Consider the following 143728-nt stretch of genomic DNA (forward strand, 5'->3'; position numbering starts at 1 on the left):
GAACACTCACTGATTTATCCTCTGATCTCTCGTTGTTTTGTCTCCTGAACTCTCATTGTTTTACCTCATGACCTCCCACTATTTTATCTCTTAAACTCTCATTGTTTTATCTCCCTAATTCTGGCTGTTTTATCTCCCTAACTCTGGTGGTTTTATCTCCCTAACTCTGGCGGTTTTATCTCCCTAACTCTGGCTGTTTTATCTCCCTAACTCTGGCGGTTTTATCTCCCTAACTCTGGCGGTTTTATCTCCCTAACTCTGGCTGTTTTTCTCCTGAACTCTGGCTGTTTTTCTCCTGAACTCTGGCCGTTTTTCTCTTGTACTCTGGCTGTTGTTCTCCCAAACTCTGGCTGTTGTTCTCGCGAAATCTTGCTGTTGTTCTCGCGAACTCTGGTTGTTGTTCTCCCGATCTCTGGTTGTTTTTCTGCCGTACTCTTGCTGTTTTACCACTCCATCGCTTGCTGATTGATCTCCTGAACTCCCACTGTTTTATCCCCTGTACTCTCCCTTTTTTTTATCCTCTGAACACCCACTGCTTAATCCACTGAACTCCCACTATTTTACCTCCAGAACTCTCACTATATTTTGCCCGAACTGTCTCTCTTTTATATCTCCAGCTTTCGCTCTTTTATACGCTGAACTCTCACAATTTTATATCCAAAACTCTGAAGGTTTTATGTCCCAAACTCTGTTGTTCTCCACAACTCCCGTTGCTTTATCACCCAAACTCTGGCTGTTCTAACTCCTTAACTCTTAATTGTATTATCTCCCAAACTCTGGCCAGTTTAACTCCCGCACCCTGGTTGTTTCTATCCTGCACTCTGGCGTTTTTTCTCCTGAATTCTGTCGTTTTTTCTCCTGAATTCTGGCAGTTTTTCTGCTGAATTCTGTCGTTTTTTCTCCTGAACTCTGGCAGCTTTTGTCCTGAACTCTGGCAGTTTTTGTCCTGAACTCTGGCAGTTTTTGTCCTGAACTCTGGCAGTTTTTCTCCTGAACTCTGGCAGTTTTTTTCCTGAACGCTGGCAATTTTTCTCCTGAACGCTCCTAGTTTTTCTCCTGAACTCTGGCAGTTTTTTTCCTGAACGCTGGCAATTTTTCTCCTGAACGCTCCTAGTTTTTCTCCTGAACTCTGGCAGTTTTTCTCCTGAACTCTGGCGATTTTATCTCCCAAACTCTGGTTGTTTATCCCCCGAAGTTTGTCTGTTGTCCTCCCAAACTCTTGTTGTTTTATCTCCTGAACTCTTGCTGATTTATCTCCTGAAATCCCAGTGCTTTATCTGCTCTATACTCCCTGTTTTATTCTCTGAACATCCATGCTTTATCCCCTGAAATCCTACTGTTTTTACCTCCTGAATAATCATTCTTTTGTTCCCAATCTCTAATTGTTTTAGCCCCTGAACACTCACTGTTTTATCCTCTGATCTCTCGTTGTTTAGTCTCCTGAACTCTCATTGTTTTACCTCCTGACCTCCCACTGATTTATCTCTTTAACTCTCATTGTTTTATCTCCCTAACTCTGCCTGTTTTATTTCCGTAACTCTGGCTGTTTTATCTCCCTAACTCTGGCTGTTTTATCTCCCTAACTCTGGCTGTTTTATCTCCTGAACTCTGGCTGTTTTATCTCCCTAACTCTGGCTGTTTTTCTCCTCAACTCTGGCTTTTTTTCTCCTGAACTCTGGCTGTTGTTCTCCCGAACTTTGGCTGTTGTTCATCCGAACTCTGGCTGTTGTTCTCCCAAACTCTGGCTGTTGTTCTCCCAAACTCTGGCTGTTGTTCTCGAGAACTCTTGCTGTTGTTCTTACGAACTCTGGCTGTTGTTCTCACGAACTCTGGTTGTTGTTCTCCCGAACTCTGGTTGTTTTTCTGCCGTACTCTTGCTGTTTTACCACTCCAACGCTTGCTGATTGATCTCCTGAACTCCCACTGTTTTATCCCCTGTACTCTCCCTTTTTTTATCCTCTGAACTCCCACTGCTTAATCCACTGAACTCCCACTATTTTACCTCCAGAACTCTCACTATATTTTGCCCGAACTGTCGCTGTTTTATCTCTCCAGCTTTCGCTCGTTTATACGCTGAACAATCACAATTTTATATCCAAAACTCTGAAGGATTTATCTCCCAAACTCTGTTGTTCTCCCGAACTCCCGTTGTTTTATCACCCAAACTCTGGCTGTTCTACCTCCTTAACTCTTAATTGTTTTATCTCCCAAACTCTGGCCAGTTTACCTCCCGCACCCTGGTTGTTTCTATCCTGCACTCTCGCGTTTTTTCTCCTGAATTCTGTCGTTTTTTTCTCCTGAAATCTGGCAGTTTTTGTCCTGAACTCTGGCAGTTTTTGTTCTGAACTCTGGCAGTTTTTCTCCTGAACTCTGGCAGTTTTCTCCTGAACTCTGGCAGTTTTTGTCCTGAACTCTGGCAGTTTTGGTCCTGAACTCTGGCAGTTTTTCTCCTGAGATCTGGCAGTTTTTCTCCTGAACTCTGTAAGTTTTTCTCCTGAACTCTGGCATTTTTTCTCCTGAACTCTGGCAGTTTTTATCCTGAACTCTGGCAGTTTATCTCCTGAACTCTGGCAGTTTATCTCCTGAACTCTGTCAGTTTTTCTTCTGAAATCTGGCAGTTTTTCTCCTGAACTCTGCAGTTCTTCTCCTGAACTCTGGTGATTTTATCTCCCACACTCTGCTTGTTTATCCCCCGAAGTTTGTCTGTTGTCCTCCCAAACTCTTGTTGTTTTATATCTCCTGAACTCTTGCTGATTTATCTCCTGAAATCCCAGTGCTTTATCTTCTCTATACTCCCTGTTTTATTCTCTGAATATCCACTGCTTTATCTCCTGAAATCCCACTGTTTTTACCTCCTGAAAAATCATTCTTTTGTTCCCAATCTCTAATTGATATAGCCCCTGAACACTCACTGATTTATCCTCTGATCTCTCGTTGTTTTGTCTCCTGAACTCTCATTGTTTTACCTCATGACCTCCCACTATTTTATCTCTTTAACTCTCATTGTTTTATCTCCCTAACTCTGGCGGTTTTATCTCCCTAACTCTGGCTGTTTTTCTCCTGAACTCTGGCTGTTTTCTCCTGAACTCTGGCTGTTATTCTCTTGTACTCTGGCTGTTGTTCTCCCGAACTCTGGCTGTTGTTCATACGAACTCTGGTTGTTGTTCTCCCGAACTCTGGCTGTTGTTCTCCCGAACTCTGGCTGTTGTTCTCCCGAACTCTTGCTGTTGTTCTCACGAAATCTTGCTGTTGTTCTCACGAACTCTGGCTGTTGTTCTCGCGAACTCTGGTTGTTGTTCTCACGAACTCTGGTTGTCTTTCTGCCGTACTCTTGCTGCTTTACCGCTCGAGCGCTTGTTGATTGATCTCCTGAACTCCCACTGTTTTGTCCCCTGTACTCTCCCTTTTTTTTATCCTCTGAACTCCCACTGCTTAATCCACTGAACTCCCCCTATTTTACCTCCAGAACTCTCACTATATTTTGCCCGAACTGTCGCTGTTTTATCTCTCCAGCTTTCGCTCTTTTATAGGCTGAACTCTCACAATTTTATATCCAAAACTCTGAAGGTTTTATGTCCCAAACTCTGTTGTTCTCCCAAACTCCCGTTGTTTTATCACCCAAACTCTGGCTGTTCTACCTGCTTAACTCGTAATTGTTTTATCTCCCAAACTCTGGCCAGTTTACCTCCCCACCTTGGTTGTTTCTATCCTGCACTCTGGCGATTTTTCTCCTGAATTCTGTCGTTTTTTCTCCTGAATTCTGGCAGTTTTCTCCTGAACTCTGGCAGTTTTTGTCCTGAACTCTGGCAGTTTTTCTCCTGAACTCTGGCAGTTTTTCTCCTGAGATCTGGCAGTTTATCTCCTGAACTCTGGCATTTTTTCTCCTGAACTCTAGCAGTTTATCTCCTGAACTCTGGCAGCTTTTGTCCTGAACTCTGGCAGCTTTTATCCTGAACTCTGGCAGTTTTTCTCCTGAACTCTGGCAGTTTTTCTCCTGAACTCTGGCAGTTTTTCTCCTGAACTCTGGAAGTTTTTCTCCTGAACGCTGGCAGTTTTTCTCATGAACGCTGGCAATTTTTCTCCTGAACGCTCCAAGTTTTTCAACTGAACTCTGGCAGTTTTTCTCCTGAACTCTGGCAGTTTTTCTCCTGAACTCTGGCAGTTTTTCTCCTGAACTCTGGCAGTTTTTCTCCTGAACGCACACAGTTTTTCTCCTGAACTCTGGCAGTATTTCTCCTGAAATCTGGCAGTTTTTCTCGCGAACTCTGGCAGTTCTTCTTTTGAACTCTGGCGTTATTATCTCCCAAACTCTGGTTCTTTATCCCCTGAAGTTTGTCTGTTGTCCTCCCAAACTCTTGTTGTTTTATATCCTGAACTCTTGCTGATTTATCTCCTGAAATCCCAGTGCTTTATCTGCTATATACTCCCTGTTTTATTCTCTGAACATCCACTACTTTATCCCCTGAAATCCCGCTGTTTTTACCTCCTGAATAATCATTCTTTTGTTCCCAATCTCTAATTGTTTTAGCCCCTGAACACTCACTGTTTTATCCTCCGATCTCTCGTTGTTTTACCTCCTGAACTCTCATTGTTTTATCTCTTTAACTCTCATTGTTTTATCTCCGTAACTCTGGCTGTTTTATATCCCTAACTCTGGCTGTTTTTCTCCTGAACTCTGGCTGTTTTTCTCCTGAACTCTGGCTGTTTTTCTCCTGAACTCTGGCTGTTGTTCTCCCGAACTCTGGCTGTTGTTCTCCCGAACTCTGGCTGTTGTTCTCCCGAACTCTGGCTGTTGTTCTCCCGAACTCTGGCTGTTGTTCTCCCGAACTCTGGCTGTTGTTCTCCCGAACTCTGGCTGTTGTTCTCACGAACTCTGGCTGTTGTTCTCGCGAACTCTGGTTGTTGTTCTCCCGAACTCTGGTTGTTTTTCTGCCGTACTCTTGCTGTTTTACCACTCAAACGCTTGCTGATTGATCTCCTGAACTCCCCCTGTTTTATCCCCTGTACTCTCCCTTTTTTTTTATCCTCTGAACTCCCACTGCTTAATCCACTGAACTCCCACTATTTTACCTCCAGAACTCTCACTATATTTTGCCCGAACTGTCGCTGTTTTATCTCTCCAGCTTTCGCTCTTTCATAGGCTGAACTCTCACAATTTTATATCCAAAACTCTGAAGGTTTTATGTCCCAAACTCTGTTGTTCTCCCGAACTCCCGTTGTTTTATCACCCAAACTCTGGCTGTTCTACCTCCTTAACTCTTAATTGTTTTATCTCCCAAACTCTGGCCAGTTTACCTCCCGCACCCTGGTTGTTTCTATCCTGCACTCTGGTGTTTTTTCTCCTAAATTCTGCTGTTTTTTCTCCTGAATTCTGGCAGATTTTCTGCTGAAATCTGGCAGTTTTTCTCCTGAACTAAGGCTGTTTTTATCCTGAACTCTGGCAGTTTTTCTCCTGAATTCTGGCAATTGTTCTCCTGAACTCTGGCAGTTTTTCTCCTGAACTCTGGCAGTTTTACTCCTGAACTCTGGCAGTTTTTCTCCTGAACTCTGGCAGTTTTTCTCCTGAACTCTGGCAGTTTTACTCCTGAACTCTGGCGATTTTATCTCCCAAACTCTGGTTGTTTATCCCCCGAAGTTTGTCTGTTGTCCTCCCAAACTCTTGTTGTTTTATCTCCTGAACTCTTGCTGATTTATCTCCTGAAATCCCAGTGCTTTATCTGCTCTATACTCCCTGTTTTATTCTCTGAACATCCATGCTTTATCCCCTGAAATCCTACTGTTTTTACCTCCTGAATAATCATTCTTTTGTTCCCAATCTCTAATTGTTTTAGCCCCTGAACACTCACTGTTTTATCCTCTGATCTCTCGTTGTTTAGTCTCCTGAACTCTCATTGTTTTACCTCCTGACCTCCCACTGATATATCTCTTTAACTCTCATTGTTTTATCTCCCTAACTCTGCCTGTTTTATTTCCGTAACTCTGGCTGTTTTATCTCCCTAACTCTGGCTGTTTTATCTCCCTAACTCTGGCTGTTTTATCTCCTGAACTCTGGCTGTTTTATCTCCCTAACTCTGGCTGTTTTTCTCCTCAACTCTGGCTTTTTTTCTCCTGAACTCTGGCTGTTGTTCTCCCGAACTTTGGCTGTTGTTCATCCGAACTCTGGCTGTTGTTCTCCCAAACTCTGGCTGTTGTTCTCCCAAACTCTGGCTGTTGTTCTCGCGAACTCTTGCTGTTGTTCTTACGAACTCTGGCTGTTGTTCTCACGAACTCTGGTTGTTGTTCTCCCGAACTCTGGTTGTTTTTCTGCCGTACTCTTGCTGTTTTACCACTCCAACGCTTGCTGATTGATCTCCTGAACTCCCACTGTTTTATCCCCTGTACCCTCCCTTTTTTTATCCTCTGAACTCCCACTGCTTAATCCACTGAACTCCCACTATTTTACCTCCAGAACTCTCACTATATTTTGCCCGAACTGTCGCTGTTTTATCTCTCCAGCTTTCGCTCGTTTATACGCTGAACACTCACAATTTTATATCCAAAACTCTGAAGGATTTATCTCCCAAACTCTGTTGTTCTCCCGAACTCCCGTTGCTTTATCACCCAAACTCTGGCTGTTCTACCTCCTTAACTCTTAATTGTATTATCTCCCAAACTCTGGCCAGTTTAACTCCCGCACCCTGGTTGTTTCTATCCTGCACTCTGGCGTTTTTTCTCCTGAATTCTGTCGTTTTTTCTCCTGAATTCTGGCAGTTTTTCTGCTGAACTCTGGCAGTTTTTCTGCTGAACTCTGGCAGTTTTTCTCCTGAACTCTGGCAGTTTTTGTCCTGAACTCTGGCAGTTTTTGTCCTGAACTCTGGCAGTTTTTCTTCTGAAATCTGGCAGTTTTTCTCCTGAAATCTGGGAGTTTTTCCCCTGAACTCTGCAGTTCTTCTCCTGAACTCTGGCGATTTTATCTCCCACACTCTGCTTGTTTATCCCCCGAAGTTTGTCTGTTGTCCTCCCAAACTCTTGTTGGTTTATCTCCTGAACTCTTGCTGATTTATCTCCTGAACTCCCACTGCTTTATCTGCTCTATACTCCCTGTTTTATTCTCTGAACATCCACTGCTTTATATCCTGAAATCCCACTGTTTTTACCTCCTGAAAAATCATTCTTTTGTTCCCAATCTCTAATTGTTATAGCCCCTGAACACTCACTGATTTATCCTCTGATCTCTCGTTGTTTTGTCTCCTGAACTCTCATTGTTTTACCTCATGACCTCCCACTATTTTATCTCTTAAACTCTCATTGTTTTATCTCCCTAATTCTGGCTGTTTTATCTCCCTAACTCTGGCGGTTTTATCTCCCTAACTCTGGCGGTTTTATCTCCCTAACTCTGGCTGTTTTATCTCCCTAACTCTGGCGGTTTTATCTCCCTAACTCTGGCGGTTTTATCTCCCTAACTCTGGCTGTTTGTCTCCTGAACTCTGGCTGTTTTTCTCCTGAACTCTGGCCATTTTTCTCTTGTACTCTGGCTGTTGTTCTCCCAAACTCTGGCTGTTGTTCTCGCGAAATCTTGCTGTTGTTCTCGCGAACTCTGGTTGTTGTTCTCCCGATCTCTGGTTGTTTTTCTGCCGTACTCTTGCTGTTTTACCACTCCATCGCTTGCTGATTGATCTCCTGAACTCCCACTGTTTTATCCCCTGTACTCTCCCTTTTTTTTATCCTCTGAACACCCACTGCTTAATCCACTGAACTCCCACTATTTTACCTCCAGAACTCTCACTATATTTTGCCCGAACTGTCTCTCTTTTATATCTCCAGCTTTCGCTCTTTTATACGCTGAACTCTCACAATTTTATATTCAAAACTCTGAAGGTTTTATGTCCCAAACTCTGTTGTTCTCCACAACTCCCGTTGCTTTATCACCCAAACTCTGGCTGTTCTAACTCCTTAACTCGTAATTGTTTTATCTCCCAAACTCTGGCCAGTTTACCTCCTGCACCCTGGTTGTTTCTATCCTGCACTCTGGCGTTTTTTCTCCTGAATTCTGTCATTTTTTCTCCTGAATTCTGGCAGTTTTTCTGCTGAACTCTGGCAGTTTTTCTGCTGAACTCTGGCAGTTTTTGTCCTGAACTCTGGCAGTTTTTATCCTGAACTCTGGCAGTTTATCTCCTGAACTCTAGCAGTTTTTCTCCTGAACTCTGGCAGCTTTTGTCCTGAACTCTGGCAGTTTTTGTCCTGAACTCTGGCAGTTTTTGTCCTGAACTCTGGCAGTTTTTCTCCTGAACTCTGGCAGTTTTTTTCCTGAACGCTGGCAATTTTTCTCCTGAACGCTCCTAGTTTTTCTCCTGAACTCTGGCAGTTTTTTTCCTGAACGCTGGCAATTTTTCTCCTGAACGCTCCTAGTTTTTCTCCTGAACTCTGGCAGTTTTTCTCCTGAACTCTGGCGATTTTATCTCCCAAACTCTGGTTGTTTATCCCCCGAAGTTTGTCTGTTGTCCTCCCAAACTCTTGTTGTTTTATCTTCTGAACTCTTGCTGATTTATCTCCTGAAATCCCAGTGCTTTATCTGCTCTATACTCCCTGTTTTATTCTCTGAACATCCATGATTTATCCCCTGAAATCCTACTGTTTTTACCTCCTGAATAATCATTCTTTTGTTCCCAATCTCTAATTGTTTTAGCCCCTGAACACTCACTGTTTTATCCTCTGATCTCTCGTTGTTTAGTCTCCTGAACTCTCATTGTTTTACCTCCTGACCTCCCACTGATTTATCTCTTTAACTCTCATTGTTTTATCTCCCTAACTCTGCCTGTTTTATTTCCGTAACTCTGGCTGTTTTATCTCCCTAACTCTGGCTGTTTTATCTCCCTAACTCTGGCTGTTTTATCTCCTGAACTCTGGCTGTTTTATCTCCCTAACTCTGGCTGTTTTTCTCCTCAACTCTGGCTTTTTTTCTCCTGAACTCTGGCTGTTGTTCTCCCGAACTTTGGCTGTTGTTCATCCGAACTCTGGCTGTTGTTCTCCCAAACTCTGGCTGTTGTTCTCCCAAACTCTGGCTGTTGTTCTCGAGAACTCTTGCTGTTGTTCTTACGAACTCTGGCTGTTGTTCTCACGAACTCTGGTTGTTGTTCTCCCGAACTCTGGTTGTTTTTCTGCCGTACTCTTGCTGTTTTACCACTCCAACGCTTGCTGATTGATCTCCTGAACTCCCACTGTTTTATCCCCTGTACTCTCCCTTTTTTTATCCTCTGAACTCCCACTGCTTAATCCACTGAACTCCCACTATTTTACCTCCAGAACTCTCACTATATTTTGCCCGAACTGTCGCTGTTTTATCTCTCCAGCTTTCGCTCATTTATACGCTGAACAATCACAATTTTATATCCAAAACTCTGAAGGATTTATCTCCCAAACTCTGTTGTTCTCCCGAACTCCCGTTGTTTTATCACCCAAACTCTGGCTGTTCTACCTCCTTAACTCTTAATTGTTTTATCTCCCAAACTCTGGCCAGTTTACCTCCCGCACCCTGGTTGTTTCTATCCTGCACTCTCGCGTTTTTTCTCCTGAATTCTGTCGTTTTTTTCTCCTGAAATCTGGCAGTTTTTGTCCTGAACTCTGGCAGTTTTTGTTCTGAACTCTGGCAGTTTTTGTTCTGAACTCTGGCAGTTTTCTCCTGAACTCTGGCAGTTTTTGTCCTGAACTCTGGCAGTTTTGGTCCTGAACTCTGGCAGTTTTTCTCCTGAGATCTGGCAGTTTTTCTCCTGAACTCTGTAAGTTTTTCTCCTGAACTCTGGCATTTTTTCTCCTGAACTCTGGCAGTTTTTGTCCTGAACTCTGGCACTTTATCTCCTGAACTCTGGCAGTTTATCTCCTGAACTCTGTCAGTTTTTCTTCTGAAATCTGGCAGTTTTTCTCCTGAACTCTGCAGTTCTTCTCCTGAACTCTGGTGATTTTATCTCCCACACTCTGCTTGTTTATCCCCCGAAGTTTGTCTGTTGTCCTCCCAAACTCTTGTTGTTTTATCTCCTGAACTCTTGCTGATTTATCTCCTGAAATCCCAGTGCTTTATCTTCTCTATACTCCCTGTTTTATTCTCTGAACATCCACTGCTTTATCTCCTGAAATCCCACTGTTTTTACCTCCTGAAAAATCATTCTTTTGTTCCCAATCTCTAATTGATATAGCCCCTGAACACTCACTGATTTATCCTCTGATCTCTCGTTGTTTTGTCTCCTGAACTCTCATTGTTTTACCTCATGACCTCCCACTATTTTATCTCTTTAACTCTCATTGTTTTATCTCCCTAACTCTGGCGGTTTTATCTCCCTAACTCTGGCTGTTTTTCTCCTGAACTCTGGCTGTTTTTCTCCTGAACTCTGGCTGTTATTCTCTTGTACTCTGGCTGTTGTTCTCCCGAACTCTGGCTGTTGTTCATACGAACTCTGGTTGTTGTTCTCCCGAACTCTGGCTGTTGTTCTCCCGAACTCTGGCTGTTGTTCTCCCGAACTCTTGCTGTTGTTCTCACGAAATCTTGCTGTTGTTCTCACGAACTCTGGCTGTTGTTCTCGCGAACTCTGGTTGTTGTTCTCACGAACTCTGGTTGTCTTTCTGCCGTACTCTTGCTGCTTTACCGCTCGAGCGCTTGTTGATTGATCTCCTGAACTCCCACTGTTTTGTCCCCTGTACTCTCCCTTTTTTTTATCCTCTGAACTCCCACTGCTTAATCCACTGAACTCCCACTATTTTACCTCCAGAACTCTCACTATATTTTGCCCGAACTGTCGCTGTTTTATCTCTCCAGCTTTCGCTCTTTTATAGGCTGAACTCTCACAATTTTATATCCAAAACTCTGAAGGTTTTATGTCCCAAACTCTGTTGTTCTCCCAAACTCCCGTTGTTTTATCACCCAAACTCTGGCTGTTCTACCTGCTTAACTCGTAATTGTTTTATCTCCCAAACTCTGGCCAGTTTACCTCCCCACCTTGGTTGTTTCTATCCTGCACTCTGGCGATTTTTCTCCTGAATTCTGTCGTTTTTTCTCCTGAATTCTGGCAGTTTTTCTCCTGAACTCTGGCAGTTTTCTCCTGAACTCTGGCAGTTTTTGTCCTGAACTCTGGCAGTTTTTCTCCTGAACTCTGGCAGTTTTTCTCCTGAGATCTGGCAGTTTATCTCTTGAACTCTGGCATTTTTTCTCCTGAACTCTAGCAGTTTATCTCCTGAACTCTGGCAGCTTTTGTCCTGAACTCTGGCAGCTTTTATCCTGAACTCTGGCAGTTTTTCTCCTGAACTCTGGCAGTTTTTCTCCTGAACTCTGGCAGTTTTTCTCCTGAACTCTGGAAGTTTTTCTCCTGAACGCTGGCAGTTTTTCTCATGAACGCTGGCAATTTTTCTCCTGAACGCTCCTAGTTTTTCTCCTGAACTCTGGCAGTTTTTCTCCTGAACTCTGGCAGTTTTTCTCCTGAACTCTGGCAGTTTTTCTCCTGAACTCTGGCAGTTTTTCTCCTGAACTCTGGCAGTTTTTCTCCTGAACGCACACAGTTTTTCTCCTGAACTCTGGCAGTATTTCTCCTGAAATCTGGCAGTTTTTCTCGCGAACTCTGGCAGTTCTTCTTTTGAACTCTGGCGTTATTATCTCCCAAACTCTGGTTCTTTATCCCCTGAAGTTTGTCTGTTGTCCTCCCAAACTCTTGTTGTTTTATATCCTGAACTCTTGCTGATTTATCTCCTGAAATCCCAGTGCTTTATCTGCTATATACTCCCTGTTTTATTCTCTGAACATCCACTACTTTATCCCCTGAAATCCCGCTGTTTTTACCTCCTGAATAATCATTCTTTTGTTCCCAATCTCTAATTGTTTTAGCCCCTGAACACTCACTGTTTTATCCTCCGATCTCTCGTTGTTTTACCTCCTGAACTCTCATTGTTTTATCTCTTTAACTCTCATTGTTTTATCTCCGTAACTCTGGCTGTTTTATATCCCTAACTCTGGCTGTTTTTCTCCTGAACTCTGGCTGTTTTTCTCCTGAACTCTGGCTGTTTTTCTCCTGAACTCTGGCTGTTGTTCTCCCAAACTCTGGCTGTTGTTCTCCCGAACTCTGGCTGTTGTTCTCCCGAACTCTGGCTGTTGTTCTCCCGAACTCTGGCTGTTGTTCTCCCGAACTCTGGCTGTTGTTCTCACGAACTCTGGCTGTTGTTCTCGCGAACTCTGGTTGTTGTTCTCCCGAACTCTGGTTGTTTTTCTGCCGTACTCTTGCTGTTTTACCACTCAAGCGCATGTTGATTGATCTCCTGATCTCCCATTGTTTTATCCCCTGTACTCTCCCTTTTTTTTATCCTCTGAACTCCCACTGCTTAATCCACTGAACTCCCACTATTTTACCTCCAGAACTCTCACTATATTTTGCCTGAACTGTCGCTGTTTTATCTCTCCAGCTTTCACTCTTTTATAGGCTGAACACTCACAATTTTATATCCAAAACTCTGAAGGTTGTATGTCCCAAACTCTGTTGTTCTCCCAAACTCCCGTTGTTTTATCACCCAAACTCTGGCTGTTCTACCTCCTTAACTCGTAATTGTTTTATCTCCCAAACTCTGGCCAGTTTACCTCCCCATACTGGTTGTTTCTATCCTGCACTCTGGCGTTTTTTCTCCTGAATTCTGTCATTTTTTCTCCTGAATTCTGGCAGTTTTTCTGCTGAACTCTGGCAGTTTTTCTCCTGAACTCTGGCAGTTTATCTCCTGAAATCTAGCAGTTTATCTCCTGAACTCTGGCAGCTTTTGTCCTGAACTCTGGCAGCTTTTGTCCTGAACTCTGGCAGTTTTTGTGCTGAACTCTGGCAGTTTTTGTCCTGAACTCTGGCAGTTTTTCTTCTGAAATCTGGCAGTTTTTCTCCTGAAATCTGGGAGTTTTTCTCCTGAACTCTGCAGTTCTTCTCCTGAACTCTGGCGATTTTATCTCCCACACTCTGCTTGTTTATCCCCCGAAGTTTGTCTGTTGTCCTCCCAAACTCTTGTTGGTTTATCTCCTGAACTCTTGCTGATTTATCTCCTGAAATCCCAGTGCTTTATCTGCTCTATACTCCCTGTTTTATTCTCTGAACATCCACTGCTTTATATCCTGAAATCCCACTGTTTTTACCTCCTGAAAAATCATTCTTTTGTTCCCAATCTCTAATTGTTATAGCCCCTGAACACTCACTGATTTATCCTCTGATCTCTCGTTGTTTTGTCTCCTGAACTCTCATTGTTTTACCTCATGACCTCCCACTATTTTATCTCTTAAACTCTCATTGTTTTATCTCCCTAATTCTGGCTGTTTTATCTCCCTAACTCTGGCGGTTTTATCTCCCTAACTCTGGCGGTTTTATCTCCCTAACTCTGGCTGTTTTATCTCCCTAACTCTGGCGGTTTTATCTCCCTAACTCTGGCGGTTTTATCTCCCTAACTCTGGCTGTTTTTCTCCTGAACTCTGGCAGTTTTTGTCCTGAACTCTGGCAGTTTTTCTCCTGAACTCTGGCAGTTTTTCTCCTGAGATCTGGCAGTTTATCTCTTGAACTCTGGCATTTTTTCTCCTGAACTCTAGCAGTTTATCTCCTGAACTCTGGCAGCTTTTGTCCTGAACTCTGGCAGCTTTTATCCTGAACTCTGGCAGTTTTTCTCCTGAACTCTGGCAGTTTTTCTCCTGAACTCTGGCAGTTTTTCTCCTGAACTCTGGAAGTTTTTCTCCTGAACGCTGGCAGTTTTTCTCATGAACGCTGGCAATTTTTCTCCTGAACTCTCCTAGTTTTTCTCCTGAACTCTGGCAGTTTTTCTCCTGAACTCTGGCAGTTTTTCTCCTGAACTCTGGCAGTTTTTCTCCTGAACTCTGGCAGTTTTTCTCCTGAACTCTGGCAGTTTTTCTCCTGAACGCACACAGTTTTTCTCCTGAACTCTGGCAGTATTTCTCCTGAAATCTGGCAGTTTTTCTCGCGAACTCTGGCAGTTCTTCTTTTGAACTCTGGCGTTATTATCTCCCAAACTCTGGTTCTTTATCCCCTGAAGTTTGTCTGTTGTCCTCCCAAACTCTTGTTGTTTTATATCCTGAACTCTTGCTGATTTATCTCCTGAAATCCCAGTGCTTTATCTGCTATATACTCCCTGTTTTATTCTCTGAACATCCACTACTTTATCCCCTGAAATCCCGCTGTTTTTACCTCCTGAATAATCATTCTTTTGTTCCCAATCTCTAATTGTTTTAGCCCCTGAACACTCACTGTTTTATCCTCCGATCTCTCGTTGTTTTACCTCCTGAACTCTCATTGTTTTATCTCTTTAACTCTCATTGTTTTATCTCCGTAACTCTGGCTGTTTTATATCCCTAACTCTGGCTGTTTTTCTCCTGAACTCTGGCTGTTTTTCTCCTGAACTCTGGCTGTTTTTCTCCTGAACTCTGGCTGTTGTTCTCCCAAACTCTGGCTGTTGTTCTCCCGAACTCTGGCTGTTGTTCTCCCGAACTCTGGCTGTTGTTCTCCCGAACTCTGGCTGTTGTTCTCCCGAACTCTGGCTGTTGTTCTCACGAACTCTGGCTGTTGTTCTCGCGAACTCTGGTTGTTGTTCTCCCGAACTCTGGTTGTTTTTCTGCCGTACTCTTGCTGTTTTACCACTCAAACGCTTGCTGATTGATCTCCTGAACTCCCCCTGTTTTATCCCCTGTACTCTCCCTTTTTTTTTTATCCTCTGAACTCCCACTGCTTAATCCACTGAACTCCCACTATTTTACCTCCAGAACTCTCACTATATTTTGCCCGAACTGTCGCTGTTTTATCTCTCCAGCTTTCGCTCTTTCATAGGCTGAACTCTCACAATTTTATATCCAAAACTCTGAAGGTTTTATGTCCCAAACTCTGTTGTTCTCCCGAACTCCCGTTGTTTTATCACCCAAACTCTGGCTGTTCTACCTCCTTAACTCTTAATTGTTTTATCTCCCAAACTCTGGCCAGTTTACCTCCCGCACCCTGGTTGTTTCTATCCTGCACTCTGGTGTTTTTTCTCCTAAATTCTGCTGTTTTTTCTCCTGAATTCTGGCAGATTTTCTGCTGAAATCTGGCAGTTTTTCTCCTGAACTAAGGCTGTTTTTATCCTGAACTCTGGCAGTTTTTCTCCTGAATTCTGGCAATTTTTCTCCTGAACTCTGGCAGTTTTTGTCCTGAACTCTGGCAGTTTTTCTCCTGAAGGCTGGCAGTTTTTCTCCTGAACTCTGGCAGTTTTTCTCCTGAACTCTGGCAGTTTTACTCCTGAACTCTGGCGATTTTATCTCCCAAACTCTGGTTGTTTATCCCCCGAAGTTTGTCTGTTGTCCTCCCAAACTCTTGTTGTTTTATCTCCTGAACTCTTGCTGATTTATCTCCTGAAATCCCAGTGCTTTATCTGCTCTATACTCCCTGTTTTATTCTCTGAACATCCATGCTTTATCCCCTGAAATCCTACTGTTTTTACCTCCTGAATAATCATTCTTTTGTTCCCAATCTCTAATTGTTTTAGCCCCTGAACACTCACTGTTTTATCCTCTGATCTCTCGTTGTTTAGTCTCCTGAACTCTCATTGTTTTACCTCCTGACCTCCCACTGATATATCTCTTTAACTCTCATTGTTTTATCTCCCTAACTCTGCCTGTTTTATTTCCGTAACTCTGGCTGTTTTATCTCCCTAACTCTGGCTGTTTTATCTCCCTAACTCTGGCTGTTTTATCTCCTGAACTCTGGCTGTTTTATCTCCCTAACTCTGGCTGTTTTTCTCCTCAACTCTGGCTTTTTTTCTCCTGAACTCTGGCTGTTGTTCTCCCGAACTTTGGCTGTTGTTCATCCGAACTCTGGCTGTTGTTCTCCCAAACTCTGGCTGTTGTTCTCCCAAACTCTGGCTGTTGTTCTCGCGAACTCTTGCTGTTGTTCTTACGAACTCTGGCTGTTGTTCTCACGAACTCTGGTTGTTGTTCTCCCGAACTCTGGTTGTTTTTCTGCCGTACTCTTGCTGTTTTACCACTCCAACGCTTGCTGATTGATCTCCTGAACTCCCACTGTTTTATCCCCTGTACCCTCCCTTTTTTTATCCTCTGAACTCCCACTGCTTAATCCACTGAACTCCCACTATTTTACCTCCAGAACTCTCACTATATTTTGCCCGAACTGTCGCTGTTTTATCTCTCCAGCTTTCGCTCGTTTATACGCTGAACACTCACAATTTTATATCCAAAACTCTGAAGGATTTATCTCCCAAACTCTGTTGTTCTCCCGAACTCCCGTTGTTTTATCACCCAAACTCTGGCTGTTCTACCTCCTTAACTCTTAATTGTATTATCTCCCAAACTCTGGCCAGTTTAACTCCCGCACCCTGGTTGTTTCTATCCTGCACTCTGGCGTTTTTTCTCCTGAATTCTGTCGTTTTTTCTCCTGAATTCTGGCAGTTTTTCTGCTGAACTCTGGCAGTTTTTCTCCTGAACTCTGGCAGTTTTTGTCCTGAACTCTGGCAGTTTTCTCCTGAACTCTGGCAGTTTTTGTCCTGAACTCTGGCAGTTTTTCTCCTGAACTCTGGCAGTTTTACTCCTGAACTCTGGCGATTTTATCTCCCAAACTCTGGTTGTTTATCCCCCGAAGTTTGTCTGTTGTCCTCCCAAACTCTTGTTGTTTTATCTCCTGAACTCTTGCTGATTTATCTCCTGAAATCCCAGTGCTTTATCTGCTCTATACTCCCTGTTTTATTCTCTGAACATCCATGATTTATCCCCTGAAATCCTACTGTTTTTACCTCCTGAATAATCATTCTTTTGTTCCCAATCTCTAATTGTTTTAGCCCCTGAACACTCACTGTTTTTATCCTCTGATCTCTCGTTGTTTAGTCTCCTGAACTCTCATTGTTTTACCTCCTGACCTCCCACTGATATATCTCTTTAACTCTCATTGTTTTATCTCCCTAACTCTGCCTGTTTTATTTCCGTAACTCTGGCTGTTTTATCTCCCTAACTCTGGCTGTTTTATCTCCCTAACTCTGGCTGTTTTATCTCCTGAACTCTGGCTGTTTTATCTCCCTAACTCTGGCTGTTTTTCTCCTCAACTCTGGCTTTTTTTCTCCTGAACTCTGGCTGTTGTTCTCCCGAACTTTGGCTGTTGTTCATCCGAACTCTGGCTGTTGTTCTCCCAAACTCTGGCTGTTGTTCTCCCAAACTCTGGCTGTTGTTCTCGCGAACTCTTGCTGTTGTTCTTACGAACTCTGGCTGTTGTTCTCACGAACTCTGGTTGTTGTTCTCCCGAACTCTGGTTGTTTTTCTGCCGTACTCTTGCTGTTTTACCACTCAACGCTTGCTGATTGATCTCCTGAACTCCCACTGTTTTATCCCCTGTACCCTCCCTTTTTTTATCCTCTGAACTCCCACTGCTTAATCCACTGAACTCCCACTATTTTACCTCCAGAACTCTCACTATATTTTGCCCGAACTGTCGCTGTTTTATCTCTCCAGCTTTCGCTCGTTTATACGCTGAACTCTCACAATTTTATATCCAAAACTCTGAAGGATTTATCTCCCAAACTCTGTTGTTCTCCCGAACTCCCGTTGTTTTATCACCCAAACTCTGGCTGTTCTACCTCCTTAACTCTTAATTGTTTTATCTCCCAAACTCTGGCCAGTTTAACTCCCGCACCCTGGTTGTTTCTATCCTGCACTCTGGCGTTTTTTTCTCCTGAATTCTGTCGTTTTTTCTCCTGAATTCTGGCAGTTTTTCTGCTGAACTCTGGCAGTTTTTCTCCTGAACTCTGGCAGTTTTTGTCCTGAACTCTGGCAGTTTTCTCCTGAACTCTGGCAGTTTTTGTCCTGAACTCTGGCAGTTTTTCTCCTGAACTCTGGCAGTTTTTCTCCTGAGATCTGGCAGTTTATCTCCTGAACTCTGGCATTTTTTCTCCTGAACTCTAGCAGTTTATCTCCTGAACTCTGGCAGCTTTTGTCCTGAACTCTGGCAGCTTTTATCCTGAACTCTGGCAGTTTTTCTCCTGAACTCTGGCAGTTTTTCTCCTGAACTCTGGCAGTTTTTCTCCTGAACTCTGGAAGTTTTTCTCCTGAACGCTGGCAGTTTTTCTCATGAACGCTGGCAATTTTTCTCCTGAACGCTCCTAGTTTTTCTCCTGAACTCTGGCAGTTTTTCTCCTGAACTCTGGCAGTTTTTCTCCTGAACTCTGGCAGTTTTTCTCCTGAACTCTGGCAGTTTTTCTCCTGAACGCACACAGTTTTTCTCCTGAACTCTGGCAGTATTTCTCCTGAAATCTGGCAGTTTTTCTCGCGAACTCTGGCAGTTCTTCTTTTGAACTCTGGCGTTATTATCTCCCAAACTCTGGTTCTTTATCCCCTGAAGTTTGTCTGTTGTCCTCCCAAACTCTTGTTGTTTTATATCCTGAACTCTTGCTGATTTATCTCCTGAAATCCCAGTGCTTTATCTGCTATATACTCCCTGTTTTATTCTCTGAACATCCACTACTTTATCCCCTGAAATCCCGCTGTTTTTACCTCCTGAATAATCATTCTTTTGTTCCCAATCTCTAATTGTTTTAGCCCCTGAACACTCACTGTTTTATCCTCCGATCTCTCGTTGTTTTACCTCCTGAACTCTCATTGTTTTATCTCTTTAACTCTCATTGTTTTATCTCCGTAACTCTGGCTGTTTTATATCCCTAACTCTGGCTGTTTTTCTCCTGAACTCTGGCTGTTTTTCTCCTGAACTCTGGCTGTTTTTCTCCTGAACTCTGGCTGTTGTTCTCCCAAACTCTGGCTGTTGTTCTCCCGAACTCTGGCTGTTGTTCTCCCGAACTCTGGCTGTTGTTCTCCCGAACTCTGGCTGTTGTTCTCCCCGAACTCTGGCTGTTGTTCTCACGAACTCTGGCTGTTGTTCTCGCGAACTCTGGTTGTTGTTCTCCCGAACTCTGGTTGTTTTTCTGCCGTACTCTTGCTGTTTTACCACTCAAACGCTTGCTGATTGATCTCCTGAACTCCCCCTGTTTTATCCCCTGTACTCTCCCTTTTTTTTATCCTCTGAACTCCCACTGCTTAATCCACTGAACTCCCACTATTTTACCTCCAGAACTCTCACTATATTTTGCCCGAACTGTCGCTGTTTTATCTCTCCAGCTTTCGCTCTTTCATAGGCTGAACTCTCACAATTTTATATCCAAAACTCTGAAGGTTTTATGTCCCAAACTCTGTTGTTCTCCCGAACTCCCGTTGTTTTATCACCCAAACTCTGGCTGTTCTACCTCCTTAACTCTTAATTGTTTTATCTCCCAAACTCTGGCCAGTTTACCTCCCGCACCCTGGTTGTTTCTATCCTGCACTCTGGTGTTTTTTTCTCCTAAATTCTGCTGTTTTTTCTCCTGAATTCTGGCAGATTTTCTGCTGAAATCTGGCAGTTTTTCTCCTGAACTAAGGCTGTTTTTATCCTGAACTCTGGCAGTTTTTCTCCTGAATTCTGGCAATTTTTCTCCTGAACTCTGGCAGTTTTTCTCCTGAACTCTGGCAGTTTTTCTCCTGAAGGCTGGCAGTTTTTCTCCTGAACTCTGGCAGTTTTTCTCCTGAACTCTGGCAGTTTTACTCCTGAACTCTGGCGATTTTATCTCCCAAACTCTGGTTGTTTATCCCCCGAAGTTTGTCTGTTGTCCTCCCAAACTCTTGTTGTTTATCTCCTGAACTCTTGCTGATTTATCTCCTGAAATCCCAGTGCTTTATCTGCTCTATACTCCCTGTTTTATTCTCTGAACATCCATGATTTATCCCCTGAAATCCTACTGTTTTTACCTCCTGAATAATCATTCTTTTGTTCCCAATCTCTAATTGTTTTAGCCCCTGAACACTCACTGTTTTATCCTCTGATCTCTCGTTGTTTAGTCTCCTGAACTCTCATTGTTTTACCTCCTGACCTCCCACTGATTTATCTCTTTAACTCTCATTGTTTTATCTCCCTAACTCTGCCTGTTTTATTTCCGTAACTCTGGCTGTTTTATCTCCCTAACTCTGGCTGTTTTATCTCCCTAACTCTGGCTGTTTTATCTCCTGAACTCTGGCTGTTTTATCTCCCTAACTCTGGCTGTTTTTCTCCTCAACTCTGGCTTTTTTCTCCTGAACTCTGGCTGTTGTTCTCCCGAACTTTGGCTGTTGTTCATCCGAACTCTGGCTGTTGTTCTCCCAAACTCTGGCTGTTGTTCTCCCAAACTCTGGCTGTTGTTCTCGCGAACTCTTGCTGTTGTTCTTACGAACTCTGGCTGTTGTTCTCACGAACTCTGGTTGTTGTTCTCCCGAACTCTGGTTGTTTTTCTGCCGTACTCTTGCTGTTTTACCACTCCAACGCTTGCTGATTGATCTCCTGAACTCCCACTGTTTTATCCCCTGTACCCTCCCTTTTTTTATCCTCTGAACTCCCACTGCTTAATCCACTGAACTCCCACTATTTTACCTCCAGAACTCTCACTATATTTTGCCCGAACTGTCGCTGTTTTATCTCTCCAGCTTTCGCTCGTTTATACGCTGAACACTCACAATTTTATATCCAAAACTCTGAAGGATTTATCTCCCAAACTCTGTTGTTCTCCCGAAATCCCGTTGTTTTATCACCCAAACTCTGGCTGTTCTACCTCCTTAACTCTTAATTGTATTATCTCCCAAACTCTGGCCAGTTTAACTCCCGCACCCTGGTTGTTTCTATCCTGCACTCTGGCGTTTTTTCTCCTGAATTCTGTCGTTTTTTCTCCTGAATTCTGGCAGTTTTTCTGCTGAACTCTGGCAGTTTTTCTCCTGAACTCTGGCAGTTTTTGTCCTGAACTCTGGCAGTTTTCTCCTGAACTCTGGCAGTTTTTGACCTGAACTCTGGCAGTTTTTCTCCTGAACTCTGGCAGTTTTTTCTCCTGAGATCTGGCAGCTTATCTCCTGAACTCTGGCATTTTTTTCTCCTGAACTCTAGCAGTTTATCTCCTGAACTCTGGCAGTTTTTCTCCTGAACGCACACAGTTTATCTCCTGAACTCTGGCAGTATTTCTCCTGAAATCTGGCAGTTTTTTCTCGCGAACTCTGGCAGTTCTTCTTTTGAACTCTGGCGTTATTATCTCCCAAACTCTGGTTCTTTATCCCCTGAAGTTTGTCTGTTGTCCTCCCAAACTCTTGTTGTTTTATATCCTGAACTCTTGCTGATTTATCTCCTGAAATCCCAGTGCTTTATCTGCTATATACTCCCTGTTTTATTCTCTGAACATCCACTACTTTATCCCCTGAAATCCCGCTGTTTTTACCCCCTGAAAAATCATTCTTTTGTTCCCAATCTCTAATTGATATAGCCCCTGAACACTCACTGATTTATCCTCTGATCTCTCGTTGTTTTGTCTCCTGAACTCTCATTATTTTACCTCATGACCTCCCACTATTTTATCTCTTTAACTCTCATTGTTTTATCTCCCTAACTCTGGCGGTTTTATCTCCCTAACTCTGGCTGTTTTTCTCCTGAACTCTGGCTGTTTTTCTCCTGAACTCTGGCTGTTATTCTCTTGTACTCTGGCTGTTGTTCTCCCGAACTCTGGCTGTTGTTCATACGAACTCTGGTTGTTGTTCTCCCGAACTCTGGCTGTTGTTCTCCCGAACTCTGGCTGTTGTTCTCCCGAACTCTTGCTGTTGTTCTCACGAAATCTTGCTGTTGTTCTCACGAACTCTGGCTGTTGTTCTCGCGAACTCTGGTTGTTGTTCTCACGAACTCTGGTTGTCTTTCTGCCGTACTCTTGCTGCTTTACCGCTCGAGCGCTTGTTGATTGATCTCCTGAACTCCCCCTGTTTTATCCCCTGTACTCTCCCTTTTTTTTATCCTCTGAACTCCCACTGCTTAATCCACTGAACTCCCACTATTTTACCTCCAGAACTCTCACTATATTTTGCCCGAACTGTCGCTGTTTTATCTCTCCAGCTTTCGCTCTTTCATAGGCTGAACTCTCACAATTTTATATCCAAAACTCTGAAGGTTTTATGTCCCAAACTCTGTTGTTCTCCCGAACTCCCGTTGTTTTATCACCCAAACTCTGGCTGTTCTACCTCCTTAACTCTTAATTGTTTTATCTCCCAAACTCTGGCCAGTTTACCTCCCGCACCCTGGTTGTTTCTATCCTGCACTCTGGTGTTTTTTCTCCTAAATTCTGCTGTTTTTTCTCCTGAATTCTGGCAGATTTTCTGCTGAAATCTGGCAGTTTTTCTCCTGAACTAAGGCTGTTTTTATCCTGAACTCTGGCAGTTTTTCTCCTGAATTCTGGCAATTTTTCTCCTGAACTCTGGCAGTTTTTCTCCTGAACTCTGGCAGTTTTTCTCCTGAAGGCTGGCAGTTTTTCTCCTGAACTCTGGCAGTTTTTCTCCTGAACTCTGGCAGTTTTACTCCTGAACTCTGGCGATTTTATCTCCCAAACTCTGGTTGTTTATCCCCCGAAGTTTGTCTGTTGTCCTCCCAAACTCTTGTTGTTTTATCTCCTGAACTCTTGCTGATTTATCTCCTGAAATCCCAGTGCTTTATCTGCTCTATACTCCCTGTTTTATTCTCTGAACATCCATGATTTATCCCCTGAAATCCTACTGTTTTTACCTCCTGAATAATCATTCTTTTGTTCCCAATCTCTAATTGTTTTAGCCCCTGAACACTCACTGTTTTATCCTCTGATCTCTCGTTGTTTAGTCTCCTGAACTCTCATTGTTTTACCTCCTGACCTCCCATTGATTTATCTCTTTAACTCTCATTGTTTTATCTCCCTAACTCTGCCTGTTTTATTTCCGTAACTCTGGCTGTTTTATCTCCCTAACTCTGGCTGTTTTATCTCCCTAACTCTGGCTGTTTTATCTCCTGAACTCTGGCTGTTTTATCTCCCTAACTCTGGCTGTTTTTCTCCTCAACTCTGGCTTTTTTTCTCCTGAACTCTGGCTGTTGTTCTCCCGAACTTTGGCTGTTGTTCATCCGAACTCTGGCTGTTGTTCTCCCAAACTCTGGCTGTTGTTCTCCCAAACTCTGGCTGTTGTTCTCGCGAACTCTTGCTGTTGTTCTTACGAACTCTGGCTGTTGTTCTCACGAACTCTGGTTGTTGTTCTCCCGAACTCTGGTTGTTTTTCTGCCGTACTCTTGCTGTTTTACCACTCCAACGCTTGCTGATTGATCTCCTGAACTCCCACTGTTTTATCCCCTGTACCCTCCCTTTTTTTATCCTCTGAACTCCCACTGCTTAATCCACTGAACTCCCACTATTTTACCTCCAGAACTCTCACTATATTTTGCCCGAACTGTCGCTGTTTTATCTCTCCAGCTTTCGCTCGTTTATACGCTGAACACTCACAATTTTATATCCAAAACTCTGAAGGATTTATCTCCCAAACTCTGTTGTTCTCCCGAAATCCCGTTGTTTTATCACCCAAACTCTGGCTGTTCTACCTCCTTAACTCTTAATTGTATTATCTCCCAAACTCTGGCCAGTTTAACTCCCGCACCCTGGTTGTTTCTATCCTGCACTCTGGCGTTTTTTCTCCTGAATTCTGTCGTTTTTTCTCCTGAATTCTGGCAGTTTTTCTGCTGAACTCTGGCAGTTTTTCTCCTGAACTCTGGCAGTTTTTGTCCTGAACTCTGGCAGTTTTCTCCTGAACTCTGGCAGTTTTTGACCTGAACTCTGGCAGTTTTTCTCCTGAACTCTGGCAGTTTTTCTCCTGAGATCTGGCAGCTTATCTCCTGAACTCTGGCATTTTTTCTCCTGAACTCTAGCAGTTTATCTCCTGAACTCTGGCAGTTTTTCTCCTGAACGCACACAGTTTATCTCCTGAACTCTGGCAGTATTTCTCCTGAAATCTGGCAGTTTTTCTCGCGAACTCTGGCAGTTCTTCTTTTGAACTCTGGCGTTATTATCTCCCAAACTCTGGTTCTTTATCCCCTGAAGTTTGTCTGTTGTCCTCCCAAACTCTTGTTGTTTTATATCCTGAACTCTTGCTGATTTATCTCCTGAAATCCCAGTGCTTTATCTGCTATATACTCCCTGTTTTATTCTCTGAACATCCACTACTTTATCCCCTGAAATCCCGCTGTTTTTACCCCCTGAAAAATCATTCTTTTGTTCCCAATCTCTAATTGATATAGCCCCTGAACACTCACTGATTTATCCTCTGATCTCTCGTTGTTTTGTCTCCTGAACTCTCATTGTTTTACCTCATGACCTCCCACTATTTTATCTCTTTAACTCTCATTGTTTTATCTCCCTAACTCTGGCGGTTTTATCTCCCTAACTCTGGCTGTTTTTCTCCTGAACTCTGGCTGTTTTTCTCCTGAACTCTGGCTGTTATTCTCTTGTACTCTGGCTGTTGTTCTCCCGAACTCTGGCTGTTGTTCATACGAACTCTGGTTGTTGTTCTCCCGAACTCTGGCTGTTGTTCTCCCGAACTCTGGCTGTTGTTCTCCCGAACTCTTGCTGTTGTTCTCACGAAATCTTGCTGTTGTTCTCACGAACTCTGGCTGTTGTTCTCGCGAACTCTGGTTGTTGTTCTCACGAACTCTGGTTGTCTTTCTGCCGTACTCTTGCTGCTTTACCGCTCGAGCGCTTGTTGATTGATCTCCTGAACTCCCACTGTTTTGTCCCCTGTACTCTCCCTTTTTTTTATCCTCTGAACTCCCACTGCTTAATCCACTGAACTCCCACTATTTTACCTCCAGAACTCTCACTATATTTTGCCCGAACTGTCGCTGTTTTATCTCTCCAGCTTTCGCTCTTTTATAGGCTGAACTCTCACAATTTTATATCCAAAACTCTGAAGGTTTTATGTCCCAAACTCTGTTGTTCTCCCGAACTCCCGTTGTTTTATCACCCAAACTCTGGCTGTTCTACCTGCTTAACTCGTAATTGTTTTATCTCCCAAACTCTGGCCAGTTTACCTCCCGCACCCTGGTTGTTTCTATCCTGCACTCTGGTGTTTTTTCTCCTAAATTCTGCTGTTTTTTCTCCTGAATTCTGGCAGATTTTCTGCTGAAATCTGGCAGTTTTTCTCCTGAACTAAGGCTGTTTTTATCCTGAACTCTGGCAGTTTTTCTCCTGAATTCTGGCAATTTTTCTCCTGAACTCTGGCAGTTTTTCTCCTGAACTCTGGCAGTTTTTCTCCTGAAGGCTGGCAGTTTTTCTCCTGAACTCTGGCAGTTTTTCTCCTGAACTCTGGCAGTTTTACTCCTGAACTCTGGCGATTTTATCTCCCAAACTCTGGTTGTTTATCCCCCGAAGTTTGTCTGTTGTCCTCCCAAACTCTTGTTGTTTTATCTCCTGAACTCTTGCTGATTTATCTCCTGAAATCCCAGTGCTTTATCTGCTCTATACTCCCTGTTTTATTCTCTGAACATCCATGATTTATCCCCTGAAATCCTACTGTTTTTACCTCCTGAATAATCATTCTTTTGTTCCCAATCTCTAATTGTTTTAGCCCCTGAACACTCACTGTTTTATCCTCTGATCTCTCGTTGTTTAGTCTCCTGAACTCTCATTGTTTTACCTCCTGACCTCCCACTGATTTATCTCTTTAACTCTCATTGTTTTATCTCCCTAACTCTGCCTGTTTTATTTCCGTAACTCTGGCTGTTTTATCTCCCTAACTCTGGCTGTTTATCTCCCTAACTCTGGCTGTTTTATCTCCTGAACTCTGGCTGTTTTATCTCCCTAACTCTGGCTGTTTTTCTCCTCAACTCTGGCTTTTTTTCTCCTGAACTCTGGCTGTTGTTCTCCCGAACTTTGGCTGTTGTTCATCCGAACTCTGGCTGTTGTTCTCCCAAACTCTGGCTGTTGTTCTCCCAAACTCTGGCTGTTGTTCTCGCGAACTCTTGCTGTTGTTCTTACGAACTCTGGCTGTTGTTCTCACGAACTCTGGTTGTTGTTCTCCCGAACTCTGGTTGTTTTTCTGCCGTACTCTTGCTGTTTTACCACTCCAACGCTTGCTGATTGATCTCCTGAACTCCCACTGTTTTATCCCCTGTACCCTCCCTTTTTTTATCCTCTGAACTCGCACTGCTGAACTCCCACTATTTTACCTCCAGAACTCTCACTATATTTTGCCCGAACTGTCGCTGTTTTATCTCTCCAGCTTTCGCTCGTTTATACGCTGAACACTCACAATTTTATATCCAAAACTCTGAAGGATTTATCTCCCAAACTCTGTTGTTCTCCCGAAATCCCGTTGTTTTATCACCCAAACTCTGGCTGTTCTACCTCCTTAACTCTTAATTGTATTATCTCCCAAACTCTGGCCAGTTTAACTCCCGCACCCTGGTTGTTTCTATCCTGCACTCTGGCGTTTTTTCTCCTGAATTCTGTCGTTTTTTCTCCTGAATTCTGGCAGTTTTTCTGCTGAACTCTGGCAGTTTTTCTCCTGAACTCTGGCAGTTTTTGTCCTGAACTCTGGTAGTTTTCTCCTGAACTCTGGCAGTTTTTGACCTGAACTCTGGCAGTTTTTCTCCTGAACTCTGGCAGTTTTTCTCCTGAGATCTGGCAGTTTATCTCCTGAACTCTGGCATTTTTTCTCCTGAACTCTAGCAGTTTATCTCCTGAACTCTGGCAGTTTTTCTCCTGAACGCACACAGTTTATCTCCTGAACTCTGGCAGTATTTCTCCTGAAATCTGGCAGTTTTTCTCGCGAACTCTGGCAGTTCTTCTTTTGAACTCTGGCGTTATTATCTCCCAAACTCTGGTTGTTTATCCCCTGAAGTTTGTCTGTTGTCCTCCCAAACTCTTGTTGTTTTATATCCTGAACTCTTGCTGATTTATCTCCTGAAATCCCAGTGCTTTATCTGCTATATACTCCCAGTTTTATTCTCTGAACATCCACTACTTTATCCCCTGAAATCCCGCTGTTTTTACCTCCTGAAAAATCATTCTTTTGTTCCCAATCTCTAATTGATATAGCCCCTGAACACTCACTGATTTATCCTCTGATCTCTCGTTGTTTTGTCTCCTGAACTCTCATTGTTTTACCTCATGACCTCCCACTATTTTATCTCTTTAACTCTCATTGTTTTATCTCCCTAACTCTGGCGGTTTTATCTCCCTAACTCTGGCTGTTTTTCTCCTGAACTCTGGCTGTTTTTCTCCTGAACTCTGGCTGTTATTCTCTTGTACTCTGGCTGTTGTTCTCCCGAACTCTGGCTGTTGTTCATACGAACTCTGGTTGTTGTTCTCCCGAACTCTGGCTGTTGTTCTCCCGAACTCTGGCTGTTGTTCTCCCGAACTCTTGCTGTTGTTCTCACGAAATCTTGCTGTTGTTCTCACGAACTCTGGCTGTTGTTCTCGCGAACTCTGGTTGTTGTTCTCACGAACTCTGGTTGTCTTTCTGCCGTACTCTTGCTGCTTTACCGCTCGAGCGCTTGTTGATTGATCTCCTGAACTCCCACTGTTTTGTCCCCTGTACTCTCCCTTTTTTTTATCCTCTGAACTCCCACTGCTTAATCCACTGAACTCCCACTATTTTACCTCCAGAACTCTCACTATATTTTGCCCGAACTGTCGCTGTTTTATCTCTCCAGCTTTCGCTCTTTTATAGGCTGAACTCTCACAATTTTATATCCAAAACTCTGAAGGTTTTATGTCCCAAACTCTGTTGTTCTCCCGAACTCCCGTTGTTTTATCACCCAAACTCTGGCTGTTCTACCTGCTTAACTCGTAATTGTTTTATCTCCCAAACTCTGGCCAGTTTACCTCCCCACCTTGGTTGTTTCTATCCTGCACTCTGGCGATTTTTCTCCTGAATTCTGTCGTTTTTTCTCCTGAATTCTGGCAGTTTTTCTCCTGAACTCTGGCAGTTTTCTCCTGAACTCTGGCAGTTTTTGTCCTGAACTCTGGCAGTTTTTCTCCTGAACTCTGGCAGTTTTTCTCCTGAGATCTGGCAGTTTATCTCCTGAACTCTGGCATTTTTTCTCCTGAACTCTAGCAGTTTATCTCCTGAACTCTGGCAGCTTTTGTCCTGAACTCTGGCAGCTTTTATCCTGAACTCTGGCAGTTTTTCTCCTGAACTCTGGCAGTTTTTCTCCTGAACTCTGGCAGTTTTCTCCTGAACTCTGGAAGTTTTTCTCCTGAACGCTGGCAGTTTTTCTCATGAACGCTGGCAATTTTTCTCCTGAACGCTCCTAGTTTTTCTCCTGAACTCTGGCAGTTTTTCTCCTGAACTCTGGCAGTTTTTCTCCTGAACTCTGGCAGTTTTTCTCCTGAACTCTGGCAGTTTTTCTCCTGAACGCACACAGTTTTTCTCCTGAACTCTGGCAGTATTTCTCCTGAAATCTGGCAGTTTTTCCTCGCGAACTCTGGCAGTTCTTCTTTTGAACTCTGGCGTTATTATCTCCCAAACTCTGGTTCTTTATCCCCTGAAGTTTGTCTGTTGTCCTCCCAAACTCTTGTTGTTTTATATCCTGAACTCTTGCTGATTTATCTCCTGAAATCCCAGTGCTTTATCTGCTATATACTCCCTGTTTTATTCTCTGAACATCCACTACTTTATCCCCTGAAATCCCGCTGTTTTTACCTCCTGAATAATCATTCTTTTGTTCCCAATCTCTAATTGTTTTAGCCCCTGAACACTCACTGTTTTATCCTCCGATCTCTCGTTGTTTTACCTCCTGAACTCTCATTGTTTTATCTCTTTAACTCTCATTGTTTTATCTCCGTAACTCTGGCTGTTTTATATCCCTAACTCTGGCTGTTTTTCTCCTGAACTCTGGCTGTTTTTCTCCTGAACTCTGGCTGTTTTTCTCCTGAACTCTGGCTGTTGTTCTCCCGAACTCTGGCTGTTGTTCTCCCGAACTCTGGCTGTTGTTCTCCCGAACTCTGGCTGTTGTTCTCCCGAACTCTGGCTGTTGTTCTCACGAACTCTGGCTGTTGTTCTCGCGAACTCTGGTTGTTGTTCTCCCGAACTCTGGTTGTTTTTCTGCCGTACTCTTGCTGTTTTACCACTCAAACGCTTGCTGATTGATCTCCTGAACTCCCCCTGTTTTATCCCCTGTACTCTCCCTTTTTTTTTATCCTCTGAACTCCCACTGCTTAATCCACTGAACTCCCACTATTTTACCTCCAGAACTCTCACTATATTTTGCCCGAACTGTCGCTGTTTTATCTCTCCAGCTTTCGCTCTTTCATAGGCTGAACTCTCACAATTTTATATCCAAAACTCTGAAGGTTTTATGTCCCAAACTCTGTTGTTCTCCCGAACTCCCGTTGTTTTATCACCCAAACTCTGGCTGTTCTACCTCCTTAACTCTTAATTGTTTTATCTCCCAAACTCTGGCCAGTTTACCTCCCGCACCCTGGTTGTTTCTATCCTGCACTCTGGTGTTTTTTTCTCCTAAATTCTGCTGTTTTTTCTCCTGAATTCTGGCAGATTTTCTGCTGAAATCTGGCAGTTTTTCTCCTGAACTAAGGCTGTTTTTATCCTGAACTCTGGCAGTTTTTCTCCTGAATTCTGGCAATTTTTCTCCTGAACTCTGGCAGTTTTTCTCCTGAACTCTGGCAGTTTTTCTCCTGAAGGCTGGCAGTTTTTCTCCTGAACTCTGGCAGTTTTTCTCCTGAACTCTGGCAGTTTTACTCCTGAACTCTGGCGATTTTATCTCCCAAACTCTGGTTGTTTATCCCCCGAAGTTTGTCTGTTGTCCTCCCAAACTCTTGTTGTTTTATCTCCTGAACTCTTGCTGATTTATCTCCTGAAATCCCAGTGCTTTATCTGCTCTATACTCCCTGTTTTATTCTCTGAACATCCATGATTTATCCCCTGAAATCCTACTGTTTTTACCTCCTGAATAATCATTCTTTTGTTCCCAATCTCTAATTGTTTTAGCCCCTGAACACTCACTGTTTTATCCTCTGATCTCTCGTTGTTTAGTCTCCTGAACTCTCATTGTTTTACCTCCTGACCTCCCACTGATTTATCTCTTTAACTCTCATTGTTTTATCTCCCTAACTCTGCCTGTTTTTATTTCCGTAACTCTGGCTGTTTTATCTCCCTAACTCTGGCTGTTTTATCTCCCTAACTCTGGCTGTTTTATCTCCTGAACTCTGGCTGTTTTATCTCCCTAACCCTGGCTGTTTTTCTCCTCAACTCTGGCTTTTTTTCTCCTGAACTCTGGCTGTTGTTCTCCCGAACTTTGGCTGTTGTTCATCCGAACTCTGGCTGTTGTTCTCCCAAACTCTGGCTGTTGTTCTCCCAAACTCTGGCTGTTGTTCTCGCGAACTCTTGCTGTTGTTCTTACGAACTCTGGCTGTTGTTCTCACGAACTCTGGTTGTTGTTCTCCCGAACTCTGGTTGTTTTTCTGCCGTACTCTTGCTGTTTTACCACTCCAACGCTTGCTGATTGATCTCCTGAACTCCCACTGTTTTATCCCCTGTACCCTCCCTTTTTTTATCCTCTGAACTCCCACTGCTTAATCCACTGAACTCCCACTATTTTACCTCCAGAACTCTCACTATATTTTGCCCGAACTGTCGCTGTTTTATCTCTCCAGCTTTCGCTCGTTTATACGCTGAACACTCACAATTTTATATCCAAAACTCTGAAGGATTTATCTCCCAAACTCTGTTGTTCTCCTGAACTCCCGTTGTTTTATCACCCAAACTCTGGCTGTTCTACCTCCTTAACTCTTAATTGTATTATCTCCCAAACTCTGGCCAGTTTAACTCCCGCACCCTGGTTGTTTCTATCCTGCACTCTGGCGTTTTTTCTCCTGAATTCTGTCGTTTTTTCTCCTGAATTCTGGCAGTTTTTCTGCTGAACTCTGGCAGTTTTTCTCCTGAACTCTGGCAGTTTTTGTCCTGAACTCTGGCAGTTTTCTCCTGAACTCTGGCAGTTTTTGTCCTGAACTCTGGCAGTTTTTCTCCTGAACTCTGGCAGTTTTTCTCCTGAGATCTGGCAGTTTATCTCCTGAACTCTGGCATTTTTTCTCCTGAACTCTTGCAGTTTATCTCCTGAACTCTGGCATCTTTTGTCCTGAACTCTGGCAGCTTTTATCCTGAACTCTGGCAGTTTTTCTCCTGAACTCTGGCAGTTTTTCTCCTGAACTCTGGCAGTTTTTCTCCTGAACTCTGGAAGTTTTTCTCCTGAACGCTGGCAGTTTTTCTCATGAACGCTGGCAATTTTTCTCCTGAACGCTCCTAGTTTTTCTCCTGAACTCTGGCAGTTTTTCTCCTGAACTCTGGCAGTTTTTCTCCTGAACTCTGGCAGTTTTTCTCCTGAACTCTGGCAGTTTTTCTCCTGAACGCACACAGTTTTTCTCCTGAACTCTGGCAGTATTTCTCCTGAAATCTGGCAGTTTTTCTCGCGAACTCTGGCAGTTCTCTTTTGAACTCTGGCGTTATTATCTCCCAAACTCTGGTTCTTTATCCCCTGAAGTTTGTCTGTTGTCCCTCCCAAACTCTTGTTGTTTTATATCCTGAACTCTTGCTGGTTTATCTCCTGAAATCCCAGTGCTTTATCTGCTATATACTCCCTGTTTTATTCTCTGAACATCCACTAATTTATCCCCTGAAATCCCGCTGTTTTTACCTCCTGAATAATCATTCTTTTGTTCCCAATCTCTAATTGTTTTAGCCCCTGAACACTCACTGTTTTATCCTCCGATCTCTCGTTGTTTTACCTCCTGAACTCTCATTGTTTTATCTCTTTAACTCTCATTGTTTTATCTCCGTAACTCTGGCTGTTTTATATCCCTAACTCTGGCTGTTTTTCTCCTGAACTCTGGCTGTTTTTCTCCTGAACTCTGGCTGTTTTTCTCCTGAACTCTGGCTGTTGTTCTCCCAAACTCTGGCTGTTGTTCTCCCGAACTCTGGCTGTTGTTCTCCCGAACTCTGGCTGTTGTTCTCCCGAACTCTGGCTGTTGTTCTCCCGAACTCTGGCTGTTGTTCTCACGAACTCTGGCTGTTGTTCTCGCGAACTCTGGTGTTGTTCTCCCGAACTCTGGTTGTTTTTCTGCCGTACTCTTGCTGTTTTACCACTCAAACGCTTGCTGATTGATCTCCTGAACTCCCCCTGTTTTATCCCCTGTACTCTCCCTTTTTTTTTATCCTCTGAACTCCCACTGCTTAATCCACTGAACTCCCACTATTTTACCTCCAGAACTCTCACTATATTTTGCCCGAACTGTCGCTGTTTTATCTCTCCAGCTTTCGCTCTTTCATAGGCTGAACTCTCACAATTTTATATCCAAAACTCTGAAGGTTTTATGTCCCAAACTCTGTTGTTCTCCCGAACTCCCGTTGTTTTATCACCCAAACTCTGGCTGTTCTACCTCCTTAACTCTTAATTGTTTTATCTCCCAAACTCTGGCCAGTTTTACCTCCCGCACCCTGGTTGTTTCTATCCTGCACTCTGGTGTTTTTTTCTCCTAAATTCTGCTGTTTTTTCTCCTGAATTCTGGCAGATTTTCTGCTGAAATCTGGCAGTTTTTCTCCTGAACTAAGGCTGTTTTTATCCTGAACTCTGGCAGTTTTTCTCCTGAATTCTGGCAATTTTTCTCCTGAACTCTGGCAGTTTTTCTCCTGAACTCTGGCAGTTTTTCTCCTGAACTCTGGCAGTTTTTCTCCTGAACTCTGGCAGTTTTTCTCCTGAACTCTGGCAGTTTTACTCCTGAACTCTGGCGATTTTATCTCCCAAACTCTGGTTGTTTATCCCCCGAAGTTTGTCTGTTGTCCTCCCAAACTCTTGTTGTTTTATCTCCTGAACTCTTGCTGATTTATCTCCTGAAATCCCAGTGCTTTATCTGCTCTATACTCCCTGTTTTATTCTCTGAACATCCATGCTTTATCCCCTGAAATCCTACTGTTTTTACCTCCTGAATAATCATTCTTTTGTTCCCAATCTCTAATTGTTTTAGCCCCTGAACACTCACTGTTTTATCCTCTGATCTCTCGTTGTTTAGTCTCCTGAACTCTCATTGTTTTACCTCCTGACCTCCCACTGATTTATCTCTTTAACTCTCATTGTTTTATCTCCCTAACTCTGCCTGTTTTATTTCCGTAACTCTGGCTGTTTTATCTCCCTAACTCTGGCTGTTTTATCTCCCTAACTCTGGCTGTTTTATCTCCTGAACTCTGGCTGTTTTATCTCCCTAACTCTGGCTGTTTTTCTCCTCAACTCTGGCTTTTTTTCTCCTGCACTCTGGCTGTTGTTCTCCCGAACTTTGGCTGTTGTTCATCCGAACTCTGGCTGTTGTTCTCCCAAACTCTGGCTGTTGTTCTCCCAAACTCTGGCTGTTGTTCTCGCGAACTCTTGCTGTTGTTCTTACGAACTCTGGCTGTTGTTCTCACGAACTCTGGTTGTTGTTCTCCCGAACTCTGGTTGTTTTTCTGCCGTACTCTTGCTGTTTTACCACTCCAACGCTTGCTGATTGATCTCCTGAACTCCCATTGTTTTATCCCCTGTACCCTCCCTTTTTTTATCCTCTGAACTCCCACTGCTTAATCCACTGAACTCCCACTATTTTACCTCCAGAACTCTCACTATATTTTGCCCGAACTGTCGCTGTTTTATCTCTCCAGCTTTCGCTCGTTTATACGCTGAACACTCACAATTTTATATCCAAAACTCTGAAGGATTTATCTCCCAAACTCTGTTGTTCTCCCGAACTCCCGTTGTTTTATCACCCAAACTCTGGCTGTTCTACCTCCTTAACTCTTAATTGTATTATCTCCCAAACTCTGGCCAGTTTAACTCCCGCACCCTGGTTGTTTCTATCCTGCACTCTGGCGTTTTTTCTCCTGAATTCTGTCGTTTTTTCTCCTGAATTCTGGCAGTTTTTCTGCTGAACTCTGGCAGTTTTTCTCCTGAACTCTGGCAGTTTTTGTCCTGAACTCTGGCAGTTTTCTCCTGAACTCTGGCAGTTTTTGTCCTGAACTCTGGCAGTTTTTCTCCTGAACTCTGGCAGTTTTTCTCCTGAGATCTGGCAGTTTATCTCCTGAACTCTGGCATTTTTTCTCCTGAACTCTAGCAGTTTATCTCCTGAACTCTGGCAGCTTTTGTCCTGAACTCTGGCAGCTTTTATCCTGAACTCTGGCAGTTTTTCTCCTGAACTCTGGCAGTTTTTCTCCTGAACTCTGGCAGTTTTTCCTCCTGAACTCTGGAAGTTTTTCTCCTGAACGCTGCAGTTTTTCTCATGAACGCTGGCAATTTTTCTCCTGAACGCTCCTAGTTTTTCTCCTGAACTCTGGCAGTTTTTCTCCTGAACTCTGGCAGTTTTTCTCCTGAACTCTGGCAGTTTTTCTCCTGAACTCTGGCAGTTTTTCTCCTGAACGCACACAGTTTTTCTCCTGAACTCTGGCAGTATTTCTCCTGAAATCTGGCAGTTTTTCTCGCGAACTCTGGCAGTTCTTCTTTTGAACTCTGGCGTTATTATCTCCCAAACTCTGGTTCTTTATCCCCTGAAGTTTGTCTGTTGTCCTCCCAAACTCTTGTTGTTTTATATCCTGAACTCTTGCTGGTTTATCTCCTGAAATCCCAGTGCTTTATCTGCTATATACTCCCTGTTTTATTCTCTGAACATCCACTAATTTATCCCCTGAAATCCCGCTGTTTTTACCTCCTGAATAATCATTCTTTTGTTCCCAATCTCTAATTGTTTTAGCCCCTGAACACTCACTGTTTTATCCTCCGATCTCTCGTTGTTTTACCTCCTGAACTCTCATTGTTTTATCTCTTTAACTCTCATTGTTTTATCTCCGTAACTCTGGCTGTTTTATATCCCTAACTCTGGCTGTTTTTCTCCTGAACTCTGGCTGTTTTTCTCCTGAACTCTGGCTGTTTTTCTCCTGAACTCTGGCTGTTGTTCTCCCAAACTCTGGCTGTTGTTCTCCCGAACTCTGGCTGTTGTTCTCCCGAACTCTGGCTGTTGTTCTCCCGAACTCTGGCTGTTGTTCTCCCGAACTCTGGCTGTTGTTCTCACGAACTCTGGCTGTTGTTCTCGCGAACTCTGGTTGTTGTTCTCCCGAACTCTGGTTGTTTTTCTGCCGTACTCTTGCTGTTTTACCACTCAAACGCTTGCTGATTGATCTCCTGAACTCCCCCTGTTTTATCCCCTGTACTCTCCCTTTTTTTTTATCCTCTGAACTCCCACTGCTTAATCCACTGAACTCCACTATTTTACCTCCAGAACTCTCACTATATTTTGCCCGAACTGTCGCTGTTTTATCTCTCCAGCTTTCGCTCTTTCATAGGCTGAACTCTCACAATTTTATATCCAAAACTCTGAAGGTTTTATGTCCCAAACTCTGTTGTTCTCCCGAACTCCCGTTGTTTTATCACCCAAACTCTGGCTGTTCTACCTCCTTAACTCTTAATTGTTTTATCTCCCAAACTCTGGCCAGTTTACCCTCCCGCACCCTGGTTGTTTCTATCCTGCACTCTGGTGTTTTTTCTCCTAAATTCTGCTGTTTTTTCTCCTGAATTCTGGCAGATTTTCTGCTGAAATCTGGCAGTTTTTCTCCTGAACTAAGGCTGTTTTTATCCTGAACTCTGGCAGTTTTTCTCCTGAATTCTGGCAATTTTTCTCCTGAACTCTGGCAGTTTTTCTCCTGAACTCTGGCAGTTTTTCTCCTGAACTCTGGCAGTTTTTCTCCTGAACTCTGGCAGTTTTTCTCCTGAACTCTGGCAGTTTTACTCCTGAACTCTGGCGATTTTATCTCCCAAACTCTGGTTGTTTATCCCCCGAAGTTTGTCTGTTGTCCTCCCAAACTCTTGTTGTTTTATCTCCTGAACTCTTGCTGATTTATCTCCTGAAATCCCAGTGCTTTATCTGCTCTATACTCCCTGTTTTATTCTCTGAACATCCATGCTTTATCCCCTGAAATCCTACTGTTTTTACCTCCTGAATAATCATTCTTTTGTTCCCAATCTCTAATTGTTTTAGCCCCTGAACACTCACTGTTTTATCCTCTGATCTCTCGTTGTTTAGTCTCCTGAACTCTCATTGTTTTACCTCCTGACCTCCCACTGATTTATCTCTTTAACTCTCATTGTTTTATCTCCCTAACTCTGCCTGTTTTATTTCCGTAACTCTGGCTGTTTTATCTCCCTAACTCTGGCTGTTTTATCTCCCTAACTCTGGCTGTTTTATCTCCTGAACTCTGGCTGTTTTATCTCCCTAACTCTGGCTGTTTTTCTCCTCAACTCTGGCTTTTTTTCTCCTGCACTCTGGCTGTTGTTCTCCCGAACTTTGGCTGTTGTTCATCCGAACTCTGGCTGTTGTTCTCCCAAACTCTGGCTGTTGTTCTCCCAAACTCTGGCTGTTGTTCTCGCGAACTCTTGCTGTTGTTCTTACGAACTCTGGCTGTTGTTCTCACGAACTCTGGTTGTTGTTCTCCCGAACTCTGGTTGTTTTTCTGCCGTACTCTTGCTGTTTTACCACTCCAACGCTTGCTGATTGATCTCCTGAACTCCCATTGTTTTATCCCCTGTACCCTCCCTTTTTTTATCCTCTGAACTCCCACTGCTTAATCCACTGAACTCCCACTATTTTACCTCCAGAACTCTCACTATATTTTGCCCGAACTGTCGCTGTTTTATCTCTCCAGCTTTCGCTCGTTTATACGCTGAACACTCACAATTTTATATCCAAAACTCTGAAGGATTTATCTCCCAAACTCTGTTGTTCTCCCGAACTCCCGTTGTTTTATCACCCAAACTCTGGCTGTTCTACCTCCTTAACTCTTAATTGTATTATCTCCCAAACTCTGGCCAGTTTAACTCCCGCACCCTGGTTGTTTCTATCCTGCACTCTGGCGTTTTTTCTCCTGAATTCTGTCGTTTTTTCTTCTGAATTCTGGCAGTTTTTCTGCTGAACTCTGGCAGTTTTTCTCCTGAACTCTGGCAGTTTTTGTCCTGAACTCTGGCAGTTTTTCTCCTGAACTCTGGCAGTTTTTCTCCTGAGATCTGGCAGTTTATCTCCTGAACTCTGGCATTTTTTCTCCTGAACTCTAGCAGTTTATCTCCTGAACTCTGGCAGCTTTTGTCCTGAACTCTGGCAGCTTTTATCCTGAACTCTGGCAGTTTTTCTCCTGAACTCTGGCAGTTTTTCTCCTGAACTCTGGCAGTTTTTCTCCTGAACTCTGGAAGTTTTTCTCCTGAACGCTGGCAGTTTTTCTCATGAACCCTGCAATTTTTCTCCTGAACGGTCCTAGTTTTTCTCCTGAACTCTGGCAGTTTTTCTCCTGAACTCTGGCAGTTTTTCTCCTGAACTCTGGCAGTTTTTCTCCTGAACTCTGGCAGTTTTTCTCCTGAACGCACACAGTTTTTCTCCTGAACTCTGGCAGTATTTCTCCTGAAATCTGGCAGTTTTTCTCGCGAACTCTGGCAGTTCTTCTTTTGAACTCTGGCGTTATTATCTCCCAAACTCTGGTTCTTTATCCCCTGAAGTTTGTCTGTTGTCCTCCCAAACTCTTGTTGTTTTATATCCTGAACTCTTGCTGATTTATCTCCTGAAATCCCAGTGCTTTATCTGCTATATACTCCCTGTTTTATTCTCTGAACATCCACTACTTTATCCCCTGAAATCCCGCTGTTTTTACCTCCTGAATAATCATTCTTTTGTTCCCAATCTCTAATTGTTTTAGCCCCTGAACACTCACTGTTTTATCCTCCAATCTCTCGTTGTTTTACCTCCTGAACTCTCATTGTTTTATCTCTTTAACTCTCATTGTTTTATCTCCGTAACTCTGGCTGTTTTATATCCCTAACTCTGGCTGTTTTTCTCCTGAACTCTGGCTGTTTTTCTCCTGAACTCTGGCTGTTTTTCTCCTGAACTCTGGCTGTTGTTCTCCCAAACTCTGGCTGTTGTTCTCCCGAACTCTGGCTGTTGTTCTCCCGAACTCTGGCTGTTGTTCTCCCGAACTCTGGCTGTTGTTCTCCCGAACTCTGGCTGTTGTTCTCACGAACTCTGGCTGTTGTTCTCGCGAACTCTGGTTGTTGTTCTCCCGAACTCTGGTTGTTTTTCTGCCGTACTCTTGCTGTTTTACCACTCAAACGCTTGCTGATTGATCTCCTGAACTCCCCCTGTTTTATCCCCTGTACTCTCCCTTTTTTTTATCCTCTGAACTCCCACTGCTTAATCCACTGAACTCCCACTATTTTACCTCCAGAACTCTCACTATATTTTGCCCGAACTGTCGCTGTTTTATCTCTCCAGCTTTCGCTCTTTCATAGGCTGAACTCTCACAATTTTATATCCAAAACTCTGAAGGTTTTATGTCCCAAACTCTGTTGTTCTCCCGAACTCCCGTTGTTTTATCACCCAAACTCTGGCTGTTCTACCTCCTTAACTCTTAATTGTTTTATCTCCCAAACTCTGGCCAGTTTACCTCCCGCACCCTGGTTGTTTCTATCCTGCACTCTGGTGTTTTTTCTCCTAAATTCTGCTGTTTTTTCTCCTGAATTCTGGCAGATTTTCTGCTGAAATCTGGCAGTTTTTCTCCTGAACTAAGGCTGTTTTTATCCTGAACTCTGGCAGTTTTTCTCCTGAATTCTGGCAATTTTTCTCCTGAACCCTGCCAGTTTTTCTCCTGAACTCTGGCAGTTTTTCTCCTGAAGGCTGGCAGTTTTTCTCCTGAACTCTGGCAGTTTTTCTCCTGAACTCTGGCAGTTTTACTCCTGAACTCTGGCGATTTTATCTCCCAAACTCTGGTTGTTTATCCCCCGAAGTTTGTCTGTTGTCCTCCCAAACTCTTGTTGTTTTATCTCCTGAACTCTTGCTGATTTATCTCCTGAAATCCCAGTGCTTTATCTGCTCTATACTCCCTGTTTTATTCTCTGAACATCCATGATTTATCCCCTGAAATCCTACTGTTTTTACCTCCTGAATAATCATTCTTTTGTTCCCAATCTCTAATTGTTTTAGCCCCTGAACACTCACTGTTTTATCCTCTGATCTCTCGTTGTTTAGTCTCCTGAACTCTCATTGTTTTACCTCCTGACCTCCCACTGATTTATCTCTTTAACTCTCATTGTTTTATCTCCCTAACTCTGCCTGTTTTATTTCCGTAACTCTGGCTGTTTTATCTCCCTAACTCTGGCTGTTTTATCTCCCTAACTCTGGCTGTTTTATCTCCTGAACTCTGGCTGTTTTTATCTCCCTAACTCTGGCTGTTTTTCCTCCTCAACTCTGGCTTTTTTTCTCCTGAACTCTGGCTGTTGTTCTCCCGAACTTTGGCTGTTGTTCATCCGAACTCTGGCTGTTGTTCTCCCAAACTCTGGCTGTTGTTCTCCCAAACTCTGGCTGTTGTTCTCGCGAACTCTTGCTGTTGTTCTTTCGAACTCTGGCTGTTGTTCTCACGAACTCTGGTTGTTGTTCTCCCGAACTCTGGTTGTTTTTCTGCCGTACTCTTGCTGTTTTACCACTCCAACGCTTGCTGATTGATCTCCTGAACTCCCACTGTTTTATCCCCTGTACCCTCCCTTTTTTATCCTCTGAACTCCCACTGCTTAATCCACTGAACTCCCACTATTTTACCTCCAGAACTCTCACTATATTTTGCCCTAACTGTCGCTGTTTTATCTCTCCAGCTTTCGCTCGTTTATACGCTGAACACTCACAATTTTATATCCAAAACTCTGAAGGATTTATCTCCCAAACTCTGTTGTTCTCCCGAACTCAGTTGTTTTATCACCCAAACTCTGGCTGTTCTACCTCCTTAACTCTTAATTGTATTATCTCCCAAACTCTGGCCAGTTTAACTCCCGCACCCTGGTTGTTTCTATCATGCACTCTGGCGTTTTTTCTCCTGAATTCTGTCGTTTTTTCTTCTGAATTCTGGCAGTTTTTCTGCTGAACTCTGGCAGTTTTTCTCCTGAACTCTGGCAGTTTTTGTCCTGAACTCTGGCAGTTTTCTCCTGAACTCTGGCAGTTTTTGTCCTGAACTCTGGCAGTTTTTCTCCTGAACTCTGGCAGTTTTTCTCCTGAGATCTGGCAGTTTATCTCCTGAACTCTGGCATTTTTTCTCCTGAACTCTAGCAGTTTATCTCCTGAACTCTGGCAGCTTTTGTCCTGAACTCTGGCAGCTTTTATCCTGAACTCTGGCAGTTTTTCTCCTGAACTCTGGCAGTTTTTCTCCTGAACTCTGGCAGTTTTTCTCCTGAACTCTGGAACTTTTTCTCCTGAACGCTGGCAGTTTTTCTCATGAACGCTGGCAATTTTTCTCCTGAACGCTCCTAGTTTTTCTCCTGAACTCTGGCAGTTTTTCTCCTGAACTCTGGCAGTTTTTCTCCTGAACTCTGGCAGTTTTTCTCCTGAACTCTGGCAGTTTTTCTCCTGAAACGCACACAGTTTTTCTCCTGAACTTTGGCAGTATTTCTCCTGAAATCTGGCAGTTTTTTCTCGCGAACTCTGGCAGTTCTTCTTTTGAACTCTGGCGTTATTATCTCCCAAACTCTGGTTCTTTATCCCCTGAAGTTTGTCTGTTGTCCTCCCAAACTCTTGTTGTTTTATATCCTGAACTCTTGCTGATTTATCTCCTGAAATCCCAGTGCTTTATCTGCTATATACTCCCTGTTTTATTCTCTGAACATCCATTACTTTATCCCCTGAAATCCCGCTGTTTTTACCTCCTGAATAATCATTCTTTTGTTCCCAATCTCTAATTGTTTTAGCCCCTGAACACTCACTGTTTTATCCTCCGATCTCTCGTTGTTTTACCTCCTGAACTCTCATTGTTTTATCTCTTTAACTCTCATTGTTTTATCTCCGTAACTCTGGCTGTTTTATATCCCTAACTCTGGCTGTTTTTCTCCTGAACTCTGGCTGTTTTTCTCCTGAACTCTGGCTGTTTTTCTCCTGAACTCTGGCTGTTATTCTCCCAAACTCTGGCTGTTGTTCTCCCGAACTCTGGCTGTTGTTCTCCCGAACTCTGGCTGTTGTTCTCCCGAACTCTGGCTGTTGTTCTCCCGAACTCTGGCTGTTGTTCTCACGAACTCTTGCTGTTGTTCTCGCGAACTCTGGTTGTTGTTCTCCCGAACTCTGGTTGTTTTTCTGCCGTACTCTTGCTGTTTTACCACTCCAACGCTTGCTGATTGATCTCCTGAACTCCCACTGTTTTATCCCCTGTACCCTCCCTTTTTTTATCCTCTGAACTCCCACTGCTTAATCCACTGAACTCCCACTATTTTACCTCCAGAACTCTCACTATATTTTGCCCGAACTGTCGCTGTTTTATCTCTCCAGCTTTCGCTCGTTTATACGCTGAACACTCACAATTTTATATCCAAAACTCTGAAGGATTTATCTCCCAAACTCTGTTGTTCTCCCGAACTCCCGTTGTTTTATCACCCAAACTCTGGCTGTTCTACCTCCTTAACTCTTAATTGTTTTATCTCCCAAACTCTGGCCAGTTTACCTCCCGCACCCTGGTTGTTTCTATCCTGCACTCTGGTGTTTTTTCTCCTAAATTCTGCTGTTTTTTCTCCTGAATTCTGGCAGATTTTCTGCTGAAATCTGGCAGTTTTTCTCCTGAACTAAGGCTGTTTTTATCCTGAACTCTGGCAGTTTTTCTCCTGAATTCTGGCAATTTTTCTCCTGAACTCTGGCAGTTTTTCTTCTGAACTCTGGCAGTTTTTCTCCTGAACTCTGGCAGTTTTTCTCCTGAACTCTGGCAGTTTTTCTCCTGAACTCTGGCAGTTTTACTCCTGAACTCTGGCGATTTTATCTCCCAAACTCTGGTTGTTTATCCCCCGAAGTTTGTCTGTTGTCCTCCCAAACTCTTGTTGTTTTATCTCCTGAACTCTTGCTGATTTATCTCCTGAAATCCCAGTGCTTTATCTGCTCTATACTCCCTGTTTTATTCTCTGAACATCCATGCTTTATCCCCTGAAATCCTACTGTTTTTACCTCCTGAATAATCATTCTTTTGTTCCCAATCTCTAATTGTTTTAGCCCCTGAACACTCACTGTTTTATCCTCTGATCTCTCGTTGTTTAGTCTCCTGAACTCTCATTGTTTTACCTCCTGACCTCCCACTGATTTATCTCTTTAACTCTCATTGTTTTATCTCCCTAACTCTGCCTGTTTTATTTCCGTAACTCTGGCTGTTTTATCTCCCTAACTCTGGCTGTTTTATCTCCCTAACTCTGGCTGTTTTATCTCCTGAACTCTGGCTGTTTTATCTCCCTAACTCTGGCTGTTTTTCTCCTCAACTCTGGCTTTTTTTCTCCTGAACTCTGGCTGTTGTTCTCCCGAACTTTGGCTGTTGTTCATCCGAACTCTGGCTGTTGTTCTCCCAAACTCTGGCTGTTGTTCTCCCAAACTCTGGCTGTTGTTCTCGCGAACTCTTGCTGTTGTTCTTACGAACTCTGGCTGTTGTTCTCACGAACTCTGGTTGTTGTTCTCCCGAACTCTGGTTGTTTTTCTGCCGTACTCTTGCTGTTTTACCACTCCAACGCTTGCTGATTGATCTCCTGAACTCCACTGTTTTATCCCCTGTACCCTCCCTTTTTTTATCCTCTGAACTCCCACTGCTTAATCCACTGAACTCCCACTATTTTACCTCCAGAACTCTCACTATATTTTGCCCGAACTGTCGCTGTTTTATCTCTCCAGCTTTCGCTCGTTTATACGCTGAACACTCACAATTTTATATCCAAAACTCTGAAGGATTTATCTCCCAAACTCTGTTGTTCTCCCGAACTCCCGTTGTTTTATCACCCAAACTCTGGCTGTTCTACCTCCTTAACTCTTAATTGTATTATCTCCCAAACTCTGGCCAGTTTAACTCCCGCACCCTGGTTGTTTCTATCCTGCACTCTGGCGTTTTTTCTCCTGAATTCTGTCGTTTTTTCTCCTGAATTCTGGCAGTTTTTCTGCTGAACTCTGGCAGTTTTTCTCCTGAACTCTGGCAGTTTTTGTCCTGAACTCTGGCAGTTTTCTCCTGAACTCTGGCAGTTTTTGTCCTGAACTCTGGCAGTTTTTCTCCTGAACTCTGGCAGTTTTTCTCCTGAGATCTGTCAGTTTATCTCCTGAACTCTGGCAGTTTTTCTCCTGAACTCTGGCAGTTTTTCTCCTGAACTCTGGCAGTTTTTCTCCTGAACTCTGGCAGTTTATCTCCTGAACTCTGGCAGGTTTTCTTCTGAAATCTGGCAGTTTTTCTCCTGAACTCTGCAGTTCTTCTCCTGAACTCTGGCGATTTTATCTCCCACACTCTGCTTGTTTATCCCCCGAAGTTTGTCTGTTGTCCTCCCAAACTCTTGCTGTTTTATCTCCTGAACTCTTGCTGATTTATCTCCTGAACTCCCACTGCTTTATCTGCTATATACTCCCTGTTTTATTCTCTGAACATCCACTGCTTTATCTCCTGAAATCCCACTGTTTTTACCTCCTGAAAAATCATTCTTTTGTTCCCAATCTCTAATTGATATAGCCCCTGAACACTCACTGATTTATCCCCTGATCTCTCGTTGTTTTGTCTCCTGAACTCTCATTGTTTTACATCATGACCTCCCACTATTTTATCTCTTTAACTCTCATTGTTTTATCTCCCTAATTCTGGCTGTTTTATCTCCCTAACTCTGGCTGTTTTATCTGCCGAACTCTGGCGGTTTTATCTCCCTAACTCTGGCTGTTGTTCTCCCGAACTCTGGCTGTTGTTCATACGAACTCTGGTTGTTGTTCTCCCGAACTCTGGCTGTTGTTCTCCCGATCTCTGGCTGTTGTTCTCGCGAACTCTTGCTGTTGTTCTCACGAAATCTTGCTGTTGTTCTCACGAACTCTTGCTGTTGTTCTCACGAACTCTGGCTGTTGTTCTCGCGAACTCTGGTTGTTGTTCTCACGAACTCTGGTGGTCTTTCTGCCGTACTCTTGCTGCTTTACCACTCGAGCGCTTTTTGATTGATCTCCTGATCTCCCATTGTTTTATCCCCTGTACTCTCCCTTTTTTTTATCCTCTGAACACCCACTGCTTAATCCACTGAACTCCCACTATTTTACCTCCAGAACTCTCACTATATTTTGCCCGAACTGTCTCTCTTTTATATCTCCAGCTTTCGCTCTTTTATACGCTGAACTCTCACAATTTTATATCCAAAACTCTGAAGGTTTTATGTCCCAAACTCTGTTGTTCTCCAGAACTCCCGTTGCTTTATCACCCAAACTCTGGCTGTTCTAACTCCTTAACTCGTAATTGTTTTATCTCCCAAACTCTGGCCATTTTACCTCCTGCACCCTGGTTGTTTCTATCCTGCACTCTGGCGTTTTTTCTCCTGAATTCTGTCATTTTTTCTCCTGAATTCTGGCAGTTTTTCTGCTGAACTCTGGCAGTTTTTCTGCTGAACTCTGGCAGTTTTTCTGCTGAACTCTGGCAGTTTTTATCCTGAACTCTGGCAGTTTATCTCCTGAACTCTAGCAGTTTTTCTCCTGAACTCTGGCAGCTTTTGTCCTGAACTCTGGCAGTTTTTGTCCTGAACTCTGGCAGTTTTTGTCCTGAACTCTGGCAGTTTTTCTCCTGAACTCTGGACGTTTTTCTCCTGAACGCTGGCAGTTTTTTTTCCTGAACGCTGGCAATTTTTCTCCTGAACGCTCCTAGTTTTTCTCCTGAACTCTGGCAGTTTTTCTCCTGAACTCTGGCGATTTTATCTCCCAAACTCTGGTTGTTTATCCCCCGAAGTTTGTCTGTTGTCCTCCCAAACTCTTGTTGTTTTATCTCCTGAACTCTTGCTGATTTATCTCCTGAAATCCCAGTGCTTTATCTGCTCTATACTCCCGGTTTTATTCTCTGAACATCCATGCTTTATCCCCTGAAATCCTACTGTTTTTACCTCCTGAATAATCATTCTTTTGTTCCCAATCTCTAATTGTTTTAGCCCCTGAACACTCACTGTTTTATCCTCTGATCTCTCGTTGTTTAGTCTCCTGAACTCTCATTGTTTTACCTCCTGACCTCCCACTGATTTATCTCTTTAACTCTCATTGTTTTATCTCCCTAACTCTGCCTGTTTTATTTCCGTAACTCTGGCTGTTTTATCTCCCTAACTCTGGCTGTTTTATCTGCCGAACTCTGGCGGTTTTATCTCCCTAACTCTGGCTGTTGTTCTCCCGAACTCTGGCTGTTGTTCATACGAACTCTGGTTGTTGTTCTCCCGAACTCTGGCTGTTGTTCTCCCGATCTCTGGCTGTTGTTCTCGCGAACTCTTGCTGTTGTTCTCACGAAATCTTGCTGTTGTTCTCACGAACTCTTGCTGTTGTTCTCACGAACTCTGGCTGTTGTTCTCGCGAACTCTGGTTGTTGTTCTCACGAACTCTGGTGGTCTTTCTGCCGTACTCTTGCTGCTTTACCACTCGAGCGCTTGTTGATTGATCTCCTGATCTCCCATTGTTTTATCCCCTGTACTCTCCCTTTTTTTATCCTCTGAACTCCCACTGCTTAATCCACTGAACTCCCACTATTTTACCTCCAGAACTCTCACTATATTTTGCCTGAACTGTCGCTGTTTTATCTCTCCAGCTTTCGCTCTTTTATAGGCTGAACTCTCACAATTTTATATCCAAAACTCTGAAGGTTTTATGTCCCAAACTCTGTTGTTCTCCCAAACTCCCGTTGTTTTATCACCCAAACTCTGGCTGTTCTACCTCCTTAACTCGTAATTGTTTTATCTCCTAAACTCTGGCCAGTTTCCTCCCCATACTGGTTGTTTCTATCCTGCACTCTGGCGTTTTTTCTCCTGAATTCTGTCGTTTTTTCTCCTGAATTCTGACAGTTTTTCTGCTGAACTCTGGCAGTTTTAGTCCTGAACTCTGGCAGTTTTTCTCCTGAACTCTGGCAGTTTATCTCCTGAACTCTAGCAGTTTATCTCCTGAACTCTGGCAGCTTTTGTCCTGAACTCTGGCAGCTTTTGTCCTGAACTCTGGCAGTTTTTGTCCTGAACTCTGGCAGTTTTTGTCCTGAACTCTGGCCGTTTTTGTCCTGAACTCTGGCAGTTTTTGTCCTGAACTCTGGCAGTTTTTGTCCTGAACTCTGGCAGTTTTTCTTCTGAAATCTGGCAGTTTTTCTCCTGAAATCTGGGAGTTTTTCTCCTGAACTCTGCAGTTCTTCTCCTGAACTCTGGCGATTTTATCTCCCACACTCTGGTTGTTTATCCCCCGAAGTTTGTCTGTTGTCCTCCCAAACTCTTGTTGGTTTATCTCCTGAACTCTTGCTGATTTATCTCCTGAAATCCCAGTGCTTTATCTGCTCTATACTCCCTGTTTTATTCTCTGAACATCCACTGCTTTATCTCCTGAAATCCCACTGTTTTTACCTCCTGAAAAATCATTCTTTTGTTCCCAATCTCTAATTGTTATAGCCCCTGAACACTCACTGATTTATCCTCTGATCTCTCATTGTTTTGTCTCCTGAACTCTCATTGTTTTACCTCATGACCTCCCACTATTTTATCTCTTAAACTCTCATTGTTTTATCTCCCTAATTCTGGCTGTTTTATCTCCCTAACTCTGGCGGTTTTATCTCCCTAACTCTGGCGGTTTTATCTCCCTAACTCTGGCTGTTTTATCTCCCTAACTCTGGCGGTTTTATCTCCCTAACTCTGGCGGTTTTATCTCCCTAACTCTGGCTGTTTTTCTCCTGAACTCTGGCTGTTTTTCTCCTGAACTCTGGCCGTTTTTCTCTTGTACTCTGGCTGTTGTTCTCCCGAACTCTGGCTGTTGTTCATACGAACTCTGGCTGTTGTTCTCCCGAACTCTGGCTGTTGTTCTCCCAAACTCTGGCTGTTGTTCTCGCGAACTCTTGCTGTTGTTCTCACGAAATCTTGCTGTTGTTCTCGCGAACTCTGGCTGTTGTTCTCCCGATCTCTGGTTGTTTTTCTGCCGTACTCTTGCTGTTTTACCACTCCATCGCTTGCTGATTGATCTCCTGAACTCCCACTGTTTTATCCCCTGTACTCTCCCTTTTTTTTATCCTCTGAACAGCCACTGCTTAATCCACTGAACTCCCACTCTTTTACCTCCAGAACTCTCACTATATTTTGCCCGAACTGTCTCTCTTTTATATCTCCAGCTTTCGCTCTTTTATACGCTGAACTCTCACAATTTTATATCCAAAACTCTGAAGGTTTTATGTCCCAAACTCTGTTGTTCTCCAGAACTCCTGTTGCTTTATCACCCAAACTCTGGCTGTTCTAACTCCTTAACTCGTAATTGTTTTATCTCCCAAACTCTGGCCAGTTTACCTCCTGCACCCTGGTTGTTTCTATCCTGCACTCTGGCGTTTTTTCTCCTGAATTCTGTCATTTTTTCTCCTGAATTCTGGCAGTTTTTCTGCTGAACTCTGGCAGTTTTTCTGCTGAACTCTGGCAGTTTTTGTCCTGAACTCTGGCAGTTTTTATCCTGAACTCTGGCAGTTTATCTCCTGAACTCTAGCAGTTTTTCTCCTGAACTCTGGCAGCTTTTGTCCTGAACTCTGGCAGTTTTTGTCCTGAACTCTGGCAGTTTTTGTCCTGAACTCTGGCAGTTTTTCTCCTGAACTCTGGACGTTTTTCTCCTGAACGCTGGCAGTTTTTTTCCTGAAGGCTGGCAATTTTTCTCCTGAACGCTCTTAGTTTTTCTCCTGAACTCTGGCAGTTTTTCTCCTGAACTCTGGCGATTTTATCTCCCAAACTCTGGTTGTTTATCCCCCGAAGTTTGTCTGTTGTCCTCCCAAACTCTTGTTGTTTTATCTCCTGAACTCTTGCTGATTTATCTCCTGAAATCCCAGTGCTTTATCTGCTCTATACTCCCTGTTTTATTCTCTGAACATCCATGCTTTATCCCCTGAAATCCTACTGTTTTTACCTCCTGAATAATCATTCTTTTGTTCCCAATCTCTAATTGTTTTAGCCCCTGAACACTCACTGTTTTATCCTCTGATCTCTCGTTGTTTAGTCTCCTGAACTCTCATTGTTTTACCTCCTGACCTCCCACTGATTTATCTCTTTAACTCTCATTGTTTTATCTCCCTAACTCTGCCTGTTTTATTTCCGTAACTCTGGCTGTTTTATCTCCCTAACTCTGGCTGTTTTATCTCCCTATCTCTGGCTGTTTTATCTCCTGAACTCTGGCTGTTTTATCTCCCTAACTCTGGCTGTTTTTCTACTCAACTCTGGCTTTTTTTCTCCTGAACTCTGGCTGTTGTTCTCCCGAACTTTGGCTGTTGTTCATCCGAACTCTGGCTGTTGTTCTCCCAAACTCTGGCTGTTGTTCTCCCAAACTCTGGCTGTTGTTCTCGTGAACTCTTGCTGTTGTTCTCACGAACTCTGGCTGTTGTTCTCACGAACTCTGGTTGTTGTTCTCCCGAACTCTGTTTGGTTTCTGCCGTACTCTTGCTGTTTTACCACTCAAACGCTTGCTGATTGATCTCCTGAACTGCCACTGTTTTATCCCCTGTACTCTCCCTTTTTTTATCCTCTGAACTCCCACTGCTTAATCCACTGAACTCCCACTATTTTACCTCCAGAACTCTCACTATATTTTACCCGAACTGTCGCTGTTTTATCTCTCCAGCGTTCGCTCGTTTATACGCTGAACACTCACAATTTTATATCCAAAACTCTGAAGGATTTATCTCCCAAACTCTGTTGTTCTCCCGAACTCCCGTTGTTTTATCACCCAAACTCTGGCTGTTCTACCTCCTTAACTCTTAATTGTTTTATCTCCCAAACTCTGGCCAGTTTACCTCCCGCACCCTGGTTGTTTCTATCCTGCACTCTCGCGTTTTTTCTCCTGAATTCTGTTGTTTTTTTCTCCTGAAATCTGGCAGTTTTTCTGCTGAATTCTGGCAGTTTTTCTGCTGAACTCTGGCAGTTTTTCTCCTGAACTCTGGCAGTTTTTGTCCTGAACTCTGGCAGTTTTCTCCTGAACTCTGGCAGTTTTTGTCCTGAACTCTGGCAGTTATTCTCCTGAACTCTGGCAGTTTTTCTCCTGAGATCTGGCAGTTTCTCTCCTGAACTCTGGCATTTTTTCTCCTGAACTCTGGCAGTTTTTCTCCTGAACTCTGGCAGTTTTTCTCCTGAACTCTGGCAGTTTATCTCCTGAACTCTGGCAGTTTTTCTTCTGAAATCTGGCATTTTTTCTCCTGAACTCTGCAGTTCTTCTCCTGAACTCTGGCGATTTTATCTCCCACACTCTGCTTGTTTATCCCCCGAAGTTTGTCTGTTGTCCTCCCAAACTCTTGCTGTTTTATCTCCTGAACTCTTGCTGATTTATCTCCTGAACTCCCACTGCTTTATATGCTATATACTCACTGTTTTATTCTCTGAACATCCACTGCTTTATCTCCTGAAATCCCACTGTTTTTACCTCCTGAAAAATCATTCTTTTGTTCCCAATCTCTAATTGATATAGCCCCTGAACACTCACTGATTTATCCTCTGATCTCTCATTGTTTTGTCTCCTGAACTCTCATTGTTTTACCTCATGACCTCCCACTATTTTATCTCTTTAACTCTCATTGTTTTATCTCCCTAACTCTGGCTGTTTTATCTCCCTAACTCTGGCTGTTTTATCTGCCGAACTCTGGCGGTTTTATCTCCCTAACTCTGGCTGTTGTTCTCCCGAACTCTGGCTGTTGTTCATACGAACTCTGGTTGTTGTTCTCCCGAACTCTGGCTGTTGTTCTCCCGATCTCTGGCTGTTGTTCTCGCGAACTCTTGCTGTTGTTCTCACGAAATCTTGCTGTTGTTCTCACGAACTCTTGCTGTTGTTCTCACGAGCTCTGGCTGTTGTTCTCGCGAACTCTGGTTGTTGTTCTCACGAACTCTGGTGGTCTTTCTGCCGTACTCTTGCTGCTTTACCACTCGAGCGCTTGTTGATTGATCTCCTGATCTCCCATTGTTTTATCCCCTGTACTCTCCCTTTTTTTTATCCTCTGAACTCCCACTGCTTAATCCACTGAACTCCCACTATTTTACCTCCAGAACTCTCACTATATTTTGCCTGAACTGTCGCTGTTTTATCTCTCCAGCTTTCGCTCTTTTATAGGCTGAACTCTCACAATTTTATATCCAAAACTCTGAAGGTTTTATGTCCCAAACTCTGTTGTTCTCCCAAACTCCCGTTGTTTTATCACCCAAACTCTGGCTGTTCTACCTCCTTAACTCGTAATTGTTTTATCTCCTAAACTCTGGCCAGTTTACCTCCCCATACTGGTTGTTTCTATCCTGCACTCTGGCGTTTTTTCTCCTGAATTCTGTCGTTTTTTCTCCTGAATTCTGGCAGTTTTTCTGCTGAACTCTGGCAGTTTTTCTCCTGAACTCTGGCAGTTTTTGTCCTGAACTCTAGCAGTTTATCTCCTGAACTCTGGCAGCTTTTGTCCTGAACTCTGGCAGCTTTTGTCCTGAACTCTGGCAGTTTTTGTCCTGAACTCTGGCAGTTTTTGTCCTGAACTCTGGCAGTTTTTGTCCTGAACTCTGGCAGTTTTACTTCTGAAATCTGGCAGTTTTTCTCCTGAAATCTGGGAGTTTTTCTCCTGAACTCTGCAGTTCTTCTCCTGAACTCTGGCGATTTTATCTCCCACACACTGGTTGTTTATCCCCCGAAGTTTGTCTGTTGTCCTCCCAAACTCTTGTTGTTTTATCTCCTGAACTCTTGCTGATTTATCTCCTAAAATCCCACTGCTTTATCTGCTCTATACTCCCTGTTTTATTCTCTGAACATCCACTGCTTTATCTCCTGAAATCCCACTGTTTTTACCTCCTGAAAAATCATTCTTTTGTTCCCAATCTCTAATTGTTATAGCCCCTGAACACTCACTGATTTATCCTCTGATCTCTCGTTGTTTTGTCTCCTGAACTCTCATTGTTTTACCTCATGACCTCCCACTATTTTATCTCTTAAACTCTCATTGTTTTATCTCCCTAATTCTGGCTGTTTTATCTCCCTAACTCTGGCGGTTTTATCTCCCTAACTCTGGCGGTTTTATCTCCCTAACTCTGGCTGTTTTATCTCCCTAACTCTGGCGGTTTTATCTCCCTAACTCTGGCGGTTTTATCTCCCTAACTCTGGCAGTTTTATCTCCCTAACTCTGGCTGTTTTTCTCCTGAACTCTGGCTGTTTTTCTCCTGAACTCTGGCCGTTTTTCTCTTGTACTCTGGCTGTTGTTCGCCCGAACTCTGGCTGTTGTTCATACGAACTCTGGCTGTTGTTCTCCCGAACTCTGGCTGTTGTTCTCCCAAACTCTGGCTGTTGTTCTCGCGAACTCTTGCTGTTGTTCTCACGAAATCTTGCTGTTGTTCTCGCGAACTCTGGTTGTTGTTCTCCCGAACTCTGGTTGTTTTTCTGCCGTACTCTTGCTGTTTTACCCTCCATCGCTTGCTGATTGATCTCCTGAACTCCCACTGTTTTATCCCCTGTACTCTCCCTTTTTTTTATCCTCTGAACACCCACTGCTTAATCCACTGAATTCCCACTATTTTACCTCCAGAACTCTCACTATATTTTGCCCGAACTGTCTCTCTTTTATATCTCCAGCTTTCGCTCTTTTATACGCTGAACTCTCACAATTTTATATCCAAAACTCTGAAGGTTTTATGTCCCAAACTCTGTTGTTCTCCAGAACTCCCGTTGCTTTATCACCCAAACTCTGGCTGTTCTAACTCCTTAACTCGTAATTGTTTTATCTCCCAAACTCTGGCCAGTTTACCTCCTGCACCCTGGTTGTTTCTATCCTGCACTCTGGCGTTTTTTCTCCTGAATTCTGTCATTTTTTCTCCTGAATTCTGGCAGTTTTTCTGCTGAACTCTGGCAGTTTTTCTCCTGAACTCTGGCAGTTTTTGTCCTGAACTCTGGCAGTTTTTATCCTGAACTCTGGCAGTTTATCTCCTGAACTCTAGCAGTTTTTCTCCTGAACTCTGGCAGCTTTTGTCCTGAACTCTGGCAGTTTTTGTCCTGAACTCTGGCAGTTTTTGTCCTGAACTCTGGCAGTTTTTCTCCTGAACTCTGGACGTTTTTCTCCTGAACGCTGGCAGTTTTTTTCCTGAACGCTGGCAATTTTTCTCCTGAACGCTCCTAGTTTTTCTCCTGAACTCTGGCAGTTTTTCTCCTGAACTCTGGCGATTTTATCTCCCAAACTCTGGTTGTTTATCCCCCGAAGTTTGTCTGTTTTCCTCCCAAACTCTTGTTGTTTTATCTCCTGAACTCTTGCTGATTTATCTCCTGAAATCCCAGTGCTTTATCTGCTCTATACTCCCTGTTTTATTCTCTGAACATCCATGCTTTATCCCCTGAAATCCTACTGTTTTTACCTCCTGAATAATCATTCTTTTGTTCCCAATCTCTAATTGTTTTAGCCCCTGAACACTCACTGTTTTATCCTCTGATCTCTCGTTGTTTAGTCTCCTGAACTCTCATTGTTTTACCTCCTGACCTCCCACTGATTTATCTCTTTAACTCTCATTGTTTTATCTCCCTAACTCTGCCTGTTTTATTTCCGTAACTCTGGCTGTTTTATCTCCCTAACTCTGGCTGTTTTATCTCCCTAACTCTGGCTGTTTTATCTCCTGAACTCTGGCTGTTTTATCTCCCTAACTCTGGCTGTTTTTCTCCTCAACTCTGGCTTTTTTTCTCCTGAACTCTGGCTGTTGTTCTCCCGAACTTTGGCTGTTGTTCATCCGAACTCTGGCTGTTGTTCTCCCAAACTCTGGCTGTTGTTCTCCCAAACTCTGGCTGTTGTTCTCGCGAACTCTTGCTGTTGTTCTTACGAACTCTGGCTGTTGTTCTCACGAACTCTGGTTGTTGTTCTCCCGAACTCTGGTTGTTTTTCTGCCGTACTCTTGCTGTTTTACCACTCCAACGCTTGCTGATTGATCTCCTGGACTCCCACTGTTTTATCCCCTGTACTCTCCCTTTTTTTATCCTCTGAACTCCCACTGCTTAATCCACTGAACTCCCACTATTTTACCTCCAGAACTCTCACTATATTTTGCCCGAACTGTCGCTGTTTTATCTCTCCAGCTTTCGCTCGTTTATACGCTGAACACTCACAATTTTATATCCAAAACTCTGAAGGATTTATCTCCCAAACTCTGTTGTTCTCCCGAACTCCCGTTGTTTTATCACCCAAACTCTGGCTGTTCTACCTCCTTAACTCTTAATTGTATTATCTCCCAAACTCTGGCCAGTTTAACTCCCGCACCCTGGTTGTTTCTATCCTGCACTCTGGCGTTTTTTCTCCTGAATTCTGTCGTTTTTTCTCCTGAATTCTGGCAGTTTTTCTGCTGAACTCTGGCAGTTTTTCTCCTGAACTCTGGCAGTTTTTGTCCTGAACTCTGGCAGTTTTCTCCTGAACTCTGGCAGTTTTTGTCCTGAACTCTGGCAGTTTTTCTCCTGAACTCTGGCAGTTTTTCTCCTGAGATCTGGCAGTTTATCTCCTGAACTCTGGCAGTTTTTCTCCTGAACTCTGGCAGTTTATCTCCTGAACTCTGGCAGTTTTTCTTCTGAAATCTGGCAGTTTTTCTCCTGAACTCTGCAGTTCTTCTCCTGAACTCTGGCGATTTTATCTCCCACACTCTGCTTGTTTATCCCCCGAAGTTTGTCTGTTGTCCTCCCAAACTCTTGCTGTTTTATCTCCTGAACTCTTGCTGATTTATCTCCTGAACTCCCACTGCTTTATCTGCTATATACTCCCTGTTTTATTCTCTGAACATCCACTGCTTTATCTCCTGAAATCCCACTGTTTTTACCTCCTGAAAAATCATTCTTTTGTTCCCAATCTCTAATTGATATAGCCCCTGAACACTCACTGATTTATCCTCTGATCTCTCGTTGTTTTGTCTCCTGAACTCTCATTGTTTTACCTCATGACCTCCCACTATTTTATCTCTTTAACTCTCATTGTTTTATCTCCCTAACTCTGGCTGTTTTATCTCCCTAACTCTGGCTGTTTTATCTGCCGAACTCTGGCGGTTTTATCTCCCTAACTCTGACTGTTGTTCTCCCGAACTCTGGCTGTTGTTCATACGAACTCTGGATGTTGTTCTCCCGAACTCTGGCTGTTGTTCTCCCGATCTCTGGCTGTTGTTCTCGCGAACTCTTGCTGTTGTTCTCACGAAATCTTGCTGTTGTTCTCACGAACTCTTGCTGTTGTTCTCGCGAACTCTGGTTGTTGTTCTCACGAACTCTGGTGGTCTTTCTTCCGTACTCTTGCTGCTTTACCACTCGAGCGCTTGTTGATTGATCTCCTGATCTCCCATTGTTTTATCCCCTGTATTCTCCCTTTTTTTTATCCTCTGAACACCCACTGCTTAATCCACTGAACTCCCACTATTTTACCTCCAGAACTCTCACTATATTTTGCCCGAACTGTCTCTCTTTTATATCTCCAGTTTTCGCTCTTTTATACGCTGAACTCTCACAATTTTATATCCAAACCTCTGAAGGTTTTATGTCCCAAACTCTGTTGTTCTCCAGAACTCCCGTTGCTTTATCACCCAAACTCTGGCTGTTCTAACTCCTTAACTCGTAATTGTTTTATCTCCCAAACTCTGGCCAGTTTACCTCCTGCACCCTGGTTGTTTCTATCCTGCACTCTGGCGTTTTTTCTCCTGAATTCTGTCATTTTTTCTCCTGAATTCTGGCAGTTTTTCTGCTGAACTCTGGCAGTTTTTCTCCTGAACTCTGGCAGTTTTTGTCCTGAACTCTGGCAGTTTTTATCCTGAACTCTGGCAGTTTATCTCCTGAACTCTAGCAGTTTTTCTCCTGAACTCTGGCAGCTTTTGTCCTGAACTCTGGCAGTTTATCTCCTGAACTCTAGCAGTTTTTCTCCTGAACTCTGGCAGCTTTTGTCCTGAACTCTGGCAGCTTTTGTCCTGAACTCTGGCAGTTTTTGTCCTGAACTCTGGCAGTTTTTCTTCTGAAATCTGGCAGTTTTTCTCCTGAAATCTGGGAGTTTTTCTCCTGAACTCTGCAGTTCTTCTCCTGAACTCTGGCGATTTTATCTCCCACACTCTGGTTGTTTATCCCCCGAAGTTTGTCTGTTGTCCTCCCAAACTCTTGTTGTTTTATCTCCTGAACTCTTGCTGATTTATCTCCTGAAATCCCAGTGCTTTATCTGCTCTATACTCCCTGTTTTATTCTCTGAACGTCCACTGCTTTATCTCCTGAAATCCCACTGTTTTTACCTCCTGAAAAATCATTCTTTTGTTCCCAATCTCTAATTGTTATAGCCCCTGAACACTCACTGATTTATCCTCTGATCTCTCGTTGTTTTGTCTCCTGAACTCTCATTGTTTTACCTCATGACCTCCCACTATTTTATCTCTTAAACTCTCATTGTTTTATCTCCCTATTCTGGCTGTTTTATCTCCCTAACTCTGGCGGTTTTATCTCCCTAACTCTGGCGGTTTTATCTCCCTAACTCTGGCTGTTTTATCTCCCTAACTCTGGCGGTTTTATCTCCCTAACTCTGGCGGTTTTATCTCCCTAACTCTGGCTGTTTTTCTCCTGAACTCTGGCTGTTTTTCCTCCTGAACTCTGGCCGTTTTTCTCTTGTACTCTGGCTGTTGTTCTCCCGAACTCTGGCTGTTGTTCATACGAACTCTGGCTGTTGTTCTCCCGAACTCTGGCTGTTGTTCTCCCAAACTCTGGCTGTTGTTCTCGCGAACTCTTGCTGTTGTTCTCACGAAATCTTGCTGTTGTTCTCGCGAACTCTGGTTGTTGTTCTCCCGAACTCTGGTTGTTTTTCTGCCGTACTCTTGCTGTTTTACCACTCCATCGCTTGCTGATTGATCTCCTGAACTCCCACTGCTTTATCCCCTGTACTCTCCCTTTTTTTTATCCTCTGAACACCCACTGCTTAATCCACTGAATTCCCACTATTTTACCTCCAGAACTCTCACTATATTTTGCCCGAACTGTCTCTCTTTTATATCTCCAGCTTTCGCTCTTTTATACGCTGAACTCTCACAATTTTATATCCAAAACTCTGAAGGTTTTATGTCCCAAACTCTGTTGTTCTCCAGAACTCCCGTTGCTTTATCACCCAAACTCTGGCTGTTCTAACTCCTTAACTCGTAATTGTTTTATCTCCCAAACTCTGGCCAGTTTACCTCCTGCACCCTGGTTGTTTCTATCCTGCACTCTGGTGTTTTTTCTCCTGAATTCTGTCATTTTTTCTCCTGAATTCTGGCAGTTTTTCTGCTGAACTCTGGCAGTTTTTGTCCTGAACTCTGGCAGTTTTTGTCCTGAACTCTGGCAGTTTTTATCCTGAACTCTGGCAGTTTATCTCCTGAACTCTAGAAGTTTTTCTCCTGAACTCTGGCAGCTTTTGTCCTGAACTCTGGCAGTTTATCTCCTGAACTCTAGCAGTTTTTCTCCTGAACTCTGGCAGCTTTTGTCCTGAACTCAGGCAGTTTTTGTCCTGAACTCTGGCAGTTTTTCTCCTGAACTCTGGCAGTTTTTTTCCTGAACTCTGGCAGTTTTTGTCCTGAACTCTGGCAGTTTATCTCCTGAACTCTAGCAGTTTTTCTCCTGAACTCTGGCAGCTTTTGTCCTGAACTCTGGCAGTTTATCTCCTGAACTCTAGCAGTTTTTCTCCTGAACTCTGGCAGCTTTTGTCCTGAACTCTGGCAGTTTTTGTCCTGAACTCTGGCAGTTTTTGTCCTGAACTCTGGCAGTTTTTCTCCTGAACTCTGGACGTTTTTCTCCTGAACGCTGGCAATTTTTTTCCTGAACGCTGGCAATTTTTCTCCTGAACGCTTCAGTTTTTCTCCTGAACTCTGGCAGTTTTTCTTCTGAAATCTGGCAGTTTTTCTCCTGAAATCTGGGAGTTTTTCTCCTGAACTCTGCAGTTCTTCTCCTGAACTCTGGCGATTTTATCTCCCACACTCTGGTTGTTTATCCCCCGAAGTTTGTCTGTTGTCCTCCCAAACTCTTGTTGTTTTATCTCCTGAACTCTTGCTGATTTATCTCCTGAAATCCCAGTGCTTTATCTGCTCTATACTCCCTGTTTTATTCTCTGAACGTCCACTGCTTTATCTCCTGAAATCCCACTGTTTTTACCTCCTGAAAAATCATTCTTTTGTTCCCAATCTCTAATTGTTATAGCCCCTGAACACTCACTGATTTATCCTCTGATCTCTCGTTGTTTTGTCTCCTGAACTCTCATTGTTTTACCTCATGACCTCCCACTATTTTATCTCTTAAACTCTCATTGTTTTATCTCCCTAATTCTGGCTGTTTTATCTCCCTAACTCTGGCGGTTTTATCTCCCTAACTCTGGCGGTTTTATCTCCCTAACTCTGGCTGTTTTATCTCCCTAACTCTGGCGGTTTTATCTCCCTAACTCTGGCGGTTTTATCTCCCTAACTCTGGCTGTTTTTCTCCTGAACTCTGGCTGTTTTTCTCCTGAACTCTGGCCGTTTTTCTCTTGTACTCTGGCTGTTGTTCTCCCGAACTCTGGCTGTTGTTCATACGAACTCTGGCTGTTGTTCTCCCGAACTCTGGCTGTTGTTCTCCCAAACTCTGGCTGTTGTTCTCGCGAACTCTTGCTGTTGTTCTCACGAAATCTTGCTGTTGTTCTCGCGAACTCTGGTTGTTGTTCTCCCGAACTCTGGTTGTTTTTCTGCCGTACTCTTGCTGTTTTACCACTCCATCGCTTGCTGATTGATCTCCTGAACTCCCACTGCTTTATCCCCTGTACTCTCCCTTTTTTTTATCCTCTGAACACCCACTGCTTAATCCACTGAATTCCCACTATTTTACCTCCAGAACTCTCACTATATTTTGCCCGAACTGTCTCTCTTTTATATCTCCAGCTTTCGCTCTTTTATACGCTGAACTCTCACAATTTTATATCCAAAACTCTGAAGGTTTTATGTCCCAAACTCTGTTGTTCTCCAGAACTCCCGTTGCTTTATCACCCAAACTCTGGCTGTTCTAACTCCTTAACTCGTAATTGTTTTATCTCCCAAACTCTGGCCAGTTTACCTCCTGCACCCTGGTTGTTTCTATCCTGCACTCTGGTGTTTTTTCTCCTGAATTCTGTCATTTTTTCTCCTGAATTCTGGCAGTTTTTCTGCTGAACTCTGGCAGTTTTTGTCCTGAACTCTGGCAGTTTTTGTCCTGAACTCTGGCAGTTTTTATCCTGAACTCTGGCAGTTTATCTCCTGAACTCTAGCAGTTTTTCTCCTGAACTCTGGCAGCTTTTGTCCTGAACTCTGGCAGTTTATCTCCTGAACTCTAGCAGTTTTTCTCCTGAACTCTGGCAGCTTTTGTCCTGAACTCAGGCAGTTTTTGTCCTGAACTCTGGCAGTTTTTCTCCTGAACTCTGGCAGTTTTTTTCCTGAACTCTGGCAGTTTTTGTCCTGAACTCTGGCAGTTTATCTCCTGAACTCTAGCAGTTTTTCTCCTGAACTCTGGCAGCTTTTGTCCTGAACTCTGGCAGTTTATCTCCTGAACTCTAGCAGTTTTTCTCCTGAACTCTGGCAGCTTTTGTCCTGAACTCTGGCAGTTTTTGTCCTGAACTCTGGCAGTTTTTGTCCTGAACTCTGGCAGTTTTTCTCCTGAACTCTGGACGTTTTTCTCCTGAACGCTGGCAATTTTTTTCCTGAACGCTGGCAATTTTTCTCCTGAACGCTTCTAGTTTTTCTCCTGAACTCTGGCAGTTTTTCTTCTGAAATCTGGCAGTTTTTCTCCTGAAATCTGGGAGTTTTTCTCCTGAACTCTGCAGTTCTTCTCCTGAACTCTGGCGATTTTATCTCCCACACTCTGGTTGTTTATCCCCCGAAGTTTGTCTGTTGTCCTCCCAAACTCTTGTTGTTTTATCTCCTGAACTCTTGCTGATTTATCTCCTGAAATCCCAGTGCTTTATCTGCTCTATACTCCCTGTTTTATTCTCTGAACGTCCACTGCTTTATCTCCTGAAATCCCACTGTTTTTACCTCCTGAAAAATCATTCTTTTGTTCCCAATCTCTAATTGTTATAGCCCCTGAACACTCACTGATTTATCCTCTGATCTCTCGTTGTTTTGTCTCCTGAACTCTCATTGTTTTACCTCATGACCTCCCACTATTTTATCTCTTAAACTCTCATTGTTTTATCTCCCTAATTCTGGCTGTTTTATCTCCCTAACTCTGGCGGTTTTATCTCCCTAACTCTGGCGGTTTTATCTCCCTAACTCTGGCTGTTTTATCTCCCTAACTCTGGCGGTTTTATCTCCCTAACTCTGGCGGTTTTATCTCCCTAACTCTGGCTGTTTTTCTCCTGAACTCTGGCTGTTTTTCTCCTGAACTCTGGCCGTTTTTCTCTTGTACTCTGGCTGTTGTTCTCCCGAACTCTGGCTGTTGTTCATACGAACTCTGGCTGTTGTTCTTCCGAACTCTGGCTGTTGTTCTCCCAAACTCTGGCTGTTGTTCTCGCGAACTCTTGCTGTTGTTCTCACGAAATCTTGCTGTTGTTCTCGCGAACTCTGGTTGTTGTTCTCCCGAACTCTGGTTGTTTTTCTGCCGTACTCTTGCTGTTTTACCACTCCATCGCTTGCTGATTGATCTCCTGAACTCCCACTGTTTTATCCCCTGTACTCTCCCTTTTTTTTATCCTCTGAACACCCACTGCTTAATCCACTGAACTCCCACTATTTTACCTCCAGAACTCTCACTATATTTTGCCCGAACTGTCTCTCTTTTATATCTCCAGCTTTCGCTCTTTTATACGCTGAACTCTCACAATTTTATATCCAAAACTCTGAAGGTTTTATGTCCCAAACTCTGTTGTTCTCCAGAACTCCCGTTGCTTTATCACCCAAACTCTGGCTGTTCTAACTCCTTAACTCGTAATTGTTTTATCTCCCAAACTCTGGCCAGTTTACCTCCTGCACCCTGGTTGTTTCTATCCTGCACTCTGGCGTTTTTTCTCCTGAATTCTGTCATTTTTTCTCCTGAATTCTGGCAGTTTTTCTGCTGAACTCTGGCAGTTTTTCTCCTGAACTCTGGCAGTTTTTGTCCTGAACTCTGGCAGTTTTTATCCTGAACTCTGGCAGTTTATCTCCTGAACTCTAGCAGTTTTTCTCCTGAACTCTGGCAGCTTTTGTCCTGAACTCTGGCAGTTTATCTCCTGAACTCTAGCAGTTTTTCTCCTGAACTCTGGCAGCTTTTGTCCTGAACTCTGGCAGTTTTTGTCCTGAACTCTGGCAGTTTTTCTCCTGAACTCTGGCAGTTTTTCTCCTGAACTCTGGACGTTTTTCTCCTGAACTCTGGCAGTTTATCTCCTGAACTCTAGCAGTTTATCTCCTGAACTCTGGCAGCTTTTGTCCTGAACTCTGGCAGCTTTTGTCCTGAACTCTGGCAGTTTTTGTCCTGAACTCTGGCAGTTTTTCTTCTGAAATCTGGCAGTTTTTCTCCTGAAATCTGGGAGTTTTTCTCCTGAACTCTGCAGTTCTTCTCCTGAACTCTGGCGATTTTATCTCCCACACTCTGGTTGTTTATCCCCCGAAGTTTGTCTGTTGTCCTCCCAAACTCTTGTTGTTTTATCTCCTGAACTCTTGCTGATTTATCTCCTGAAATCCCAGTGCTTTATCTGCTCTATACTCCCTGTTTTATTCTCTGAACGTCCACTGCTTTATCTCCTGAAATCCCACTGTTTTTACCTCCTGAATAATCATTCTTTTGTTCCCAATCTCTAATTGTTTTAGCCCCTGAACACTCACTGTTTTATCCTCTGATCTCTCGTTGTTTAGTCTCCTGAACTCTCATTGTTTTACCTCCTGACCTCCCACTGATTTATCTCTTTAACTCTCATTGTTTTATCTCCCTAACTCTGCCTGTTTTATTTCCGTAACTCTGGCTGTTTTATCTCCCTAACTCTGGCTGTTTTATCTGCCGAACTCTGGTGGTTTTATCTCCCTAACTCTGGCTGTTGTTCTCCCGAACTCTGGCTGTTGTTCATACGAACTCTGGTTGTTGTTCTCCCGAACTCTGGCTGTTGTTCTCCCGATCTCTGGCTGTTGTTCTCGCGACCTCTTGCTGTTGTTCTCACGAAATCTTGCTGTTGTTCTCACGAACACTTGCTGTTGTTCTCACGAACTCTGGCTGTTGTTCTCGCGAACTCTGGTTGTTGTTCTCACGAACTCTGGTGGTCTTTCTGCCGTACTCTTGCTGCTTTACCACTCGAGCGCTTGTTGATTGATCTCCTGATCTCCCATTGTTTTATCCCCTGTACTCTCCCTTTTTTTTATCCTCTGAACTCCCACTGCTTAATCCACTGAACTCCCACTATTTTACCTCCAGAACTCTCACTATATTTTGCCCGAACTGTCGCTGTTTTATCTCTCCAGCTTTCGCTCTTTTATAGGCTGAACTCTCACAATTTTATATCCAAAACTCTGAAGGTTTTATGTCCCAAACTCTGTTGTTCTCCCAAACTCCCGTTGTTTTATCACCCAAACTCTGGCTGTTCTACCTCCTTAACTCGTAATTGTTTTATCTCCTAAACTCTGACCAGTTTACCTCCCCATACTGGTTGTTTCTATCCTGCACTCTGGCATTTTTTCTCCTGAATTCCGTCGTTTTTTCTCCTGAATTCTGGCAGTTTTTCTGCTGAACTCTGGCAGTTTTTCTCCTGAACTCTGGCAGTTTTTGTCCTGAAGTCTGGCAGTTTTTCTTCTGAAATCTGGCAGTTTTTCTCCTGAAATCTGGGAGTTTTTCTCCTGAACTCTGCAGTTCTTCTCCTGAACTCTGGCGATTTTATCTCCCACACTCTGGTTGTTTATCCCCCGAAGTTTGTCTGTTGTCCTCCCAAACTCTTGTTGTTTTATCTCCTGAACTCTTGCTGATTTATCTCCTGAAATCCCAGTGCTTTATCTGCTCTATACTGCCTGTTTTATTCTCTGAACGTCCACTGCTTTATCTCCTGAAATCCCACTGTTTTTACCTCCTGAAAAATCATTCTTTTGTTCCCAATCTCTAATTGTTATAGCCCCTGAACACTCACTGATTTATCCTCTGATCTCTCGTTGTTTTGTCTCCTGAACTCTCATTGTTTTACCTCATGACCTCCCACTATTTTATCTCTTAAACTCTCATTGTTTTATCTCCCTAATTCTGGCTGTTTTATCTCCCTAACTCTGGCGGTTTTATCTCCCTAACTCTGGCGGTTTTATCTCCCTAACTCTGGCTGTTTTATCTCCCTAACTCTGGCGGTTTTATCTCCCTAACTCTGGCGGTTTTATCTCCCTAACTCTGGCTGTTTTTCTCCTGAACTCTGGCTGTTTTTCTCCTGAACTCTGGCCGTTTTTCTCTTGTACTCTGGCTGTTGTTCTCCCGAACTCTGGCTGTTGTTCATACGAACTCTGGCTGTTGTTCTCCCAAACTCTGGCTGTTGTTCTCGCGAACTCTTGCTGTTGTTCTCACGAAATCTTGCTGTTGTTCTCGCGAACTCTGGTTGTTGTTCTCCCGAACTCTGGTTGTTTTTCTGCCGTACTCTTGCTGTTTTACCACTCCATCGCTTGCTGATTGATCTCCTGAACTCCCACTGCTTTATCCCCTGTACTCTCCCTTTTTTTTATCCTCTGAACACCCACTGCTTAATCCACTGAATTCCCACTATTTTACCTCCAGAACTCTCACTATATTTTGCCCGAACTGTCTCTCTTTTATATCTCCAGCTTTCGCTCTTTTATACGCTGAACTCTCACAATTTTATATCCAAAACTCTGAAGGTTTTATGTCCCAAACTCTGTTGTTCTCCAGAACTCCCGTTGCTTTATCACCCAAACTCTGGCTGTTCTAACTCCTTAACTCGTAATTGTTTTATCTCCCAAACTCTGGCCAGTTTACCTCCTGCACCCTGGTTGTTTCTATCCTGCACTCTGGTGTTTTTTCTCCTGAATTCTGTCATTTTTTCTCCTGAATTCTGGCAGTTTTTCTGCTGAACTCTGGCAGTTTTTCTCCTGAACTCTGGCAGTTTTTGTCCTGAACTCTGGCAGTTTTTATCCTGAACTCTGGCAGTTTATCTCCTGAACTCTAGCAGTTTTTCTCCTGAACTCTGGCAGCTTTTGTCCTGAACTCTGGCAGTTTATCTCCTGAACTCTAGCAGTTTTTCTCCTGAACTCTGGCAGCTTTTGTCCTGAACTCAGGCAGTTTTTGTCCTGAACTCTGGCAGTTTTTCTCCTGAACTCTGGCAGTTTTTGTCCTGAACTCTGGCAGTTTTTGTCCTGAACTCTGGCAGTTTATCTCCTGAACTCTAGCAGTTTATCTCCTGAACTCTGGCAGTTTTTCTTCTGAAATCTGGCAGTTTTTCTCCTGAAATCTGGGAGTTTTTCTCCTGAACTCTGCAGTTCTTCTCCTGAACTCTGGCGATTTTATCTCCCACACTCTGGTTGTTTATCCCCCGAAGTTTGTCTGTTGTCCTCCCAAACTCTTGTTGTTTTATCTCCTGAACTCTTGCTGATTTATCTCCTGAAATCCCAGTGCTTTATCTGCTCTATACTCCCTGTTTTATTCTCTGAACATCCACTGCTTTATCTCCTGAAATCCCACTGTTTTTACCTCCTGAATAATCATTCTTTTGTTCCCAATCTCTAATTGTTATAGCCCCTGAACACTCACTGATTTATCCTCTGATCTCTCGTTGTTTTGTCTCCTGAACTCTCATTGTTTTACCTCATGACCTCCCACTATTTTATCTCTTAAACTCTCATTGTTTTATCTCCCTAATTCTGGCTGTTTTATCTCCCTAACTCTGGCGGTTTTATCTCCCTAACTCTGGCGGTTTTATCTCCCTAACTCTGGCTGTTTTATCTCCCTAACTCTGGCGGTTTTATCTCCCTAACTCTGGCGGTTTTATCTCCCTAACTCTGGCTGTTTTTCTCCTGAACTCTGGCTGTTTTTCTCCTGAACTCTGGCCGTTTTTCTCTTGTACTCTGGCTGTTGTTCTCCCGAACTCTGGCTGTTGTTCATACGAACTCTGGCTGTTGTTCTCCCGAACTCTGGCTGTTGTTCTCCCAAACTCTGGCTGTTGTTCTCGCGAACTCTTGCTGTTGTTCTCACGAAATCTTGCTGTTGTTCTCGCGAACTCTGGTTGTTGTTCTCCCGAACTCTGGTTGTTTTTCTGCCGTACTCTTGCTGTTTTACCATTCCATCGCTTGCTGATTGATCTCCTGAACTCCCATTGTTTTATCGCCTGTACTCTCCTTTTTTTTTATCCTCTGAACACCCACTGCTTAATCCACTGAACTCCCACTATTTTACCTCCAGAACTCTCACTATATTTTGCCCGAACTGTCTCTCTTTTATATCTCCAGCTTTCGCTCTTTTATACGCTGAACTCTCACAATTTTATATCCAAAACTCTGAAGGTTTTATGTCCCAAACTCTGTTGTTCTCCAGAACTCCCGTTGCTTTATCACCCAAACTCTGGCTGTTCTAACTCCTTAACTCGTAATTGTTTTATCTCCCAAACTCTGGCCAGTTTACCTCCTGCACCCTGGTTGTTTCTATCCTGCACTCTGGCGTTTTTTTCTCCTGAATTCTGTCATTTTTTCTCCTGAATTCTGGCAGTTTTTCTGCTGAACTCTGGCAGTTTTTCTCCTGAACTCTGGCAGTTTTTGTCCTGAACTCTGGCAGTTTTTATCCTGAACTCTGGCAGTTTATCTCCTGAACTCTAGCAGTTTTTCTCCTGAACTCTGGCAGCTTTTGTCCTGAACTCTGGCAGTTTATCTCCTGAACTCTAGCAGTTTTTCTCCTGAACTCTGGCAGCTTTTGTCCTGAACTCTGGCAGCTTTTGTCCTGAACTCTGGCAGTTTTTGTCCTGAACTCTGGCAGTTTTTCTTCTGAAATCTGGCAGTTTTTTCTCCTGAAATCTGGGAGTTTTTCTCCTGAACTCTGCAGTTCTTCTCCTGAACTCTGGCGATTTTATCTCCCACACTCTGGTTGTTTATCCCCCGAAGTTTGTCTGTTGTCCTCCCAAACTCTTGTTGTTTTATCTCCTGAACTCTTGCTGATTTATCTCCTGAAATCCCAGTGCTTTATCTGCTCTATACTCCCTGTTTTATTCTCTGAACGTCCACTGCTTTATCTCCTGAAATCCCACTGTTTTTACCTCCTGAAAAATCATTCTTTTGTTCCCAATCTCTAATTGTTATAGCCCCTGAACACTCACTGATTTATCCTCTGATCTCTCGTTGTTTTGTCTCCTGAACTCTCATTGTTTTACCTCATGACCTCCCACTATTTTATCTCTTAAACTCTCATTGTTTTATCTCCCTAATTCTGGCTGTTTTATCTCCCTAACTCTGGCGGTTTTATCTCCCTAACTCTGGCGGTTTTATCTCCCTAACTCTGGCTGTTTTATCTCCCTAACTCTGGCGGTTTTATCTCCCTAACTCTGGCGGTTTTATCTCCCTAACTCTGGCTGTTTTTCTCCTGAACTCTGGCTGTTTTTCTCCTGAACTCTGGCCGTTTTTCTCTTGTACTCTGGCTGTTGTTCTCCCGAACTCTGGCTGTTGTTCATACGAACTCTGGCTGTTGTTCTCCCGAACTCTGGCTGTTGTTCTCCCAAACTCTGGCTGTTGTTCTCGCGAACTCTTGCTGTTGTTCTCACGAAATCTTGCTGTTGTTCTCGCGAACTCTGGTTGTCGTTCTCCCGAACTCTGGTTGTTTTTCTGCCGTACTCTTGCTGTTTTACCACTCCATCGCTTGCTGATTGATCTCCTGAACTCCCACTGCTTTATCCCCTGTACTCTCCCTTTTTTTTATCCTCTGAACACCCACTGCTTAATCCACTGAATTCCCACTATTTTACCTCCAGAACTCTCACTATATTTTGCCCGAACTGTCTCTCTTTTATATCTCCAGCTTTCGCTCTTTTATACGCTGAACTCTCACAATTTTATATCCAAAACTCTGAAGGTTTTATGTCCCAAACTCTGTTGTTCTCCAGAACTCCCGTTGCTTTATCACCCAAACTCTGGCTGTTCTAACTCCTTAACTCGTAATTGTTTTATCTCCCAAACTCTGGCCAGTTTACCTCCTGCACCCTGGTTGTTTCTATCCTGCACTCTGGTGTTTTTTCTCCTGAATTCTGTCATTTTTTCTCCTGAACTCTGGCAGTTTTTCTGCTGAACTCTGGCAGTTTTTCTCCTGAACTCTGGCAGTTTTTGTCCTGAACTCTGGCAGTTTTTATCCTGAACTCTGGCAGTTTATCTCCTGAACTCTAGCAGTTTTTCTCCTGAACTCTGGCAGCTTTTGTCCTGAACTCTGGCAGTTTATCTCCTGAACTCTAGCAGTTTTTCTCCTGAACTCTGGCAGCTTTTGTCCTGAACTCAGGCAGTTTTTGTCCTGAATTCTGGCAGTTTTTCTCCTGAACTCTGGCAGTTTTTGTCCTGAACTCTGGCAGTTTTTGTCCTGAACTCTGGCAGTTTATCTCCTGAACTCTAGCAGTTTATCTCCTGAACTCTGGCAGCTTTTGTCCTGAACTCTGGCAGCTTTTGTCCTGAACTCTGGCAGTTTTTGTCCTGAACTCTGGCAGTTTTTCTTCTGAAATCTGGCAGTTTTTCTCCTGAAATCTGGGAGTTTTTCTCCTGAACTCTGCAGTTCTTCTCCTGAACTCTGGCGATTTTATCTCCCACACTCTGCTTGTTTATCCCCCGAAGTTTGTCTGTTGTCCTCCCAAACTCTTGTTGTTTTATCTCCTGAACTCTTGCTGATTTATCTCCTGAAATCCCAGTGCTTTATCTGCTCTATACTCCCTGTTTTATTCTCTGAACATCCACTGCTTTATCTCCTGAAATCCCACTGTTTTTACCTCCTGAATAATCATTCTTTTGTTCCCAATCTCTAATTGTTATAGCCCCTGAACACTCACTGATTTATCCTCTGATCTCTCGTTGTTTTGTCTCCTGAACTCTCATTGTTTTACCTCATGACCTCCCACTATTTTATCTCTTAAACTCTCATTGTTTTATCTCCCTAATTCTGGCTGTTTTATCTCCCTAACTCTGGCGGTTTTATCTCCCTAACTCTGGCGGTTTTATCTCCCTAACTCTGGCTGTTTTATCTCCCTAACTCTGGCGGTTTTATCTCCCTAACTCTGGCGGTTTTATCTCCCTAACTCTGGCTGTTTTTCTCCTGAACTCTGGCTGTTTTTCTCTTGAACTCTGGCCGTTTTTCTCTTGTACTCTGGCTGTTGTTCTCCCGAACTCTGGCTGTTGTTCATACGAACTCTGGCTGTTGTTCTCCCGAACTCTGGCTGTTGTTCTCCCAAACTCTGGCTGTTGTTCTCGCGAACTCTTGCTGTTGTTCTCACGAAATCTTGCTGTTGTTCTCGCGAACTCTGGTTGTTGTTCTCCCGAACTCTGGTTGTTTTTCTGCCGTACTCTTGCTGTTTTACCATTCCATCGCTTGCTGATTGATCTCCTGAACTCCCACTGTTTTATCCCCTGTACTCTCCCTTTTTTTTATCCTCTGAACACCCACTGCTTAATCCACTGAACTCCCACTATTTTACCTCCAGAACTCTCACTATATTTTGCCCGAACTGTCTCTCTTTTATATCTCCAGCTTTCGCTCTTTTATACGCTGAACTCTCACAATTTTATATCCAAACCTCTGAAGGTTTTATGTCCCAAACTCTGTTGTTCTCCAGAACTCCCGTTGCTTTATCACCCAAACTCTGGCTGTTCTAACTCCTTAACTCGTAATTGTTTTATCTCCCAAACTCTGGCCAGTTTACCTCCTGCACCCTGGTTGTTTCTATCCTGCACTCTGGCGTTTTTTCTCCTGAATTCTGTCATTTTTTCTCCTGAATTCTGGCAGTTTTTCTGCTGAACTCTGGCAGTTTTTCTCCTGAACTCTGGCAGTTTTTGTCCTGAACTCTGGCAGTTTTTATCCTGAACTCTGGCAGTTTATCTCCTGAACTCTAGCAGTTTTTCTCCTGAACTCTGGCAGCTTTTGTCCTGAACTCTGGCAGTTTATCTCCTGAACTCTAGCAGTTTTTCTCCTGAACTCTGGCAGCTTTTGTCCTGAACTCTGGCAGCTTTTGTCCTGAACTCTGGCAGTTTTTGTCCTGAACTCTGGCAGTTTTTCTTCTGAAATCTGGCAGTTTTTCTCCTGAAATCTGGGAGTTTTTCTCCTGAACTCTGGCAGTTTTTCTTCTGAAATCTGGCAGTTCTTCTCCTGAACTCTGGCGATTTTATCTCCCACTCTCTGGTTGTTTATCCCCCGAAGTTTGTCTGTTGTCCTCCCAAACTCTTGTTGTTTTATCTCCTGAACTCTTGCTGATTTATCTCCTGAAATCCCAGTGCTTTATCTGCTCTATACTCCCTGTTTTATTCTCTGAACGTCCACTGCTTTATCTCCTGAAATCCCACTGTTTTTACCTCCTGAAAAATCATTCTTTTGTTCCCAATCTCTAATTGTTATAGCCCCTGAACACTCACTGATTTATCCTCTGATCTCTCGTTGTTTTGTCTCCTGAACTCTCATTGTTTTACCTCATGACCTCCCACTATTTTATCTCTTAAACTCTCATTGTTTTATCTCCCTAATTCTGGCTGTTTTATCTCCCTAACTCTGGCGGTTTTATCTCCCTAACTCTGGCGGTTTTATCTCCCTAACTCTGGCTGTTTTATCTCCCTAACTCTGGCGGTTTTATCTCCCTAACTCTGGCGGTTTTATCTCCCTAACTCTGGCTGTTTTTCTCCTGAACTCTGGCCGTTTTTCTCTTGTACTCTGGCTGTTGTTCTCCCGAACTCTGGCTGTTGTTCATACGAACTCTGGCTGTTGTTCTCCCGAACTCTGGCTGTTGTTCTCCCAAACTCTGGCTGTTGTTCTCGCGAACTCTTGCTGTTGTTCTCACGAAATCTTGCTGTTGTTCTCGCGAACTCTGGTTGTCGTTCTCCCGAACTCTGGTTGTTTTTCTGCCGTACTCTTGCTGTTTTACCACTCCATCGCTTGCTGATTGATCTCCTGAACTCCCACTGCTTTATCCCCTGTACTCTCCCTTTTTTTTATCCTCTGAACACCCACTGCTTAATCCACTGAATTCCCACTATTTTACCTCCAGAACTCTCACTATATTTTGCCCGAACTGTCTCTCTTTTATATCTCCAGCTTTCGCTCTTTTATACGCTGAACTCTCACAATTTTATATCCAAACCTCTGAAGGTTTTATGTCCCAAACTCTGTTGTTCTCCAGAACTCCCGTTGCTTTATCACCCAAACTCTGGCTGTTCTAACTCCTTAACTCGTAATTGTTTTATCTCCCAAACTCTGGCCAGTTTACCTCCTGCACCCTGGTTGTTTCTATCCTGCACTCTGGTGTTTTTTCTCCTGAATTCTGTCATTTTTTCTCCTGAACTCTGGCAGTTTTTCTGCTGAACTCTGGCAGTTTTTCTCCTGAACTCTGGCAGTTTTTGTCCTGAACTCTGGCAGTTTTTATCCTGAACTCTGGCAGTTTATCTCCTGAACTCTAGCAGTTTTTTCTCCTGAACTCTGGCAGCTTTTGTCCTGAACTCTGGCAGTTTATCTCCTGAACTCTAGCAGTTTTTCTCCTGAACTCTGGCAGCTTTTGTCCTGAACTCAGGCAGTTTTTGTCCTGAACTCTGGCAGTTTTTCTCCTGAACTCTGGCAGTTTTTGTCCTGAACTCTGGCAGTTTTTGTCCTGAACTCTGGCAGTTTATCTCCTGAACTCTAGCAGTTTATCTCCTGAACTCTGGCAGCTTTTGTCCTGAACTCTGGCAGCTTTTGTCCTGAACTCTGGCAGTTTTTGTCCTGAACTCTGCAGTTTTCTTCTGAAATCTGGCAGTTTTTCTCCTGAAATCTGGGAGTTTTTCTCTGAACTCTGCAGTTCTTCTCCTGAACTCTGGCGATTTTATCTCCCACACTCTGGCTTGTTTATCCCCCGAAGTTTGTCTGTTGTCCTCCCAAACTCTTGTTGTTTTATCTCCTGAACTCTTGCTGATTTATCTCCTGAAATCCCAGTGCTTTATCTGCTCTATACTCCCTGTTTTATTCTCTGAACATCCACTGCTTTATCTCCTGAAATCCCACTGTTTTTACCTCCTGAAAAATCATTCTTTGTTCCCAATCTCTAATTGTTATAGCCCCTGAACACTCACTGATTTATCCTCTGATCTCTCGTTGTTTTGTCTCCTGAACTCTCATTGTTTTACCTCATGACCTCCACTATTTTATCTCTTAAACTCTCATTGTTTTATCTCCCTAATTCTGGCTGTTTTATCTCCCTAACTCTGGCGGTTTTATCTCCCTAACTCTGGCGGTTTTATCTCCCTAACTCTGGCTGTTTTATCTCCCTAACTCTGGCGGTTTTATCTCCTAACTCTGGCGGTTTTATCTCCCTAACTCTGGCTGTTTTCTCCTGAACTCTGCTGTTGTTCTCCTGAACTCTGGCCGTTTTTCTCTTGTACTCTGGCTGTTGTTCTCCCGAACTCTGGCTGTTGTTCATACGAACTCTGGCTGTTGTTCTCCCGAACTCTGGCTGTTGTTCTCCCAAACTCTGGCTGTTGTTCTCGCGAACTCTTGCTGTTGTTCTCACGAAATCTTGCTGTTGTTCTCGCGAACTCTGGTTGTTGTTCTCCCGAACTCTGGTTGTTTTTCTGCCGTACTCTTGCTGTTTTACCATTCCATCGCTTGCTGATTGATCTCCTGAACTCCCACTGTTTATCCCCTGTACTCTCCTTTTTTTTATCCTCTGAACACCCACTGCTTAATCCACTGAACTCCCACTATTTTACCTCCAGAACTCTCACTATATTTTGCCCGAACTGTCTCTCTTTTATATCTCCAGCTTTCGCTCTTTTATACGCTGAACTCTCACAATTTTATATCCAAACCTCTGAAGGTTTTATGTCCCAAACTCTGTTGTTCTCCAGAACTCCCGTTGCTTTATCACCCAAACTCTGGCTGTTCTAACTCCTTAACTCGTAATGTTTTATCTCCCAAACTCTGGCCAGTTACCTCCTGCACCCTGGTTGTTTCTATCCTGCACTCTGGCGTTTTTTCTCCTGAATTCTGTCATTTTTTCTCCTGAATTCTGGCAGTTTTTTCTGCTGAACTCTGGCAGTTTTCTCCTGAACTCTGGCAGTTTTTGTTCCTGAACTCTGGCAGTTTTTATCCTGAACTCTGGCAGTTTATCTCCTGAACTCTAGCAGTTTTTCTCCTGAACTCTGGCAGCTTTTGTCCTGAACTCTGGCAGTTTATCTCCTAAACTCTAGCAGTTTTTCTCCTGAACTCTGGCAGCTTTTGTCCTGAACTCTGGCAGTTTTTGTCCTGAACTCTGGCAGTTTTTGTCCTGAACTCTGGCAGTTTTTGTCCTGAACTCTGGCAGTTTTTCTCCTGAACTCTGGACGTTTTTCTCCTGAACGCTGGCAGTTTTTTTCCTGAACGCTGGCAATTTTTCTCCTGAACGCTCCTAGTTTTTCTCCTGAACTCTGGCAGTTTTTCTCCTGAACTCTGGCGATTTTATCTCCCAAACTCTGGTTGTTTATCCCCCGAAGTTTGTCTGTTGTCCTCCCAAACTCTTGTTGTTTTATCTCCTGAACTCTTGCTGATTTATCTCCTGAAATCCAGTGCTTTATCTGCTCTATACTCCCTGTTTTATTCTCTGAACATCCATGCTTTATCCCCTGAAATCCTACTGTTTTTACCTCCTGAATAATCATTCTTTTGTTCCCAATCTCTAATTGTTTTAGCCCCTGAACACTCACTGTTTTATCCTCTGATCTCTCGTTGTTTAGTCTCCTGAACTCTCATTGTTTTACCTCCTGACCTCCCACTGATTTATCTCTTTAACTCTCATTGTTTTATCTCCCTAACTCTGCCTGTTTTATTTCCGTAACTCTGGCTGTTTTATCTCCCTAACTCTGGCTGTTTTATCTCCCTAACTCTGGCTGTTTTATCTCCTGAACTCTGGCTGTTTTATCTCCCTAACTCTGGCTGTTTTTCTCCTCAACTCTGGCTTTTTTTCTCCTGAACTCTGGCTGTTGTTCTCCCGAACTTTGGCTGTTGTTCATCCGACCTCTGGCTGTTGTTCTCCCAAACTCTGGCTGTTGTTCTCCCAAACTCTGGCTGTTGTTCTCGCGAACTCTTGCTGTTGTTCTCACGAACTCTGGCTGTTGTTCTCACGAACTCTGGCTGTTGTTCTCACGAACTCTGGTTGTTGTTCTCCCGAACTCTGGCGTTATTATCTCCCAAACTCTGGTTGTTTATCCCCCGAAGTTTGTCTGTTGTCTTCCCAAACTCTTGTTGTTTTATATCCTGAACTCTTGCTGATTTATCTCCTGAAATCCCAGTGCTTTATCTGCTATATACTCCCTGTTTTATTCTCTGAACATCCACTACTTTATCCCCTGAAATCCCGCTGTTTTTACCTCCTGAATAATCATTCTTTTGTTCCCAATCTCTAATTGTTTTAGCCCCTGAACACTCACTGTTTTATCCTCTGATCTCTCGTTGGTTTGTCTCCTGAACTCTCATTGTTTTACCTCATGACCTCCCACTGTTTTATCTCATTAACTCTCATTGTTTTATCTCCGTAACTCTGGCTGTTTTATCTCCCTAACTCTGGCTGTATTTCTCCTGAACTCTGGCTGTTTTTCTCCTGAACTCTGGCTGTTTTTCTCCTGAACTCTGGCTGTTTTTCTCCTGAACTCTGGCTGTTTTTCTCCTGCACTCTGTCTCTTGTTCTCCCGAACTCTGGCTATTGTTCTCCCGAACTCTGGCTGTTGTTCTCCTGAACTCTGGGTGTTTTTCTGCCGATCTCTGGCTGTTGTTCTCGCGAACTCTTGCTGTTGTTCTCCCGAACTCTGGCTGTTGTTCTCCCGAACTCTGGCTGTTGTTCTCCCGAACTCTGGCTGTTGTTCTCCCGAACTCTGGCTGTTGTTCTCACGAACTCTGGCTTGTTGTTCTCGCGAACTCTGGTTGTTGTTCTCGCGAACTCTGGTTGTTTTTCTGCCGTACTCTTGTTGTCTTACCACTCGAACGCTTGCTGATTTATCTCCTGAACTACGACTGTTTTATCCCCTGTACTCTCCCTTTTTTTTATCCTCTGAAGTCCCACTGCTTAATCCCCTGAATTCCCATTATTTTACCTCCTAAACTCTCACTATATTTTGCCCGAACTGTCGCTGTTTTACCTCTACAGCTCTCGCTGTTTTATACGCTCAACTCTCACAATTTTATATCCAAAACTCTGAAAGTTCTATCTCCCGAACTCTGTCTGTTGCTGTCCAGAACTCCCTTGTTTTATCACCCAAACTCTGGCTTTTCTACCTCCTTAACTCTTAATTGTTTTATCTCCCAAACTCTGGCCAGTTTACCTCCTGCACCCTGGTTGTTTCTATCCTGCACTCTGGCGTTTTTCCTCATGAATTCTGTCGTTTTTTCTCCTGAACTCTGGCATTTTTTGTCCTGAACTATGGCAGTTTTTGTCCTGAACTTTGGCAATTTTTGTCCTGAACTCTGGCAGTTTTTATCCTGAACTCTGGCAGTTTTTGTCCTGAACTCTGGCAGTTTTTCTCCTGAACTCTGGCAGTTTTTCTCCTGAACTCTGGCAGTTTTTCTCATGAAATCTGGCAGTTTTTCTCCCGAACTCTGTTTGTTTTTCCACTGAAGTTTGTCTGTTGTCCTCCCAAACTCTTGTTGTTTTATCTCCTGAACTCTTGCTGATTTATCTCCTGAAATCCCAGTGCTTTCTCTGCTATATACTCCCTGTTTTATTCTCTGAACATCCTCTGCTTTATCCCCAGAAATCCCGCTGTTTTTACCTCGTGAATAATCATTCTTTTGTTCCCAATCTCTAATTGTTTTAGCCCCTGAACATTCACTGTTTTATCCTCTGATCTCTCGTTGTTTTGTCTCCTGACCTCTCACTGTTTTACCGCCTGACCTCCCACTGTTTTATCTTGTTAATTCAGGCTGTTTTATCTCCCTAGCTCTGGCTGTTTTATCTCCCTAGCTCTGGCTGTTTTATCTCCTGAACTCTGGCTGTTGTTCTCCCGAACTCTGGCTGTTGTTCTCCTGAACTCTGGCTGTTGGTCTCCGAACTCTGGCTGTTGTTCTCCCGAACTCTGGCTGTTGTTCTCCCGAACTCTGGCTGTTGTTCTCCCGAACTCTGGCTGTTGTTCTCCCGAACTCTGGCTGTTGTTCTCCCGAACTCTGGCTGTTGTTCTCCCGAACTCTGGCTGTTGTTCTCCCGAACTCTGGCTGTTGTTCTCCCGAACTCTGGCTTCTTGTTCTCGCGAACTCTGGTTGTTGTTCTCCCGAACTCTGGTTGTTTTTCTGCCGTACTCTTGCTGTTTTACCACTCGAACGCTTGCTGATTGATCTCCTGAACTCCCCCTGTTTTATCCCCTGTACTCTCCCTTTTTTTTATCCTCTGAACTCCCACTGCTTAATCCACTGAACTCCCACTATTTTACCTCCAGAACTCTCACTATATTTTGCCCAAACTGTCGCTATTTTATCTCTCCAGCTTTCGCTCTTTTATAGGCTGAACTCTCACAATTTTATATCCAAAACTCTGAAGGTTTTATCTCCCAAACTCTGTTGTTCTCCCGAACTCCCGTTGTTTTATCACCCAAACTCTGGCTGTTTTACCTCCTTAACTCTGAATTGTTTTATCTCCCAAACTCTGGCCAGTTTACCTCCCGAACCCTGGTTGTTTCTATCCTGCACTCTGGTGTTTTTTCTCCTGAATTCTGTTGTTTTTTCTCCTGAATTCTGGCAGTTTTTCTCCTGAACTCTGGCAGTTTTTCTCCTGAACTCTGGCAGTTTTTCCCATGAAATCTGGCAGTTTTTCTCCCGAACTCTGTTTGTTTTTCCACTGAAGTTTGTCTGTTGTCCTCCCAAACTCTTGTTGTTTTATCTCCTGAACTCTTGCTGATTTATCTCCTGAAATCCCAGTGCTTTCTCTGCTATATACTCCCTGTTTTATTCTCTGAACATCCTCTGCTTTATCCCCAGAAATCCCGCTGTTTTTACCTGGTGAATAATCATTCTTTTGTTCCCAATCTCTAATTGTTTTAGCCCCTGAACACTCACTGTTTTATCCTCTGATCTCTCGTTGTTTTGTCTCCTGACCTCTCACTGTTTTACCGCCTGACCTCCCACTGTTTTATCTATTTAACTCAGGCTGTTTTATCTCCCTAGCTCTGGCTGTTTTATCTCCCTAGCTCTGGCTGTTTTATCTCCTGAACTCTGGCTGTTGTTCTCCTGAACTCTGGCTGTTGTTCTCCCGAACTCTGGCTGTTTTTCTCCCGAACTCTGGCTGTTTTTCTCCCGAACTCTGGCTGTTGTTCTCCCGAAGTCTGGCTGTTGTTCTCCCGACGTCTGGCTGTTGTTCTCCCAAAGTCTGGCTGTTGTTCTCCCGAAGTCTGGCTGTTGTTCTCCCGATGTCTGGCTTTTTTTCTCCCGAAGTCTGGCTGTTGTTCTAACGAACTCTGGCTTCTTGTTCTCGCGAACTCTGGTTGTTGTTCTCCCGAACTCTGGTTGTTTTTCTGCCGTACTCTTGCTGTTTTACCACTCGAACGCTTGCTGATTGATCTCCTGAACTCCCCCTGTTTTATCCCCTGTACTCTCCCTTTTTTTTATCCTCTGAACTCCCACTGCTTAATCCACTGAACTCCCACTATTTTACCTCCAGAACTCTCACTATATTTTGCCCAAACTGTCGCTGTTTTATCTCTCCAGCTTTCGCTCTTTTATAGGCTGAACTCTCACAATTTTATATCCAAAACTCTGAAGGTTTTATCTCCCAAACTCTGTTGTTCTCCCGAACTCCCGTTGTTTTATCACCCAAACTCTGGCTGTTTTACCTCCTTAACTCGTAATTGTTTTATCTCCCAAACTCTGGCCAGTTTACCTCCCGAACCCTGGTTGTTTCTATCCTGCACTCTGGCGTTTTTTCTCCTGAATTCTGTTGTTTTTTCTCCTGAATTCTGGCAATTTTTCTCCTGAACTCTGGCAGTTTTTCCCATGAAATCTGACAGTTTTTCACCTGAACTTTGTTTGTTTTTCCACTGAAGTTTGTCTGTTGTCCTCCCAAACTCTTGTTGTTTTATCTCCTGAACTCTTGCTGATTTATCTCCTGAAATCCCAGTGCTTTATCTGCTCTATACTCCCTGTTTTATTCTCTGAACATCCACTGCTTTATCTCCTGAAATCCCACTGTTTTTACCTCCTGAATAATCATTCTTTTGTTCCCAATCTCTAATTGTTATAGCCCCTGAACACTCACTGATTTATCCTCTGATCTCTCGTTGTTTTGTCTCCTGAACTCTCATTGTTTTACCTCATGACCTCCCACTATTTTATCTCTTAAACTCTCATTGTTTTATCTCCCTAATTCTGGCTGTTTTATCTCCCTAACTCTGGCGGTTTTATCTCCCTAACTCTGGCGGTTTTATCTCCCTAACTCTGGCTGTTTTATCTCCCTAACTCTGGCGGTTTTATCTCCCTAACTCTGGCGGTTTTATCTCCCTAACTCTGGCTGTTTTTCTCCTGAACTCTGGCTGTTTTTCTCTTGAACTCTGGCCGTTTTTCTCTTGTACTCTGGCTGTTGTTCTCCCGAACTCTGGCTGTTGTTCATACGAACTCTGGCTGTTGTTCTCCCGAACTCTGGCTGTTGTTCTCCCAAACTCTGGCTGTTGTTCTCGCGAACTCTTGCTGTTGTTCTCACGAAATCTTGCTGTTGTTCTCGCGAACTCTGGTTGTTGTTCTCCCGAACTCTGGTTGTTTTTCTGCCGTACTCTTGCTGTTTTACCATTCCATCGCTTGCTGATTGATCTCCTGAACTCCCACTGTTTTATCCCCTGTACTCTCCCTTTTTTTTATCCTCTGAACACCCACTGCTTAATCCACTGAACTCCCACTATTTTACCTCCAGAACTCTCACTATATTTTGCCCGAACTGTCTCTCTTTTATATCTCCAGCTTTCGCTCTTTTATACGCTGAACTCTCACAATTTTATATCCAAACCTCTGAAGGTTTTATGTCCCAAACTCTGTTGTTCTCCAGAACTCCCGTTGCTTTATCACCCAAACTCTGGCTGTTCTAACTCCTTAACTCGTAATTGTTTTATCTCCCAAACTCTGGCCAGTTTACCTCCTGCACCCTGGTTGTTTCTATCCTGCACTCTGGCGTTTTTTCTCCTGAATTCTGTCATTTTTTCTCCTGAATTCTGGCAGTTTTTCTGCTGAACTCTGGCAGTTTTTCTCCTGAACTCTGGCAGTTTTTGTCCTGAACTCTGGCAGTTTTTATCCTGAACTCTGGCAGTTTATCTCCTGAACTCTAGCAGTTTTTCTCCTGAACTCTGGCAGCTTTTGTCCTGAACTCTGGCAGTTTATCTCCTGAACTCTAGCAGTTTTTCTCCTGAACTCTGGACAGCTTTTGTCCTGAACTCTGGCAGCTTTTGTCCTGAACTCTGGCAGTTTTTGTCCTGAACTCTGGCAGTTTTTCTTCTGAAATCTGGCAGTTTTTCTCCTGAAATCTGGGAGTTTTTCTCCTGAACTCTGCAGTTCTTCTCCTGAACTCTGGCGATTTTATCTCCCACTCTCTGGTTGTTTATCCCCCGAAGTTTGTCTGTTGTCCTCCCAAACTCTTGTTGTTTTATCTCCTGAACTCTTGCTGATTTATCTCCTGAAATCCCAGTGCTTTATCTGCTCTATACTCCCTGTTTTATTCTCTGAACGTCCACTGCTTTATCTCCTGAAATCCCACTGTTTTTACCTCCTGAAAAATCATTCTTTTGTTCCCAATCTCTAATTGTTATAGCCCCTGAACACTCACTGATTTATCCTCTGATCTCTCGTTGTTTTGTCTCCTGAACTCTCATTGTTTTACCTCATGACCTCCCACTATTTTATCTCTTAAACTCTCATTGTTTTATCTCCCTAATTCTGGCTGTTTTATCTCCCTAACTCTGGCGGTTTTATCTCCCTAACTCTGGCGGTTTTATCTCCCTAACTCTGGCTGTTTTATCTCCCTAACTCTGGCGGTTTTATCTCCCTAACTCTGGCGGTTTTATCTCCCTAACTCTGGCTGTTTTTCTCCTGAACTCTGGCTGTTTTTCTCCTGAACTCTGGCCGTTTTTCTCTTGTACTCTGGCTGTTGTTCTCCCGAACTCTGGCTGTTGTTCATACGAACTCTGGCTGTTGTTCTCCCCGAACTCTGGCTGTTGTTCTCCCAAACTCTGGCTGTTGTTCTCCGCGAACTCTTGCTGTTGTTCTCACGAAATCTTGCTGTTGTTCTCGCGAACTCTGGTTGTCGTTCTCCCGAACTCTGGTTGTTTTTCTGCCGTACTCTTGCTGTTTTACCACTCCATCGCTTGCTGATTGATCTCCTGAACTCCCACTGCTTTATCCCCTGTACTCTCCCTTTTTTTTATCCTCTGAACACCCACTGCTTAATCCACTGAATTCCCACTATTTTACCTCCAGAACTCTCACTATATTTTGCCCGAACTGTCTCTCTTTTATATCTCCAGCTTTCGCTCTTTTATACGCTGAACTCTCACAATTTTATATCCAAAACTCTGAAGGTTTTATGTCCCAAACTCTGTTGTTCTCCAGAACTCCCGTTGCTTTATCACCCAAACTCTGGCTGTTCTAACTCCTTAACTCGTAATTGTTTTATCTCCCAAACTCTGGCCAGTTTACCTCCTGCACCCTGGTTGTTTCTATCCTGCACTCTGGTGTTTTTTCTCCTGAATTCTGTCATTTTTTCTCCTGAACTCTGGCAGTTTTTCTGCTGAACTCTGGCAGTTTTTCTCCTGAACTCTGGCAGTTTTTGTCCTGAACTCTGGCAGTTTTTATCCTGAACTCTGGCAGTTTATCTCCTGAACTCTAGCAGTTTTTCTCCTGAACTCTGGCAGCTTTTGTCCTGAACTCTGGCAGTTTATCTCCTGAACTCTAGCAGTTTTTCTCCTGAACTCTGGCAGCTTTTGTCCTGAACTCAGGCAGTTTTTGTCCTGAACTCTGGCAGTTTTTCTCCTGAACTCTGGCAGTTTTTGTCCTGAACTCTGGCAGTTTTTGTCCTGAACTCTGGCAGTTTATCTCCTGAACTCTAGCAGTTTATCTCCTGAACTCTGGCAGCTTTTGTCCTGAACTCTGGCAGCTTTTGTCCTGAACTCTGGCAGTTTTTGTCCTGAACTCTGGCAGTTTTTCTTCTGAAATCTGGCAGTTTTTCTCCTGAAATCTGGGAGTTTTTCTCCTGAACTCTGCAGTTCTTCTCCTGAACTCTGGCGATTTTATCTCCCACACTCTGGTTGTTTATCCCCCGAAGTTTGTCTGTTGTCCTCCCAAACTCTTGTTGTTTTATCTCCTGAACTCTTGCTGATTTATCTCCTGAAATCCCAGTGCTTTATCTGCTCTATACTCCCTGTTTTATTCTCTGAACGTCCACTGCTTTATCTCCTGAAATCCCACTGTTTTTACCTCCTGAAAAATCATTCTTTTGTTCCCAATCTCTAATTGTTATAGCCCCTGAACACTCACTGATTTATCCTCTGATCTCTCGTTGTTTTGTCTCCTGAACTCTCATTGTTTTACCTCATGACCTCCCACTATTTTATCTCTTAAACTCTCATTGTTTTATCTCCCTAATTCTGGCTGTTTTATCTCCCTAACTCTGGCGGTTTTATCTCCCTAACTCTGGCGGTTTTATCTCCCTAACACTGGCTGTTTTATCTCCCTAACTCTGGCGGTTTTATCTCCCTAACTCTGGCGGTTTTATCTCCCTAACTCTGGCTGTTTTTCTCCTGAACTCTGGCTGTTTTTCTCCTGAACTCTGGCCGTTTTTCTCTTGTACTCTGGCTGTTGTTCTCCCGAACTCTGGCTGTTGTTCATACGAACTCTGGCTGTTGTTCTCCCGAACTCTGGCTGTTGTTCTCCCAAACTCTGGCTGTTGTTCTCGCGAACTCTTGCTGTTGTTCTCACGAAATCTTGCTGTTGTTCTCGCGAACTCTGGTTGTTGTTCTCCCGAACTCTGGTTGTTTTTCTGCCGTACTCTTGCTGTTTTACCATTCCATCGCTTGCTGATTGATCTCCTGAACTCCCACTGTTTTATCCCCTGTACTCTCCCTTTTTTTTATCCTCTGAACACCCACTGCTTAATCCACTGAACTCCCACTATTTTACCTCCAGAACTCTCACTATATTTTGCCCGAACTGTCTCTCTTTTATATCTCCAGCTTTCGCTCTTTTATACGCTGACTCTCACAATTTTATATCCAAACCTCTGAAGGTTTTATGTCCCAAACTCTGTTGTTCTCCAGAACTCCCGTTGCTTTATCACCCAAACTCTGGCTGTTCTAACTCCTTAACTCGTAATTGTTTTATCTCCCAAACTCTGGCCAGTTTACCTCCTGCACCCTGGTTGTTTCTATCCTGCACTCTGGCGTTTTTTCTCCTGAATTCTGTCATTTTTTCTCCTGAATTCTGGCAGTTTTTCTGCTGAACTCTGGCAGTTTTTCTCCTGAACTCTGGCAGTTTTTGTCCTGAACTCTGGCAGTTTTTATCCTGAACTCTGGCAGTTTATCTCCTGAACTCTAGCAGTTTTTCTCCTGAACTCTGGCAGCTTTTGTCCTGAACTCTGGCAGTTTATCTCCTAAACTCTAGCAGTTTTTCTCCTGAACTCTGGCAGCTTTTGTCCTGAACTCTGGCAGTTTTTGTCCTGAACTCTGGCAGTTTTTGTCCTGAACTCTGGCAGTTTTTCTCCTGAACTCTGGACGTTTTTCTCCTGAACGCTGGCAGTTTTTTTCCTGAACGCTGGCAATTTTTCTCCTGAACGCTCCTAGTTTTTCTCCTGAACTCTGGCAGTTTTTCTCCTGAACCCTGGCGATTTTATCTCCCAAACTCTGGTTGTTTATCCCCCGAAGTTTGTCTGTTGTCCTCCCAAACTCTTGTTGTTTTATCTCCTGAACTCTTGCTGATTTATCTCCTGAAATCCCAGTGCTTTATCTGCTCTATACTCCCTGTTTTATTCTCTGAACATCCATGCTTTATCCCCTGAAATCCTACTGTTTTTACCTCCTGAATAATCATTCTTTTGTTCCCAATCTCTAATTGTTTTAGCCCCTGAACACTCACTGTTTTATCCTCTGATCTCTCGTTGTTTAGTCTCCTGAACTCTCATTGTTTTACCTCCTGACCTCCCACTGATTTATCTCTTTAACTCTCATTGTTTTATCTCCCTAACTCTGCCTGTTTTATTTCCGTAACTCTGGCTGTTTTATCTCCCTAACTCTGGCTGTTTTATCTCCTGAACTCTGGCTGTTTTATCTCCCTAACTCTGGCTGTTTTTCTCCTCAACTCTGGCTTTTTTTCTCCTGAACTCTGGCTCTTGTTCTCCCGAACTTTGGCTGTTGTTCATCCGACCTCTGGCTGTTGTTCTCCCAAACTCTGGCTGTTGTTCTCCCAAACTCTGGCTGTTGTTCTCGCGAACTCTTGCTGTTGTTCTCACGAACTCTGGCTGTTGTTCTCACGAACTCTGGCTGTTGTTCTCACGAACTCTGGTTGTTGTTCTCCCGAACTCTGGCGTTATTATCTCCCAAACTCTGGTTGTTTATCCCCCGAAGTTTGTCTGTTGTCTTCCCAAACTCTTGTTGTTTTATATCCTGAACTCTTGCTGATTTATCTCCTGAAATCCCAGTGCTTTATCTGCTATATACTCCCTGTTTTATTCTCTGAACATCCACTACTTTATCCCCTGAAATCCCGCTGTTTTTACCTCCTGAATAATCATTCTTTTGTTCCCAATCTCTAATTGTTTTAGCCCCTGAACACGCACTGTTTTATCCTCTGATCTCTCGTTGGTTTGTCTCCTGAACTCTCATTGTTTTACCTCATGACCTCCCACTGTTTTATCTCATTAACTCTCATTGTTTTATCTCCGTAACTCTGGCTGTTTTATCTCCCTAACTCTGGCTGTATTTCTCCTGAACTCTGGCTGTTTTTCTCCTGAACTCTGGCTGTTTTTCTCCTGAACTCTGGCTGTTTTTCTCCTGAACTCTGGTTGTTTTTCTCCTGCACTCTGTCTCTTGTTCTCCCGAACTCTGGCTATTGTTCTCCCGAACTCTGGCTGTTGTTCTCCTGAACTCTGGGTGTTTTTCTGCCGATCTCTGGCTGTTTTTCTCGCGAACTCTTGCTGTTGTTCTCCCGAACTCTGGCTGTTGTTCTCCCGAACTCTGGCTGTTGTTCTCCCGAACTCTGGCTGTTGTTCTCCCGAACTCTGGCTGTTGTTCTCACGAACTCTGGCTTGTTGTTCTCGCGAACTCTGGTTGTTGTTCTCGCGAACTCTGGTTGTTTTTCTGCCGTACTCTTGTTGTCTTACCACTCGAACGCTTGCTGATTTATCTCCTGAACTACGACTGTTTTATCCCCTGTACTCTCCCTTTTTTTTATCCTCTGAAGTCCCACTGCTTAATCCCCTGAATTCCCATTATTTTACCTCCTAAACTCTCACTATATTTTGCCCGAACTGTCGCTGTTTTACCTCTACAGCTCTCGCTGTTTTATACGCTCAACTCTCACAATTTTATATCCAAAACTCTGAAAGTTCTATCTCCCGAACTCTGTCTGTTGCTGTCCAGAACTCCCCTTGTTTTATCACCCAAACTCTGGCTTTTCTACCTCCTTAACTCTTAATTGTTTTATCTCCCAAACTCTGGCCAGTTTACCTCCCGCACCCTGGTTGTTTCTATCCTGCACTCTGGCGTTTTTCCTCATGAATTCTGTCGTTTTTTCTCCTGAACTCTGGCATTTTTTGTCCTGAACTATGGCAGTTTTTGTCCTGAACTTTGGCAATTTTTGTCCTGAACTCTGGCAGTTTTTATCCTGAACTCTGGCAGTTTTTGTCCTGAACTCTGGCAGTTTTTCTCCTGAACTCTGGCAGTTTTTCTCCTGAACTCTGGCAGTTTTTCTCATGAAATCTGGCAGTTTTTCTCCCGAACTCTGTTTGTTTTTCCACTGAAGTTTGTCTGTTGTCCTCCCAAACTCTTGTTGTTTTATCTCCTGAACTCTTGCTGATTTATCTCCTGAAATCCCAGTGCTTTCTCTGCTATATACTCCCTGTTTTATTCTCTGAACATCCTCTGCTTTATCCCAGAAATCCCGCTGTTTTTACCTCGTGAATAATCATTCTTTTGTTCCCAATCTCTAATTGTTTTAGCCCCTGAACATTCACTGTTTTATCCTCTGATCTCTCGTTGTTTTGTCTCCTGACCTCTCACTGTTTTACCGCCTGACCTCCCACTGTTTTATCTTGTTAACTCAGGCTGTTTTATCTCCCTAGCTCTGGCTGTTTTATCTCCCTAGCTCTGGCTGTTTTATCTCCTGAACTCTGGCTGTTGTTCTCCCGAACTCTGGCTGTTGTTCTCCTGAACTCTGGCTGTTGGTCTCCGAACTCTGGCTGTTGTTCTCCCGAACTCTGGCTGTTGTTCTCCCGAACTCTGGCTGTTGTTCTCCCGAACTCTGGCTGTTGTTCTCCCGAACTCTGGCTGTTGTTCTCCCGAACTCTGGCTGTTGTTCTCCCGAACTCTGGCTGTTGTTCTCCCGAACTCTGGCTGTTGTTCTAACGAACTCTGGCTTCTTGTTCTCGCGAACTCTGGTTGTTGTTCTCCCGAACTCTGGTTGTTTTTCTGCCGTACTCTTGCTGTTTTACCACTCGAACGCTTGCTGATTGATCTCCTGAACTCCCCCTGTTTTATCCCCTGTACTCTCCCTTTTTTTTATCCTCTGAACTCCCACTGCTTAATCCACTGAACTCCCACTATTTTACCTCCAGAACTCTCACTATATTTTGCCCAAACTGTCGCTGTTTTATCTCTCCAGCTTTCGCTCTTTTATAGGCTGAACTCTCACAATTTTATATCCAAAACTCTGAAGGTTTTATCTCCCAAACTCTGTTGTTCTCCCGAACTCCCGTTGTTTTATCACCCAAACTCTGGCTGTTTTACCTCCTTAACTCTGAATTGTTTTATCTCCCAAACTCTGGCCAGTTTACCTCCCGAACCCTGGTTGTTTCTATCCTGCACTCTGGTGTTTTTTCTCCTGAATTCTGTTGTTTTTTCTCCTGAATTCTGGCAGTTTTTCTCCTGAACTCTGGCAGTTTTTCTCCTGAACTCTGGCAGTTTTTCTCCTGAACTCTGGCAGTTTTTCCCATGAAATCTGGCAGTTTTTCTCCCGAACTCTGTTTGTTTTTCCACTGAAGTTTGTCTGTTGTCCTCCCAAACTCTTGTTGTTTTATCTCCTGAACTCTTGCTGATTTATCTCCTGAAATCCCAGTGCTTTCTCTGCTATATACTCCCTGTTTTATTCTCTGAACATCCTCTGCTTTATCCCCAGAAATCCCGCTGTTTTTACCTGGTGAATAATCATTCTTTTGTTCCCAATCTCTAATTGTTTTAGCCCCTGAACACTCACTGTTTTATCCTCTGATCTCTCGTTGTTTTGTCTCCTGACCTCTCACTGTTTTACCGCCTGACCTCCCACTGTTTTATCTATTTAACTCAGGCTGTTTTATCTCCCTAGCTCTGGCTGTTTTATCTCCCTAGCTCTGGCTGTTTTATCTCCTGAACTCTGGCTGTTGTTCTCCTGAACTCTGGCTGTTGTTCTCCCGAACTCTGGCTGTTGTTCTCCCGAACTCTGGCTGTTGTTCACCCGAACTCTGGCTGTTGTTCTCCCGAACTCTGGCTGTTGTTCTCCCGAACTCTGGCTGTTGTTCTCCCGAACTCTGGCTGTTGTTCTCCCGAACTCTGGCTGTTGTTCTCCCGAACTCTGGCTGTTGTTCTCCCGAACTCTGGCTGTTGTTCTAACGAACTCTGGCTTCTTGTTCTCGCGAACTCTGGTTGTTGTTCTCCCGAACTCTGGTTGTTTTTCTGCCGTACTCTTGCTGTTTTACCACTCGAACGCTTGCTGATTGATCTCCTGAACTCCCCCTGTTTTATCCCCTGTACTCTCCCTTTTTTTTATCCTCTGAACTCCCACTGCTTAATCCACTGAACTCCCACTATTTTACCTCCAGAACTCTCACTATATTTTGCCCAAACTGTCGCTGTTTTATCTCTCCAGCTTTCGCTCTTTTATAGGCTGAACTCTCACAATTTTATATCCAAAACTCTGAAGGTTTTATCTCCCAAACTCTGTTGTTCTCCCGAACTCCCGTTGTTTTATCACCCAAACTCTGGCTGTTTTACCTCCTTAACTCGTAATTGTTTTATCTCCCAAACTCTGGCCAGTTTACCTCCCGAACCCTGGTTGTTTCTATCCTGCACTCTGGCGTTTTTTCTCCTGAATTCTGTTGTTTTTTCTCCTGAATTCTGGCAATTTTTCTCCTGAACTCTGGCAGTTTTTCCCATGAAATCTGACAGTTTTTCACCTGAACTCTGTTTGTTTTTCCACTGAAGTTTGTCTGTTGTCCTCCCAAACTCTTGTTGTTTTATCTCCTGAACTCTTGCTGATTTATCTCCTGAAATCCCAGTGCTTTCTCTGCTATATACTCCCTGTTTTATTCTCTGAACATCCTCTGCTTTAACCCCAGAAATCCCGCTGTTTTTACCTCCTGAATAATCATTCTTTTGTTCCCAATCTCTAATTGTTTTAGACCCTGAACACTCACTGTTTTATCCTCTGATCTCTCATTGTTTTGTCTCCTGACCTCTCACTGTTTTACCGCCTGACCTCCCACTGTTTTATCTCTTTAACTCAGGCTATTTTATCTCCCTAACTCTGGCTGTTTTATCTCCGGAACTCTGGCTGTTGTTCTCCCGAACTCTGGCTGTTGTTCTCCCGAACTCTGGCTGTTGTTCTCCCGAACTCTGGCTGTTGTTCTCCCGAACTCTGGCTGTTGTTCTCCCGAACTCTGGCTGTTGTTCTCCCGAACTCTGGCTTCTTGTTGTCGCGAACCCTGGTTGTTGTTCTCCCGAGCTCTGGTTGGTTTTCTGCCGTACTCTTGCTGTTTTACCACTCGAACGCTTGCTGATTGATCTCCTGAACTCCCCCTGTTTTATCCCCTGTACTCTCCCTTTTTTTTATCCTCTGAACTCCCACTGCTTAATCCACTGAACTCCCACTATTTTACCTCCAGAACTCTCACTATATTTTGCCCGAACTGTCGCTGTTTTATATCTCCAGCTTTCGCTCTTTTATAGGCTGAACTCTCACAATTTTATATCCAAAACTCTGAAGGTTTTATCTCCCAAACTCTGTTGTTCTCCCGAACTCCCGTTGTTTTATCACCCAAACTCTGGCTGTTCTACCTCCTTAACTCTTAATTGTTTTATCTCCCAAACTCTGGCCAGTTTACGTCCCGCACCCTGGTTGTTTCTATCCTGCACTCTGGCGTTTTTCTCCTGAATTCTGCTGTTTTTTCTCCTGAATTCAGGCAGATTTTCTCCTGAACTCTGGCAGTTTTTCTCCTGAACTCTGGCAGTTTTTCTCCTGAACTCTGGAAATTTTTCTCCTGAACTCTGGCAGTTTTTCTCCTGAACTCTGGCAGTTTTTCTCCTGAACTCTGGCAGTTTTTCTCCTGAACTCTGGCAGTTTTTCTCCTGAACTCTGGCAGTTTTTCTCCTGAACTCTGGCAGTTTTTCTCCTGAACGCACACAGTTTTTCTCCTGAACTCTGGCAGTATTTCTCCTGAAATCTGGCAGTTTTTCTCGCGAACTCTGGCAGTTCTTCTTTTGAACTCTGGCGTTATTATCTCCCAAACTCTGGTTCTTTATCCCCTGAAGTTTGTCTGTTGTCCTCCCAAACTCTTGTTGTTTTATATCCTGAACTCTTGCTGATTTATCTCCTGAAATCCCAGTGCTTTATCTGCTATATACTCCCTGTTTTATTCTCTGAACATCCACTACTTTATCCCCTGAAATCCCGTTGTTTTTACCTCCTGAATAATCATTCTTTTGTTCCCAATCTCTAATTGTTTTAGCCCCTGAACACTCACTGTTTTATCCTCCGATCTCTCGTTGTTTTACCTCCTGAACTCTCATTGTTTTATCTCTTTAACTCTCATTGTTTTATCTCCGTATTTCTGGCTGTTTTATATCCCTAACTCTGGCTGTTTTTCTCCTGAACTCTGGCTGTTTTTCTCCTGAACTCTGGCTGTTTTTCTCCTGAACTCTGGCTGTTGTTCTCCCAAACTCTGGCTGTTGTTCTCCCGAACTCTGGCTGTTGTTCTCCTGGACTCTGGCTGTTGTTCTGCCGATCTCTGGCTGTTGTTCTCGCGAACTCTTGCTGTTGTTCTCTCGAACTCTGGCTGTTGTTCTCGCGAACTCTGGTTGTTGTTCTCGCGAACTCTGGTTGTTTTTCTGCCGTACTCTTGTTGTTTTACCACTCGAACGCTTGCTGATTTATCTCCTGAACTACGACTGTTTTATCCCCTGTATTCTCCCTTTTTTTTATCCTCTGAACTCCCACTGCTTAATCCCCTGAATTCCCAGTATTTTACCTCCAAAACTCTCACTATATTTTGCCCGAACTGTCGCTGTTTTACCTCTACAGCTCTCGCTGTTTTATACGCTCAACTCTCACAATTTTATATCCAAAACTCTGAAAGTTCTATCTCCCGAACTCTGTCTGTTGCTCTCCAGAACTCCCGTTGTTTTATCACCCAAACTCTGGCTGTTCTACCTCCTTAACTCTTAATTGTTTTATCTCCCAAACTCTGGCCAGTTTACCTCCCGCACCCTGGTTGTTTCTATCCTGCACTCTGGCGTTTTTCCTCCTGAATTCTGTCGTTTTTTCTCCTGAACTCTGGCAGTTTTTGTCCTGAACTCTGGCAGTTTTTGCCCTGAATTTTAGCAGTTTTTGTCCTGAACTCTGGCAGTTTTTGTCCTGAACTCTGGCAGTTTTTGTCCTGAACTCTGTAAGTTTTTGTCCTGAACTCTGGCAGTTTTTGTCCTGAACGCTGGCAGTTTTTCTCTTGAACGCTGGCAGTCTTTCTCCTAAACTCTGGCAGCTTTTGTCCTGAACTCTGGCAGTTTTTCTCCTGAACTCTGGCAGTTTTTCTCTTGAACTCTGGCAGTTTTTCTCCTGAACTCTGGCAGTTTTTCTCCTGAACTCTGGCAGTTTTTCTCCTGAACTCTTGCAGTTTTTCTCCTGAACTCTGGCAGTTTTTCTCCTGAAATCTGGCAGTTTTTCTCCCGAACTCTGCAGTTCTTCTCCTGAACTCTCGCGGTTTTATCTCCCAAACTCAGTTTGTTTTTCCACTGAAGTTTGTCTGTTGTCCTCCCAAACTCTTGTTATTTTATCTCCTGAACTCTTGCTGATTTATCTCCTGAAATCCCAGTGCTTTCTCTGCTATGTACTCCCAGTTTTATTCTCTGAACATCCAATGCTTTATCCCCTGAATTCCCACTGTTTTTACCTCCAGAATAATGATTCTTTTGTTCCCAATCTCTTATTGTTTTGGCGCCTCAACACTCACTGTTTTATCCTCTGATCTCTCTCTGTTTTGTCTCCTGATCTCTCACTGTTTTACCTCCTGACCTCCCACTGTTTTATCTCTTTAACTCTCATTGCTTTTTCTCCAAAACTCTGGATGTTTCATCTCCCAATCACTGGATGTTTTATCTCCCTTTCTCTGGCTGTTTTATCTCCCTAACTCTGGCTGTTTTATCTCCTGAAATCTGGCTGTTTTATCTCCTGACCTCTGGCTGTTTTATCTCTCTAACTCTGGCTGTTTTATCTCCCTAACTCTTACTGTTTTATCTTCCGAACTCTGGCTGTTGTTCTCCCGAACTCTGGCTGTTGTTCTCCCGAACTCTGGCTGTTGTTCTCCCGAACTCTGGCTGTTGTTCTCCCGAACTCTGGCTGGTGTTCTCCTGAACTCTGGCTGTTGTTCTCCTGACCTCTGGCTGTTGTTCTGCCAAACTCTGGCTGTTGTTCTGCCGAACTCTGGCTGTTGTTCTGCCGAACTCTGGCTGTTGTTCTGCCAAACTCTGGCTGTTGTTCAGCCGAACTCTGGCTGTTGTTCAGCCGAACTCTGGCTGTTGTTCTCCCGAACTCTGGCTGTTGTTCTCCCGAACTCTGGCTATTGTTCTCCCGAACTCTGGCTGTTGTTCTCCCGAACTCTGGTTGTTGTTCTCCCGAACTCTGATTGTTTTTCTGCCGTACTCTTGCTGTTTTACCACTCGAACGCTTGCTGACTGATCTCCTGAACTCCCACTGTTTTATCCCCTGTACTCTCCCTTTTTTTTATCCTCTGAACTCCCACTGCTTAATCCACTGAACTCCCACTATTTTACCTCCAGAACTCTCACTATATTTTGCCCGAACTGTCTCTGTTTTATCTCTCCAGCTTTCGCTCTTTTATACGCTGAACTCTCACAATTTTATATCCAAAACTCTGAAGGTTTTATCTCCCGAACTCTGTCTGTTGTTCTCCCGAACTCCTGTTGTTTTATCACCCAAAATCTGGCTGTTTTACCTCCTTAACTCTGAATTGTTTTATCTCCCAAACTCTGGCCAGTTTACCTCCCGAACCCTGGTTGTTTCTATCCTGCACTCTGGCGTTTTTTCTCCTGAATTCTGTTGTTTTTTCTCCTGAATTCTGGCAGTTTTTCTCCTGAGCTCTGGCAGATTTTCTCCTGAATTCTGGCAGTTTTTCTCCTGAACTCTGGCAGTTTGTCTCCTGAACTCTGGCCGTTTTTCTCCTGAACTCTGGCCATGTTATCTCCCAATCTCTGGTTGTTTATCCTCCGAAGTTTGTCTGTTGTCCTCCCAAACTCTTGGTGTTTTATATCCTGAACTCTTGCTCATTTTTCTCCTGAACTCCCACTGCTTTATGTGCTATATACTCCCTGTTTTATTCTCTGAACATCCACTGCTTTATCCCCTGAATTCCTGCTGTTTTTACCTCCTGAATTATCATTCTTTGTTCCCAATCTCTAATTGTGTTAGCGCCTGAACACTCACTGTTTTATCCTCTGATCTCTCGTTGTTTTGTCTCCTGAACTCTCACTGTTTTACCTCCTGACCTCCCACTGTTTTATCTCTTTAACTCTCATTGTTTTATCTCCCTAAATCTGGCTGTTTTATCTCCCTAACTCTGGCTGTTTTATCTCCCGAACTCTGGCTGTTTTATCTCCCGAACTCTGGCTGTTTTATCTCCCGAACTCTGGCTGTTTTATCTCCCAAACTCTGGCTGCTGTTCTCCCGATCTCTGGCTGTTGTTCTCCCGATCTCTGGCTGTTTTCTCCCGAACACTGGCTGTTGTTCTCCTGAACTCTGGCTGTTGTTCTCCCGAACTCTGTCTTTTGTTTTTCCGAACTCTGGCTGTTGTTCTCGCGATCTCTGGCTGTTGTTCTCGCGAACTCTTGCTGTTGTTCTCGCAAACTCTGGCTAATGTTCTCGCGAACTCTGGCTCTTGTTCTCGCGAACTCTGGCTCTTGTTCTCGCAAACTCTGGCTGTTTTTGTCACAAACTCTGGCTGTTGTTCTCCTGAACTGTGGTTGTTTTTCGCCCGAACTCTTGCTGTTTTACCATTTGAATGCTTGCTGATTTATCTCCTGAACTCCCACTGTTTTATCCCCTGTACTCTCCCTTTTGTTTATCCTCTGAACTCCCACTGCTTAATCCCCTGAATTCCCATTATTTTACCTCCAAAACTCTCACTATATTTTGCCCGAAATGTCGCTCTTTTACCTCTCCACCTCTCGCTGTTTCATACGCTCAACTCTCACAATTTTATATTCAAAATTCTGAAAGTTTTATCTCCCGAACTCTGTGTGTTGTTCTCCCGAACTCCTGTTGTTTTATCACCCAAAATCTGGCTGTCTACCGCCTTAACTCTTAATTGTTTAATCTCCCAAACTCTGGGCGGTTTACCTCCCGAACCCTGGTTGTTTCTATCCTGCACTCTGGCGTTTTTTCTCCAGAATTCTGTCGTTTTTTTCTCCTGAATCTGTCGTTTTTTTCTCCTGAATTCTGTTGTTTTTTCTCCTGAACTCTGGCAGTTTTTCTCCTGAACTCTGGCAGTTATTCTCCTGAACTCTGACAGCTTTTCTCCTGAACTCTGGCAGTTTTTCTCCTGAACTCTGGCAGTTTTTGTCCTGAACTCTTGCAGTTTTTCTCCTGAAATCTTGCAGTTTTTCTCCTGAACTCTGGCAGTTTTTGTCCTGAACTCTCGCAGTTTTTGTCCTGAACTCTCGCAGTTTTTCTCCTGAATGCGGACAGTTTTTCTCCTGAACTCTGGCAGTTTTTCTGCCGAACTCTGGCCGTTTTTCTGCTGAACTCTGGCAACTTTATCTCCCAAACTCTGGTTGTTTATCCCCCAAAGTTTGTCTGTAGTCCTCCCAAGCTCCTGTTGTTTTATCTCCTGAACTCTTGCTGATTTAACTCCTGAACTCCCACTGCTTTATCTGCTGTACGCTCCCTGTTTTATTCTTTGATCGTCCACTGCTTTATCCCCTGAATTCCCGCTGTTTTTACCTCCAGAATAATGATTCTTTTGTTCCCAATCTCTTATTGTTTTGGCGCCTCAACACTCACTGTTTTATCCTCTGATCTCTCGCTGTTTTGTCTCCTGAACTCTCACTGTTTTACCTCCTGACCTCCCACTGTTTTATCTCTTTAAATCTCATTGTTTTATCTCCCAAACTCTGGATGTTTTATCTCCCAAACACTGGATGTTTTATCTTCCTTTCTCTGGCTGTTTTATCTCCCTAACTCTGGCTGTTTTATCTCCTGAAATCTGGCTGTTTTATCTCCTGACCTCTGGCTGTTTTATCTCCCGAACTCTGGCTGTTGTTCTCGCGAACTCTGGCTGTTGTTCTCCCGAACTCTGGCTGTTGTTCTCCCGAACTCTGGCAGTTCTTCTCCCGAACTCTGGCTGTTGTTCTCCTGAACTCTGTCTGTTGTTCTCCCGAACTCTGGCTGTTGTTCTCCTGACCTTTGGCTGTTGTTCTCCCGAACTCTGGCTGTTGTTCTCCCGAACTCTGGCTGTTGTTCTCGCGAACTCTGGTTGTTGTTCTCCCGAACTCTGGTTGTTTTTCTGCCGTACTCTTGCTGTTTTACCACTCGAACGCTTGCTGACTGATCTCCTGAACTCCCACTGTTTTATCCCCTGTACTCACCCTTTTTTTTATCCTCTGAACTCCCACTGCTTAATCCACTGAACTCCCACTATTTTACCTCCAGAACTCTCACTATATTTTGCCCGAACTGTCTCTGTTTTATCTCTCCAGCTTTCGCTCTTTTATACGCTGAACTCTCACAATTTTATATCCAAAACTCTGAAGGTTTTATCTCCCGAACTCTGTCTGTTGTTCTCCCGAACTCCCGTTGTTTTATCACCCAAACTCTGGCTGTTTTACCTCCTTAACTCTGAATTGTTTTTTCTCCCAAACTCTGGCCAGTTTACCTCCCGAACCCTGGTTGTTTCTATCCTGCACTCTGGCGTTTTTTCTCCTGAATTCTGGCAGTTTTTCTCCTGAGCTCTGGCAGATTTTCTCCTGAACTCTGGCAGTTTTTGTCCTGAACTCTGGCAGTTTTTCTCCTGATCTCTGGCAGTTTTTGTCCTGAACTCTGCCAGTTTTTCTCCTGAATGCTGGCAGTTTTTCTCCTGAACTCTGGCAGTTTGTCTCCTGAACTCTGGCCATTTTTCTCCTGAACTCTGGCCATTTTATCTCCCAATCTCTGGGTGTTTATCCCCCGAAGTTTGTCTGTTGTCCTCCCAAACTCTTGTTGTTTTATATCCTGAACTCTTGCTCATTTTTTTCCTGAACTCCCACTGCTTTATCTGCTATATACTCCCTGTTTTATTCTCTGAACATCCACTGCTTTATCCCCTGAATTCCTGCTGTTTTTACCTCCTGAATAATCATTCTTTTGTTCCCAATCTCTAATTGTTTAGGCGCCTGAACACTCTCTGTTTTATCCTCTGATCTCTCGTTGTTTTGTCTCCTGAACTCTCACTGTTTTACCTCCTGACCTCCCACTGTTTTATCTCTTTAACTCTCATTGTTTTATCTCCCGAACTCTGGCTGTTTTATCTCCCTAACTCTGGCTGTTTTATCTCCCGAACTCTGGCTGTTTTATCTCCCGAACTCTGGCTGTTTTATCTCCTGATCTCTGGCTGTTGTTCTCCCGATCTCTGGCTGTTTTCTCCCGAAAACTGGCTGTTGTTCTCCCGAACTCTGGCTGTTGTTCTCGCGAACTCTGGCTGTTGTTCTCGCGATCTCTGGCTGTTGTTCTCGCGAACGCTGGCTGTTGTTCTCGCAAACTCTGGCTGTTGTTCTCGCGAACTCTGGCTCTTGTTCTCACGAACTCTGGCTCTTGTTCTCGCAAACTCTGGCTGTTGTTGTCACAAAGTCTGGCTGTTGTTCTCCCGAACTGTGGTTGTTGTTCGTCGGACTCTTGCGCTTTTACCATTCGAATGCTTGCTGATTTATCTCCTGAACTCCCACTGTTTTATCCCCTGTACTCTCCCTTTTGTTTATCCTCTGAACTCCCACTGCTTAATTCCCTGAATTCCCACTATTTTACCTCCAAAACTCTCACTATATTTTGCCCGAAATGTCGCTCTTTTACCTCTCCACCTCTCGCTGTTTTATACGCTCAACTCTCACAATTTTATATCCAAAATTCTGAAGGTTTTATCTCCCGAACTCTGTCTGTTGTTCTCCCGAACTCCTGTTGTTTTATCACCCAAAATCTGGCTGTTCTACCTCCTTAACTCTTAATTGTTTTATCTCCCAAACTTTGGCCGGTTTACCTCCCGAACTCTGGTTGTTTCTATCCTGCACTCTGGCGTTTTTTCTCCTGAATTCTGTCATTTTTTCTCCTGAATCTGTCATTTTTTTCTCCTGAATTCTGTCGTTTTTTTCTCCTGAACTCTGGCAGTTTTTTCTCCTGAACTCTGGAAGTTTTTCTCCTGAACTCTGGCAGTTTTTCTACTGAACTCTGGCAGTTTTTCTCTTGAAATCTGGCAGTTAATCTCTTGAACTCTTGTAGTTTTTCTCCTGAACTCTGGCAGTTTTTCTCCTGAACTCTTGCAGTTTTTCTCCTGAACTCTTGCAGTTTTTCTCCTGAACGCTCGCAGTTTTTCTCATGAACTCTGGCAGTTTTTCTCCTGAACTCTGGCAGTTTTTCTCCTGAACTCTGGCAGTTTTTCTCCTGAACTCTTACAGTTTTTCTCCTGAACTCTGACAGTTTTTCTCCTGAACTCTTGCAGTTTTTGTCCTGAACTCTGGCAGTTTTTCTCCTGAACTCTGGCAGTTTTTCTCCTGAACTCTGGCAGTTTTTCTGGCGAACTCTGGCCGTTTTTCTGCTGAACTCTGGCAACTTTATCTCCCAAACTCTGGTTGTTTATCCCCCGAAGTTTGTCTGTAGTCCTCCCAAGCTCCTGTTGTTTTATCTCCTGAACTCTTGCTGATTTAACTCCTGAACTCCCACTGCTTTATCTGCTGTTCACTCCCTGTTTTATTCTCTGATCGTCCACTGCTTTATCCCCTGAATTCCCGCTGTTTTTACCTCCAGAATAATGATTCTTTTGTTCCCAATCTCTTATTGTTTTGGCGCCTCAACACTCACTGTTTTATCCTCTGATCTCTCGCTGTTTTGTCTCCTGAACTCTCACTGTTTTACCTCCTGACCTCCCACTGTTTTATCTCTTTAACTCTCATTGTTTTATCTCCCAAACTCTGGATGCTTTATCTCCCAAACACTGGATGTTTTATCTCCCTTTCTCTGGCTGTTTTATCTCCCTAACTCTGGCTGTTTTATCTCCTGAAATCTAGCTGTTTTATCTCCTGACCTCTGGCTGTTTTATCTCTCTAACTCTGGCTGTTTTATCTCCCGAACTCTTACTGTTTTATCTCCCGAACTCTGTCTGTTGTTCTCGCGAACTCTGGCTGTTGTTCTCCCGAACTCTGGCTGTTGTTCTCCCGAACTCTGGCAGTTGTTCTCCCGAACTCTGGCTGTTGTTCTCCTGACCTTTGGCTGTTGTTCTCCCGAACTCTGGCTGTTGTTCTCCTGACCTTTGGCTGTTGTTCTCCCGAACTCTGGCTGTTGTTCTCCCGAACTCTGGCTGTTGTTCTCCTGACCAGTGGCTGTTGTTCTCCCGAACTCTGGCTGTTGTTCTGCCGAACTCTGGCTGTTGTTCTGCCGAACTCTGGCTGTTGTTCTGCCGAACTCTGGCTGTTGTTCTGCCGAACTCTGGCTGTTGTTCTGCTGAACTCTGACTGTTGTTCTCCCGAACTCTGGCTGTTGTTCTCCCGAACTCTGGCTGTTGTTCTCCCGAACTCTGGCTGTTGTTCTCCCGAACTCTGGTTGTTGTTCTCCCGAACTCTGGTTGTTTTTCTGCCGTACTCTTGCTGTTTTACCACTCGAACGCTTGCTGATTGATCTCCTGAACTCCCATTGTTTTATCCCCTGTACTCTCCCTTTTTTTTATCCTCTGAACTCCCACTGCTTAATCCACTGAACTCCCACTATTTTACCTCCGGAACTCTCACTATATTTTGCCCGAACTGTCTCTGTTTTATCTCTCCAGCTTTCGCTCTTTTATACGCTGAACTCTCACAATTTTATATCCAAAACTCTGACGGTTTTATCTCCCGAACTCTGTCTGTTGTTCTCCCGAACTCCCGTTGTTTTATCACCCAAACTCTGGCTGTTTTACCTCCTTAACTCTGAATTGTTTTATCTCCCAAACTCTGGCCAGTTTACCTCCCGAACCCTGGTTGTTTCTATCCTGCACTCTGGCGTTTTTTCTCCTGAATTCTGTCGTTTTTTCTCCTGAGCTCTGGCAGTTTTTCTCCTGAACTCTGGCAGATTTTCTCCTGATCTCTGGCAGTTTTTGTCCTGAACTCTGGCAGTTTTTGTCCTGAACTCTGGCAGTTTTTCTCCTGAATGCTGGCAGTTTTTCTCCTGAACTCTGGCAGTTTGTCTCCTGAACTCTGGCCATTTTTCTCCTGAACTCTGGCCATTTTATCTCCCAATCTCTGGGTGTTTATCCCCCGAAGTTTGTCTGTTGTCCTCCCAAATTCTTGTTGTTTTATATCCTGAACTCTTGCTCATTTTTCTCCTGAACTCCCACTGCTTTATCTGCTATATACTCCCTGTTTTATTCTCTGAACATCCATTGCTTTATCCCTTGAATTCCTGCTGTTTTTACCTCCTGAATAATCATTCTTTTGTTCCCAATCTCTAATTGTTTTAGCGCCTGAACACTCACTGTTTTATCCTCTGATCTCTCGTTGTTTTGTCTCCTGAACTCTCACTGTTTTACCTCCTGACCTCCCACTGTTTTATCTCTTTAACTCTCATTGTTTTATCTCCCTAAGTCTGGCTGTTTTATCTCCCTAACTCTGGCTGTTTTATCTCCCGAACTCTGGCTGTTTTATCTCCCGAACTCTGGCCATTTTTCTCGCGAACTCTGGCCGTTTTTCTCGCGAACTCTGACCGTTTTTCTCGCGAACTCTGGCCGTTTTTCTCGCGAACTCTCGCCGTTTTTCTCGCGAACTCTGGCCGTTTTTCTCGCGAACTCTGCCCGTTGTTCTCGCGAACTCTGGTTGTTTTTCTGCTTTTTTCCCACTCGAACGCTTGCTGATTGATCTCCTGAACTCCCATTGTTTTATCCCCTGTACTCTCCCTTTTTTTTATCCTCTGAACTCCCACTGCTTAATCCACTGAACTCCCACTATTTTACCTCCGGAACTCTCACTATATTTTGCCCGAACTGTCTCTGTTTTATCTCTCCAGCTTTCGCTCTTTTATACGCTGAACTCTCACAATTTTATATCCAAAACTCTGACGGTTTTATCTCCCGAACTCTGTCTGTTGTTCTCCCGAACTCCCGTTGTTTTATCACCCATACTCTGGCTGTTTTACCTCCTTAACTCTGAATTGTTTTATCTCCCAAACTCTGGCCAGTTTACCTCCCGAACCCTGGTTGTTTCTATCCTGCACTCTGGCGTTTTTTCTCCTGAATTCTGTCGTTTTTTTCTCCTGAGCTCTGGCAGTTTTTCTCCTGAACTCTGGCAGATTTTCTCCTGATCTCTGGCAGTTTTTGTCCTGAACTCTGGCAGTTTTTGTCCTGAACTCTGGCAGTTTTTCTCCTGAATGCTGGCAGTTTTTCTCCTGAACTCTGGCAGTTTGTCTCCTGAACTCTGGCCATTTTTCTCCTGAACTCTGGCCATTTTATCTCCCAATCTCTGGGTGTTTATCCCCCGAAGTTTGTCTGTTGTCCTCCCAAACTCTTGTTGTTTTATATCCTGAACTCTTGCTCATTTTTCTCCTGAACTCCCACTGCTTTATCTGCTATATACTCCCTGTTTTATTCTCTGAACATCCATTGCTTTATCCCTTGAATTCCTGCTGTTTTTACCTCCTGAATAATCATTCTTTTGTTCCCAATCTCTAATTGTTTTAGCGCCTGAACACTCACTGTTTTATCCTCTGATCTCTCGTTGTTTTGTCTCCTGAACTCTCACTGTTTTACCTCCTGACCTCCCACTGTTTTATCTCTTTAACTCTCATTGTTTTATCTCCCTACGTCTGGCTGTTTTATCTCCCTAACTCTGGCTGTTTTATCTCCCGAACTCTGGCTGTTTTATCTCCCGAACTCTGGCCATTTTTCTCGCGAACTCTGGCCGTTTTTCTCGCGAACTCTGACCGTTTTTCTCGCGAACTCTGGCCGTTTTTCTCGCGAACTCTGGCCGTTTTTCTCGCGAACTCTGGCCGTTTTTCTCGCGAACTCTGCCCGTTGTTCTCGCGAACTCTGGTTGTTTTTCTGCTTTTTTCCCTCTCGAACGCTTGCTGATTTATCTCCTGAACTCCCACTGTTTTATCCTCTGTACTCTCCCTTTTTTTTATCCTCAGAGCTCCCACTGCTTAATCCCCTGAACTCCCACTATTTTACCTCCAGAACTCTCACTATATTTTGCCCGAACTGTCGCTGTTTTATTTCTTAAGCTCTCGCTGTTTTATAAGCTCAACTCTCACAATTGTATATCCAAATCTCTGAAGGTTTTATCTCCATAACTCTCTCTGTTGTTCTCCTGAACACTTGCTGTTTTTCTCCCAAACTCCCGTTGTTTTATCACCCAAACTCTGACCGGTGTACCTCCCGAACCCTGGTTGTTTCTCTCCTGCACTCTGGCATTTTTTCTCCTGAATTCTGTCATTTTTTCTCCTGAACTCTGGCAGTAAAGCAGTTGGAGATCAGGAGATTACACTGTGAGAAATCCAGAGGTAAATGATTGAGATTTTGGGAGATAAAACAGGGAGAGTTCAGAGTGTAAAACAGTAAGAATTCAGGGGATAAAACAATGAGCGTTCAGGAGCTAAAACAGTGCGAGTTCAGGGGATAAAACACTGAGAGTTCAGGAGATAAAACAGTGAGAGTTCAGGAGCTAAAACAGTGAGAGATCAGGGCATAAACAGTGAAAGTTCTGGAAATAAAACACAAGAGATGAGCAGAAAAAACAACGACATTTCAGGAGATAAAACTGTGAGAGGACAGGGGATAAACCATGGGAGATCAGAAGACCAAACAGCGAGATTTCATGATATTAAACAGCAATAGTTCAGGGGACAAAATAGTGAGAATTCTGGGGATAAAGCAGTGAGAGGTCAGGAGATAATACAGTGAGAGTTCAGGAGAAAAAGCAGCGAGGATTCAGAGGGTAGAACAGTGAGACCTAAGGAGATAAAGCAGCGAGCGATTAGGAGATCAAACTGTGAGACTTCTGGAGCTTTAACAGTGAGAGTTCAGGGGATAAAACAATTGTAGTTCATGGGATAAAACAGTGAGAGATCAGGGGATGAAAGAGCAGGAACTCAGGAGATAAATCAGCGAGAGATCTGGAGATAATACAATGATATTTCAGGAGATAAAACAGCAGAGGTTGAGGTGATAAACCAGTGAGGATTTGGAAGATCAAACAACCAAAGTTCCAGAGTTAAAATAGTGAGCATTTGCGACTCAAGAGCAAGGATTCAGGAGAAAAAAACAATGGGAATTCAGGGGATAAAATAGTCAGAGCTCAGGAGATAAAACAATGGAGGTTGAGGTGATACTCCCGTTCTTTTATCACCCAAACTCTGGATGATTTGCCACCTTAACTCTTAATTGTTTATGTCCCATACTCTGGCTGTTTTTCCGCCCGAACCCTGGGTGTATTTCTCCTGAACTCTGGCTGCTTTTCTCCCGAACTCTGGCTGTTTTTCTCCTGATCTCTGTCTGTTTTATCTCCTGAACTCTGACTGTTTTTTCTCCCGAACTCCCGTTCTTTTATCACCCAAACTCTGGATGTTTTACCTCCTTAACTCTTAATTGTTTATGTCCCAAACTCTGGCTGTTTTACCACCCGAACCCTGGGTGTTTTTCTCCTGCACTCTGGCCGTCTTTCTCACGAAATCTGGCCGTCTTTATCCCAAACTCTGGCCGTCTTTCTCCCGAACTCTGGCCATTTTTTGCCCGAACTCTGGCCGTTTTTCTCCCGAACTCTGGTAGTTTTGATCCCGAACTCTGGTAGTTTTTCTCTCGAACTCTGGTAGGTTTTCTCCCGAACTCTTGCTGTTTTTATCCCAAACTCTGGCAGCCAGAGTTTGCTGATTTATCTCCTGAACTCCCACTGTTTTATCCCCTGTACTCTCCCTTTTTTTTATCCTCTGAACTCCCACTGCTTCATCCCCTGAACTCCCTCTATTTCAGCTCCAGAACTCTCACTATATTTTCCCCGAAATGTAGCTGTTTTATCTCTCCAGCTCTCGCTGTTTTATATGCTCAACTCTCACAATTTTATATCCAAATCTCTGAAAGTTTTATCTCCCGAACTCTGTCTGTTGTTCTCGCGATCTCTGGCTTTTGTTCACGCGAACTCTGGCTGTTGTTCTCGCGAACTCTGGCTGTTGTTCTTGCAAACTCTGGCTGTTGTTCTCGCGAACTCTGGCTGTTGTTCTCCCGAGGTCTGGCTGTTGTTCTCACGAACTCTGGTTGTTGTTCTCCCGAACTCTCACTGTTTTTCTCCCGTACTCTTGCTGTTTTACCACTCTAACGCTTGCTAATTTATCTCCTGAACTCCCACTGTTTTATCCCCTGTACTCTCCCTTTTTTAATACTCGGAACTCCCATTGCTTAATCCCCTGAATTCCCAATATTTTACCTCCAGAACTCTCACTATATTTTGCCCGAAATGTAGCTGTTTTATCTCTCCAGCTCTCGCTGTTTTATATGCTCAACTCTCACAATTTTATATCCAAATCTCTGAAAGTTTTATCTCCCGAAATCTGTCTGTTGTTCTCCCGAACACTTGCTGTGTTTCTCCCGAACTCTGTCTGCTTTAGCTCCCGAACTCTCACTATTTTGCCTACTGAACTATCACTGTTTTATCTTCTGAACTCCTGCAGTTTTATCCCCTGAAATCACTCTGTTTTAACACCAGAACTCTTTTGTTTTATCTACTCAGGTCTTGTGTTTTATTTCCCGAACTATCACTCTGTTATGTCCTGAACTCTCACTATTTTATCCCCTGAACTTGCACTGTTTTAGATCCTGAATGCTCATTGTTTTAACCCCTGAATTCTCTCTGTTTTATCTGCCAAAATCTCAATCATTTACCTCCTGATTTCTCACAGTTTAATCTCCTGATCTCCAACTGCTTTAGCTCCCGATCTCTCACTCTTTTATTTACTGAACTATCACTGTTTAATCTTCCGAACTCCTGCTGTTTTATCCCCTGAAATCACTCTGTTTTAACTTCAGAACCCTTATTGTTTTATCTACTCAGGTCTTGTGTTTTATTTCCTGAACTATCACTGTTTTATCTCCTGATTTCTCACTGTTTTATCTCCTGAACTCACACCACTTTATTCCCTGAATACTTATTGTTTTATACCCTGAACTATCCCTGTTTTATCTACCAAAATCTCACTGATTTACCTCCGGATTTCTAACTGTTTAATCTCCTGATCGCCAACTGTTTTATCTGCCGAACTCTCACTGTTTCATCCCCTGAACTCTCACTGTTTTAGCTCCTGAATTCTCACTATTTTATCCCCTGAAATCTGTGTTTTATCTTCCAAAATCTCACTGTTTTATCACCTCAACCTCCACTGTTTTATCTCCTGAAATATCATTTTTTTATCTCTAGACCTCTCACTGATTTATCTCCTGAATTCGTGCTGTTTTATCCTCTGAACTCTCACTGTTAAAGCTCCTGAAGTCTCACAGTTTTATCTCCTGATCGCTCGCTGCTTTATCTCCTGAGGTCTCACTGTTCTACCCCCTGAATCCTCGCTGCTTTTTCTCCTGAACTGTTGCTGTTTTATCTCCTGACCTCTCACTGATTTATCCCCAGAATTCTCACTATTTTGTCCCCTGAACTATTGCTGTTTAATATTCTGTACTCTCGCTGTTTGATCTTCTCATCTTCCATGGCTTTATCCCCTGTCCTCTCTCGGTTTTATCACCTAAAATTTTTTTTTTCTGCTCAAATCTTGTGTTTTATTTCCAAAACTTTCACTGTTTTATCCCCTGATCTCTCGCTGTTTTAGCTCCTGAACTCTCACAGTTTTATCTCCTGAACTCTCACTGTTTTATCCCCTGAACTCGCACTGTTTTAGCTCTTGAACGCTCATTGTTTTATCCCCTGAATTCTTATTGTTTTATACCCTGAAGTCTCCCTGTTTTATCTGCCAAATTCTCAATCATTTACCTCCGGATTTCTCGCTGTTTTATCTCCTGATCTCCAACTACTTTAACTCCCAAACTCTCACTCTTTTGCCTGCTGAACTATCACTGTTTTATCTTCTGAACTCCTGCTGTTTTATCCCGTGAAATCACTCTCTTTTAACTCCAGAACTTTCTATGTTTTATCTACTCAGGTCTTGTGTTTTATTTCCCGAACTATCGCTGTTTTATCTCCTGAACTCTGACTGTTTTATCCCCTGAACACCCATTGTTTGATCCCTTGAATTCTTGCTCTTATGTCCCAAATGCTCACTTTTTGTATCTCAGGAACTCTCACTGTTTTATTTTCCAAAACCTCACTGATTGATCACCTCAACCTCCGCTTTTTAATCTCCTGAAATATTTCTGTTTTATCTCCCAGACTTTCACTGATTTAGCTCCTGAACTCTCACTGTTTCATCCCCTGAACTCTCACTGTTTTAGCTCCTGAACTCTCATTTTATTATCCCCTGAAATCTGTGTTTTATCTTCCAAAATCTCACTGTTTTATCACCTCAACCTCCACTGTTTTATCTCCTGAAATATCATTTTTTTATCTCCAGATCTCTCACTGATTTATCTCCTGAATTCCTGCTGTTTTATCCTTTGAACTCTCACTGTTAAAGCTCCTGAAGTCTCACAGTTTTATCTCCTGATCGCTCGCTGTTTTATCTCCTGAGGTCTCACTGTTCTACACCCTGAATCCTCGCTGCTTTTTCTCCTGAACTCTCGCTGTTTTATCTCCTGACCTCTCACTGATTTATCCCCAGAATTCTCACTATTTTGTCCCCTGAACTATTGCTGTTTAATATTCTGTACTCTCGCTGTTTGATCTTCTCATCTTCCATGGCTTTATCCCCTGTCCTCTCTCGGTTTTAATACCTAAAATATTTTTTTTTCTGCTCAAATCTTGTGTTTTATTTCCAAAACTTTCACTGTTTTATCTCCTGATCTCTCGCTGTTTTAGCTCCTGAACTCTCACATCTCCTGATCTCCAACTACTTTAACTCCCAAACTCTCACTCTTTTGCCTACTGAACTATCACTGTTTTATCTTCTGAACTCCTGCTGTTTTATCCCGTGAAATCACTCTCTTTTAACTCCAGAACTTTCTATGTTTTATCTACTCAGGTCTTGTGTTTTATTTCCCGAACTATCGCTATTTTATCTCCTGATCTCTCGCTGTTTTATCTCCTGAACTCTGACTGTTTTATCCCCTGAACACCCATTGTTTGATCCCTTGAATTCTTGCTCTTATGTCCCAAATGCTCACTTTTTGTATCTCAGGAACTCTCACTGTTTTATTTTCCAAAACCTCACTGATTGATCACCTCAACCTCCGCTTTTTAATCTCCTGAAATATTTCTGTTTTATCTCCCAGACTTTCACTGATTTAGCTCCTGAACTCTCACTGTTTTATCCCGTGAACTCTTGCTGTTAAAGCTCCTGAACTATCACAGTTTTATCTCCTGATCTCTCGTTGTTTTACCTCCTGAGCTTTCACTGTTTAACCCCCTGAATTTTTGCTGCTTTGTCTCCTAGACTTTCGTTGTTTTACCTCCTGACCTCTCACTGCTTTATCCCCAGAATTCCTGCTGTTTGATCATCTCAACACCTGCAGGTTTACCCCCTGAACTCTCAATGTTTACTCCACTGAACTCTCACTGTTTTATCCCCTGAAGTCTTACTGTTTTGTCCACTGAACTCTCACTGTTTTAACTCCTGAACTCTCACTGTTTTATACCCTGAACTATCCCTGTTTTATCTACCAAAATCTCACTGATATACCTCCTGATTTCTAACTGTTTAATCTCCTGACCTCCAACTGTTTTATCTCCCGAACTCTCACTGTTTTATCTAATGTACTATCATAGTTTTATCTTCCGAACTCCCACTGTTTTGTCACCTGAATTCACTCTGTTTTATCTCCAGAACACTCCTTGTTTTATCTACTCAGGCCTTGTGTTTTATTTCCAGAACTATCACTGTTTTATCTCCTGATCTCTCGCTGTTTTTCTCTCCCGAACTCTGACTGTTTTATCAACTGAATTCCCATTGTTTTTTTTCTCATGAATCCTTGCTCTTGTGTCCCAAATGCTCAATTTTTTATGTCAGGAACTTTGGCTGTTTTATCTTCCAAATCCGCACTGTTTTATCACCACAACCCTTGCTGTTTTATCTCCTGAAATATCATTGTTTTATCTCCAGATCTCTCGCTGATTTATCTCCTGAATTCCTGCTGTTTTATCCCCTGATCTCTCACTGTTTTACCCCATGAACTACAATTGTTTTATCCCCTGAACTCTCGCTATTAAAGCTCCAGAAGTCTCACAGTTTTATCTCCTGATCACTCGCTGTTTTTATCTCCTGAGGTCTCACTGTTCTACCCCCTGAATCCTCGCTGCTTTTTCTCCTGAACTCTCGCTGTTTTATCTCCTGACCTCTTACTGCTTTATCCCCAGAATTCTCACTATTTTGTCCCCTGAACTATTGCTGTTTAATATCATGAAGTCTCACTGTTTGATCTTCTCATCTCCCATGGCTTTATCCCCTGTCCTCTCACGGTTTTATCTCATGAAATATCTTTGTTTTTTCTGCTCATCTCTTGTGTTTTATTTCCAGAACTTTCAGTGTTTTATGCCCGATCTCTCACTGTTTTAGCTCCTGAACTCTCACAGTTTTAGCTCCTGATCTCTCACTGTTTTATCTTCTGAACCCCTGCAGTTTTATCCCCTGAAATCACTCTGAACTCTTTAACTCCAGAACTCTTTTTGTTTTATCTACTCAGGTCTTGTGTTTTATTTCCCGAATTATCACTGTTTTATCTCCTGATCTCTCACTGTCTTATCTCCTGAACTCTGACTGTTTTATCCCCTGAACACCCATTGTTTTATCTCCTGAATTCTTGCTCTTAAGTCCCAAATGCTCACTTTCTTATCTCAGGAACTCTCACTGTTTTATCTTCCAAAACCTCACTGATTTATCACCTCAACCTCTGCTTTTTACACTCCTGAAATATCATTGGTTTATCTCCCAGACTTTCACTGATTTATCTCCTGAACTCTCACTGTTTTATCCCCTGAACTCGCACTGTTCTATCCCCTGAACTCACACTGTCTTAGTTCTGAATGCTCATTATTTTATCCCCTGAATTCTTACTGTTTTATACCCTGAACACTCCCTGTTTTATCTGCCAAAAGCTCAATGACTTACCTCCTGATTTCTCACAGTTTAATCTCCTGATCTCCAACTGCTTTAGCTCCCGAACTCTCACTCTTTTACCTACTGAACTATCACTTTTTTATCTTCTGAACTCCTGCTGTTTTATCCCGTGAAATCACTATGTTTTAACTCCAGGACACACTTTGTTTTATCTACTCAGGTCTTGTGTTTTATTTCCCGAACTATCACTGTTTTATCTCCTGATTTCTCACTGTTTTATCCCCTGAACACCCAATGTTTTATCTCCTGAATTCTTGCTCTTATGTCCCAAATGCTCACTTTTTTTATCTCAGGAACTCTCACTATTTTATCTTCCAAAAACTCACTATTTTATCACCTCAACCTCTGCTTTTTAATCTCCTGAAATAACATTGATTTCTCTCCCAAACATTCACTGATTTATCTCCTGAACTCTCACTGTTTTACCCCCTAAATTCTAGCTGTTTTGTCTCCTAGACTCTTGTTTTTTTACCTCCGGACCTCTCACTGCTTTATCCCCAGAATCCTCACTGTTTTGTCCCCTGAACTATCGTTGATTAATATACTGAACTCTCGCTGTTTGATCTTATAATCAACCGACGCTTTACCACCTGAACTCTCACTGTTTTATCTCCTGAATTCTCTTTGTTTTATCTGCTCATCTCTTGTGTTTTATTTCCAGAACTCTTACTGTTTTATACCCTGAACTCTCGCTGTTTTAGCTCCTGCACTCTCGCAAATCTATCTCCTGATCACTCGCTGTTTTATCTCCTTAAGGCTTACTGTTCTACCCCCTGAATTCTTGTTGTATTATCACCTGAACTCTCACTGTTTTATCCCCTGAACGCTCACTGTTTTATCCCCTGAACGCTCACTGTTTTATCCCCTGAACTCTCACTGTTTTATCCACTGAACGCTCATTGTTTTATCCACTGATCTCTCACTGTTTTAGCACTTAATGTTTTATACCCTGAACTATCCCTGTTTGATCTACCAAACTCTCACTGATTTACCTCCTGATTTCTACCTGTTTAATCTCCTGATCTCCAACTGTTTTATATCTCGAACTCTCACTTTTTTATCTACTGTACCATCACTGTTTTATCTTCCGAACTCCCACTGTTTTATCCCCTGAAATCACTCTGTTTTATCTCTAGAACTCTCTTTGTTTTATCTACTCAGGTCTTGTGTTTTATTTCCCGAAGTTTAACTGTTTTATCTCCTGATCTTTCGCTGTTTTATCTCCTGAACTCTGACTGTTTTATCCCCTGAACTCCCATTGTTTTTTCTCCTGAATTCTTGCTCTTAAGTCCCAAATGCTCACTTTTTTATCTCAGGAACTCTGGCTGTTTTATATTCTAAATCCTCATGTTTTATCACCTCAACCTCCATTGTTTTATCTCCTGAACTCTCACTTTTTTGTCCCCTGAACTCTAGTTGTTAAAGCTCCTGAACGCTCACAGTTTTATCTCCTGATCTCTCACTGTTTTATCTCCTGAAATCTCACGGTTTTACCCCCCGCATTCTCGCTGTATTGTCTCCTCAACTCTAGTGGTTTTACTTCCTGAACTCTCACTCCTTTATCCCTGAATTCTCGCAGTTTTGTCCCCTGAACCATTGCTATTTAATATATTGAACTCTCACTATTTGATCTCCTCATCTCCCGGCGGTTTATCACCTGAACTCTCGCTGTTTTATCTCCTGAACTCTTGCTGTTTTATCCCCACAGCTCTCACTGTTTTATCTCCCGACCTCTAGTTGTTTTATCTACTGAACTCACATTGTTTTTCTACCGAACCCTTGCTGTTTTATCTCCCAAAACCTCGCTGTTTTATCTGCTGAACTCCCACTGTTTTACTTCCTGAACTCTCACTGTGTTCTCTCCTGAATCATGCTGTTTTATTTCCTTAATTCTCTTTGGTTTATCTGCTCGTCTCTTGTGTTTTATTTCCAGAACTTTCACTGTTTTATCCCATGAACTCTCACGGTTTTATCCCCCAAACTCTCAGTGTTTTATCTTCCAAAATCTCACTGTTTTATCACCTTAACCTCCGCTGTTTTATCTCCTGAAATATCATTGCTTTATCTCCAGATCTCTGGCTGATTTATCTCCTGAATTCCTGCTGTTTCATCCCCTGAAGTCTCACTGTTTTATCCCATGAACTACCATTGTTTTATCCCCTGAACACTTGCCGTTAAAGCTCCTGAAGTGTCAAAGTTTTATCTCCTGATCATTCGCTGTTTTATCTCCTGAGGTCTCACTGTTCTACCCCCTGAATCCTCGCTGCTTTGTCACCTAAACTCTCGCTGTTTTATCTCTTGGCTTCTCACTGCTTTATTCCCAGAATTCTCACTATTTTGTCCCCTGAACTATTGCTGTTTAATATCCTGAACTCTCGCTGTTTGATCTTCTCATCTCCCATGGCTTTATCTACTGACCTCTCACTGTTCTATCTCCTGAAATATCTCTTGTGTTTTATTTCCAGACCTCTCACTGTTTTATCTCCTGATCTCTCATTGTTTTATCCCCTGAACTCGCACTGTTTTAGCTCTTGAACGCTCATTGTTTTATCCCCTGAATTCTTACTGCTTTATACCCTGAACTCTCCCTGATTTATCTCCCAAAATCTCAATCATTTACCTCCTCATTTCTCACAGTTCAATCTCCTGATCTCCAACTGCTTTAGCTCCCGAAGTCTGACTCTTTTACCTACTGAACTATCACTGTTTTATCTTCCGAACTCCTGCTGTTTTATCCCCTGAAATCACTCTGTTTTAACACCAGAACTCTTTTTGTTTTATCTACTCAGGTCTTGTGTTTTATTTCCCGAACTGTCACTGTTTTATCTCCTGAGCTTTCGCTGTTTTATCTCCTGAACTCTGACTGTTTTATCCCCTGAACCGCCAATGTTTTTTCTCCTGAATTCTTGCTCTTATGTCCCAAATGCTCACTTTTGTATCTCAGGAACCCTGGCTGTTTTATCTTCCAAATCCTCACTGTTTTATCACATCAACCTCCACTGTTTTATCTCCTGAAATGTCATTGTTTTATCTCATGAACCCTCATTTTTTTATCCCTTGAACTCTCACTGTTAAAGCTCCTGAAGTCTCACAGTTTTATCTCCTGATCTCTCGCTGTTTTATCTCCTGAAATCTCATTGTTTTACCCCCCGCGTTCTCGCTGTATTCTCTCCTGAGCTCTTGTTGTTTTACCTCCTGAACTGTTACTACTTTATCCCCAGAATTCTCACTATTTTGTCCCCTGAACTATTGCTGTTTCATATACTGAACTCTCGCTGTTTGATCTTCTCATCTCCCACCGCTTTATCACCTGAACTCTCACAGTTTTATCTCCCGAATTCTTGCTGTTTTATCCCCTCAACTCTCACTGTTTTATCTCCCGACCTCTGGTAGTTGTATCTACTGACCTCACATTGTTTTTCAACCAAACTCTTGGTGTTTTATCTCCCGAAACCTTGCTATTTTATCTGCCGAACTCCCACCTCCTCAACACTCACTGTGTTACCTCCAGAATTCATGCTGTTTTATTTCCTTAATTCTCTTTGTTTTATCTGCTCGTCTCTTCTGTTTTATTTCCAGAACTTTCACTATTTTATCCCGTGAACTCTCATTGTTTTATCCATTGAACTCTCACCATATTAGCTCCTGAACTATCACTCTTTTTCCCCTGAACTCTCAGTGTTTTATCTTCCAAATTCTCACTGTTTTTTCACCTTAACCTCCGCTGTTTTATCTCCTGAAATATCATTGTTTTATCTCCAGATCTCTCGCTGATTTATCTCCTGAATTCCTGCTGTTTCATCCCCTGAAGTCTCACTGTTTTATCCCATGAACTACCATTGTTTTATCCCCTGAACTGTTGCTGTTAAAGCTCCTGAAGTGTCAAAGTTTTATCTCCTGATCACTCGCTGTTTTATCTCCTGAGGTATCACTGTTCTACCCCCTGAATCCTCGCTGCTTTGTCTCCTGAACTCTCACTGTTTTATCTCCTGACTTCTCACTGCTTTATCCCCAGAATTCTCACTATTTTGTCCCCTGAACTATTGCTGTTTAATATCCTGAAGTCTCGCTGTTTGATCTTCTCATCTCCCATGGCTTTATCCCCTGAACTCTCGCGGTTTTATCTCCTGAAATATCTTTGTTTTTTCTGCTCATCTCTTGTGTTTTATTTCCAGATCTCTCACTGTTTTATGCCCTGATCGCTCACTGTTTTAGCTCCTGAAATCTCACAGTTTTATCTCCTGATCTCTCACTGGTTTATCTCCTGAACTCTCAGTGTTTTATCCCCTGAACTCGCACTGTTTTAGCTCCTGAACGCTCATTGTTTTATCCCCTGAATTCTTACTGCTTTAACCCCTGAACTCTCCCTGTTTTATCTCCCAAAATCTCAATCATTTACCTCCTCATTTCTCACAGTTCAATCTCCTGATCTCCAACTGCTTTAGCTCCCGAAGTCTGACTCTTTTACCTACTGAACTATCACTGTTTTATCTTCTGAACTCCTGTTGTTTTATCCCCTGAAATCACTCTGTTTTAACACCAGAACTCTTTTTGTTTTATCTACTCAGGTCTTGTGTTTTATTTCCCGAACTGTCACTGTTTTATCTCCTGAGCTTTCGCTGTTTTATCTCCTGAACTCTGACTGTTTTATCCCCTGAACCACTAATGTTTTTTCTCCTGAATTTTTGCTCTTATGTCCCAAATGCTCACTTTTGTATCTCAGGAACCATGGCTGTTTTATCTTCCAAATCCTCACTGTTTTATCACCTCAACCTCCACTGTTTTATCTCCTGAAATGTCATTGTTTTATCTCATGAACCCTCATTTTTTTATCCCTTGAACTCTCGCTGCTAAAGCTCCTGAAGTTCACAGTTTTATCTCCTGATCTCTCGTTGTTTTATCTCCTGAAATCTCATTGTTTTACCCCCCGCATTCTCGCAGTATTGTCTCCTGAGTCCTTGTTGTTTTACCTCCTGAACTCTCACTGCTTTATCCCCAGAATTCTCTTTATTTTGTCCCCTGAACTATTGCTGTTTAATATCCTGAAGTCTCACTGTTTGATCTTCTCATCTCCCGTGGCTTTATCCCCTGAACTCTCGCGGTTTTATCTCCTGAAATATCTTGTTTTTTCTGCTCATCTCTTGTGTTTTATTTCCAGACCTCTCACTGTTTTATGCCCTGATCGCTCACTGTTTTAGCTCCTGAACTCTCACAGTTTTATCTCCTGATCTCTCGCTGTTTTATCTCCTGACTTCTCACTGCTTTGTCCCCAGAATTCTCACTATTTTGTCCCCTGATCTATCATTGTTAATATACTGAACTCTCCCTGTTTGATCTCCTGTACTCTGAATGTTTTATCTCCTGAATTCTTGCTCTTATGTCCCAAATGCTCACTTTTTTTTAATCTCAGGAACTCTCACGGATTTATCTTGCAAAACCTCACTATTTTATCACCTCAACCTCCGCTTTCTAATCTCCTGAAATATCATTGTTTTATCTCCCAAACCTTCACTGATTTATTTCGTGAACTCTCACTGTTTTATCCCCTGAATTCCTACTGTTTTATACCCTGAACTCTCTCTGTTTTATCTGCCAAATCTCAATGATTTACCTCCTGATTTCTCACAGTTCAATCTCCTGATATCCATCTGCTTTAGCTCCCGAACGCTCACTCTTTTACCTACTGAGCTATCATTGTTTTATCTTCCGATCTCCTGCTGTTTTATCCCCTGAAATCATTCTGTTTGAACTCCAGAATTCTTTGTTTTATGTACTGAGGTCTTGTGTTTTATTTCCCGAACTGTCACTGGTTTATCTCCTGAGCTTTCGCTATTTTATCTCCTGATCTGTGACTGTTTTATCCCCTGAACCCCCATTTTTTTTTTTCTCCTGAATTCTTGCTCTTAAGTCCCAAATGCTCACTTTTTAATCTCAGGAACTCTGGCTGTTTTATCTTCCAAATCCTCACTGTTTTATCACCTCAACCTCCGCTGTTTTATCTCCTGAAATGTCATTGTTTTATCTCATGAACTCTCACTTTTTTATCCTTTGAACTCTCGCTGTTAAAGCTCCTGAAGTCTCACAGTTTTATCTCCTGATCACTCGCTGTTTTATCTTCTGAGGTCTCACTGTTCTACCCCCTGAATCCTCGCTGCTTTGTCTCCTGAACTCTCATTGTTTTACCTCCTGATCTCTCACTGCTTTATCCCTAGAATTCTCACTCTTTTGTCCCCTGAACTATCGTTGTTTAATATACTGAACTCTCGCTGTTTTATCTCCTGAATTCTCTTTGTTTTATCTGCTCATCTCTTGTGTTTTATTTCCAGAACTCTTACTGTTTTATGCCCTGAACTCTTGCTGGTAAAGCTCCTGAACTCTCACTGTTCTATCTCCTGATCTCTTGCTGTTTTATCTCCTGAACTCTCACTGCTTTATCCCCAGAATTCTCACTATTTTGTCACCTGAACTATCACTGTTAATATACTGAACTCTCGCTGTTTGATCTCCTGTACTCTGAATGTTTTATCCCCTGAACACCCATTGTTTTATCTCCTGAATTCTTGCTCTTATGTCCCAAATGTTCACTTTTTTTTATCTCAGGAACTCTCACTGTTTTACCTTGCAAAACCTCACTCTTTTATCACCTCAACCTCCGCTTTCTAGTCTCCTGAAATATCATTGTTTTATCTCCCAAACCTTTACTGATTTATCTCGTGAACTCTCACTGTTTTATCCCCTTAACTCTTGCTGTTAAAACTCCTGAAGTCTCACAGTTTTATCTCCTGATTGCTCGCTGTTTTATCTCCTGAGGTCTCACTGTTCTACCCCCTGAATCCTCTGTGCTTTGTCTCTTAAACTCTCATTGTTTTACCTCCTGACCTCTCACTGCTTTATCCCCAGAATTCTCGCTGTTTTGTCCCCTGAACTATCGCTGCTTAATATACTGAACTCTCGCTATTTGATCTTCTCATCAACCGTCGCTTTATCACCTGAACTCTCGCTGTTTTATCTACTGAATTCTCTTTGTTTTATCTGCTCATCTCTTGTGTTTTATTTGCAGAACTCTCACCGTTTTATCCCTTGAACTCCCGCTGATTTAGCTTCAGCACTCTAGCAGTTCTATCTCCTGACCTCTTGCTGTTTTATCTCCTGAACACTCACTGTTCTATCCCCTGAATTCTCGTTGTTTTATCCCCTGAACTTGCACTGTCTCTAGCTCCTGAACGCTCACTGTTTCATCCCCTGAATTCTTACTGTTTTATACCCTGAACTCTCCCTGTTTTATCTGCCAAAATCTCAATGATTTACCTCCTGATTTCTCACAGTTTAATCTCCTGATCTCCAACTGCTTTAGCTCCCGAACTCTCACTCTTTTACCTACTGAACTATCACTGTTTTATCTTCTGAACTCCTGCTGTTTTATCCCCTGAAATCACTCTGTTTTAACTCCAGAACTCTTTTTTTTTATCTACTCAGGTCTTGTGTTTTATTTCCCAAACTATCACTGTTTTATCTCCTGATCTCTCACTTTTTTAACCCCCTGAACTCTCAGTGTTTTACCTCTTGAAATCCCACTGTTTTATCTGCTGAACTCTCACTGTTCTGTCAGCTGAACTCACACTGTTTTACCACCCGAACTCTCACTGTGTTACCTCCTGAATTCATGCTGTTTTATTTCCTTAATTCTCTTTATTTTATCTTCTCGTCTCTTGTGTTTTATTTCCAGAATTTTCACTGTTTTTTCCCGTGAACTCTCACTGTTTTATCCCGTGAATGCTCACTGTTTTACCTCTTTAACTCCCACTGTTTTATCTGCTGAACTCTCACTGTTTTATCCCCTGAACTCTCACTGCTTTATCCCCAGAATTCTCGCTGTTTTTCCCCGGCACTATCCCTGTTAATATCCCGAATTCTCGCTGTTTTACCTTCCCATCTCCTGCGGATTTATCCACTGAACTGCAGCTGTTTTATCTTTGGAACTCTCGCTGTTTCATTCCCTGACTCCCACTGTTTATTCCACTGAATGATCACTGTTTTATCTTCCGAACTCTTACTGTTTTATTCCCTGAACTCTCGCTGTTTAATTTCCTGAACCCTCGTTGTTATATCTCCCGAAATAATGCTCTTGTATCTCTCGAACCCACGCTGTTTTATACCTTGAATTCCCATTGTTTACCACTTGTTTTATTGCTTTTTTTATCAACCAAACTCCCAATGTTTTATCTCCTGAACTCCCATTGTTTTATCCTCTGAACACTCACTGTTTTAGCTCCTGAACCTTTGCTCTTTTGTCTCCTGAACTCTCACAGCTTTATCCCATGAAATCTCACTGTTTTATCTCCCCAACACTCATTGTTTTATTGCCTGTATTCTCACTGTTTCACCCCCTGAATTCCCATTATTTTATCTCCTGAATTCTTGCTCTTTTATCACCCGAACACCTGCTGCTTTGCCTCCTGATCTCTTGCTCTTTTGTCTCCTAAACGCTCACTGTTTTATCCCCTGAGTCCCACTGTTGTGCCTCCTCAGATCTTGCTTTTATGTCCCGCTCACTTTTAAATCTCTAGAACTCTCACAGCTTTATCCGTTAATCTCTCACTGTTTTATCTTCCGAAATCTCACTGTTTATCACCTGAACTCCCGCTCTATTATCTCCTGAAATCTTATGGTTTTTTCTCCAGATCTCTCGATCTCCTTAACTCCCACTGGATTATCCCTTGAACTCTCAATGTTTTATCCAATGAACTACCACTGTTTTATCCCCTGAACTCCCACTGTCTTTATCTCCAGAACACTCACTGTTTTATCTCCCGAACTCTTGTTGTTTTATCTCCTGAACTCTCACTGTGTTAACTCCTGAACTCATGCTGTTTTATCTGCTGAACTCTCTTTGTTTTATCTACTCAGGCCTTGTGTTTTATTTCCCGAACTATCACTGTTTTATCTCCTGATCTCTTGCTGTTTTTTTTTTCCTGAACTCTGACTGTTTTATCTCCTGAACTCTCTTTGTTTCACTTTCTGGTCTCTGACAGTTTTACCCACTGAACTCAAACTTTTTTATCACCTGAACGCTGATTGTTTTATCTCCTGAACAATGTGTGTCTTCTCTCCTGAGCCCTCACTGTTTTATCTCCTGAACTTTGTGCATCTAATCTCCTGAGCGCTCACTGTTTTACCCCCAGAACTCTCGATACTTTATCTCCCGAACTTTCACTGTTTTATCCTCTGATCCCTCACTGTTGTATCCCCTGAACTCTCATTGCTTTATCTCCTGAGGTCTCACTGTTTTATCCGTTGAACTCTCACTGGTTTATCCCCGAAACTCTCTTTATTTTTTCTACATATCCCTTGTGTTTTTGTTTCCCAAACTCTCACTGTTTTATCCCCTGAACTCTCACTGTTTTAGCTCCTGCACTCACGCAGTTCTATTTCCTGAACTCTCACTGTTTTATCCCCTGAACTCTTGTTGTTAAGGCTCCTGAACTCTCACAGTTCTATCTCCTGATCTCTTGCTGTTTTATCTCCTGATCTCTCACTGTTCTATCACCTGAACTCCCAACGTTTTAACACTTGAACTCATTGTGTTACCCCCTGAATTCATGCTGTTTTATTTCCTTAATTCTCTTTGTTCTATCTGCTCATCTCTTGTGTTTTATTTCCAGAACTTTCACTGTTTTATCCCGTGAACTCGCATTGTTTTATCCCCTGAATTCTCACTGTTTTATCCCCTGAACTCTCACTGTTTTAGCTGCTGAACTCTTGTTGTTAAGGCTCCTGAACTCTCACAGTTCTATCTCCTGATCTCTTGCTGTTTTATCTCCTGATCTCTCACTGTTCTATCACCTGAACTCCCAATGTTTTAACACTTGAACTCATTGTGTTACCCCCTGAATTCATGCTGTTTTATTTCCTTAATTCTCTTTGTCCTATCTGCTCATCTCTTGTGTTTTATTTCCAGAACTTTCACTGTTTTATCCCGTGAACTCGCATTGTTTTATCCCCTGAATTCTCACTGTTTTATCCCCTGAACTCTCACTGTTTTAGCTGCTGAACTCTCACTGTTTTATCCACTGAACTCTCAGTATTTTATCTTCCAAAATCTCCCTGTTTTATCCCCCGAACTCTCAGTGATTTATCTTCCAAAATCTCAATTTTTATCACCTCAACCTTCACTGTTTTACCTCCGGAAATATCAGTGTTTTATCTCCAGATCTCTCGCTGATTTATCTCCTGAATTCCTACTGTTTTATCCCCTAAACTCTCACTGTTTTATCCCATGAACTACCATTGTTTTATCCCCTGAACTCTCGCTGTTAAAGCTCCTGAAGTCTCACAGTTTTATCTCCTGATCACTTGCTGTTTTATCTCCTGAGGACTCACTGTTCTACCCCCTGAATCCTCGCTGCTTTGTCTCCTAAACTCTCATTGTTTTACCTCCTGATGTCTCACTGCTTTATCCCTAGAATTCTCGCTCTTTTGTCCCCTGAACTATCGTTGTTTAATATACTGAACTCTCGCTGTTTTATCTCCTGAATTCTCTTTGTTTTATCTGCTCATCTCTTGTGTTTTATTTCCAAATCTCTCACAGTTTATCCCCTGAACTCTCACTGTTTTATCCCCTGAACTCTTGCTGGTAAAACTCCTGAACTCTCACAATTCTAACTCCTGATCTCTTGCTGTTTTATCTCCTGAACTCTCACTGTGTTACTTCCTGAATTCATGCTGTGTTATTTCCTTAATTCTCTTTGTTTTATCTGCTCGTCTCTTGTGTTTTATTTCCAGAATTTTCACTGTTTTATCCTGTGAACTCTCACTGTTTTATCTCCTGAACTCTCACTGTTTTACCTCTTGAACTCCCACTGTATTATCTGCTGAACTCTCACTGTTTTATCCCCTGAACTCTCACTGCTTTATCCCCAGAATTCTTGCTGTTTTTCCCCGGCACTATACCTGTTAATATCCCAAATTCTCGCTGTTTTACCTTCCCATCTCCTACGGATTTATCCACTGAACTGCAGCTGTTTTATCTCTGGAATTCTCGCTGTTTCATTCCCTGACTCCCACTGTTTTATCCACTGAACGATGACGGTTTTATCTTCCGAACTCTTACTGTTTTATTCCCTGAACTCTCGCTGTTTTATTTCCTGAACCCTCGTTATATCTCCCGAAATCTTGCTCTTTTATCTCTCGAACCCACGCTATTTTGTACCTTGAATTCCCATTGTTTACCACTTGTTTTATTGCTTTTTCTATCAGCCAAACTCTCAATGTTTTATCTCCTGAACTCCCATTGTTTTATCCTCTGAACACTCACTGTTTTAGCTCCTGAACTTTTGCTCTTTTGTCTCCTGAACCCTCACAGCTTTATCCCATGAAATCTCACTGTTTTTTCTCCCCAACACTCATTGTTTTATTTCCTGTATTCTCACTGTTTCACTCCCTGAATTACCATTATTTTATCTCCAGAATTCTTGCTCTTTTATCACCCGAACTCCTGCTGCTTTGCCTCCTGCACTCTCGCTGTTTTATCCCCTGAACTCCCACTGTCTTTATCTCCAGAACACTTGCTGTTTTATCTCCTGAACTCTCACTGTGTTAACTCCTGAACTCATGCTGTTTTATCTGCTGAACTCTCTTTGTTTTATCTACTCAAGCCTTGTATTTTATTTCCTGAGCTATCACTGTTTTATCTCCTGATCTCGCGTTGTTTTATTTCCTGAGCTCTGACTGTTTTATCGCCTGAACTCTCTTTGTTTCACTTTCTGGTCTCTGACAGTTTTACCCCCTGAACTCAAACTTTTTTATCACCTGAACGCTGATTGTTTTATCTCTTGAACAATGCGTGTCTTCTCTCCTGAGCTTTCACTGTTTTATCTTCTGAACTTTGTGCATCTAATCTCCTGAGCTCTCACTGTTTTACCCCTAGAACTCTCGATACTTTATCTCCCGAACTTTCACTGTTTTATCCTCTGATTCCTCACTGTTGTATCCCCTGAACATTCGCTGTTATGTCCTCTGATCTCCCATTGTTTTGCCTCTTGATTTATTGCTGTTTATGGCCTGAACTCCGGTTATTTTATCCCCGGAATTCACACTGTTTTATCTCCCGATCGCTCTCTGTTTCATCTTCTGAACCATCACTGTTTGACCCCCTGAATTCCTGTTGTTTTATCTCCTAAATTCATGCTCTTTTATCAGCTGAACCCCTGCTATTTTATCTCCTGAAACCTCACTGTTTTACACCTCAAACCCCTGTTGTTTTATCTCCTAAATTCATGATGTTTTATCACCTGAACTCCTGCTTGTTATCCCCTGAAATCTCGTTATTTTATCTACTGAATGTTTGCTGTTTTATCCCCTGATCTCTCACTGTTGTACACACTGAACTCTCATTGCTTTATCTCTTGAACTCTCACTGTGTTATCTCCCGAACTTTCACTGTTTTATCCCCAGAATTCTCACTGTTTTGTCCCCTGAACTGTCGCTGTTTTATATCCCAAAATTTTGCACTTTTATATTCTGAACTCCTATTGTTTTAGTACCTCAACTTTAGCTATTTTATCCCCTGGACTCCTCACTCTTTTAATTCCAGAGTTCTTGCTGTTTTTGCTCACAACTCTCATGGTTTGAACCCCTGAACTTTTGCTGTTTTATCCTCCGATCTCCTATTGTTTTGCCTCCAGATTTATTACTCTTTTATCTCTTAAACCCCCTTATTTTATCCCCTGAACTCTCTGTTTTACCTCCTGAACCCTCGCACTTTTATCTCCCGAACACTCGGTGTTTTACCTCCTGAACCCTCACTCTTTTACTTCCTGAACCCCAGTTTTTTTATCTCCTAAATTCATGCTCTTTTATCACCTGAACCCCTGCTGTTTTATCTTCTGAATTCTTGCTGTTTTATCTCCTGAACTCTCACGGTTTTATCCCTAGAATTCTTTCTGATTTATCCCCTGAACTTTTGCTGTTTTATCCTCTGATCTCCCATTGTTTTGCCTCTTGATTTATTGCTGTTTATGTCCTAAACTCCCGATGTTTTATCCCCTGAACTCAAACTATTTTAACTCCTGAACTCTGGCGTTTTACCATCTGAGCTCTGACTGCCTTATCTCCTAATCTCTCACTGATTAATCTCCTGAACTCTCACTGTTTTATCCCCTGAAATCTCATTACTTTATGTCCGGAGCGTTCACTGTTTTATCCCCTGATCTCTCACTGTTGTACGCCCTGAACTCTTGTTGCTTTATCTCTTGAGCTCTCACTGTTTTATTTCCTGAACGCTCACTGTTTTAACCCCAGTATTCTCACTGTTTTGTTCCCTGAACCAAAGCTGTTTTATATCCCAAAATCTCGCTCTTTTACGTTCTGAACTCCTGCAATTTTATCCCCTCAACTTCAGCTGTTTTATCCCCTGAACCCACACTCTTTTAAGTCCAGAGCTCTTGCTGTTTTTGCTCCCAACTCTCACGGTTTTATCCCTAGAATTCTTGCTGTTTTATCCCCTGAACTTTCGCTGTTTTATCCTCTGATCTCCCATTGTTTTGCCTCTTGATTTATTGCTGTTTATGTCCTGAACTCCCGATGTTTTATCCCCTGAACTCTCACTGTTTTACCTCTTGAACTCATGCACTTTTGACTCCCAAACTCTCACTGTTTTATCCCAAGAACTCACACTGTTTTATGGCCTGAACATTTGCTGTTTTATCTCCTGAACTCTCACTGTTTTATCCCCAGAATTCTTGCTGTTTTGTCCGCTGAACTATCGCTGCTTTATCTCCTGAACTCTTATTGTTTCATTTCATGGCCTCTCACTGATTTATCCCCTGAACTCAAAACTATTTGATCTCCTGAACTCTGACTGTGTTATCTCCTGAACTCTCACTGTTTTATCTCCTGAACTCTCACTGCTTTATCTGTAGATCTCTCACTCTTTTATCCTCTGAACTCTCACTCTTTTAAAGCCAGAGCTCTTGCTGTTTTTGCTCCCAACTCTCTCAGTTTTATCCCTTGAACTTTCACGGTTTTATCCTCTGATCTCCCATTGTTTTGTCTCTTGATTTATTGCTATTTATGTACTAAACTGCCATTGTTTTATCCCCTAAACTCTCAGTGTTTTACCTCCTGAACTCTTGCACTTTTGACTCCCGGACCCTGGCTGTTTTATCTCCTGAACCCTCATTGTTTTACCCCCTGAACTCCTGCTGTTTTAACTCCTGAACCCTAACTGTTTTACCCCCTGGACTCCTGATGTGTTATCTCCTACATTCATCCTCTTTTATCACCTGAACTCCTGTTGTTTTGTCTCCTGAACTCTAACTCTTATATCTCCTGAACTCTGACTGTTATATCTCCAAACTCTTGCTGATTTATCTCCTGAAATCTCACTATTTTATTGGCCAAACTATCACTGCATTATAGCCTGAGTTTTCAATGTTTTATCTCCTGCTTTCTCACTATTTTAACTGCTGAACTCTCACTGTTACATCCCCTGAATTCTTACTGTTTTGTCTCCTGAACTTTCACTGTTTTACCTCCTGAACCCTCACTGTTTCATCTCCTGGTGTCTCCTGATTTAACCCCTGAACTCAAACTATTCTATCTCCTGAACTCTGACAGTTGTATCTCCTGAGCTCTGACTGCCTTAACTCCTGAACTCTGATTGTTTAATCCCCTGAAATTGCATTGCATTATGTCCTGAGCATTCGTTGTTTTATCCCCTGTACTGCTGTACACCCTGAACTCTCATTGCTTTATCTCTTGAACTCTCTCTATTTTACCTCACGAACTCTCACTGTTTTATCCCCAGAATTGTCGCTGTTTTGTCCCTGAACTATTGCTGTTTTATCTTCTGAAATCTCGCACTTTTATATTCTGAATTCCCGCAGTTTTATCCCCTCAACTTCAGCAGTTTTATCCCCTGAACTCTCACTACTGTTAGTCCAGAGCTCGTGCTGTTTTTACTCCCAACTCTCATGGCTTTTTCCCCTGAACTTTCGCTGTTTTATTCTCTGATCTCCCATTGTTTTGCCTCCGGACTTATTGATGTTTTACCTCCTAATCCCACATTGTTTTATCCCCTGAACTCTGGGTTTTACCTCCTGAACTCTCACACTTCTGCCTCCCAAACCCTCGCTGTTTTATCCGCTGAACCCTCACTGTTTGATCGCCCAGATGCTCACTGTTTCATCTCCAGAATTCTCTCCATTTTGTCCCCTTTGTTTTTTTATATCCCGAACTCTCACTGTTTTAGCTTCTGAGTTTCCGCTGTTTTATCCTCTGATCTCCCATTGTTTTGCCTCTTGATTTATTGCTGTTTATGTCCTAAACTCCCGTTGTTTTATCGCCTGCACTCTGTTTTACCTCCCAAACCCTTGCACTTTTGACTCCTGAACCCTTGCTGTTTTATCCTCGGAACTCACATTGTTTTATCTTCTGAACGCTCCCTGTTTTACCCTCTGAAGTCCTGTTGTTTTATCTCCTAAATTCAAGCTCTTTTATCACCTGAACTCCTGCTGTTTTGTCTCCTGAACTCTAGCAGTTTTGTCTCCTGAGCTCTGACTGTTATATCTCATGAATTCTGACATCTATATCTCCTGAACTCTTGCTGTTTTACTCCTGAACTCTCACTATTTTATTTGCCAAACTATTGCTGCATTATCTCCTGAGGTCTCACTGTTTTATCTCCTCATTTTTCACTGTTTTAACTCTTGAACTCTCATTGTTATATCCCCTGAATTCTTATTGTTTTGTCTCCTGAACTTTCGCTGCTTTACCTCCTGAACTCTCACTGTTTCATCTGCTGGTCTGTCACTGATTTATCCCCTGAACTCAAACTATTCTATCTCCTGAACTCTGACTGTTTTATCTGCTGAGCTGTGACTGCCTTAACTCCTGAACTCTCATTATTTAATCCCCTGAACTCTCACTGTTTTTATCTCGTGAACTCAAACTATGCTATCTCCTGAACTATGGCTGTTTTACCTCCTGAGCTCTGACTGCCTTATCTCCTGAACTCTGGCTGATTAATCCCCTGAAATCTCATTGTTTTATCTCCTGAAATCTCGTTACTTTATCTCCTGAGCATTCGTTGTTTTATTCCCTGATTTCTCACTGTTGTACGCCCTCAACTCTCATTGCTTTATCTCTTGAACTCTCACCCTTTTATCTCCTGAACTCTCACTGTTTATCCCCAGAATTATCACTGTTTTGTCACCTTTCTTCTTTTATATCCCAAACTCTAGCCTTTTTATCTTCTGAGCTCCCGCAGTTTTATCCCCTGAATTCTCGATGCTTCATTCCCTGAACTGACTGTTTTTAGTACTGAATTCTGAATGTTTTATCTCCTGAACTCTGACTGTTTTATCTCCTCACTTCTGACTATTTTATCTCCTGAGTTCTGACTGTTTTATCTCCTGAATTCTGACTGTTTTAACTCCTGAACTCTCACTGTTTTATCCCTAGAATGCGTGCTGGTTTATCTGCTGAATTATCGCTGCTTTATATCCTGAACTCTCATTATTTCATTTCATGGTCTGTCATTGATTTATCCCCTGAACCAAAACTATTTGATCTCCTGAACTCTGACTGTTTTATCTCCTGAGCTCTGACTGCTTTATCTCATGAACTCTCATTGTTTACTCCACTGAACTCTCACTGTTTTATCCCCTGATGTCTCACTGTTGTACCCCAGAACTTTCATTGCTTTATCTCTTGAACTCTCACTCTTTTATCTCCTGAACTCTCACAGTTTTATCCCCAGAGTTCTCACTATTTCGTCCCCTGAACTATTGTTCTTTTGTATCCCGAACTCTTGCTGTTTTAACTTCTGAACCCTGCAGTTTTACCCCCTCAGCTCCAGCTGTATTATTTCCAGAACGCTTGCTGTTTCATTCCTGAACCCTCACTTTTTTTATCTCCTGAACTCTGACTGTTTTATCTCCTGAAGACTGGCTGTTTTATCTCCTGAACTCTCACTGTTTCATTTCCTGGTCTCTCATTGCTTTATCCCCTGAACGCAAACTATTTCAACTCCTGAACTTTGGCTGTATTACCTCCTGAGCTCTGACTGCCTTATCTCCTGAACTATCACTGTTTAATCCCCTGAACTCTCACTGTTTTATCTCCTGAAATCTCGTTACTTTATCTCCTGAGCATTCACTGCTTTATCCCCTGATGTCTCACTGTTGTACCACAGAACTCTCATTGCTTTATCTCTTGAACTCCCACTGTTTTATCTCCCGAACTCTCACAGTTTTATCCCCAGAGTTCTCGCTATTTCGTCCCCTGAACTATCATCCTTTTGTATCCTGAACTCTTGATGCTTTATCTTCTGAACCCCTCCAGTTTTACCCCCTCAACTCCAGCTGTTTTATTTCCGGAACGCTTGCTGTTTCATTCCCTGAACTCTCACTGTTTTTATCTCCTGAACTCTGACTGTTTTATGTCCTGAAATCTCACTGTTTCATTTCCTGATCTCTCACTGCTTTATCCCCTGAACTCAAACTATTCTATCTCCTGAACTCTGGCTGTTTTACCTCCTGAGCTCTGACTCCCTTATCTCCAGAACTCTCACTGATTAATCCCCTGAACTCTCACTGTTTTATCTCCTGAAATCTCGTTACTTTATCTCCTAAGCGTTCGTTGTTTTATTCCCTGATCTCTCACTGTTGTACGCCTTCAACTCTCATTGCTTTATGTCTCGAACTCTCACCTTTTACCTCCTGAACTCTCACTATTTATCCCCAGAGTTATCACTGTTTTGTCACCTTTCTTCTTTTATATCCCAAACTCTCGCTGTTTTATCTTCTGAGCTCCTGCAGTTTTATCCCCTGAATTCTCAATGCTTCATTCCCTGAACTCTGACTGTTTTTGGTTCTGAATTCTGAATGTTTTATCTGCTGAACTCTGACTGTTTTATCTCCTGAACTCTGACTGTTTTATCTCCTCACTTCTGACTGTTTTATCTCCTGAGTTCTGACTGTTTTATCTCCTGAACTCTCACTGTTTTATCCCTAGAATTCATGCTGTTTTATCTGCTGAACTATCGCTGCTTTATATCCTGAACTCTCATTGTTTCATTTCATGGTCTCTCACTGATTTATCCCCTGAACCCAAACTATTTGATCTCCTGAACTCTGACTGTTTTATCTCCTGAGCTCTAACTGCTTTATCTCCTGAACTCTCATTGTTTACTCCCCTGAACTCTCACTGTTTTATCCCCTGATGCCTCACTGTTGTGCCCCAGAACTCTCGTTGCTTTATCTCTTGAACTCTCACTCTTTTATCTCCTGAACTCTCACAGTTTTATCCCCAGAGTTCTCGCTATTTCGTCCCCTGAACTATTGTTCTTTTGTATCATGAACTCTTGCTGTTTTATCTTCTGAACCCCTGCAGTTTTACCCCCTCAACTCCAGCTGTTTTATTTCCGGAATGCTTGCTGTTTCATTCCCTGAACTCTCACTGCTTTTATCTCCTGAACTCTAGCTGTTTTATGTCCTGAACTCTCACGGTTTCATTTCCTGGTCTCTCACTGCTTTATTCTCTGAACTCAAACTATTCTATCTCCTGAACTCTGGCTGTTTTACCTCCTGAGCTCTGATTGCCTTATCTCCAGAACTCTCACTGATTAATCCCCTGAAATTTCGTTACTTTATCTCCTGAGCATTCGTTGTTTTATTCCCTGAACTCTCACTGTTGTACACTCTGAACTCTCATTGCTTTATCTCTTGAACTCTCACTGTTTATCCACAGAATTCTCACTGTTTCGTCCCCTTTGTTCTTTTATATCCCAAACTCTCGCTGTTTTATCTTCTGAGCTCCCACAGTTTTATCCCCTGAATTCTCGATGCTTCATTCCCTGAACTCTGACTGTTTTTAGTACTGAATTCTGAATGGTTTATCTCCTAAATTCTGACTGTTTTATCTCCTGAGTTCTGACTGTTTTATCTCCTGAGTTCTGACTGTTTTATCTCCTGAGTTCTGACTGTTTTATCTCCTGAGTTCTGACTGTTTTATCTCCTGAGTTCTGACTGTTTTATCTCCTGAGTTCTGACTGTTTTATCTCCTGAGTTTGACTGCTTTAACTCCTGAGTTCTAACTGCTTTATCTCCTGAATTCTAACTGTTTTATCTCCTGAACTCCCATTGTTTTATCCTTAGAATTTGTGCTGTTTTATCTGCTGAACTATCGCTGCTTTATATCCTGAACTCTCATTGTTTCATTTCATGGTCTCTCACTGATTTATCCCCTGAACTCAAACTATTTGATCTCCTGAACTCTGACTGTTTTATCTCCTGAGCTCTGACTGCCTTATCTCCTGAACACTCATTGTTTACTCCCCTGAACTCTCACTGTTTTATCCACTGAAATATCGTTACTTTATCTCCTGAGCGTTCGCTGTTTTATCCCCGATCTCTCACTGTTGTACACCCTGAACTCTCATTGCTTTATCACTTGAACTCTCACTGTTTTAGCTCCTGAACTCTCAGTGTTTTATCCCCAGAATTCTCACTGTTTTGTCCACTGAACTATCGTTCTTTTATATACCGAACTCTAGCTGTTTTATCTTTTGAACCCCTGCAGTTTTACCCCCCACCCCCAACTCCAGCTGCTTTATCTCCTGAACTCTTGCTGTTTCATTCCCTGAACTCTCACTGTTTTTATCTCCTGAACTCTTGCTGTTTCATTCCCTGAACTCTCACTGTTTTTATCTCCTGAACTCTGGCTGTTTTATCTCCTGAATTCGCACAGTTTCATTTCCTGGTCTCTCACTGCTTTATCCCCTGAACTCAAACTATTCTATCTCCTGAACTCTGGCTGTTTTACCTCCTGAGCTCTGACTGCCTTATCTCCTGAACTCTGGCTGATTAATCCCCTGAACTCTCACTGTTTTATCTCCTGAAATCTCATTTCTGTATCTCCTGATTGTTCGTTGTTTTATTCCCTGATCTCTCACTGTTGTACGCCCTCAACTCTCATTGCTTTATCTCTTGAACTCTCACTCTTTTATCTCCTGAACTCTCACTGTTTATCCCCAGAATTCTCACTGTTTTGTCCCCTTTCTTCTTTTATATCACAAACTCTAGCTGTTTTATCTTCTGAGCTCCCGCAGTTTTATCCCCTGAATTCTCGATGCATCATTCCCTGAACTCTGACTCTTTTTAGTACTGAATTCTGAATGTTTTATCTCCTGAACTCTCACTGTTTTATCCCCAGAATTCGTGCTGTTTTGTCCGTTGATCTATCGCTGTATTATCCCCTGCATTTTCACTGTTTTATCCTCTGATCTGCCGTTATTTTGCCTCTTGATTTATTGCTCTTTATGTCCTAAAATCCCATTGTTTTATCCCCGAGTTCTCAGTTTTTTACCACCTGAGCTCTTGCACTTTTGACTCCCAAGCCCTCGCTGTTTTATCCCTGGAACTCATATTGTTTTATCTCCTGAAAGCTCGCTGTTTTATCTCCTGAACACTCACTGTTTTACCCTCTGAACACCTGTTGTTTTATCTCCTAAATTCATGCTCTTTTATCACCTGAACTCCTGCTGTTCTGTCTCCTGAACTCTAGCAGTTTTGTCTCCTGAGCTCGAACTGTTATATCTCCTGAACTCTGAACGCTATATTTCCTCAACACTTGCTGTTTTATCTCCTGAACTCTCACTATTTTATTGGCCAAACTATTGCTGCATTATCTCTTGAGCTCTCACTGTTTTATCTCCTGATGTCTCACTGTTTTAACTGATGAACTCTCACTGTTATATCCCCTGAATTCTTAATGTTTTGTCTCCTGAATTCTTACTGTTTTCCCTCCTGAACTCTTATTGTTTCATCTCCTGGTCTTTCACTGATTTATCCCCTGCGCTGATGTATCCCCTTCTATCTCCTGAACTCTGATTATTTAATCCCCTGAACTCTCACTGTTTTATCCCCTGAAATCTCTTTACTTTATCTCCTGAGCATTCGCTGTTTTATCCCCAGATTTCTCGCTGTTTTGTCCCCTGAACTATCACTGTTTTATATCCAGAAATCTCGCACTTTTATATTCTGAACTCCCGCAGTTTTAGCCCCTCAACTTCAGCTGTTTTATCCCCTGAACTTTCACTCTTTAAAGTCCAGAGCTCTTGCTGATTTTACTACCACCTCTCACAGTTTCTACCCCTGAACCTTTGCTGTTTTATCCTCTGATCTCCTGTTGTTTTTCCTCCAGATTTATTGCTGTTTTATGTCCAAAGCTCCCGTTGTTTTATCCGCTGAACTCTGTGTTTTACCTCCTGAACTTTTGACTCCTGAACCCTCATTGTTTTACCCCATGAACGCATGTTGTTTTACCTTCTAACTTCATGCTCTTTTATCACCTGCTGTTTTATCTTGTGAACACTCACTATTTTGTCTACTAAACTCTGACTGTTAGATCTCCTGAACTCTTGCTGTTTTATCTCCTGAACTCTCACTATTTTTTCTGCCAAACTCTTGCTGTTTTACATCCTGAACTCTGATTGCTTATTCTCCTGAAGTCTCACTTTTTTATCCCCAGAATTCTCGCTATTTTGACCCCTGAACTCTGATTGTTTTATCTCCTGAACTCTCACTGTTTCATCTCCTGAACTCTCACCATTCTATCCCCTGAATTCTCGCTGTTTTGTCTCCTGAACGTTCGCTGTTCTACCTCCTGAACTCTCATGGTTTTATCTCCTGTGCTCTCACTGTTTTATACCCAGAATTGATGCTGTTTTGTCTCCTGAACTATCAATGTTTTCTATCCTGAACTCTCGCTGCTTTATCTTCTGAACTCCCGCAGTTCAATTCCCTCAACTCCAGCTGTTTTATCTCCTGAACTTTCACTGTATTTAACTCCTGAGCTCTCACTGTTTTGTCTCACAAACCCTCGGTGTTTTATCTCCTGAATTTCTGCTCTTTTATCTCTCGAACACTCACTGTTATATCCCCTGAACTCTCACTGTTTTATCTCCCAAATTCTCGCTGTTTTACCGCCTGAACTCCTGTTGCTTTATCTCCTGAATTCATGCTCTTTTATCACCCGAACTCCTGCTGTTGTATTTCCTGAACTCACTGTTTTATCTCCCGATCTCTTGCTACTTTCACTTCTGAACTCTCACTGTCCTAACTCCTGAATCCTCGCTGCTTTTCTCCTGAACTCCTTTTGCACTTGTGTTTTATTTCCTAAACTCTCACTGTTTTTTCCCACTGAACTCTCGCTGTGTAATCTCCTGAACTCTCACTGCTTTATCTGCTGAACTCGCACCGTTTTATCTCCTGTACTGTCACTGCATTGTCTCCCAAACTCTCTCTGTTTTATCTCCTGAACCCTCACAGTTTTTTCTCCTGAACTCTCACAGTTTTACCCCTGAACTCTCATTGCTTTATCTCTTGAGCTCTCACTGTTTTATCTCCTGAAATCTCACTGTTTTATCTCCAGAATCCTCGCTGTTTTAACCCCTGAACGTTCACTGTTTCATCTCCCAATAGCTCGCTGCTTCATCTCCTTAACCCTCACAGTTTTATCCCCTGAACTCCTGTTGTTTTAACTCCTGAATTCATGCTTGTTTATCACCTGAACTGCTTTTTCATCTCCTGAACTCTTGCTGTTTTTTTCTCCAGAACTCTTGCTGTTTTATCTCCTGAACTCTCACTGTTTTACCTCCCAAACTGTCACTGTTTTACCTCCTAAACTCCTGCTTTTTTATCTCCCGAACTCTCGCTGTTTTATCTCCTGAACTCTCGCTGTGTTAACTCCTGGACTCTCGCTTTAGAACCTCCCGAACTCTCACTGTTTTATCTTCTGGAATCTCACTGTTTTATCTCCTGAACTCTCAAAGTTCTACCTCCTTAATGCTCACTTTTTTATCTCCGCAAGTCTCAAGGTTTAATCTCTTAATCTCTCACTGTTCTATCTCCTAACATCCCACTGTTTTACCTCCTGAACTCATGCTGTTTTAACTCCTAAACTCTCACTGTTTTATCTCCCAACCTCCCGCTGTGCTATGTATTGAGCTTTCACTGTTTTAGCCCTAGAATCCTTGCTGCTTTATGTCCTGAATGCCAGTTGTTCTATCTCTAGAAATGTCACTATATTATCTCCTAAACTCTTCCTGTTTTATCTCCCAAAGTCCCGTTGTGTTATCTCTTGAACTCCCACTGTTTTATCCCTTGAATTCTCACTGTTTTATCTCCTGCACTCTAGTCGTTCTATCTCTTGAACTTTCACTCTTTTATCTCCTGAACTCTCACTGTTTTATCTCTTGGAAACTTACTATTTGTTCTCCAGGACGCTTGCTGTTTTATCTCCTGAACTCTTTATGTTCTATCTCCTGAACTCTCACTGTTTTATCTCCCGAATGCTCAGTGGTTTATCTTCCAGACTCCCGCTATTTTATCCTCTGAACTCCTGCCGTTTTATCTACTGAACTCTCGATGTTTTATCCCATGAATTCTCACTGTTTTATCTCCTGAACTAACGTTATTTTCTCTCCTGAACCATCACCGTTTCATCGACTGAGCAACATCTGTTTTATTTCATGAATTCTCACTGTTTTATCTTCTGAACTTGCATTGTTGCATCTCCTGAACGCTCACTGTTTTATCCACTGAACTATCACAGTTTCATCTCTTGAACTCGCACTGCTCTTTCTCCTGAACTCTTGTTATTTTACCTCCTGAATTCTTGCTGTTTAACGCCCTAAACTCTCACTGTTTTATCTCCTATACTTTCACCGTTTTATCTCCAGAACTGTTATTGTTTTATCTCTTGAACTCTAGTTGTTCTATCTCTAGAAATGTCACTATTTTTTCTCCCAAAGTCCCATTGTGTTATTTCTTGAACTCTCGCTGTTTTTTCCCTTGAATTCTCATTTTTTTTTTAATCTCCTGTACTCTAGTTGTTCTATCTCTTGAACTTTCACTGTTTTTTCTCCAGAACTCTTCCTGTTTTATCTCCTGAATTCTTTCTGTTCTATCTCCTAAACTCTTGCTGTTTTATCTCCCAAAGGCTCACTGATTTATCTTCCAAACTCTTGCTGTTATATCCCCTGAATTCTCACTGTTTTATCTCCTGAACTCTCACTGTTTTATCTCCTGAATACTCGCTATTTTATCTTCTGAACTCTCACTATTTTACCTTCAGAACTCCAGTTGTTTTATCTCCTGAACTCTTGCTCTTTTATCTTCTGAACCCTCAATGTCCTATCAATTGAACTGTCACTGTTCTTTCTCCTGAATCCTCACTGTTTTATCCCCTGATCTTTCAATGTTGCATCTCCAGAATTCTCACTGTTTTATGCATTGAGATCTCTCTGATTTTTCTGCTGAAATTCCATTGCTTTATCCGCTGAACTTTCACTTTTGCATCTCCTAAATTCTGACTGTTTCATACACTGAGCTTTCATCATTTTAGCTGCTGAAATTCCACTGCTTTATCCCCTGAAATTTCACTGTCGTATCACCTGAACCCTCACTGTTTTATCCACTTAGCTCTCAATGTTTTATCTTCTGAACTTACGCTGTTTCATCTCCTGAACTCTCACTGTTTTATCTCCTGAATGCCTGCTTTTTATCACCTGAATTCTCACTGTTTTTCCTTCTGAACTCCCACAGTTTTATCCCCTGAACTCCCATTGTTTTTTTTGCCTGAGCTATCACTGTTTATTCTCCCAAACGCCGCCTTTTTCATCTCTTGAGCTCTCACTGTTTTATCCCCTGGATTTTTGCTGTTTTATCTCCTGAACTCGAGATAGTCAATCTCTTGAACTTTCACTATTTTATCTCCTAAACTCTCGCTGTTTCATTTCCTGAACTCTCACTGTTCTCCCAAACTCTCACTGTTTTATCTCCTGAACTATTGCTGTTTTATCTCCTGAAGTCTTGCTGTGTAACCCCCTAAACTCTCAGTTTTATCTCCTGTACTCACTCTGCTTTGTGTCCCTATCTTTCACTGTTTTATTTCCTGCACTCTCACTATTTTATCTTCCAACTCCCCTGAACTTTCATTGTCTGATCTCCTGAACCCCTGCATTTCTATCCCCTGAGCTTTCACTGTTTTATCTCCAGTACTCTCTCTGCAATGTCTCCTGAACTCCCACTGTTTTATCTCCTGAATTCCTGCTGTTTTATCTCCTTAACTCATGCTGTTTTTGCTCCTGAGCTGCCCGTATTTCATCCCCTTAACACTCGCTGTTTTATCTCCTGGGTTCTCGCTGTTTAACCTCCTGAACGCATGCTGGTTTATCTCCAGTATTCTCCCGGTTTTGCCCCCTGACCTCTCACTGCTGTATCCCCTGAACTCTCACAGTTTCCTCCCCTGAACTTTCACTATTTTATCTTTTGACCTCCCACTGTTGTCTCTCCTGAACTCTCACTGTTTTATCCACAGAGCTCTCACTGTTTTATCTGCAGAGCTCTCGTTGTTTTATCTCTTGATCCCTGTCTGTTCTATCTCCTGAGGTCCCACTATTTTATCCCCTGAACTCCCATTGTTTATTCCCTTGAACTCCCGCAGTTTTATTCCTTGAATTCTCAATGTTTTGTCTCCCATACTCTCACTGTTTTACCCCCTGAACTCTCATTGTTTTATCTCTTGAACTTTGGCTGCTTTATCTCCTGAAATCTCACTGTTTTATTCACAGAGTTCTCACTGTTTTACCTTCCAAACGCTCGCTGCTTTATATCCTGAACTCTCGCTGTTTTATCTCCTGAACTTATCACTGTTTTATCTTCCGAACATCCTCTGTTTTAGCTTCTGAACTCTCACTGTTTTATCCCCTGAACTTTTAATGTTGTATCTCCTGAATTCTCAATGTTTTATCCACTCAGCACTCACTGTGTTATCATCCAACCTCTGGGTGCTTTATCTCACTGTTTTACCGCCTGAAATCTCGCAGTTTTATTTCCTGAACTTATCACTGTTTTATTTTCCGAACATCCTTTGTTTTAGCTCCTGAACTCGCTGTTTTATCTCCTGAACTTTCACTGTTTTACCTTCAGAACTCCAGTTGTTTTATCTCTTGAACCCTTGCTGTTTTATCTCCTGAACTCCCATTGTCCTATCAAATGAACTGTCACTGTTCTTTCTCCTGAACTCTCATGGTTTTATCCCCTGAACTTTCACTGTTGCATCTCCGGAATTCTCACTGTTTTATGCACTGAGGTCTCTCTGATTTTTCTGCTGAACTTCTACTGCTTTATCCCCTGAACATCCACTGTTGCATCTCCTGAATTCTGACTGTTTCATACACTGAGCTTTCATTATTTTAGCTGCTGAACTCCCATTGTTTATTCCCTTGAACTCCCGCAGTTTTATTCAATGAATTCTAGATTTTCTGTCTGCCGTACTCTCACAGTTTTACCCCATGAACTCTCATTGTTTTATCTCGTGTACTTTGGCTGCTTGATCTCCTGAAATCTCACTGTTTTATCTCCTAAACTCTTGCTGTTTAACCTCTTTAACTCTCACAGGTTTCTCTCCTGAACCTATCACTGTTTTATGTTCTGAACATCCACTGTTTTAGCTTCTAAACTCTCACTGTTTTTTCCCCTGAACTCTCACTAGTTTATGTTTTGACCTCCCACTGTTGTATCTCCTGAACTATCACTGTTTTATCCACTGAGCGCTCACTGTTTTATCCCCTGAACTTTCACTGTTGCATCTCTGGAATTCTGACTGTTTTATGCACTGAGGTCTCTTGATTTTTATGCTGAACTTCCACTGCTTTATCCCCTGAAATTTCACTGTTGCATCTCCTGAATACTGACTGTTTCATACACTGAGCTTTCATTATTTTAGCTGCCGAACTCCCACTGCTTTATCCCCTGAACTTTCACTGTTGTATCACCTGAACCCTTACTGTTTTATCCACTTAGCTCTCAATGTTTTATCTTCTGAACTCACGCTGTTTGATCTCCTGAACTCTCACTGTTTTATCTCCTGAATACCTGTGGTCTTCTCACCTGAATTCTCCCTGTTTTACCTTCTGAACTCCCACAGTTTTATCCCCTGAACTCCCATTGGTTTTTCTCCTGAGCTTTCACTCTTTATTCTCCCAAACGCCTACTGTTTCATCTCTTGAGCTCTCGCTTTTTTATCCCCTGAATTTTCGCTGTTTTATCTCCTGAAATCTAGATGGTCAAACTCTTGAACCTTCACTATTTTATCTCCTAAACAGTTGCTGTTTCATCTCTTGAACTCTCACTGCTCTATCTCCCAAACTCTCAGTTTTATCTCCTGAACTTTTGCTGTTTTATCTCCTGAGGTCTTGCTGTGTAATCCCGTAAACTCTCACTGTTTTATCTCCTGTACTCTCACAGCCAGGATTCCCGATCTTTCACTGTTTTATCTGCTGAACTCTCATTGTTTTTTCTTCCAACTGCTGCTGTTTTATCTTCTGAACTCATGCTGTTTGATCTCCTGAACTCTCATTGTTTTTCCTCCTGACCTCTCGCTGTTTATCTCCTGAATGCCAACTGCTTTACCAGAATTCTCACTGTTTTACCTTCTAAACCACTACAGTTTTAGCCCCTGAACTAACATTGGTTTTTCTCCTGAGCTATCACTGTTTTTTATCCCCAAAGCCCAGTTTCATCTCTTCAGCTATCACTGTTTTATCCCCTGAATTTTCGCTGTTTTATCTCCTGAACTCTATATGGTCAATCTCTTGAACATTCACTATTTTAACTCCTAAACTCTCACTGTTCTATCTCTTGAACTCCCATTGCTCTTTCTCCTGAACTCTCACTGTTTTATGTCCCAAACTCTTGCTGTTTTATCTCCTAAACTCTTGCTGTTTTATCTCCTGGAGTTTTGCTGTTTAAACCCCCTAAACTCTCACTGTTTTATCTCCTGTGCTCTCTCTGCTTTGCCTCTCCATCTTTCACTGTTTTATCTCCTGAACTCTCAATGTTTTATCTTCGACCTCCCACTATTTTATCCCCTGAACTTTCCCTGTTTGATCTCCTGAACAACCGTAATTCTATCCATTGAACTCTCACTGTTTCATCTCCTGTACTCTCTCTGCAATGTCTCCGGAACTCCAGCTGCTTTATCTCCTGAACCCTCGCTGTTTTATCTCCTGAAATCTCGCAGTTTTATCTCCTGAACTCATGTTGTTTTATCTCCTGAACTCTCGCTTTTTTATCTCCTGTACTCTCACAGCTATGTCTCCCAACCTTTCACTGTTTTATCCCCTGAACTTTCACTGTTTGATCTCCTGAACTCCTGCTGATCAATCCCCTGAACTCTCACTGTTTTATCCCCTGAGTTTTCACTGTTGCCTCTCCAGAATCCTCACTATTTTACGCACCGAGGTCTCTCTGCTATATCTGCTGAACTTCCACTGCTTCATCCCCTGAACTTCCACTGTTGCATCTCCTGAATTCTCATTGTTTTCTCTTGAACTCTCTCTGCTCTTTCTGCCCAACTCTCACTGCTTTATCTCCTGAGCTCTTGCTGTTTTATCTCCTGAAGGCTTGCTTTTAACCCTCTAAACTCTCACTGTTTTATCTACCAACTCTCACTGTTTTATCCACTGAACTTTCACTGACTGATCTCCTGAAACCCCACTGTTCTATCCCCTGAACTCTCAGTGTTTTATCTCCTGTACTCTCTCTGCAAAGGCTCCTGCCCTCCCGCTGCTTTATCTCCCAAACTCTCGCTGTTTTATCCCCTGAAAGCTCGCAGTTTTATTTCCAGAACTCGTGTTGTTTGATCTCCTGAACTTTCGCATTTTTATCTCCTGTACTCTCACAGCTATGTCTCCCGATCTTTCACTGTTTTATCTCCTGAACTCTCACTGTTTTATCCCCTGAACTTTCATTGTTTGATCTCCTAAACCCCTGCTGTTCTATCCCCTGAACTCTGACTGTTTTATCTCCTGTACTCTCTCTGCAATGTCTCCTGAACTCCAGTTGCTTTATCTCCTGAATTCTCGCTGTTTTATCTCCTGTACTCTCTCTGCAATGTCTCCTGAACTACCGTTGCTTTATCTCCTGAATTCTCGCTGTTTTATCTTGTGAAATCTAGATGGTCAATCTCTTTCACTATTTTATCTCCTAAACTCTTGCTGTTTCATCTCTTGAATTTTCACTACTCTATCTCATGAACGCTCACTGTTTTATCTCCCAAACTCTCGCTGTTTTATCTCCTGAACTCTTAATGTTTTATCTCCTGAGGTCTTGCTGTTTAACCCCCTACACCCTCATTATTTTATCCCCTGAACATTCACTGTTTGATCTCCTGAACCCCGGCTGTTCTATCCCCTCAGCTCTCACTGTTGTATCTCCTGTGCTCTCTCTGCAATGTCTCCGAACTCCCATTGCTTTATCTCCTGAATTCTCACTGTTTTCTCTCCTGAACTCATGTTGTTTTATCTCCTGAACTCTCACTTTTTTATCTCCTGTACTCTCACAGCTATGTCTCCCGGTCTTTCACTGTTTAATCTCCTGAACTCTCACTGTTTTTTCATCCAACTGCCGCTGTTTGATCCCCTAAACTCTCACTGCTTGATTTCCTGACCTCTCGCGGACCTATCTCCTGAACTCTCACTGTTTTGTCCCCTGAACCTTCACTGTTGCATCTCCGGAATTCTCACTGTTTTATACACTGAACTCTCACTATTTTAGCTACTGAACTTCCACTGCTTTATCCCCTGAACTTTCACTGTTGTATCACCTGAACCCTCATTGTTTTATCCAATTACCTCTCGAAGTTTTATCTTCTGAACTCACGCTGTTTTATCTCCTGAATTTTATCTCCTGAATTTTATCTCCTGCTTTATCACCGGGATTCTCACTGTTTTACCTTCTGAACCCCTACAATTTTATCCTCTGAACTTCCATTGTTTTTTCTCCTGAGTTATCACTGCTTTTTCTCCCAAATGCCACTGTTTCATCTCCTGAGCTCTCACTGTTTTATCCCCTGAATTTTCAATCTAGGTGGTCAATGGCTTGAACTTTCACTATTTTATCTCCTAAACTCTCTCTACTTTATCTCCTGAACTACAGCTGGTCACTCTCTTGAACATTCAATATTTTATATCCTAAACTCATGCTGTTTCATCTCTTGGACTCTCACTGCTCTATCTCCTGAACTCTGGCTGTTTTATCTCCTGGACTCTCACTGTTACATCTCCTGAACTCTTGCTGTTTTATCTCTTGACCTCTAACTGTTTTATCTTCCAACTCCTGTTGCTTTATCTCCTGAGCTCTCACAGTTTTATCCTCTGAACTTTAACTGTTTGATCTCCTGAACTCCCAATGTTCCATCCCCTGAAATCTCACTGTTTTATCTCCTGTACTCTCACTGTTTCATCCCCTGAAATCACATGGTTTTATCCAATCAACTATCACTGTTTTATCTTCCGAACATCAACTGTTTTAGCTTCTGAACACTCACTGTTTTATCCCCTAAACATTCAATGTTGTATCTCCTGAATACTCACTGTTTTATCCATTCAGCTCTCACTGTGTTATCTTCCCAACTCCAGCTGCTTTATCTCCTCAACTCGCGCTGTTTTATTGGCTGAAATCTCGCAGTTTTATCTCCTGAGCTCTCACTGTTTTAGCTCCTGAATACTCGCTGATTTATCTCCTGAACTCTCACTGTTTTACCTTCGGAACTCCAGTTGTTTTATCCCTGGAACACTCACAGTTTTATCTCCTCAATTCTCATTGTCCTATCAATTGAACTGACACTGTTCTTTTTCCTGAACTCTCAGTGTTTTATCCCCTAAACTTTCACTGTTTTATCTCCTGAACTCATTTTTTTTATTTCCAGAAATCTTGCTGTTTAACCCCCTACATGCTCACTGTTTGATCTCCTGAACCCCTGCTGTTCTATCCCCTGAACTCTCACCGTTTTATCTCCTGTACTCTCTCTGCAATGTCTGCTGAACTCCCGCTGTTTCATCTCCTGAATTTTTGCTGTTTTATCTCCTGAAATCTTGCAGTTTTATCTCCTGAACCCATGTTGCTTTATCTACTGAACTCTTGCTTTTTTATCTCCTGTACTCTCACAGCTATATCTGCCGATCTTTCACTCTATTATCTCCTGAACTCTCACTGTTTTATCATCCAACTGCCGCTGTTTTCACCCCTGAACTTTCACTGTTTGATCTCCTAAACACCTGCTCTATTCCCTGAACTCTCACTGTTTTCTCCCTGAACTCTCACTGTTTTATCTTTTCACCTCCCACGATTGTATCTCCTGAACTCTCACTGTTTCATCTACTGAGTGCTGTCTGTTTTATCTCTGGAGCTCTCGTTATTTTAGCTCTTGATCCCTGTCGGTTCTATATCCTGAACTCCTACTGTTTTATCCCCTGAACCCCCATTGATTTTTTCCCTGATCTCCTGCAGTTTTATCCCCTGAATTCTAGCTGTTTGATCGCCTGAACTCTCACAGTTTTATCTCCTGAACTCTCGCTGATTTATCTCCTGAACACCTGCTGTTTTATCACCAGGATTCTCACTGTTTTATGTTCTGAAATCCCACAGATTTATCCTCTGAACTCTCATTGGTTTTTCTCCTGAGCTATCATTGTTTTTCTCCCAAACGCCCACTGTTTTATCTCTTGAGCTCTAACTGTTTTATCCCCTGAATTTTCGCTGTGTTATCTCTTGAACTCTAGATTGTCAATCTCTTGAACTTTCACTATTTTATCTCCTAAACTCTCACAGTTTGATCTCTTGAACTCTCATTGCTCTAGCTCCTGAACTCTGACTGTTTTATCTCCCAAACACTTGCTGTTTTATCTCCTGAAGCCTTGTTGTTTAACCCCCTAAACTCTCACTGTTTTAGCTCCTGTTCTCTCTCTGCTTTGTCTCTTGATCTTTCACTTTTTTATCACCTGAACTCACACTGTTTTATCCCCTCAACTTTCACTGTTTAATCTCCTGAACAACTGCTGTTCTATCCCCTGAACTCTCACTGTTTTATCTCCCGTACTCTCTCTGAAATGTCTCCTGAACTCCCGTTGCTTTATCTCCTGAACTCTCGCTGTTTTATCTCCTGAACTCTCGCTGTTTTATCTCCTGAAATCACGCTGTTTTATCTCTTGAAATTGTGTTGTTTTATCTCCGGAACTCTCATTTTTTATCTCCTGTACTCTCACAGCTATGTCTCCCGATCTTTCACTGTTTTATCTGCTGAACTCTCACTGTTTTATCTTTCAACTGCCGCTGTTTTATCTCCTGAACTTTCACTGTTTGATCTCCTGAATGCCCATGTTCCATCCCCTGAACTCTCTCTTTTTATCCCCTGAATTCCGGTTGCATAATCTGCTGAATTCTCACTCTTTTCTGTCCCGATCTCTCGCTGTTTTATCCCCTGAATTCCTGCTGTTTTACCTCCGGAACTCACCCTGTTTTATCTCCTGGGCTGTCGCCATTTAATCTCCTGCACTCACGCCGTTTAACCTCCTGAGCTCATGCTGTTTTATCTCCAGCACTCTCACGGTTTAGTCTGCTGAACCCTCACTGCTGTATGCCCTGAACTCTCACTGTTTTCTCCCCTGAACTTTCAATGTTTTATCTTTTGACCTCACACTGATGTATCTCCTGAACTCTCACTATTTCATCCACTGAGTGCTCACTGTTTTATCTCTGGAGCTCTCGCTATTTTAGCTCTTGATCCCTGTCTGTTCTATCTCCTGAACTCCCACTGTTTTATCCCCTGAACCTCCATTGATTTTTTCCCTGATCACCTGCAGTTTTATCCCCTGAATTCTCACTGTTTTATATCCTGAATTCTCACTCTTTTACCCCCTGAAATATTGTTGTTGTATCTCTTGAACTTTGACTGTTTCATCTCCTGAAATTTCACTGTTTTATCCACTAAGCTCTCACTGTTTTATGTTCCAAACTCCCATTGCTGTATGTCCTGAACTTTCACTGTTTTATCTGCTGAACTCTCACTGTTTTATTCAGAGCTCCCACTGTTTTATCTTCCAAACTCTCACTGCTTTATCTTCTTATCTCTCACTGTTTGATCTCCTGAACTTTCACTGTTGAATCTCCTGAATTGTCACTGTTTTATCCATTGATCTCTCACTGTTTTACCTCCTGAACTCTCGCTGTTTCATCTCCTGAGCTCCTACTGATTTACCTCCTGAACTTGCGTTTTTTTTATCTCCTGAACTCTCACATTTTTTACCTCCTGTTCTCTCACAGATATGTGTCCTGATCTTTCACTATTTTATCCCCTGAACCCTCGCTGTATGATCTCCTGAACTCTCACAGTTTCATCTTCCAAACTCCTGCTGATTTTTCTCCTGAAATCTCATTGTTTTATCCCCTGAACTTGCACAGTTTGATGTCCTGAACTGCCACTGCTCTATCCCCTGAATTCTCATTGTTTTATCCCCTGAACCCCTGTTGTTTATCTCCTGAATTCACACGCATTTTTGCCCCGAGCCCTAACTGTTTTATCCCCTTAATTCCTGTCATTTTATCTCCTGAACTCACACTGTTTCATCTTCAGTACTCTCACGGTCTTGTCTCCAGAACTCTCACTGCTTTATCCCCTGAACTCTCACTGTTTACTCCCCTGTACTCTAACTTTTTTATCCAATGAGCTCTCACTGTTTTTCCTTACCCCATCACGCTGTTTTATCTTCTAAGCTGCCTCTGTTTTATCACCTTAAATCTCATTGTTTTATCTCGTGTACTCTCTCTGCTTTGTCTCCTGATCTTTTATTGTTTTATCTCCTGAGCTCTTACTGTTTTATCTGACAACTCATGTTGCATTATCTCCTGAGCTCTCACAGTTTTATCCTCTGAACTTTCAATGTTTGATCTCCTGAACTCCCACTGTTGTATCCCCTGAACTCTCACTGTTTTATCTCCCGTACTCTCTCTGATTTGTCTCCCGAACTCTCACTGTTTCATCCCCTGAAATCACACGGTTTTATCCAATCAAGTATCACTGCTTGATTTTGCGAACATCCACTGTTTTAGTTTCTGAACTCTCACTGTTTTATCCCTTGAACTTTCAATGTTGTATCTCCTGAATACTCACTGATTTATCCATTCAGCTCTCACTGTGTTATCTGCCCAACTCCGGCTGCTTAGTCTCCTCAACTCTTGCTGTTTTATCTCCTGAATTGTAGAGGTTTTATCTCCTGAAGTCTAGTGGTTTCACCCCCTAAACTCTCACTGTTTTATCTCCTGTACTCTCTCTGCTTTGTCTCCTTTTCTTTCACTGTTTTATCTCCTGACCTCTCATTGTTTTGTCTTTCAACTCCTGTTGCTTTATCTCCTGAGCACTCACAGTTTTATCCTTTGAACTTTTACTGTTTGATCTCCTGAACTCTCACTGTTTTATACCCTGAACTCTCACTGTTTTATCTCCTGTACTCTCTCTGATTTGTCTCCCAAACTCTCATTTCCTCATCCCCTGAAAGCTCACGGTTTTATCCAATACTGAACTTGTGTTATTTTATCTCCTGAACTCTCGATTTTTTACCTCCTGTTCTCTCACAAATATGTCTCCCGATCTTTCACTGTTTTATCGCCTGAACCCTCGTTGTATGATCTCCTGAACTCTCTGCAACTCTCGCTGTTTTATCACCTGAGCTGCCTCTATTTTATCTCTTTACCTCTTGCTCTTTTATCTCCTGGACTCTCACCGCTTAACCTCCTGAACTCACGTTGTTTTATCTCCAGTAATCTCCCGGTTTTGTCTCCTGAAGTCTCACTGTTTTATCCCCTAAATACCTGTTGTTTTATCTCCTTAACCCACGCTGTTTTATCTCCTAAGCTGCCTCTATTTTATCTCCTTAACTCTCGCGGTTTTGTCTCCTGAACTCTCACTGCTGTATCCGCTGAACTCTCACTGTTTTCTCCCCTGAACTCTCACTATTTTATCTTTTGCCCCCGCACTGTTGTATCTCCTGAACTCTCACTGTTTTATCTACTGAGCTCTCACTGTTTAATCTCCTGAACTCTCACCGTTTGGTCTCCTTAACTCTCACTGTTTTCTCTCCTTAACTTTCACTGTTGAATCTCCTGAATTGTCAGTATTTTATCCATTGAGCTCTCACTGATCTGACTTCCAAACTCCCGCCATTTTATCTCCTGAACTCTCACTGTTTTACCTCCTGAACTCTGGCTGTTACATATCCTGAGCTCTCACTGCTTTACCTCATGAACTTGCCACTGTTTTATCCCCTGAACTCCCATTGTTTTATCTCCTGAATTTTCGCTGCTTTATCTTCCAAACTCTTGCTGTTGTGTCTCCTGAACTCTAGCTATTTTATCCCCTGAATTCTCGCTGTTTTATCTCCTGTATTCTAATTGCTCTAATCTTGAACTTTCACTGTTTTATCTCCTGACTTCTCACTGTTTTATCTCCTTTCTCCTTATCTCCCACTGTTTGATCTCCTGAACTCTCGCTGTTTGGTCTCCTTAACTCTCACCGTTTTCTCTCTGGAACTTTTACTGTTGAATCTCCTGAATTGTCACTGTTTTATCCATTGAGCTCTCACTGTTTTACCATCCAAACTCCCGCTGTTTTATCTCCTGAACTCTCACTGTTTTACCTCCTGAACTCTCGCTGTTACATCTCCTGAACTCTCACTGATTTACCTCCTGAAGTTGCGATGTTTTATCTCCTGAACTCTCACTGTTTTATCCCCTGAACTTTCCCAGTTTGATGTCCTTAACTGCCACTGTTCTATCCCCTGAAAGCTCATTGTTTTATCCCCTGAACTCCTGTTGCTTTATCTCCTGAATTCTCACTTATTTTTGCCCCAACTCTAACTTTTTTATTCCCTTAGTTCCGGCCATTTTATCTCCTGAATTCATGCTGTTTTATCTCCAGTACTCTCACGGTTTTGTCTCCTGAACTCTCACTGCTTTTTCTCCTGAACTCTCACTGTTTACTCCCCTGAACTCTCTTTTTTATCAAATGAGCTCTCACTATTTTATGTCCGCAACCTCGCTGTTTTATCTCCTGGGCTGCCTCTATTTTATCTCGTTAACTCTCGTTGTTTTAACTCTGGACTCTCGCGTTTAACCTCATGAACCCCGCTGTTTTATCTCCAGTACTCTCCCGGTTTTATCTCCTGAACTCTCACTGTTTTATCCCCTGAAATCCTGTTGTTTTATCTCCTTAACTCACGCACGCTGTTTTATCTCCTAAGCTGCCTCTATTTTATATCCTTAACGCTTGCTGTTTTATCTCCTGGACTCTCACTGTTTAATTTCCTGAACTCATGTTGTTTTATCTCCAATACTCTCCTGGTTTTGTCTCCTGAACTCTCACAACTGTATCCCCTGAACTTTCACTATTTTATCTTTTGACCTCCCGCCGTTGTATCTCCTTAATGCTCACAGTTTTATCCACTGAGCTCTTACTGTTTTATCTCCAGAACTGTCACTGTTTTATCTCTTGATCCCTGTCTGTTCTATCTCCTGAACCCTGATTATTTTATACCCTGTACTCCCATTGTTTATTCCCTTGAATCCCACGGTTTTATTCCTTGAATTCTCCATATTTTATCTCCAGATCTCTCACTGTTTCAACCCCTGAATTCTGGTTGTTGTCTCTCTTGAACTTTGACTGCTTTATCTCCTGAAATCTTACTGTTTTATCCATTTAGCTCTCACAGCTTTACCTTCCAAACTCCCGCTGCTTTTTATCCTAAACTCTCACTGTTTTATCTCCTGAAGACCAGCTCGTCAATCTCTTGAACTTTCACTATTTTATCTCCTAAACTCTCACTGTTTCATCTCTTGGACTCTCACTGCTCTATCTCCTGAACTCTCGCTGTGTTATCTCCTGAACTCTCGCTGTGTTATCTCCTGAACTCTCGCTGTGTTATCTCCTGAACTCTCGCTGTTTTACCTCCTGAATTCTCACTGTTTTATCTCCTGAACTCTCGCTGTTTTATCTCCTGAACTCTCGCTGTTTTATCTCCTGAACTCTCCTTGTTGTATCTCCTGAACTCTCACTATTTCATCCACTGAGTGCTCACTGTTTTATCTCTGGAGATCTCGCTATTTTAGCTCTTGATCCCTGTCTGTACTATCTCCTGAACTCCCACTGTTTTATCCCCTGTACCTCCATTGATTTTTTTCCCTGATCACCTGCAGTTTTATCCCCTGAATTCTCACTATTCTATATCCTGAAATTTCACTGTGTTATCCACTGAGCTCTCACTGTTTTATCTTCCAAACTCCCGTTGCTGTATGTCCTGAACTTTCACTGTTTTATCTGCTGAACTCTCACTGTTTTATTCAGAGCTCCCACTGTTTTATCTTCCAAACTCTCGCTGCTTTATCTCCTGAACTCACACTGCTTTATCTCCTTATCTCTCGCTTTTTTATCTCCCGAACTCTCTTTATTTTATCCACTGAACTATCAGTGCTTTATCTTCCGAACCTCCACTGTTAATACTCCTGAACTCTAACACTTTTATCCCCTGAACTTTCACTGTTGTTTCTCCTGAATTCTCACTGTTCTATCCCCTGAGCTCTCACTGTTTAATCTCCTGACTCTCACTGTTTTAGCTTCCGAACATCCCACTGTTTTATCCCCTGAACTCCCATTGTTTTATCTCCTGAATTCTCGCTGCCTTATCTTCCAAACACTCGCTGTATGATCTCCTGAACTCTAGCTATTTTATCCCCGAAGTCTCGCTGTTTTATCGCCTGAACTCTAATTATTCTATCTCTTGAACTTTCACTGTTTTATCTCCTGAACTCTCACTGTTTTATCTCCTTATCTCTCACTGTTTGATCTTCTGTACTCTCGCTGTTTGGTCTCCTTAAGTCTCACTGTTTTTTCTCCTGAACTTTCACTGTTGAATCTGCTGAACTCTCACTGTTTTATCCATTGATCTCTCACTGTTTTACCTTCCAAACTCCCACTGTTTTATCTCCTGAACTCGCACAGTTTTACCTCCTGAACTCTTGCTGTTTCATCTCCTGAACTCTCACTGATTTATTCCTGAACTTGCGTTGTTTTATCTCCTGAATTCTCGCTTTTTTTGTCTCCTGATCTCTCACAGACATGTCTCCCGATCTTTCACTGTTTTATCACCTGAACCCTCGCTGTGTGATCTCCTGAACTCTCACTGTTTCATCTTCCAAACCCCTGCTGCTTTTTATCCTAAACTCTCACTGTTTTATCTCCTGAACACCAGCTAGTCAATCTCTTGAACTTTCACTATTTTATCTCCTAAACTCTCACTGTTTCATCTCTTGGACTCTCACTGCTCTATCTTCTGAACTCTCTCTGTTTTATCTCCTGAACTCTCACTTTTTTATCTCCTGAACTCTCGCTGCTTTATCTCCTGAATTCTCACTGTTTTATCTTCCGAAATCCCGATGTTGTAACTCCTGAACTCTTGCCGTTTTATCTCCTGAACTCACGCAATTTTATCTCCTGAACTCTCACTGCTTTATCCCCTGAACTCTCACTGCTTTATCCCCTGAACTCTCACTGTTTACTCCCCTGAACTCTCAATTTTTTATCCAATGAGCTCTCACTGTTTTATCTCCGCAATTCTCACTGTTCTATCCCCTGAGCTCTCACTGTTTAATCTCCTGAACTCTCACTGTTTTATCTTCTGAACATCCCACTGTTTTATCCCCTGAACTCCCGTTGTTTTATCTCCTGAATTCTCGCTGCCTTATCTTCCAAACTCTCGCTGTTGTATATCCTGAACTCAAGCTATTTTATCCCCTGAAGTCTTGCTGTTTTATCTCCTTTATTCTAATTGTTCTATCTCTTGAACTTTCACTGTTTTATCTCCTGAACTCTCACTGTATTATCTCCTTATTTCTCACTGATTGATCTCCTGAACTCTCGCTGTTTGGTCTCCTTAACTCTCACTGTTTTCTCTCCTGAACTTTCACTGTTGTATCTCCTGAAATTTCAGTTTTATCCATTGATC

The sequence above is a fragment of the Carcharodon carcharias genome, chromosome 5 (genome assembly GCF_017639515.1).
Source record: "Carcharodon carcharias isolate sCarCar2 chromosome 5, sCarCar2.pri, whole genome shotgun sequence".
Classification (NCBI taxonomy): Eukaryota; Metazoa; Chordata; class Chondrichthyes; order Lamniformes; family Lamnidae; genus Carcharodon; species Carcharodon carcharias.